Source organism: Electrona antarctica (genome assembly GCF_951216825.1).
Source record: "Electrona antarctica genome assembly, chromosome: 9".
Classification (NCBI taxonomy): domain Eukaryota; kingdom Metazoa; phylum Chordata; class Actinopteri; order Myctophiformes; family Myctophidae; genus Electrona; species Electrona antarctica.
In genome coordinates, this window is record NC_136790.1 from 18,079,709 (window position 1) to 18,220,555 (window position 140,847).

At 42.9% G+C, this 140,847-nt stretch overlaps 5 protein-coding genes and 1 pseudogene across 11 annotated transcripts in view; 3 read left to right on the forward strand and 3 right to left on the reverse strand.

Moving 5' to 3' along the window:
- Positions 1–12,425, forward strand: part of celf4 (CUGBP, Elav-like family member 4) — a gene marked incomplete at its 3' end in the record, with an annotated part of 136,858 nt that extends 124,433 nt beyond the window's left edge. The window contains exons 7-12 of one of the 2 annotated variants that reach the window (XM_079510498.1): positions 529–684; positions 4,103–4,213; positions 4,907–4,969; positions 5,389–5,466; positions 9,266–9,409; positions 12,298–12,425. In XM_079510498.1, coding sequence (XP_079366624.1) covers positions 529–684; positions 4,103–4,213; positions 4,907–4,969; positions 5,389–5,466; positions 9,266–9,409; positions 12,298–12,425 — 680 coding nt within the window. Of the gene's footprint in view, positions 1–528; positions 685–4,102; positions 4,214–4,906; positions 4,970–5,385; positions 5,467–9,265; positions 9,410–12,297 lie in introns of both variants that reach the window. The other variant, XM_079510499.1, reaches the window with a different exon arrangement.
- Positions 12,426–34,215: 21,790 nt separating this feature from the next.
- LOC306930425 (tetraspanin-3-like) lies at positions 34,216–35,062 on the forward strand (annotated as a pseudogene). Its single transcript has one exon. The product of its transcript is annotated as a tetraspanin-3-like (transcript).
- An 8,858-nt stretch (positions 35,063–43,920) lies between these two features.
- Positions 43,921–97,526, reverse strand: kiaa1328 (KIAA1328 ortholog). Of its 4 annotated transcripts, XM_079510228.1 has the most exons (12): positions 97,428–97,499; positions 93,747–93,782; positions 92,758–93,002; positions 91,879–91,979; positions 91,384–91,499; positions 74,014–74,138; positions 70,926–71,347; positions 63,320–63,550; positions 61,443–61,538; positions 61,216–61,292; positions 59,651–59,759; positions 43,921–45,392 (listed from the first exon to the last, which is right to left on the reverse strand). In XM_079510228.1, the coding sequence occupies exons 1-12, from the start codon at positions 97,483–97,485 to the stop codon at positions 45,152–45,154; spliced, it is 1,857 nt and encodes a 618-aa protein (XP_079366354.1). In that variant the 5' UTR covers positions 97,486–97,499; the 3' UTR covers positions 43,921–45,151. The 4 variants fall into 4 exon arrangements, with proteins under 4 accessions (XP_079366354.1, XP_079366355.1, XP_079366356.1 ...); XM_079510229.1 differs by lacking the exon at positions 93,747–93,782 and having other exon boundaries at positions 97,428–97,526; XM_079510230.1 differs by lacking the exons at positions 93,747–93,782; positions 97,428–97,499 and adding an exon at positions 97,122–97,171.
- Positions 97,527–97,690: 164 nt separating this feature from the next.
- Positions 97,691–103,963, forward strand: tpgs2 (tubulin polyglutamylase complex subunit 2). 2 transcript variants are annotated; one of them, XM_079509338.1, is made up of 7 exons: positions 97,691–97,887; positions 98,097–98,176; positions 98,499–98,586; positions 99,087–99,227; positions 99,475–99,585; positions 100,249–100,412; positions 102,786–103,963. In XM_079509338.1, exons 1-7 carry the CDS (start codon positions 97,812–97,814, stop codon positions 103,005–103,007), a joined length of 882 nt encoding a protein of 293 aa, XP_079365464.1. In that variant the 5' UTR covers positions 97,691–97,811; the 3' UTR covers positions 103,008–103,963. The 2 variants fall into 2 exon arrangements, with proteins under 2 accessions (XP_079365464.1, XP_079365465.1); XM_079509339.1 differs by having other exon boundaries at positions 102,789–103,963.
- Positions 103,964–106,441: 2,478 nt separating this feature from the next.
- Positions 106,442–120,092, reverse strand: LOC306929339 (aquaporin-7-like). Its single transcript, XM_079509783.1, has 6 exons — positions 119,919–120,092; positions 117,979–118,105; positions 117,356–117,493; positions 110,228–110,346; positions 107,286–107,503; positions 106,442–106,728 (listed from the first exon to the last, which is right to left on the reverse strand). Exons 1-6 carry the CDS (start codon positions 120,045–120,047, stop codon positions 106,527–106,529), a joined length of 933 nt encoding a protein of 310 aa, XP_079365909.1. The 5' UTR covers positions 120,048–120,092; the 3' UTR covers positions 106,442–106,526.
- A 6,013-nt stretch (positions 120,093–126,105) lies between these two features.
- LOC306929338 (aquaporin-7-like) lies at positions 126,106–137,919 on the reverse strand. Its single transcript, XM_079509782.1, has 6 exons — positions 137,665–137,919; positions 135,733–135,859; positions 135,110–135,247; positions 128,640–128,758; positions 127,815–128,032; positions 126,106–127,265 (listed from the first exon to the last, which is right to left on the reverse strand). The coding sequence occupies exons 1-6, from the start codon at positions 137,854–137,856 to the stop codon at positions 127,094–127,096; spliced, it is 966 nt and encodes a 321-aa protein (XP_079365908.1). The 5' UTR covers positions 137,857–137,919; the 3' UTR covers positions 126,106–127,093.
- Positions 137,920–140,847: the final 2,928 nt, after the last annotated feature.

Genomic DNA, 140,847 nt, shown 5'->3' on the forward strand with positions numbered 1-140,847 from the left:
TTCATAATATACTTTTTCCCTTAATCCTAAAAATTCAAGTCAAAAGTACAATATTTGATTTGTCTTTGAAATGTATGGCGGTGTGAAAGTCACACGTCGAACGCTCAAGTAAAGTACAGATACGATCATCTGTGTTGAGGTGGAATGTCCAACACAGGATTAAAATAAAACAAATTGCTAAAGTATAGCAGATCTACAAGCTCAAAACAGGCCGCTTCGCGCCGCGTTTCAAGCTTGTCGATCTGCGGCTTTGGATCCTTTTGTGTAAAAGTAGGGCAATCATTTACAAAAAAAATAAAAAATGGAGATAATCTGTAGATAATATAGAGGTACTTTGTTACTGTCCACAGCTGACTGTGTGTGCTTGTCTTTGTGCCTCCGTGGCTGCAGGTGGCAGCACCCCTCCAGGCCTCAGGGCTGACTGTGTGTGTGCTTGTCTTTGTGACTCCGTGGCTGCAGGTGGCAGCACCCCTCCAGGCTTCAGCGCTGACTGTGTATGTGCTTGTCTTTATGCCTCCGTGGCTGCAGGTGGCAGCACCCCTCCAGGCATCAGCGCTCCAGGCACAGTGACCAGCATCTCCTCTCCGATCAGCGTGAACGGTTTCGCCGGCCTGCCGCCCCCCCAGGCCAACGGACAGCCCCCTGGGGAGGCCGTCTTCACCAACGGGATACACCCATACCCTGGTGAGTCTGAGCCAGCGCTCTGCATGCATGGCACGAGTAGGCTATACTGGCATGATGTGACACAAAATATTATTATCGTTGCTGTCGGGCAGAAGTACAAAAGTGTCGGCATCAACATGTACTTGAAGTACCAAAAGTAAAAAGTACTAGCTCATTGTGCAGAATGTTCCATTTTACAAGTTCAAAATGTATATATATTTTTAAATAGCCGTTCTACAATCTCAGAATGTGTCGCGATGAAAAATATATGGGCTGAAGTGGTTAGTGTGTTTTGTAATAATAATCAAAATAAGTAACTGGTAACTAAAGTTTTCATAAATTTGTAGTGGAGTAAAAGTACAATATCTTCCTCTGAGCTGTAGTGGGGTAGAAGTATTGAAAATTATAAATACTGAAAAGTAAAAACAAATACCTCAAAATTGTACTTAAGTATCGTACTTAACTAATTTACCTTACATCACTGCAGAAACCTCTCATCTCCATATTTTAACTTTTCGTATTCTTTCTGTAAATTAACGCTAATAACGATCATACTACAGCAGCAAAAGGAGCAGATATACTTGCTTTGAGCTCTGTAGATCTGCTACTTTTGATACTTTTGCATTTGAGTTCCGAAAGGTAACAGTTTTGGACATATGAGGTTTCCTCCCGACAGAGACAATGTACTAAATAATAACACAACGTAATAAACAGAACAGTATGTCATCGCTGTCAGGCAGAAACCTTGTACTGTACGGCCAAAACGGTTTATTTTCAGGAAATGGAAAAGTGTGTCCCTGACTGTGCTCTAATGGATCCAATGTACTTTATTATTTAGTCACAAGCTCTTGTTAACAACTTAATACATTTCATTTTTGAGGGACGCTAGCCCCTCCTATACACAGGTTTAATGTTTGTCTTTAGTTCAATGTTTGTTTTGTAAACGCCATTGACAATGAAGTGAAAATATACGTCATAATGTGTCATTTACGTCATATTGTCTCTTTATTGTTAATGGCGTTTAATGTTTGTGTTTGCACCGTTTGTTTTTTGCACCGTTTGGAATCAAAATTCCCTTGTGGGTGGATGTTGGACGTCACAAACACAACGTCTGGATTTGATTGGACGGTGGGGTGGGTGTCAAAAAGTTAACGTGCGGATTTGATTGGCCAGGTTTCACGTGACGCATAGAGCTCCAATCAGAGCTACTAGATTTCCAGGCCAGGCACGAGACGGCCTGAAAATCTAGATGTGAAGGTCTAGGCTAGGAACATCTAGTCGATTAAATATTTATAAACAACCCACAGACAGACGTAACCACATTCAACCTGGCGTCCCCGTTTTGGGGCATTTCATTGCAGGCGAAGTCTTTCAAGAATCTTCTGCCTTGTTCAGCAGCTCACGACACATTTTGAGCTTGTAGATCCGCTATAGCTTCACTATACTTCCGCTGCATGACGCCGTCATGCGATGATAATGATAATGATGGTGAAGATGCATGTGGAGCAGAGTGGCTCACAACCTCAGCCTGATGACCTAAAAAGTTTAATTTCTCCCCCGCATTAAAAGGATATATTAGGGCGTCGGAACCGCAGCCCGGACGGAACCGCCATGAATATGAGAACCGTTACCCGCACAAAACCAGAGAACCCGAAATGACCGAATGCAGAGTTCTACAAGTCTTAGAGAGTTGTAGTACATCATTAACTTCTTTCTTACCTAAATGTAGTCCGCTGTTGGTGGTGGTGCAGCGCCACTGCATGGCCATTAGAGTCGAGTCAATCATTGCATACAGTTGGTAAATAAAACAAAAATCCACGTTATTCAACAATTACAACAAACAATGTCCAAGCGGGAGTATTTCCATCTGGTTTCTCCTGGCGGTACCATGATCCACCATCACGCAATTTTCGGAAACAAGGTCCAAGCGGCACTATTTATTTTGATATTCAAAGCTCCATAACTCTGAAACTGTGAGCGCTGTCCTTGGTGATCGTCATCCATCCAAAGTTCGGGTGTCATTTGTGACTTTGTCTCGCATCACTCCCGACATGTTAACGTTTCTGGCGATAGGAAAACGGTGTGCGCTAATGCTAATGATAGCCAATCCTTAGAGTGAGAGTGTGCAGGGGGCTACATCGGGGATGAAAATGATCCTCTTAAAGTGAACGCAGGCGCTGGCACAGGTTAACTACACTAATGCTACCACCTAGCGGCACACAAAGAATTAGGATGTTGGCTTTCCACACGAGAGGTACGAATCCCAGGCCTTACACACGTGAAGATGAATGATAGAAAATAACACAAGATGATTTGACGTTGCTGTCGGGTGGAAACCTCATTATGTCCAAGACTCAGGATTAAATTCAGGATTTATTTATTCAGGATTCACATTCCCAAAATAGCAAAAGTAGCAGATCATTTCAGGCTTGTAGATCTGCTACTTTTGATACTTTTGTGGCGCTGTAGTATGTATGATCAAGTAGGGCATTAATGTGCGAGGAAAACAAATGGAGATAAGAGGTTTCTCGGAGATGGCGTGAGAAGAGCTTGGCTCCCACCTCTTGTACACAAAGCAACTTCAAGACATGCTCAGAGTTACGCAAGAGCACAGTGGAAGTGCATGTGTGGAATGACCTTGAAGCATGCTGCAAAGGGCAGGCAGGGGGCTGTGTGGGAGGGAGTACCATCTTTCTACAGTATAGCCCCAAGGACAGCCAGTATGCCAAGGGGACAAAGCATGAGCCAGCCATTGTAAATTGTAAAGCGCTTGGCAAAGCCGCCTGCAGGCCTGCCGGAGGGCCGAGTAGGGAGTATATGGGTGCGCTCGACGCTCGTGCCATGATACATGCTACAGTATAGCACCCGTTGGGGTCTCCTCCGGGAGGGGGGAGGCGAGGTTATTAATAGGTTTCATTTTTTAAATTTTATTTCACTTTTTTAAAGCAGGTTAGCTAGTATATTAGTTTTGAGTGGTGCACACTGTCTCCAAAAACAGATGTGTGTGTAGGTCTGTATGTATGTCCCTGACTCCCTATATGTCCGAGTACGACCTATTGACCCCTGCAGCATGCTGATTGGGGTCAATAGGTCATCGCGTTAGTCTACGTTTCTTTGTAGAGCCTTATGTTATTATATTTTTATTTAATTAACTAATCCACCTTTCAGTAGTTGTTAGCGTGTAGATTGGCTATTTAAAATGTTTTTCAAAATAGTAAAAAATGGCAAAGAAGTTAAGGGATATATAGCTCAATACCATATTGAGCCCATATTGTTTTTACATTTTGCGATGATATTGAATTTTGTTGTTATTGCTATATAGCTATATCCTTTTAGACCTTTTAGACCAAGTGCTTGACTGACGCACGTTGTTGCTGTTTGCATGTCTGTCTAATAAAGTAATCAATCAATCAATCAAAAACCAGGTGTTTCTCTTCAGTGTTGCAGGAGGTGGTGTTCAGGGAGGAGTCGGAGAAGAACGGTCTGGGCGTGGCCCCGCGCAGTTGTTTCGGGGTTCAGGGAGGCTGCTTCCTCTCTTCTCTCTCTGAAGGTGTGTGTGTGTGTGTGTGTGTGTGTGTGTGTGTGTGTGTGTGTGTCAATGTGCAAGCTATACAATGTAGGTTTCATTTGACTTATTTTTTTATAGCTCATTATAGGTTTTTTTTTTCCTCTCTCTCAATTAAGTAATAATAATGTTGGTGCCAGTCGACAGGTGTATCTGCGGCGTTGTTAATTGTGAAGTGTGGCGCTCGTGTCGAGCCGCGGCATTTCGTTAGCATGTGTGACCTTTTGAGTGACTTCGTTTCAAATGAGTAATGATTAAATAATAAATAATGTAAAAGCTATAGTGTTGCCGAGACAGACGGGCTTGATGACGTGGTGTTGTTCAGGCTGGCTATAACCTTTCTGCTTTCTCCCCTCCATGTCTGCTCCTCTCTCTCTCCATCGCATCTTCTCTGCTCTGTCCAATGCCTCGCTCTTTCTCTCTCCCCCTCTCTGTCCACCCCCCCTATCTCTCTATCTCTCTCTCTCTCTCTCTCTCTCCATCTCATGAACTCATTCACCCGGCTGGCTCTGCTTCCCTTGCTCCATCCCACCATCCTTCCACCCCTCATTCCTCCCTCACTCCTTTTCTCTCCCTCCCTCCCTTCCACCCTCCCTCCATCCTCTCAAAATCATCCGTTTTTCCTCTCCACCCTTCCGTGCGTGTGTGCGTGTGTGTGCGTGTGTGTGTGTGTAACAGCTCAGAGTCCCACGGCAGCTGATCCCCTCCAGCAGGCTTACACAGGAGTCCAGCAGTACGCAGGTCTGTCTGTCACTCTCACTGGATCACTGCTGTTTGTGTGTGTGTGTGTGCGTGCGTGCGTGCGTGCGTGCGTGCGTGCGTGCGTGCGTGCGTGCGTGCGTGTCTTTCTCAATGAGTGAGCGAGAGCGACAGAGAGAGAATGATTCATCTGTGTCTGAATTACAATTTTCTTCATGTAACATGAAGTGTGTAAGGTGAGCGGCAGCAATTTATTCTCTGTGTGTGTGAGAGAGAGAAAGTGAGAGGGAGAAACAGAGCGTGTGTGTGTGTATGTGTGTGTGTGTGTCATGTAGACTCTATTGTCTTTGTCAATCTGATCGATTGCCTGCGGTGTGTCTGCATATACTATATCACAGTGTATTTTGGTGTGTTTGTGTGTATATGTGCGTGCCTGCGTGTGTTCGTGTGCGTCTCAGCAGCCTACCCAGCCGCATACGGCCAGATCAGCCAAGCTTTCGCCCAGCCGCCTCCCATCATCCCACAGCAGCAGAGAGAAGGTACACACACACACACACACACACACACACACACACACACACACACACACACACACACACACACACACACACACACACACACACACACACACACACACACACACACACACACACACACACACACACACACACACACACACACACACACAGTATGTGGTAGGGCTGTACAATGGCCTAAAGATTTGAGGAGCATAGAGTTGTTACCGGAAGGTTCCCGGTTCATTTCCCCAACCGGACCGGCAGGAACGATGTTGGCGGGGAAGTGAGTTTACCCCTCACGTTGATGTGCCTCTGAGCAAGGCACTGACTGCTCCAATCCAATGGAGCTGCTCAGCATATCGTTGCTGTCGGGCTTTCCGTGCGTTTTTCTTTTCTTCCGTAAAATGAACACCCTTTGCGTCACGCAAAAGCATCAAGAGTATAGCAGATCCACTGGAGATGTGTGTCTGTGCTGCTCGGCAGCTTTCCACTGGAGATGTGTGTCTGTGCTGCTCGGCAGCTTTCCACTGGAGATGTGTGTCTGTGCTGCTCGGCAGCTTTCCCATGGTAAATACATGAAGGACAACATACCACTGGAGATGTGTGTCTGTGCTGCTCGGCAGCTTTCCCATGGTAAATACATGAAGGACAACATTTTCTGGGTGAAACTTGCCAATTAATTCAGGCATAATTTGATCAAGCCATTGCAAACGGCCCACCTCTCCAGATGACTCCCGTGAGCACAATGAGCAATACAATATTAAATACAATAATCAGGATGGTCACTTGAGCCATAATCGTGCAGCCCTGCTGTGCCGTTATTATTCAGAAATGAAATGAAATGATTACTATATTTACCCAGGGTATCTGGGCTAAGCTCAAGAACTTGTTTCCAGCCAGGCCCTGCTCATAGAACATTTCATCATAGTGGTTCAATGCCTTGTTCAAGGGCACTTCAGCGGTGGTAATTTTAACGTGTCGGACCGCTGATTCGAACTGGCGACCTTCCGGTATCAAGACCGCTCCGCAATCCATTCGGCCACCGCTGCCAGTTCCTGTGTTTGTTTGTTTTGTCGACAAAAGAATAAATAAACTAATTATAGTTTATATATTCTTTCCCCAGGAATGAAATTCCACTTTAGCTAATCAGCTTATAGTTCCACTATACACAGTCTAATGGATAAAGTAGGTCTGCTGATGGGTCCGTGATGGCTTCAATTAATTCTTTATTCCTTAGGGAGATCTCAATCCTAGTTTTTGCTCCGATATTAAAAATATCCTTTCTTATTTATTTATTTAACCCACAGTAAATGACCATTTTCTTTGTTTTCTTTTCACTTGGGCAGCATACTTTTTTTTTTTTATTGTTTGGTCTTTTTCTGCCTTTATTTGACAGTGTATATAAGCTGACAGGAAATGGGCTGGGGGAGAGAGATGGGAGTGACACGCAGCAAAGGTCGTTTGTCGGGACCGGGAGTCGAATCCGCGACACGCTGTCATTCTGGATTAGCAGCCTAGGGCCCGGACCTAGGCCTATACAATGTAGTTCCACACACATACAGTACATGTAGTTCCACACACATACAGTACATGTAGTTCCACCACCAAGCCCCCAGAAGGGCTGGCCAACGTTGAAGCGCTTGGCCCTACTGGTCAGAGCTGGGACTGCAGGGGGCGGGCCGGTGCAGCTGGGGTTTAACCATACAGAGTAATAAAAGGATAGAGACCGAACCGGAGCACAGTGGCGTTTTGAAGCACCCGGAAGATTTCTAAATGCCACTGAGCAACTTCCCATTGAAATGAATAGGGCAGTCCACCCTCTATCCTTTATAACTCTATGAGTTCCACACATAGAAGCAATAACAACTAACAAAACAAAACAAAGACGAGTGTGTTTGTTCTGCTTGACGTAGAGTGACTGAACAGGGAGCGGTCGGTGGTGACGTTCAACAAAGACATGTAGGTCTCCAGCCCAATTTGAACCCACAGTGTTGACGATGTTAATCTGATCTCTTTAGTCGTTCAGGTCGTTTGGGAAAGAAGTGTCCCCATGGGAGGATTGTTAATGACTTCACACTAAATACCAGCCAATAAAAGCAAATGTCTTCTAGGACAGTGGTTCCCAAGGTGGGGTCCGGGGACCCCTAGGGGTCCTTGAAGGAGTTCCAGGGGGTCCCCAGCGAAAATGATGAATGAAACCAAATGGACCCTTATGGGTCTGTAACTCAGAGAGTGTACAAAATGGTTCCGTTTGGTCCATCAGAGTTAATTAACTTTACAATATACATTGGGGTCCCAGAGATAGAAATGCCATTAAATGGGGGGCCGTAGCCTAGTTCAGGTCAAACCTGCAGGGGTCCTTGAAATTAAACTGGTTGAGAATCACTGCTAGAGCCGTAAAGAATCTTCTCTTATGGGGGTCCTTGGCGTATATTTTCTAATGGGGGTCCACAGGCAAATGAGTATCAATTTGGGGGTCCTTGACATGAACAAGTGTGGGATGCCACATCACATACATAAAAAAGGTTGGTTGTTATCCGTTGGGGATGTAGTATTAGTAACACTTCTTTGCATAGACAGACGTCTCCTGGATGTTTGGGGGAGAGAGAGAGAGAGAGAGAGAGAGAGAGCTGCGGACCAAACTCCAGTCACACTGAAGAACTCAATGACCCCTGAGCCACTCCTGCTTGGGACGTTACTGCCCCCTTGTGGGAGTGAACCAAAATGTGTGTGTGTGTTTTTTTGGAGAAACTAAATACTTTCCAGATCCCAGTGGTCTTTGATCATCCAAAAATTACTGACAGCTGATAGCTGTTTGCTCAGATGAAAAACACTCATTTGTTTTTGTAGGGTTTTTTTTTTTCTTTTTTTGGATTTGTTTGTTTTAATCTTCTCGCAGTTCTTTGAGGATTAATTTGATTTCAGCCGGCATGACACAGCCCGCTGAGGAAGCTGTTGTTTGACTTGGATATTCCATACAGACAGTTTAGTGTATATAGTGTGAAGATGGCTGTGAGTTCAGGACAAGCCCATACATCATGTCAAAGCTTTTCCCTTTGCCTATAATGTCTCTTTTGTACTACGAAAGAGACAGAACCTTCCATCACCGGATACAGCAGTGGTTCTGAAACTTTTTCATGTCAAGGACCGCCAAATTGCCACTCATTAGCCTGCGGACCCCCATTAGAAAATATATGCCAAGGACACCCCCATAAGAGAAGGTTTTTACGGCTCTAGCAGTGATTTTCAACCATTTTCATTTCAAGGACCCTCAGTTTGACCTGAATTATTTCTATCTCTGGGACTCCAATGTATATTGTAAAATCAAAATTAATTTCACTCTCCGAGTTACAAGGACCCCTAGGGGTCCCCGGACCCCACTTTTTGTAATACTATGTCGATCAATTGAATACATAGGACCACAATACAAGTCCCCCGGGACTATTTTGTGTCCTCTTAGCCTTAATGTCTGACTGTAGGGTACCTTGTGCTGTTTACATTTGTGACTAATAAATAATTCAATCAATCAATCAAAAGAATAGCGTACCACCTCCTGGGCAGGGACCATATTTGTAACCGAGCCATATAGCGCGTGGAAACAAATCCATAACCGGTGAAATAAAGTTTCACAGCACCGCACGGTCCGATTCGTTCTCTTCTCCAGTATTTCTCCTTTTCTTACCCCCCCCTCCTCACTTCCATCTCTCACTTTGACCATTCCCCTCTCCCCTCTACTCCCCTTACTCTCTCTCCCTCCCTCCCTCTCTGTCTCCCCCCTCTCTCCCTCCCTCTGTTTCTCCGTCTGTCTGTCTGTCTGCAGGACCGGAGGGTTGTAACCTGTTCATCTATCATCTCCCTCAGGAGTTTGGGGATGGAGAGCTGATGCAGATGTTCCTGCCTTTCGGTAATGTCATCTCCTCCAAAGTGTTTGTGGATCGAGCGACAAACCAAAGTAAATGCTTTGGTGGGTAAAAACGAATAAAACCAAGAGATTATTATTATTATTATTCCTTCTTCTACTTTTCTTTTTTACTAATCACACTTCTTTACTGCAGCCAACAACCAACCCCAACCCCTTTTTTATGATTTCATGTTTTTTTCACTGACAAACTAAAGAGTGTGGGAAATTATCCCTGTCCTGAAAACCCTGATTTCCCCGAGAAAGCAGGCATGAAGAATCACTGTGTCTTGGAAGTTTTAATTATTCAACAGACTGCTCCGTTTTAATCCCTTATCATTAATTTCTTGCTTTGTTAAACAACTCGCCGTTAATTGTGCAACCGCCGTAGCTCACGAGTCATGTTGATTACGACAAAACAGTGTGAGAAAGAGTTCCGTTTCAATGTCACGTAAGACGAAGTGTCGTATACATTACGATTCTACAATGTAGGCATTTAGCAGACGTCTTAATATACAGAGCGACTTACAATAAGCAAAAACAACACAAGGTAATACATCGAACGCGTAGAAATAGTCATCTAGGATCATAAGTAAACTAAGAACCTACTGTATGTCGCAGCCAGGGACTGGCTCCCAAATCCAACCCTTGAAGCTGAGTGCCAAGCAGGGAGGCACTGGGTCACATCTTTATAGTCTTTGGTATGACCCGGCCCGGGGGAATGAACCCTGACCTCCTGATCTCAGGGCGGACACTCTAACCACATGGTCACTGAGCTGGATATTTCTAACCTCGTAGTTAAACACAAAAAAAACAAAAGAAAGAAAGAAAGAAATTAACAGTTCTACTGCGTATTATATAATATTATATAATATTATATTATATAATATTTGATTATAATGCGGGTAGCATTATAATCAAATATTCTACGCTGCCGGGATTGTTTTATTACCTTTAGATCATACGCTGAAGTATCTGGGCTTTTGATCGTCGAAATTCCGCTGAAGATAGCTTGCGCTGTGTGTTTACATTCCATCGCACCAATCGCCATCTTGCTACGGTACATGGAGGGGTGTGTGAGGCTGTTGTAGTCAGACAAAACCCCCCGTTCACTTGCATTGGACTCAATTTCCCAGAAGCCCTAGCAGCCCAGCGAATGTGTCGATTTCCGGTTTCAACATCATAACAGTTAGCTCCTTCCACCAGCTCCGCGGCAATGACGGACTTTCTTTTTAATTATTAAAATAGGGCGATTTAGACACAAATAGCGGGGATGTCGTATTAAGCTGGGCATATCGTTTGATCAATCAATTTAACGCCCTCAAAAAACAAAACAAAAAAAACAATACTGCCTGCCTCAACCCAGCTGATGGTTTTGGTTGCATGTTAGTGCTGTCAATCTTGTGATCCTGTGGTATAATTTATGTCTGATGTAAAATGACTGCATGGATTCCATGAGAGAATTCTTGCACCTCTCGTAAGCATTGCGGATACAGTATATTCAATGATGACATTGTCGCTGTTGGGTGTTCCTCTGGATCCAACTATTAGTCACACGCTCTTGTTTTTCATTGGACATTGAATATTTACAAAAACTCACAGACACACTTTGTATAAGGACTTAAAGGAGCATTCAGTGATTTGGGTGATTTGGAAAAAAACCCGGTCCGCCCCGGTAACAAGATGTACATGCACGCACTACAGTGGGGTGACACGCGACAGGCCAACAGCACACACACACAGCACCGCCCCGCTCGATCATGATTGGCGGAAGGCCCTTCTCTATCCTGATTGGATGAAGGCTTTGCCACCTAGGCAAAAACTAAACCTAAGGTTGTTTGACCCTCAGGGGTTAACTGGGGACAGGGAGGAACTCCTTATATGGTCAGCACACTCTATAGTAGGGAAGATTATCACAACAAAACAAAAAAAGAAGTGATATTTGAATTAAGTGAAATCACTGAATATACCTTTAACATTTTCCAAAAATAGTCAAAATAGCAGATAGCACACAAAAAGTTGAAATACGGAGATACAGGGTACAGTAGGCTACAAGGTTTCTACTCAACAGCGACAATATGTAAAGCAGTTCCGTCTACTATAATGGATTGCTAGTAGTGACTGGATTCAACATTTAACAACACTTTGAGTTATGACTCACTTGAACTGTAGTCGATGCTTACGACAGGTCGTATGATTTGTTAATTGAAACTCAATGTTTTGTGTTGCAGGAAAGGTTTTGTGTCCTATATATGAAATAACCACATTATAATTGTAAAGTTGTATCTTTCCATATAACTGTGCCAGTGTGCCTATATCTTTAACCACTCCCGTTGCTGTCGGGATGAAACCTAATTTTTTAGGTTTTAGATTTAATTGTTTTGCATAAATCAGTGCTACTGAACACCCTTTACGTCTGTGTGTTGTTTCGAAAATATTGAACCAATGAAAAGTAGTAAAAAGCGCTTCAGACAACATCTCTTAACCCCATTGGAGCCTCAAACTGTCTGCTAAAACAGCTAACTCCACCACCTCTCTCCCTCTCATGGAAGTAATTGACAATATATAAAGTCACAACACCAACTTTGATGAGGCTGTATTGCTTTGTTTTCAAAATATAAGGTTTTCTTAATTTCCTGAAAAAAATCTTATTTTTCATTTTTGGAGTTTGGTTTCTTCCCGACAGCAGAGATATATACTTTAGTTTATACTAGGTCTGCAAGTGTTGTGGTGGTTTCGTTCATTTTTGTGTATAGTTTGTTTCGATGCAATAATGGTATTTTTTCTTTTAAGTATATAAAAAGGTCTTAAAAGCCCTTAAACTGTCACTTCACCGTCATCTGGTGAATCAAGTGGGGACCCCCCTTGGGGTGCCGGACCAACAGGTTGAAAACTACTGAATTCTTCGCTAACCATTTGGTTGTGTGTTTTTTTTTTTGCCTTCGTCCAAACAGGCTTCGTCAGCTTCGACAACCCCGGCAGCGCCCAGGCTGCCATCCAGTCCATGAACGGCTTCCAAATCGGCATGAAGAGACTCAAGGTGCAGCTCAAGAGGCCGAAGGACGCCAACCGCCCCTACTAGCCCCGCCCCCCATCCCCCCTCCCCCCCGCCCCGCCCCACCCAGCCTTGCCGAAAACCCCCCCAGGGGGAGGGGGGTTGGGGCAGGGGCAGCCGCTGCACACAGGAAAACACAGGTCAGAAGAAATGCACATTTACGTATGTGATTAAGCTGTTAAAAAATGTGTCACTATGCAAAGTGTTGCTAATTCCACTAGAATGAATTTAAACAACACAAAACGTCTCTCCTGGGGGTCTCCCTGACTCAAAATATTGTCAGATGGGGTCCTTGACATGAAAATGTTTGAGAATAAATATTTATTCCGTACAAAATAAAATAAATGGAGGAAGATTATTTTGTGAAAAAAGCAGATCAACGTGTTGTGAGCATTTTGTATGTGACGTGTGTGTATTTCCGTTTTTGTTTTGTTTTTGTAAGAAGGGGATAAAGCGATTCATCATTTATTCAATTAATAAACACATGTTCACGTTGATTAATTGAAACAAAAACTGGTTCTCAGAGATTTACTGAATCGATAGAACAATCGCTAACAAGTTAACCGATGTACATAACATGGTCCTGTATTGTATATTGTCCACTTGGCGAGTCGCAAAGTGTTTTTAATTGCATCCCTCCCACAATGAAAGTAAAATGAGCACAGACAGCTAATAGATTTTACTTTGGCATTGCTGGATAGTGCTGTTCATTATAATTACTCAGAGGAGCAGTCAGCTGCCATGTCGGAGGCTCTGGACCAATGAGCTTCTCTGCATTTATTTACAGGCATCTGTTTTGTTTTTTTATTATTTATTTTTCCTTTTTTTTTTTGAAGAACACGGTTACAGTAGGTGACCTCTGTCAGGCAGAAACCTCTTATGTCTCAACTTTTTGTGTTGTTTTTTTTATTAGTATTATTAATATTATTTTTGTAAATTAATATCCTAGTTGATCCTCCATCCTACAGCGTCAGACAAAAGCATCAAAAGTAGCAGATCTACTTTGGGGATTGATTGATGAGATGATCCAGCATAACCAATAAAACTAAATCAGGAAAGGGTAGAGTCAACCAAAACAATTGCAAGAAATGTAAACATTGTAACATGAAATGTAATATGAATGAATTGCTATAAAAAGTATATAATAGTAGCAGATCCACAAGCTCGAAACGTGATGTGACGTCACGCACTTTGAGCTTATACTTTTGCTACTTTTAAAGGAGCATTCAGTGATTTGGGTGATTTGGAAAACCACCCAGTCCGCCCCGGTAACAAAATGTGCACATGCCCGCTCTACAGTGGGGGGAAGTGCAACAGGCCAACAGCATGTGCATTGTGCACCAAGGCCCGCCCCCACTCGATCATGATTGGAGGAAGGCCCCTCTCATCCTGATTGGATGAAGGTTTTGCCACCCGCCACCAAAACTGAAACTAGGGTTTTTTGACCCCAGGGGCTCACTGGGGACAGGGAGGATTTCCTTATATGGTCAGCACACTCTATAGTGGGGAGGATTATCCAGAAAAAAAGAAAAAATAAGTGATATTTGAATTAAGTCAAATCACTGAATATACCTTTAAATTAGAAACCTGAAAAGTAACCGTTTTAAAATGAGGTTTCCACCCGACAGAGACGATATATTGCCATGTAGATAAAAAAGATAAGTGATGGTTCGCCGTGTTTTGCGCTGAAAAGAGAACTGCATTCACATCACGGTACACAGCTACGTTGACAGCATGAATCTGTGATTCTCAAACTTTTTCATGTCAAGGACCCGCAAATTAGTATTGGCCACGCGGACCCCCATCTGAAAGTATTTTGTGCCAGCATTGTTAGTTGACGTCATCGAGTGTGCGTCCGGTGGGCAAGAAAAGTATAAAGGAAAATATAAAGCCTGGGGTACGGAAATAATTTGTTTCCCCCCCATTACAAGCAGGAATTGCGTGGAGAGCAAAGGTGAATGGAAAACGGTCAAACAACACTTTTGTAACTTTTGTAGTTTTGCTTTGTAGCCAGCTTAACTTGGATTGTAGCTTCGTAGACAACAAGCGGCGGGCATCGCTTCGTATCTTCATGTCGCTCGCTTGCGTTAGGGAAAAAAAGAACGGGACCCGCGAGGGTCCCACTGTGACAGTCGACGGTGAGTGAAATGAAGACTCAGGGCTTTGCGGTGTACAGGGACATTTATTCCCCCTCAGGCGGATAATTGTGCCGTTCCTCTTTGTCTCCCGTCTTCATCTGCATGATGGAGAGTTTGGGAGCCGGTCGCTCATTCAGCGCTGATGACTTCATTCAAGGACAACCCATCATCCGCTCACTAAATAACTGGAGCATATACCTGAGCATCCTGCAGGACACATCATCACACACCCACTGCACACTGCACAACATACACGCTGCTGATACACATCACATCATCACACACCCACTGCACACTGCACAACATACACGCTGCTGATATACACGCTGATATACACCCACTGCACAACATACACGCTGCTGATACACATCACACACACCCACTGCACACCATACACGCTGCTGATACACATCACACACACCCACTGCACAACATACACGCTGCTGATACACACGCTGATATACACCCACTGCACAACATACACGCTGCTGATACACATCACACACACCCACTGCACACCATACACGCTGCTGATACACATCACACACACCCACTGCACAACATACACGCTGCTGATACACATCACATCATCACACACCCACTGCACACTGCACAACATACACGCTGCTGATACACATCACACACACCCACTGCACACTGCACACCATACACGCTGCTGATACACATCACACACACCCACTGCACACTGCACAACATACATGCTGCTGATACACATCACATCACACACACCCACTGCACAACATACACGCTGCTGATACACATCATCACACACCCACTCAGTGGCGTGCACAGATAGACACTAGGGGGTGCTAGAGCACCCCCTAGTGCCCTTTTCAGCAATGTGCACTTTTGAAAAAAATAAAAGAATAACAACGTTTTTTTTGTACAGTGTACAGTGTACAGTATGTGGACCATGGTGGCATTGATCAATTCTTGATAAAAAAAGATTCTAATACATTATTTAGGCCCCAAAATCTATAAATCTCACGCTATTAAGGCAACCGGCCAGTTCCACGCGCTGCACAAGGTGCCCTTTTTTCACTTGAGCACCTGTCCCTCTAAATGTCTGTGCACGCCACTGCACCCACTGCACACTGCACAACATACACGCTGCTGATACACATCACATTTATAGGGCTGGGTGATGTGACTCAACATCACCATTATTACAAACTTTTGCCTTGATTATGATTAACTCGTTGACTGGCTGAATCGTTTAGTCTGAATTTTAGTCTGAACTTTAAAAATGAAATGTTTTGTTTTGCTGGTGAAAGTAGATGGTATAACCACCCCTCCCCACTTAACAGCTGACGGCCTTATTGTTTTCCTGATTATTTTGGATACCGATATGGCAGTTTTATGGCCGATATGGCCGATTTCAATACAATTTAGGCATTTAGCAGGCACTCTTAATCCAGAGCGACTTACATTAATCAAGAACAAAAAGCATGGCAATACATCACATACATAAAAAGTAGTTATCATAATACGCAAGCTAAGAACGTAATAGTAGAATATCTATATAATGGAACTATGCATGTATACTTTATAGTGCTATGTCTACATAAAAATGCTATAAGTCTACATAAAAATGCTATCTAAGTCTACATAAAAATGTCATGGCTAGAGCAATTATTATATAATTGTGCATCTCTACTAATAGGTATAGTACAGTGTACTATGCAAGCATTATGCAACCATACACTCTGAGTTTGCATATCGAATCAGCTACTTTATTCTTACAAAAAAATATTGCTGGATGGAAATCAACAATTACAATATGTTAGATTATAAAATGGCCATTATGAAGTTCAATATATGTGGAGTGAGTAGGCAGCCAGTTCAAGAGATACTTTGCTTCTAATGAGATGGGCGCGCTTTAGCTAAAACGTACGTCCCCTCTCCAGAGTAGAAATGGAGTGCAAAAGCATTGTAAATTCGGTTTAAAAAGCTTCTATACACTTTTTTGGCTGATCAAATAGAAACATATTAGGAAAAAAAGTGCACCACTGTCTGCCAGAGAGCTAAATGAACTGATTGTGAGTTTGGTGGTGGTGCCGCACTGGAGCCTCTCCCAAAATAATCTTTGTGAATCATCTATCTGGCACCAGCATGCTCGTTGTGCCAACTCAGGAGGAGCCCCAGGAATGTGCCTCGCTTAGCGAATGTGTAAGGTGCTGCTAAATGAAGTCATATGTTTTAAAGTGTTAAATAGCATTATATTCCAATTGTAATCATTGCTATAGAGTGTTTGTCCAGTAACAGCTTTTTTTTTACCACTTAAACCCTACATGCATGTAGCTGAAAATAGCCGACCTCGAAGCTCGCAATCCATCGCGTTGCGGCATATGGCTTTTTATTATTATTGTCTCCATCTGGTGGAAACCTCATATGTTGAAAACAGTTACTTTGCTAGATTAAAATTCTAAAATAGCAAAAGCAGCAGATCCACAGAGCTTGTAGGTCTGCTACTTTTTATACTGTTGTGCGACACTATAATCAATAGGGCAGGGGCCTACCTGACACAATAGTGGTGGGGCTCATGCACCATTCCATTGGTTTCATTCGTTTTGTTTGTTTGTTTTTTTCTTTTTCTTTTTCTTAAGCTGAGTCTATAATCGATGTGCAAGCTAGGCCAGTAGTAGCCTGGCTTGGCCAGCCTCATAGCCGCATATGAGTCTGGACTTCGGCCATAGGCAGCTTGAAAAGTGGGCGTTAGTAGTTGCCTTGACAGACAGATCCATCTAGCCAATCAGCGTAACAAAAAGCTGACGTCACCACACAGTGCGCTGGTCCGCTCCTCATACCACGCTAAAAACAACCTTCTTCCTTGTTACTCACTAAGTTTTCAAAGGCACAATATTGTTTGTTGGATACAGCCACATTTGAATGTATCAACTATTTAAGTATTTTTCCCTGGACCAAATGGGACACAGAAAGAAAGAAAGAAAGAAAGAAAGAAAGAAAGAAAGAAAGAAAGAAAGAAAGACTCTACATAGAGACATTCTTTGCCACCATGCCAGTCATGAACCAATACAGCCACCCTGTCACAACAACTCACAACGAACCTCAGCAACCACAACACAACACACATAACCTACTGTTTATCAGTCTTCAATTGAACATTTACATTTGGAATGGATGGCTGTTATAAAGCCCAAAACCTCTAGCTCGAACCAAAAGGAAATAGCAAAACCACTCATAGGATTATTGAAGTGATCATAAGCCACATACTGTTCCCTGTTACAACTCACATACATTCAACGGCAGATACAAGACAACATACAAACTGTAGATTCATACCAGAATTCCATTCCAGCCAAAATGACAGCAATATTACAACAGCTTGAATCACACTAGTATACACACAGCATACAACACAAGCAGCAGCAGCAAAGATGCAAAAAAAAAAAGTTCCCACCTTGAGCCGTCTTCTACTTGACTTCATCAGTTAAGTGATGCCAGGGTCAAACTTTGGAACGCCATTGATAGAGTTCATGACGAGGCCTCCAGCGGCGTCTCCAGTCATCTCCATCCTCCATACATCTGGCTAGCCGGCCAGTGCTTTCCTCCCAGTATCAATATAATGGCACCGACCGGCCTCATTCTCATGGCTGCCATCTTCTCACTCAGCCTTGGATGTTTAGTACTGCACTCTTGTGTAGTGCAGTCAGTGGTCAGAGGTTTAGGGCAGGCTCTAGCTAGGGTCCAGCATTCACAGCATGTCACAGTAGAATGGACTCAGGGCTGAGAAGAAGCTGAGCTTGGGGGTCTGAGGTCAGCACCCTGACTTGAGTATACCTGTGGAGCAGGTTGAGAGAGACACCATAAGCTTTGGGTATAAGAGGCGAGCCACACATACTGTACATACTGTACCCTGTCACAACTCACTAGCAACAACAGACAAACATACACAGCCTGTAACTGTACGTAAAGTATAAGCCTACTGCATCGTTCCGGTTACATATACAGACTTGTATTATACAGTACATAGCCTATTATATATCCTGTCACAAGGTAACACAGCGTAGTATACGACTATATGTACGTGTACATCTATACGTAATGTTAGTTTAATATGGGATAAATAATACATTTTAGGAATGAAGCTGTGAAGACGTTGGACATGCCTGCACTAGGGTATGCCTTGAAATAAATTGAGAGATATAAATCTAGATGTGCAATTCAGGTTGCAACACTTGGTTCATTTAAACAGTTGAGAATAAAGTTTCATACAAGGATTTGGTGCTGTGACACACCCCAAACAAAACAGTGTGTCTATTCTATAAATGTATATAGGACCCATGATGCACAGAGCACTTCAAGCAACTTTCTATGTTAATTTCACCCTCCCTCTCACCCTCTCACTCTCACACACTCTCTCTCTCTCTCTCTCTCACACACACTCGCGCACGCGCGCACGTTAATGCTTAGCATAGGTAGCTAAGTTAAGCTAACTCACCTGCAGAATCAAAACAAATCGACCAAGCAGTTTAAGATTAATGAACTTCTCTTTCAAACTGTCACACACTTGTGTGTGTGTGTGTGTGTGTGTGTGTGCGCGCGCGTGCGCCTGTGTGTGTGTGTGGAGGGGGGAGGGGGCGTGGCAACCAGAGGATTTTAAAGAGCGCGCTTGAAGCCTGCTCAGGGCACGCTGCGTGTGTGTGTGTGTGTGTGTGTGTGTGTGTGCGTGTGTGTGCGTGTGTGTGTGTATGTGTGGAGGGGGGAGGGGGCGTGGCTACTGGAGGATTTTAAAGAGCTCAAGGAAATTACATTGACGCTTTACAAATCTGTTTACATTCTCCATGTTGTGATTGGTCAAAAAGTGTTGTGATTGGTCAAAAAAATATTGTATCATCATCACATTTGACGGATGTTCCGTCACAACATTTCCGCCTTATATTGTGACCAGGCATTTCTCTTCGCAGATGAGTAACAGTGCGTTTTAACAGCGGGCGAGCATCGGCCAACACATCGCCCGCTATCGCCCGAAAAGATGAATTATTTGTATCTTTTCGGGCGACGTTCCTCCACCCACTTTTCGACCATCGCCTGTTCGCCTGCTATCGCCGGTAGTCGCCGGGTACCATAGACAAATAATGCACTTCAGGCAGTGGCATGCACAGATAGACACTAGGGGGTGCTGGAGCACCCCTTGCCCTTTTCCATCTGGACAAAAAAACCCCAAAAAAAACAAACAATTCTTGATAAAAAAGCTTCTAATATATTATTTAGGCCCCAAAATCTATAAATCTCACACTATTAAGGCAACCGGCCGGTTCCACGCACTGCACAAGGTGCCCTTTTTTCACTTGAGCACCTGCCCCTCTAAATGGCTGTGCACGCCACTGACTTCGGGAAAATTCGTCTGGCTATCGCCCGCTGTTAAAACGTACTGTAAGGCTGGGACCGAGGCTATATGCTCAGGGAGTGTCTTATAGCCACTTGCCCAACAATAGGAGGTTTCTGCCCGACATCAACAGTATTTGTGTTGTGCCTTCCAGGTTATGCTGAGCTGTTGCTAGCCGTCATTGAGCGTGAACTGGACAACTGGACCTCTGAGACTGCTTCACGACCAGGAGAGAGAGAGTGAGAGTGAGAGAGAGAGACAACCACACGCAATGATTGACCCGTCTGTTGATGTACTGAACCCTGGGAACTCCGATGGAATCTGTACCAGCTTGGTTAGCAACCGGGACCTTTTCCCCTGCACACACATGCGCACACACACACACACTCACACTCACACTCACACACACACACACACACACACACACACACACACACACACACACACACACACACACACACACACACACACAGACACACACACACACACACACACACACCTCTTCACACAAATATCTGCTTGAGTGACAGCTATCTTTTCTGGACCACAAAGAACTTTAGCTGAAAAAGAAGGTTAAAAAAAAAAACATGAGAAGAAAAAAATATAAAAGGTTAATAGAGGTAACCATTTCAAACACAATGACCAATTGCTCACCCGCCCCCACCCCCCATCACCCGCCCAATCCCCGCCCCCCCATTGAACAGTTACAGGAAATATGGATGTCACAACTCCAACAAGAACAAAAAACTCACCAAAACTAAAGGTGAAAAGAGGATTGCCATAGGAGATGGTTCTGTTAAAGTGATGTGAACATGGGGGCAATTAGCTTCCGAAGACCAATTCCTTTCCCGGACTTTGAAAAAAGAAGTGAATGGACAAATTCTTTGAAGAGAGAACTTTAAAAGAATCAAAAAAAAAGAAAGGAAAAAAAAGTGGGAGATGCGATGTTTTGTTTTTTCAGGACACAAATTGGCTTCGATTTTTTTGGGATGGCCATGTTTAAGCTCGGAGTGCCTGTCCGTTTCCAGGGGTTACCGTTGTCAAGGAGAGCCATAGCAACGGTCTCCAGGGAGTCTTTACCTGTCATTCCTTAGTTGTTTTAGGGACCAAACGACCAAACGTTTTTACTGCTGAGGACTTGTAGCTCTAAAATACTTGGACCACCTGCGGCTCCATCAGCCAGCGTTGTTGTTGCCTCGCTGGCTGAGGGGTCGCAAACTTAAAAAAAAAGAAGAAGATGTGTGTGTACATTTCGAATTATATATATACAACATAATGTATATATACATATATATTGCTGATATGCTTTTTTGGAATACAGGCAAAACTATTTCAGATGACCAAATGGGGTCGCTCACTTCGCTAGTTTACAATTACTCGGACAAGAAAAAGAGAAAAAAAAAAGTGTTTTATTTATTTTTCATTTTCTTTCCCTCTTGTCGTTTTGTCTTGGGAGAGGGATGGCGTGAGTGCATGGGAGGGGCTGCTCCATATTACAGCCTTACGTCTGATTCGTGCTTAGCTGCGTGCGGGTGTCGTCTACCCCAAACCCCAACCCCCCCCCCCCCCCCCCCCCCGTCCTCGCTCCCAAATAGCTAGATCTACAAGCTCACACACCCGCTCGCAACTAAATATCGCTCAGGCTTTAACCTTTTTCTAACTTGACATCCCCTAACCTCATAGTTAGAATAATAACATCCTGAAAAACGTTTGAGATATAATGAAACTCGTTTATATTTGCAGTACATATTATATGTATAACAAGCATTCAAGCAAAATGTATTCATATATATTACAGTATATATGGATTCAATAGATATTAATCAACAAACAAATATATGTATTTATATGCACATATTTTATATATGTGTGTCTGTATATAGAACGGCTATACTGACTATGTTGAGCTGTAACTTTTTTGTAGATTTTAGCAGGAGTTTGAACACGTTGCTCTGCTTGGGAAGATTATCGCGGCGATCTGGCAGCTCCCAAAACTGCAGGCATTCCTCTCTCTGATCAACTACTATATGCTGACACACGATATATTGCTAAAGAATATATATAAATATATAGTATGTGTGAATACACACACATGCGGTGTAAATACTATTTGAGACATGCAAAAAAAGCCACCTCTGAGTAGCAGGCTTTAAGAAAATCAGGCTAAACCGATCTTTTGAGGAAAAGGACAATTTATCTTCGACTCTATTCCAAACATATCTTTTGAAGCTTCACGTGTACACTACACTACACACACACACACACACACACACACACACACACACACACACACACACACACACACACACACACACACACACACACACGCACATGCACACACGCACACACACTTCTCTTTGAAACTTGAACCAAAATGAATGAGTCTCACGACCGTTGGCTCTTTTTCCTGCATTCAGTAAAAGTGCATGTAGCGTCTGGTCACCACGTCAAGGTGTGCCTGGTCACCATGTCAAGGTGTGCCTTGTCACCTGCAGAATCTGCCATCAAGCACTGTGCTCCAGAAAATTTAAATACAAATACAAAAAAATAAATAAACACACACACACACACAGAGACGCACACACACGTCACACACTAATGCGAGCAGCCAATGCGCTATTATGATGTCAAAACTATACAGTCCGATCCATTTCCATTTAGAGAGTCACACACGTCCAATTTAAGACATTATAGTCCGAGCACTGCATTTTACAACTAATGTAGAACTCCGGTGATTACACGTCAGATGAAAGCGGGCATTAAGGTACTTTGTTTGTATTGGTACTACTGGCTATCAATGCTGTGTGCAGGACAGACCTGACAAGGTTTCATTGGTTGTTGGGTTTTTTTGGTCAAAATTAGGGTAACATTCATCGAGGCTGCAACAGAAGCAGCAAAGGCCCCGAAGAGGGTAATTGACTTGAACTCTGAAAATGTCAGCTTATTACACCTGTCATTGTTTGGTCTTCGAAGGGATGTGCACTGCTGTAAATGTGTTAAAAAGCTGGCTTCCCCACTTGATGAAAACATCGGGCCAAGAGTATTGTTTTTAAGACGGGTTTCTCATCTATCTAGATTTTTTTGTTTTGTTTGACACTTAACTTGAAGCATATCCTTTAAGAAAATGTGATACTGCCTTACGTACTCATAGACTTAGATGCGAGCCTCAACAAAAAATAATTACGAAACTGTCAAATGAAGCGTGGAAGTGTGAAAAAGCCGCCGTTAACGTCACCAGTATGTCATGGTGGCTAGTGGAGAGTTTTGCAAAAAAGAAAAAAAGGAATGCAAACACAGTGTACCTGTAAAAGGTCAACAGACTTTGTTTTTATTGGACCCTGGATTCAACACAGATTGGAGCGGTGGTGCATGCACGCACTATGAATATTGATAAGGCTATATGACGGCGTGGAAGGACAATGCTTCCTGTTGGGTGGCTGTTACTGGTTTTCATTGGCAACTGCTCGTTATGCCATTCCCCCAGTGTCTTCATGTAACCTTTTCAAGGAAGATTGGATCGCATAACATTTACTCTCCCAATCCCAAGACCCGGCCAAAAAAGATGTCACGTCGTGAAATCCCCAGCCCAGCTAGGCCGCGGACGACACCTCACACGACAAAACATGGCATAAAATGCTAAACCAGCATCCACACCGCGATTCCTAAAAATTGTCGCAACCCCCTCCCTTGTCAGGTCACATTGGAAGCGTTATGTAAACCTCATTAAGTATTTATGTTTCGGAAACAATTTCCCAGCGAGTCGCTGAGGTGTTATTTCTGCTGAGTCGTCTTATCAAGTCATCAACCCTCGCTCCTCCTTCAACCAGGCACTACTAGATGGCTGAGTGAAAGAAGAAATAATAGTGATTGAAAAGGCGTTGGCAGGCAGTGTTTTGTTGGAAGGTTTTTGTTGAATTGACCCTATAGGGACATTTTGAATTGTGCACTTTCAAAATTACATCTGCCCAGTGAGATCGAATTGAGAGGGAAAGCAGATGAATGAAGATGACTTGAATATCATCATTATTATCATCATTATCGTCGTCACACGTTCCAACTTTCAGCTGCAACTGTTTACATGAGACAAACGTGAGGAAACAGTGTTACACCGGTTCCATTTGGTTACATGTGTTACACTGTCAGAGTTACAGACCTGTAAGGGTCCATTTGGTTACAGGTGTTACACTGTCAGAGTTACAGACCTGTGAGGGTCCATTTGGTTACAGGTGTTACACTGTCAGAGTTACAGACCTGTAAGGGTCCATTTGGTTACATGTCAAGAGTATTACACTGTCAAGAGTCATGAGAAAAACGTGAGGAAACAGTGTTACACCGGTTCACAGACGAGACGCAGAGGAGAAGTTTCAATATAAATATTATATAAATATATACATAAACCGATGAATATACTGTAAATGTTTTGGTTTTATTTTTTTCGTTGCTCAATTTTCCTCTGTAAATAGGTTTGCATATTTTATAGGACTTTTACTTCTATCTACAAGGACTGGATTAAAAATGATACTTTCAATACTTTTGGGGGGGAAAAATATGAATGAAAACATAATACTCCAGGTAAAAAACTAAAAAAGAAAAGAAAAAGAAAAACATATTTCCCTAGCATACGGTACAACTGTACACAGTCAAATACAGTGTGTTAATTTAACAAGTAAAGAGTGCACACAATTTAACATTTTGTACACTCTCGGTTAAGTGAACACTCAGGCTTTTATTGTGTAGGACCTGACCAAGGCTTTTATTGTGTAGGATCTGACCAAGACGTTTATCCAGGATAGTCAGGGAGAGCATTGACCTCAGTTAGAGCCTCGACACGCATTGACCTTTTTTATAGAAAAAAAACTAAAACTAAACAAACCTTGATGGCTTCTATTTCTTAATTTATTCGTTTGTTTGAACTTATTTATTTATGACTCCATGCTTTGAAAAATGATATGCATGCTTTCATGGCATTATTTTTCTATGAGTTGGTACGTGACCAAAATAGTTTTTTATAATATGACATGCATATTAGGACCAGCAGAGGTTGTTGGTCCAAAAACCGATGATCATTGTTTCCACTTCTTTAAAAAACAAAAGAAGAAGAAGAAAAGAAAAAGAAAACGATGGAGAACAATACCCCTGGTTGACCAAGTGATGTCAAGTCACACTTTGTTGTTAATTTATTTATTTAAGCATTTATTTAATTTAATATTATTTATTTTTTTGCCGTTTTGAGTCAAGATCTGAGCTCTTATATAGCGCTGTTGCTTCGCTTGTTTGCTGATGATGACATGCTTTTGTCCCGTTTCCCCCCCCCCCCGATTTCATTCTGAACAATGTTCCGTCTCATTCTAAAGCTTGGCTATAGCCTACACTTAATGTTACTAGAGTGTCCCTTGAGAAATAAAGAACAGATCTACAAGCTTCGCAATGCATTGTGAGGTTGTAGGTCTGTTTCTTTTTTCTTTTTTGCAAGCGTCATATACTAGAGCAGTGGTTTTCAACCCTTTTCATATCAAGGCTCATTATTTATTTGGAATTTGAGCCGTTAAATGGTGGCTAAAACATGTTCCGTGTTCCATGTTCCATGCCTGTATTGATGTTGGTATACCATTAGGAGAGATAACAGGCAAAATGTTGATCAAAAATAACAATTCTTCTACATTCTCTAATTGTGTATAGACTTAAGTAATGCAGATGTTTAAAAATAATGTAACTCTTGAGAGTGTAAAATGAAACCAAATTTGGGGTCCAACCAACTCCTTCATTTAGCATGGGGACCACCTGGAACCTCCTCAAGGACCACTGGTGGTCCCCGGACCACTGATTGAAAACCACTGTACTAGAGAGTATAAAAGAGGGGGGTAGTTCACCCTCATGAAGCCTAGAATCCATGGAGAATTAGTTTTTTGTTTGTTTTTGTCGTATTCCTGATACAACATCCCAATAGAAAGTATATGCGCATGCATAAAGTGAGTGGCAAAGTGAGTTTAACATCGTTTCATGTAATTTAATTAAACCCGATGGGACTTTTCTGTTTGTATGTACAGTGGTGAGCAGCTGAGAATGGCAGTGATACCACTTAAGTACCTCCGTGGTACCAGGGGGGCACCACACCCCCTTTAGTGGTACCACATTTCACACTTAATTTAAATAATGTGGTACCACAAAAGAGGTGGTACCAGGGAGGCACCAGGGGGGCACAACCAGTGACACTCTCAAGTGCTCACCACTGTATGGGCTGTCAAGGCCAGAAAGGAGGTCTTGCCACACGTTCCCGTATAACTTCCGGGTATATGATGACGATGTCACACGCATATTTTAGTAATGTAAATAGGAGGCCAAAAAACTATATAAAAATGATGTATAAACTCACAAACAACTCTTACAGTCTAATCACTGGGAGGCTTACTACTGTTCAGATTATGATTGAATATAATATTACGCTTGTTAACATTGGCCCTCCTATTTACTTCAATTCATCAAATATTAAAATATTGGATCTGGGATTTGATACAAAAATAATAAAAAGAATGCAAGGTTTCATGGATTGAGTATCTGATAGATAAAAAGGTATTTTAGGGGTGAACTATTCCCTTTAAATTGAAATTCTGAATTCAGCTACTTATACAGGTATAGTGGGCCGCTGCTGTAACTTGAGATATGCTCTCTTAGCACTGATGCCTATAATATGTTTTAAAACATCTCAATGCAATCATTTACTGTGTTTCTAAAGCCTCATGTACATGTGTAATTTACTAATGTTCCTATGAAAAATGTTTTAAAAAAAAAGAAAAAAAAAAGAATGAAGAAAAAGAAAAGGAAAAGGGGAAGGAAAAAAATAGAAAAGCTTGTTTGGAAAGTTTCTCTTCCAGATACTTTAGATGATTAGTTTTTTTGGTTGAGAAACGGTCTCAGACATCATAATAGGGGGAATTAAATGGCAGTTAAACGCTCCTTAATATGCTGATTGTTCAATGATACTGTTATGTATTCATATTAGAGGATATGCCTCGAGGTCGCGAAAGGTTGCTGTTGAAAATGAACAAGTTAATGATTTAATTACATATAGTTAATCAAAGATTAACTGCCTGCATAAAAAGCCAGACTGTGGTTTTGTAAACTACCCCCCCCCCCCCCCCCACCCTCTCCTCAACCCGCTTTGCATTGTTTGACAGAGCTCTGATCTTGTTCAATTGTGTTCTGCCAGGAGCATAATGAAAAACTGCACTATTCCATCACGAAATTACGTTACTACCATCTTCCTTAATGATGTTAGAAGTGGTTTTGTTCCAACAAGTAAAAAAAAAAAAAAGAAAAAAAAGGAAAAAAAATGTTTCAAAAGTATTCTGGAAATGTATTCCCAATGTCAGCAGCACACGATGTGAAGGGTGATGGGGGATTGAATGTTGCATTGAGCTTTTCTTTGCCAGGTTCCTGAACGAGCTGAGCTCCTGAGTGGGCCGTGCTGCTTTAGGCTCCCGCCCCTCATCCTCTCTGGACTGCACCATTCTACTGGTCCCCGGGACTCTTTAACGAGCTGAGCTCCTGAGTGGGCCGTGCTGCTTTAGGCTCCCGCCCCTCATCCTCTCTGGACTGCACCATTCTACTGGTCCCCGGGACTCTTTTTTGTAATTTTAAATGAATGATGCGTCTCAGCTTAGCCCAATAATAAAGCACAGTCTAGAATAAAAAAAAACAAACAAACTGTGTGACGATGTGTCATCATTTTGTCCATTATAAAATGTTTGTTGCAAAAACATGCTTTTGGGGAGATAAAGCGTGCGCTCCGGCGAAAACAGCTAATCTACAAGCTCACAACATCACAGGTTGCAAAAGCCATGAGTTTTCTCAAGCCAGAGCTCAGAATTGTGCACATTTTGGATGCAAATGCACCTACAACTTCATCTTTGCGACTCACAAAATGCATTTGGGAGTATCTGTGCGACTGTCCAAAGTTTCTGTGGTGCATGTCAAACTGGGGCCGGGGGCCTTCATACTTTTCAAATGGGGGTCTGTGGGCTAATAAGTGTAAATGTTGCAGTCCCTACCATGCATTTGTATGAATACTTTCATGTTATAGTGCTGTTTTTATTCATTAAAAAACACACAAATATATTATACAAGTTAAAATGAACGGCAATTAAAGATATTCATGGGGGGAAATATCTCACAATGGGTAAGAACTAGTACATATAATTTTGGGGGTCCTTGACATGAAAATGTTTGAGAACCACTGACATAGAAACATGGGTTTTTCAGAAAACTGTCAGGATTTAGAAGGCATTTGTAGAATCGTCCTCAGCTATAAAAGGGTTAAGCCCTACTGTACCTGAGTGGCCTGTGAATGTATATAATGCAAGCTGTAATGCATGCTGTAAAATCGCTTTGCTTTGGAGAAAAGTGCTCTATAAATGCACCCTTTTCCATTTACATCTAAATGAAGCTCATTAAATAAACCAGTAAAAGTGAGTTGTCCTATCACAGTGAATAATTCATTGGTAGTAGTATAGGACAAGCATATAAAAAAGAGAAGGTACAGAGCACAGCATCAAACTTCCACAAAAGGATTTTTTTTACATAATTGGCAGAAGTAATTACATATTTACATGCCTTTGATAATTTGAATCATATAAAAAGTGATTATCTCAAATAATTAAAAACAATGAATGTGGGGGGTGTGTGTGTGTGTCTGGTAATGCTAACAGTAATAGATATTACTATTCTCTTTCAAATGATCGATTCATATAAAAACACACTGTAGCGTAGCTGATATTCATATTCTGTGTGTTCATGACACTTTGCAAGTACAGCAGCTTTGTGTCCATGTCACTCATGTGTCATGAAGGTGGTTACAGAAATAAAACTGAAGAACAAGTGATGTGATTTTTCATCATATATCATTATGTTTATTATATAATCCATAATAGGGCTAGTAAAGGCCCTCTAGTCTAGTCTCTATAGGACCTGAGGACGATTCTACAAATGCCTGACAATTTTCACAAAAACCTATGTTTCTATGTCAGTTGTTCTCAAACATTTTCATGTCAAGGACCCCCAAAACTATATGTAATTGGCCGCCGGCCCCCATCTGAAAATATGTTGTTCCAGGCACCCTCCAGAAGCAAAGATTTGAGTTAAAAACGTTTGAAATATATATTCAAAGACATTTTTCAAACAAATAGCAGATCTACAAGCTCGTAGTGCGGCACTCTGTGCTGTGCTATGAGCTTGTATGAGCTATTTTTCAATAGCTTAGTTAATTAGTATAAAATAATGCTTAAAACAACAAAAGGGGTTCCCTTCCAGAATGGGTAATTAGATATACGTAATTGCATAGCATATATCCTGTTTAGAATGGTCGATGAGGGAAACACAATGTTAGACACAGGACACCATGAATATGTAATGTGTAGGGCTGGGTTTGCTGACCAGGCCTATAACCCTTGAACTTATAGCAGCACACATTGAATGGCAGCTACAAACATGCAAAGGAAGGCTCCCCAGGTCTGAATAAACGTTGTTAAAGTGCTATCCGTATAATTCCCTTAGTTACACATCATTGTAGAACGACGACTGTTAATCATCCTTACAAGATCATTAAGGTGTGATTTATATCAAGGTTATTATAGTTTAGCATTTTTCTATTTTTTTCCCCCCAAAATTCTAGTTTGAGTTACTTAATTTTATTTATTTTTATTTTTATTTATTGTTTTGTTAAATAATAACCCCGATTCATGTGCATCGTCGCACACCAAAAAAACCCAGATTCAAGTTCACAAGTGCGACAAGTTGTGAGCTTGTACATCTGCTATTCGTGCAACGACGAAGCGCAACCAAGTATGAATCAGGTGTTAAGACCTGAGATCAAATATGTTGTTGGGAGCCAGAACAAAGAGGTTTCTAAAAGAAATGAACAATTTCATGTGAAGCAAGAATTCTTTGACTAGAACAAAAAGTGATGTCAATGTTATTGTTGTCAAAACAAATGCCATACTAAACTGTAACCGATCGGCATTGCCATCTATCATACTAGTAGAACATGTAAAAAAAAAAAAAAAAGAATCATGAAAAAAAGATTATATTGTTACCAAAACCCATCATGCTATGCAGTCAAAACAAGACCAGAGTAAAAACTGTTGTAAGCCAGTTGCTGTTTACATGCTGTTACGACCTTGATCTTTATTCTAATCAGTTCATCCTGAGCAGTAAGTGCTGGTCAGATGGTCATGTACAACACTTTCGTGTTACACCAAAAGTGGAGTCTTACTGTCTTCAAACCATAGATATTAAAAAATAGATGCCGCAGTTCATTGGAGGAGCGACGTGTCTCCATTGAAGGCAGGAAGAGTGCTGAGGGCACGCTGCGTCGCTGCCCAGGTGACGTCACTCATGCGACTCCTCCATGTCTCTCGCTGCCACTAAAGTGACTACTGGCCAATCACAGCGTGCCTTTTCCGGGACATCCGTTACGCACACGGAAGCTTGACAAGCTCATGCTTCGCAAAGGAATCTCGGGACATTTTTGCCTTCAACAGATACACGCGCTGAACACGGGTTCAGTGTCTTGCTCAAGGACACTTCGACACTAACTCTGGGAGAGCCCGGGTTCGAACTGGCAACCTTGCGGTTACCATCCGGCCACTCTACCTCTCCCCACCACCAATAGAGAGTATGCGCATGCTTAAAGTGAATGGCACATCGAGTGGCAAATCGAGTGGCAAAGCAACAGGCAAAGTTAGTTTAACATCGTTTAATGTTGTTTAATGCAATCAGATATGACTTTTCTGTGTGGATGTATGGGCTGTCAAGGCCAGAAAGTAGTTTTTTGCCACTCAGTAGGCGTTCCTGCATAACTTCCTGGTTTGATGATGATGTCACGCGCATACCCTCTATAGTGTTTGTTCAGTAAGAGATTGGGATTGTATACACTAAACACATAATATTTGTATTACAAACTCCTCCTTCTCACCTAGAAATGTCGAAACGCCCTGGCTCCACAGTACCTCTCAGGCCTCCTCCATCAACCTCCTGTGACACGGAACCTGCGGTCCACAAACTTGGTCCTTTTTTCTGTTTCCTATGTAATCATTTCCATAAATAAATGAAACATCTAATCAAATCAAACTTTATTTATAAAACACATTTAAAAACGACTGACATCGACCAAATGCAATCAAATACAATCAGTACTACAATCTGATACAATCAAACACAGTCAGACAAACAAACAAGAAGAACAGGAGGTGATCAAACCAAAAGTTAAAAATTAAGCTTGGCTGTGATTAAAGGGCAAAGAAGTCAAAATCTAATGGCGGCTCTAATGTGAAGAGGAAGGCCATTCCAAAGCCTAGGAGCAAAAGCACAGTTTTGATAACGGAGGCTATTTGTTTGTCGAATTTAAAGGAGCTATCAAGGTTTTGGGGTTGAGAGTTGTAGTGGGATTATTAATACTCCTAACAGAGACTTTAAGAAATAATCGAGGTAGAGAGTGGACTGAAACAATGTCACGTTTATTACAAGGAGTGGTCTGTACCAGCCCAGGGAGGTGCACGGATGCATGCCTCCAGAGCTGTTCAAATGAGTCTCTCTTATACAAAATGAAGAAGCACAAATACATTGGAGGTGTGGTCAGTGGACAAGACTAAACATGGGTCTTGGGTAAGAATAGGTCATCTTGACAGACAATCAACAGGTGGAAGCCTTGCTCCAGGCAGTGTAGTATTTTCTGCCACTACATTCCACCATTTCAAATATGTAAATTAAATGTCTCATATTAATTTATACCAAGGAACATGAGATACTATACTGTCTGCAAATTTACTACAAAAAGATGACTTATATATGGACTATCTCCTAGAGTAAGAAAGGTTTACATTTAAGTGTATTCAATGTCCACCCACATGATAATTTTCTTTTTATTACACACAACTTCTGATGGCTGGTAGGGGCGAAAACCCTTTTCCTTCTTATTGGGAAATTCCAACCTACGACCCTCGATTTGTCTTGAGCGATCACTCATAAGCCAGCATCAGGTGTAGTCTTTTTTCGTGGTTCTCTCCTCCACGCAAATGTTCTCCTCTCCTTATGTTTCTGTCACAAGTTGTGGCATGGCATTTTAGTCTTTTTTCCCCATGGTGGGCCCAGTATTTCGTCTTTATCCGGCTCCCATCGCTGTCACTGGGGGGTGACTGCGGGGATGGAATGTGTGTGGGCCTTGTAGGGACGTCTGGAGTCTCTGGACGGACATGATGATGTGGCTTGGCTCTCATTGGTGTCACTGGCCCATGTGACATATTTATATGTCTGTCAGGTTTTCTTAGAGGGAGAACAACTTGCAGGTAATTTTGTTCACTTGAATTATTTCCACCGTGGTTAAAAAGGTGGTTATACAAAATTCATTTCAATATTATTATTATTATTATTATTATTTTACATTAATTGTCTTCAGCTTCAGCTTGTTATGTAGACAGCTCTAGAATTGCACTTTATGTAGTCATAGCACTTTATAGTACACATGTATAATATATTATATAGTATAGTATGTATAGTTTACATAGATACTCCAATGTTACGTTCTTAGTTTACGCATGATTCATGATAACTACTTTTTATACATGTGATGTATGCCATGCTTTTTGTTATTGCTTAATGTAAGTCGCTCTGGATTAAGAGCGTCTGCTAAATGCCTAAATTGTAATTCATATAACACTAGACTGACGTCAATGTATGTGTGTATATTTACCCATCATACAAACCCAAATCCTTTCAGTGCTTTCTCTGGTTGTCTTCATTTGTTTGTTTGTTTTTTCCTTGTTTAAACACATCTCCTGATATGTTTCTCTTAATTTATTGGATTTCAGAGCTGGAAAAAAACAAAACAACACACTACCCCTATTCTAAAACATTTGTTCTATACTTTTCCCCAGATGATAATACATAATTAGGAATTTATTAAGATCTATCTTGATCACAGTTGATCACAATCTTTCACAGTCTGATTTATGGTTAACTCCCTCTCTTATGGTTATTAGCTACATTGACAGGTTACACATTATTGCATCTTTACACTGTATTTCATCACTACTAGTATCCTCCTGTCAATATAAATATTTCAATAATGTATGAGATCGTGTGGGAGTTCTTACCTTGTCGATGCAATGTCTATAGATACTCATTTTTCCCTTTGTCCTTCCTCCTGTAATTGCATTGTATCACAACACTCTTCCTAGACGAGTTATTCTAAGTTTTTAGTGAGTTAGTCAATATCGCCATATTAACCATGCCATGCACACTGGGAAAGGAAGATATTCATTAAATTGTCAACACATTTAGACCATCTCATTGATTCACCATCCAGTCCTGGAAAGTAGGAAAGAACAATTTTCATTAGAATGACTTCACCTAAAAATAACACTGTTGTACACAGTGATACCTTAAAACATTTTACTTACTTATAGGCCTACTCGATAAACATCACATTCCACACATACCCGGGCCATTCATTCTCCACACTTGCCACTGCGTAGGTCTTCATTCTACTTCGCTCCATATCACACCAAATCTGTGTAGTGGCCTAACCCATAGGTCGCCACTTGACCCCCGGCTGGGCCCCACCTGTCTGCGCTTTTAACAAGTCATTGAAAGCGGGGTTGTCTAGTGGCACACCACAGTGCTTCTGAAAGCAGTTCTCCAGTCTATTCCTGTAGGTGTCACAGGTTTCATCAGGCCATTGCTTAGTGCTGTGAATTTTTTCCCAATCAGTGGGTACTGGAAATGCTGCTTTGATGCTGTCAAAAAGACCACCGTGATTCAGCAGCTGTCCAGTGACAATGTGATTTTGTGCTCCATTCACATCAAAATGTTCCCTGAGATGTAGCCATTTTAATCCAAAGACTTTGCGAAATACAGATTCGAGCATTCTTGCCGATGGCTCATACATCTCAATCAAGTCTAACACAGCTGCACACCAGCGCTCCACGTTGACTTTGTGGTCTGGAAGGTCCTTCATGATGTCTTTCAGTTCATCAGGTGTCCAGCGTCGCTGCACATGTACTGTTGAAGAATATGTGTCTATTTCTGAGTGCTGTGCCCCAGTCTCCCGATGAGGATGAGGTTCTGGATATGGAATGAATGGAAATAGCTTCCTTGGACAAAGTCTCTGTGACAACTGCTCCCCCCTGTCCTTGATTGTTTTTGAGGGGTTCAGTCGGTCGGTATCGGGATGTCAGCGGGCCAGGACAATATGTCTGAATAGAAGAAAAGCCTTTTAACTTTTATAGCAATACTGGATTCCTTCTCAGTATCAGGCATGGGGCAGTGCGGCATAACGTGGTCTTTCTAAATCTGATATTTTGGGCAGCAGCTGGTATTTTATGCTATGTTGGAGCCTATGTGTTCATCACATATGATGACTATGACCACTTCTTTGAGGATGTGTATACCTTTATCCCTGCTGTGACCATCATTGCTGTCGGAGCCCTCTTGTTCATTATTGGACTCATTGGATGCTGTGCTACAGTACGAGAGAGCTACTGTGGACTTGCAAATCATCCTTCTGCTGGTGTTCATGACGGAAGTGGCTGTGGTGGTTCTTGGATATATTTACAGAGCAAAGGTTGAAGATGAGGTTAACGGTTCCATCCGGAACGTGTATGACGAGTACAGTGGCACCAACAGTGATGCCCCGAGCCGTGCCATCGACTATGTGCAGAGACAGCTTCAGTGCTGCGGAATCCACAATTACTCGGATTGGATGAACACTCGCTGGTTTAATGAAACTAAAAACAACAGCGTCCCCATTAGCTGCTGCAAAAGTAATACAGAAGCCTGCACTGGATCTCTTGCTCATACTGAAGACCTCTACCCGGAGGGATGTGAAGTTCTAGTTGTGAAGAAACTAAAAAAAATCATGATGTATGTCATCTGGGCTGCACTAACATTTGCTGCAATTCAGATGCTGGGGATGCTGTGTGCATGTGTGGTACTCTGCAGGTGGAGCCGAGACCCCGCCTACGAACTACTCATCACTGGGGGAACCTACGCATAAAGTTTCCTTCTAACAATAATACGTTCACAGACGTGCACTAAGAGTGACTTAAACCGGTTTTGACCGAGAACATGAAAACAAACTATTTTACATACACTAACATCTTACCTTTTTTTTTTTCCTTTTACCTTTTGTTTTTCAAAAAGCTATTGGCCAAATTATTTGAATGGTCAATGGGGAATGAGATTTTACATGTAATCTGCTGCTGTGACTACCTACGTTTTACCCTTTGTTTGAGGTAAGTTAGAATGTGGTCGCTGGACCTTATACTGTATAGAATATGTGGACTGGGTACTTTCCTCATATGTCAGTTTGCACTATGTGTGTGTGTATGGTTTTGCAGTATTTTATAAATATTTAAATATAGCGTAGAGGTTTTGTTTGTTTATTGTTTCAGCAGCCTACTGAATGTAGTTTTAGAGGTTTGACAATATGTCGCCATAGACTCAAGAATAAATTATGTTCCAATGCTTAAAATGAATTTGAATTAAATTATGTTCAACTTAAACTATACTTCATAAACTATACACTTCTTAAACTATACATGTCCCCCCTCTGAGCACTTCTGTCGGACATAGATAGAATTTATCCATAGAATTGCTCATAATTGCTAGAACCATCGCTTTACTTTAAACATTTTTAATATTACCTAAGCTATTTAACAGCATCAACATCCTATTAACACTAAGCTATTTTACCCTATTCGTCACTTCCTCCTGCCAGTCTATCTATAATTGAAACAACGTGCTAGGTATGTTTTGTGCACGCAGATCTGCTATTTTTAAAATCCTTTTCTATCTTTCGGTACATTTTTTTTCCCTAACTTCAACTAAAATGATCTCACATCTATAAAGAAATAAACTAAGGAAGGAAGGCCGACTTGGTTAAATGGTTTTTAACTGTTAAATCTTGTTCATTGAAAATAGCTGATCCACGGGTTCACTCAACTGATTTCTTAAAATAAAATGCTAGTATTTACATGACTCGTAACTTAAAATAGTATTTAGTATGTACATGACTCTGCTGTATATGGTTTACACTATTATTGATATATTTATTGATATATAAATGAACACCATGATCAACTAGACATTCAAATTGAACCTCATAGCTTATCATACAAATGTGTATGCGTCTTAATTAATTGACCAGTATGCTTGCTGCTTGATTGTTTGATGGAAAGTCCAGATAATAAAAATCCTTCCTTCTAAAGTCCTCCTCTGACTACAATGCAACAGCAGCTGTAACCATGCACCCTCAGTGACAGTGCATGTGTGTATTACGCATCCTACTGAACTGTGGAGTATGCTGCACTTTGTAAAAATGGCAAAATATAACTCCTAACGTTATTGACATGGGACTGATAGATCCCCCTGACTTATTTACAAAATCATTCCTGCATCCCAGGACTCATTACATCGATAATCTATTTACATCACTGCTTGGAATCAAGAATATAGTTAAGTGAAATGCCTGACCACGATCTCTAGCTGAATAAAGTGAGGTAGGAGAGGTATTAGGTAAATGTTGACTACAAAAATGAGCCAACAGGGCATTTGCCATGAGTGTGAGTTATCCAGAATAATAATCATCACCAGTCCTCGTAGAGGACAGTAAAGGTTCACATTGGTCTAAAGTCTAATTTACACATCTTGCTGACCAGAGACAATGTTTTATGACAAAGGCAACTATTAGGGGACCTTCTCTTGCCCCCCCCCCCAAACACTGATGCCTGTCAATCACACTGCTACTCTGAAAGGAGGGGTGCAAATGGACACCTGGTTGGCGTAAGTGACATGTCATGCTGTGAAACTCTCCTTAAATTAGAGAAACTAAACTGAACTGAAAACTGAACAATATGAGCCCCCACTGTTATTTTAACAGCTGTGATCGGGCTATTTCTGCGGACAAGTTTACATTCTGCGTGTCCCACACATTACTTATGTAACTGAATTGGGGGGGCTGGTGAACTAGTCAAGCCCAATGATTTAGGTACCCCTTGATATGTGAGTCTTACTTACAATATGAGATACTCAGTAGTATACGGTATCTATCTGCCTGTGTTATATATATTCTTCAGTGCTCCTGGGCACGCATGGGAGGGAGACATGACGTCATGCCATCCACTGTTGGTGACAACAACTTATTTCTTACTTTACTGTTCCATATCTATGTTGTAAATTACCTATTTTGTTTAAGGGTGCTACAGTAGTATTTACGCATTTTAAATCTACATAATTAGTCAATGTATAAAGTCGAACCTTGTGTGCTCATGCCAATTCTTTATCCCTACTTGCATGATGTCTCTGAGTGGCCATTGACCACTCTGCATTAAACATTACATAGGGAATCACCCCCTATTTGGCTGTGGGGTTGTCTGATTTGACCTATTTGTTCATTAATATTACGTTTGAATCAAGACCAATTTACTACAAAATGAGTGAGTCCTTAACCTCCCCTCATTCAATTGTCTGATATATTATTGACTATAGGACAGTTGTATGATCATATCGACATGCCATTCCTTATCCAAATCAAATCACCAGTATCTCATCTAAAACAAATATGACATGTCAGCTAGCAATAGGCATAGTGCTGGTTCACGGAAATACTATACTGCATGTCATCTCAACTCACAAGCCAAAGGACAGTATCCTGTTACCCACGTCGCAAAACTGCTTCTTTTAGGCACCAACAATGTCAACGCCGTCACCATGCACCAACGGAGGTGACGAAATCGACACCATGAATGACGCCAAAAGACCGTGGCCCAGGAGCACTGGGTTGCTGCTCACCACAATAAAGTTGAATTGAAGCTATCCATAATGCTGACAAGAAATAGCACTTAGGCTCATATGCCACTTTACTCACCCAGTCACTGCGAGACCACCAACGCAAACCACGATCACAATCGCACACCGCCTCAAGAGATGCCCAATGTTCAATCACATGAAAGGAAAAAGAACAAGCATTAGTTCATCAAGCCTGAAATGTTTCCTTTTTCACAAAATCCTCCATTGTCCCTCTGTCCGAGTGCCTCCTGCCACTCACGTGTCCATGTTCACAAAATGTCACTTTTCGGAAAACAGTCCTTTCCCGTGTGTTGGGCCCCAAACCAACACATGCATATATCGTTCAAACATCAAAGTGCGGAAGCAGTCTACTGACTGTACGTGTGACTTATTGACCTCTCTTTTAGCAATCGTGCGATGTGACAAGTGGCGCACTCAATGGTCCAGCAGTACCCAGGTTACGCAAAACACAGTACTACTCATTTATATGTCTGGTGAATCAGCTTGGCCAATAATACCCTTTACATATCTAATTGCACGTCACTCACACTAACGTATGAGTTCTGTGTCTCACTTCAAGTTTTCTCATGAGGGAATTGCGCTTGTCCATATGATCAACTCAACACAACTTCAAACCATGTCTTCCCTAATGGATGACCTGTCCGTATATGGGACCGTAATACGCATGTAGTTGAATACTGTAATTACTGGTTACTGTGTAGATTATGGTTATTACAAATCATACATTAACCACTCCAACCCTATATACATTTTTTCCATGTTGCAAATAACTAATTTACAAGAACAACACATTGTGAGCTCGTAGATCTGCTTATTTTACAGTTATTTTATAATTAAAAATGAGACATTCTGCTAAATTGTTTTAGTTTTATAGTTTCTTAAATACAGCCACAGCCAACACTAATTTACTATTAAGCCTACATTTGAATTCTGGACATTTACTTGCTACAGAGTATTCCTATATCGTGTATGTATAAGTAACACATTTCAGAACCTTTCTCCACCACTCATATTACTGTAATAATAGACTTATTCACACTCACCCGACTCCCCAGCTCGACCCGTCCCAAGTGTGTCCACTCAGAGCAGCTGCTGTCAATGGTAGGGGAGAAGAACGGGGCTACTTTCTGAACTGCCTGTCCTGAAAAATGTCCCTTACTTGAATCTGATCTTAAGTTCCCTGAGGACCTCTCTAATCTTTCCACAAAAAATGCCATACCGATATATTCTGTATAGCGACAAAAACGAAAGGTTCCTAGGAAAAACAAAAACAGGGGTTCCTGTCTTGACTGGGAAAAAATGTGATGACAGTTACAAATATTGCCTATTGTAAGGAGTTACTTACTACCTATACATTTCATGCTTTGAGTATAATTTTGCCTATCTATTTAGTCCAAATATAGAGAGTGACAAAGCCCAATTACACTCAACTTGCCGTGACTCTGGGAAATTGTTATATTGTCATTATTTTATAATAAGACGTAATAAGATAATACATATGACCATGATGATCAGCTAACCACGTTACTGTTTGTTAATTACTTTAAATACAAGACAGCACTTACTGGGTAGACCTGCTATTTTGAGTCTGCCGCTGACAACTGCTAACTGCTGTCCTACTAACCATGGGTGGTGACACTTAACTAAAATACCAGGACTACATTCTTCATACTTACTTGTTCACAACGCCACATTTATACTAGGAAATCACCATTTGACTTTTCACAAAAATAGTATTTTCCGTTCATCCACACGTACGTCCCACACACTTCCATTCCATACTCAACATTCCACATTCCACATTCATACCTGCTGCTCGAGTCTTACGCGTTATCTCATACAACTTGCTGTTTCACCATTCTCTTTTAATCTTCCCTGTGGGCTGTTTGGTCCCAACAGGAGAGAAAAGAAAGAAAATAACGGTGGACGCTGTCTGTATGATTTCCTATGCTATTCCCTATCCTACTGATATAGGCTATAGTTTCTCTATATAAATGTCTATGAAAGACTGTTACCACTCGGCAACGATGAAATACGATGAGGAGGGACTGTCACCACTCCTTTAAATACGATGAATACTATATAAATGTCTATAAAAGACTGTTACCACTCGGCAACGATGAAATACGATGAGGAGGGACTGTCACCACTCCTTTAAATACGATGAATACTATATAAATGTCTATAAAAGACTGTTACCACTCGGCAACGATGAAATACGATGAGGAGGGACTGTCACCACTCCTTTAAATACGATGAATACGATGAGGGACTGTTACCAGCTCTTTCAAATACGATGAATACGATGAACTAGTACTTTGTACGGCTGTATCTCTAACGATCACAGCCTCAAAATACAAAATGTTGTACATTGAGTCAAAACACTCTTACCCCAAAGTTCGTTTAGGTGTTGTCCCTGTCGGACCAGCATCTCAGATCCATATGCACAGCGCTATCATCTGAAAAAGAGAATGCTGACGGACAGTAGAAACACCCTGCTCACAGCGCCATAATTGTAGTGGGATTATTAATACTCCTAACAGAGACTTTAAGAAATAATCGAGGTAGAGAGTGGACTGAAACAATGTCACGTTTATTACAAGGAGTGGTCTGTACCAGCCCAGGGAGGTGCACGGATGCATGCCTCCAGAGCTGTTCAAATGAGTCTCTCTTATACAAAATGAAGAAGCACAAATACATTGGAGGTGTGGTCAGTGGACAAGACTAAACATGGGTCTTGGGTAAGAATAGGTCATCTTGACAGACAATCAACAGGTGGAAGCCTTGCTCCAGGCAGTGTAGTATTTTCTGCCACTACAGAGTGCCAAAAGTATGGGAAGTGATGGAGGTGCCATCATGACCAAAGATGATGATTTCAGGTTTGGCTGTCATTTAAATGTAAAAAAGTTTGGCCATAATTATGGAAATAATATATGTCCATCCGGGTGAATGTATATCTTAGAAGTTTATTCAGAAGAACAGCAACAAGCAAACAACATCTACTAGTCTAGCAGGCTTAGCCTGTATCACTCCAACTTTCTCTCTCAGTACATCTCTCTCTCGTCGTCTCCATCCCACTCCCCTCCCCTCAGCTTCTCCGTAGGTCCTCTCTTATACCTCAGAAGCAGGTCCACAGATAAACATATAAACAACAATACAATACAGACGCCCTGACTGTCTTGGCCGTCGCCCCCCTCCTGAGACAGGAACTACCCAGTGATACCTATTCAGGCCCAACAGGGTCTCATAACAAACAATAGGTGTGACATGGTCTTTTACATACAACTTGATCAAAGGGTTGATTGGATTAAGGCAGGCTTTCAGGCCAAGGTATCGTTGCTCACAGACACGACCAGACAGACTAGCATGGAACAATATACTATATAGATTTGAGTTCATATTTCCCACAACATTCCAGAAGAAGTTTAAGAAGTAGTGGAAAATTGCAGCTTGTATAGATCAGCTATATTCACTAGTTTGTGTCCTGGACTCACGGGGGAGATCAAATGTCTCTTTTGGGTCTTGACTGAGCTGTATGCCTTCTGTTAGCTGTTCACCCTGTTCACCCTGTTAGCTGAGTCCGAGACATTGAACTATTGGACGCCCTGTGTGTGTGACTTTGTCACAGGGAGGAGGGGGCTGAGGCCTTAACCTTTGAACACACTTCATGGGGTACTCACTACAGATATAAAGAGAGAGAGAGAGGGTCAGAGAGGGAGACAGAGAGAGGAGAGAGATATAAAGAGAGAGAGAGAGGGTCAGAGAGGGAGACAGAGAGAGGAGAGAGAGGAAGGAAGGAAGGAAGCTTGCAAGCAGAGGGGATCAGCAAAAAGTGATGCGTTGTGGAATAGAGCTAAGGGCCTCTACAGACGAGGACGATTTCGTCCTCGTCAGTTAACGGAGGGGACTATAGTAACTTTTAACTTGTACATGAAAACAAAGCAAAAACTGAAAATCAACCCAAGTAAATTAGGGTGGAAAGAAGAGGAAAGAATGAACGAGCGGCCAGCAGCACTTCCGGGCCCTCAGAAGAAGGGCCGCAAAACTGTATTGCAGGCTTGGATCAAGAATGAGGTTTTTCGAGTGGGACTCGCCGAGACCCTGTGCACATATGTCATGATGGTAAGAGAGTTTATTTCACCTGCAGAGAGAGTGAACTAATGGAACCACATGTACCATTTATGGGTTGTGGTTTGATTTGTTCACTCTCTCTGGCTCAGGACTTTACTGTGAAGAATTTACTACGCAGGCTGGCTGTGTACAGTGTACAAGCTTGTAGAATGATGGGCTATTTTTGTTCTATTTATACTTAGCCAACCATGGTCCAGTTTACTATCTAAGTCTAGAGGGCTTTTACAAGTGGTTAATGTTGTAAGTTTGGTGACATACAGAGTTATCTACGGCTTTTCCTGAATCACACACACATGGTATAGTCTTTGAACACCATGTGCTTGCTGTTGATTAGGAATGTCAAAATCCATGACCAGCCTGGTGATAACCATGCATGGCCCTCCCCTGTCCGGGAAAACACTGGCTTAATTGTCTCAACAGCATGGCATTGCCACATGTTGAGGTCACGTGTTAGCCACCTGTCATATCAAAGCCTAAACTTAGACCGCTGCATGACACACACACGCGCACATGCGCGCACTGTTCCCATTTTACGGACTGTGTAAATGTGTAACACAACCTTTTCCACCACTGCCCACTGTGCATAGTTACACTTGGAGTCACATGCAGGCACTGGACTTCACCTCCTGCAGTTTTAAGGAGATTTAACTTTGGGGGATTAAAGCTACATACTGCAGTGTGTAGATTAGAATGGATGAGAATGAGGCCAATAACTTCATTAACATGAATACCCACAGTTACATTGAGAGGAAGAATCACACTGTTTGGAGTTGAATACTAGATTTTCTACAGTTACCAATACTAAACAATTGGCCGTCATTTTAATATCCCTGAATGAAAATTCAGACTAGTAGTAGGCATTTATACTTTTGAAGCTATCCCACATCAACGCACATCTGGATCTCCCAGTCTTTTCAGCTTTCCCCAATACACACTGATGGTGTTTGCCATAGACATATAAAGGTAGACGCCTCTTCCGGCTCTGGGGCGCGTAGCAAAATTGAATATCTATGGTGTTTGCTATATAGGGGAGGGTGCCATGCTCGGTTGTGTGTACCCCGTCCCCAGGGCGATGATTGGATTGGCTGAGCAATGTACGTATTGAGGATAAAAATGAGGACAGAAACTTGAGGACGCCACAAGTGATTAGCCGGATTGGACTTGAGGATAAAAAGTGAGGACAGAAAAGTAAATTGTGAATGTGATTGGCTGGAATGTGATGACGTATGATAAGAGCGCTCTCACTCACTTCACATGGGTGTGATCTTTTAAATTCTGTCTTACTTTTCTCTCCTTGCCCCCCCCCCCCCCCCCACCCGTAAACTTTTGATGTGACAGTGACACTAAGGGTCCTTTCAAGCGGGCAGCGATTTAACACGCCTAGTAATTCATTCGTTTTTTTTTGAGTGGTGCAAACCACTCCAACAACTGGCTTTGTTAGTACCCGTGTGTGTTTGTGTCCGTGCACAGGTGAGCATGGTTGCTATGGTTAGTGTGTGACGTCACTGACATAGCTGATCAGACTATATAAGACCATGCACCACTCAGTTCACACGGGTGTGATTTTTTCTGTACGTGCGGAGTCGAGGGTTGACAAAGCAAGTGTATTTATGTGGGTGCGGCCCCGTGAAATTGCCGCGCGCGTGTTCGTTTCCTGCACACGTCCGCGGCTGACCAGACCTGGAATCTGTTTAGCTTTTTTTTTTTTGTTACGCCCCTGTTACGCCCCTCTTGAGCAGACCTGTCGTTGATCCAGACAACTGGCCTTCTGATACTAATGAATGATTGTGATGTCCTCTTCCAGGTGTTTGGCTTGGGTTCTGTGGCCCAGGTAGTCACAGGCCAGGGAGCGTTTGGCCAGTACATCAGCATCAACCTGGGCTTCGGTCTGGGCGTGGCCATGGGAGTTCACGTTCACGAGTTCAGTTTTTTTTTGAGGACCCTTGTTTGTTCATTTTGTAAATAGTTAATGATTGACGCTTGTCCAGCAAAGTAGCTTTTGTTCACAAACAGACAGGATTAATTCATTTAAAAAAAAGTTTATTTGTAATAAAGTATTCCATTAGATTAGAAAATGTTACAATCAATAACACGGTATGTTTAAATGAAATGATTGCTTTTAAAAGTGAGAGTATAATATCAATGAATTCACTCAAATGTGTTACGGTTTATTTTACAGTATAGCTGCAAAAGTGTCTTGGTCCTGCCTACACTGCAAAGTATCAATTTAATTAAAGTGTAGGAGTGTAAACAGACTGTGATGCCTTTTGAGCTGCAATGAAAACGGGCAAAACAGTGAAAACAGTGACATCTGCTGGCAAATCAACTGTCATATATGGGATTTGCTGGCTCTTACGTCACACTCCACAGGAAAATCAGAGCACTCGTTTGAGCCAGAAAACCCCAGACCACAGGAAACCTACTGAATGTTAAAAGTTCAGGTTCTTTGGGTGTAATTGAGCTCAGAAACCCTAAAAACAATTAAGAAAAATTACAAAAACTTTTATGTCACAATCCCTTTAAATGACATGATGCCAAGATGACCCTATAGTATACAAATACTTCACTTACTACTTTGTCCCATGGGATAACGGAATGACATCAGCACTTTGATACTATATGGATGGAAATGATGTATACAATAAAGTGTACTTTTGTCGGGTGAAATCCTCATATGTCCAAAGCAGTAACTTTTAAGGATACAAATTTAAAGAAAAGCGAAAGTAGAAGATCAAAAAGCTCGAAACACGAGGCGTTTAGAGCTTGCGGTGCTGCTACCTTGTAATGCTCTTGTGTGACGCTGTAGTGTGATCAAGTAGGGCGTTAATTTACAAAAAATAAAACGCACACAAAGTTAGAATATGGAGATAAGAGGTTTCTGCCCGAAAGCAACAATATATTGTTTTATTACCGTACACACGGGGCACGGTTACATACTATACGATGCCTTTAAATCAGTGGGTTTCAACCAGTGGTCCTGAGCTAAATGATGGAGAGCTGGTAACCAAATGGACCCTTTAACTATTGAGAGTGCAATATTATCGTTAAACGTCTGCATTACTTAATTCACAAGAATTACAATTGGAGAATGTAGAATCCAACGACAACAAAATGTTCTTTGGTTTTGGGTCTGAGAGGTGGTCTGCGTGGCTCAAATGCAGAATAAAATGATGGACGTTGAAATGAAAATGGTTGAAAACCACTGCTTTAAATTGACTTGAGGATTTAGCAGTGCAGCAGCACAGTCAGCTTCCTCAGCAAATGAAGAAGATGTCCTCCAGCATGTGACTCTCCTCCAAGTCCTGATGGGGGCTTTGAGGGTAGTGTCTGGCGGGGGAGAGCAGGGCCCTGCTGCGGCTCTGGCGGGGGCCACTGGGTGGCGCTGTACAGACGCCTCGTGGCACAGCGGGCCGTTGGGAAGTGGCAGGCGTGCGTTGCACCGGCAGAGAGATGGGACTAAAGACCTCCAACAACTCAATCAACGAAGAGTCCAACCTGATAAAGGAGACAAGACGTGATGTTGGTCAATTCGGACGGCGTTTTCGACAGGTTCGCCCCAGCAGCCCCTCTAGGCAGTGAAGGCAACACACAGCTACATTTTGCTGCCGCATGGACCGTACCGATGGGAGTGCTGTGGGGAGCAGCGGGTCACAAATTGGGTTACAGCAGGGACCCTCAGGGGGTCCATGTGGGGATTCCAAGGGGTCCCCAGCAAAATGAGTTGATACAGCATAATAAGAAAAAAAGTTCACAACGTGTGTGTGTGTGTGTTGTGTTTGTGTGCGCGCACGCACGCACGCACACACGCACGCACACACAACACACACAACATATTGAACCTCATTTGTGGAGGAAGGGGCCAAATTCCCAAAGGGCGCTTATTTCTAGACAAAAAAAGGATATGGAAGGGTCAAAGAGAGAGAATCAATAATCAGAGCAGTGTAAAAAAATAAATAAAATAAAATAAAGTAAAAATATACCATACATATTTAAATAACAAACAAATAAAAAAAACAGGTATCAACATTGACAATACAATGTACAAACGTTAAAAAATGCCTACAAATTAAACTGTTTCCGACAACACTGACCACATACAGGTATACCATTACAGGTCTGAGGTGTTGTGCTGTTTTAGAGGTAGTTGCTAGCCATGGTGCTAAAGCTTAGTCATGTGGATAGGTGAGTGCTATCCATGGTGCTGAAGCCATTTAGACCTGAGGCCGATTCTAAAAGAATGTCTTCCAAATCCTAACAGTTTCCTGAAAAACCTATGTTTCTGTGTCAGTGGTGCTCAACCTTTTTAATGTCAAGGACCCCCAGAATGATCTGTATTTGGTTGTCAACACCCCCCATCTGAAAATATGTTGTTCCAGGGACCCCCCCCCAGAAGCAAAGATATGAGTTAAACACGTTCACTGTGAAAGAATATATATTCAAAGATTTGCCACATTTTCACGATTTTTCTAAAATAGCAGATCTACAAGCTCGTAGCGCGGCACCGAGTGCCGCGCTACGAGCTTGTAGATCTGCTATTTTTCAATAGCTAAAGTATAACATAATGCAAAAACAAAACAAGCGGCATTAGTAGCTTTATAGGCTACTCATACGTACAGTGCATAATAAACTCCAGATACGTTCTAGTTCTGTGTACGAACAAAAAGGCTTGGATGTGAAACCGTAGTAGCTAAAACCACGCGGCGGTGGACGATATTTCCAAAAGGAAGTGTTTAACATTATTTGGCCGCTGACACGCTGTTCACCTTTTTAAACACAGACAGAGTGTGTGTAGTATGAAACCAGTCCCACGGTAGAAAAGCCCCCTCATATAAATGTAAAGCCAGAGGCCAACAGGAGGCCTGTGAAATCAGAATCATCCAAGATATGCGAGAAACAAAAAGACTGAACTGACCCGGTCCCGTCGGGTTTGGGCAGAGATCTTATAAGCTCAAGAGTACTGTGCTGTGTGTGTGACTGCCATATTTCTTTGAAAGAACAACCTTGTATTGGTTCAGGGTAAAAGGAGAGAATTTGCACACAAAGACAGACAGATATACGTGCCCGAAAAGTTAAGCAGGGATGGTGTGAGCCGGGGGGCAGGCAGTGTGAGGGGGGGGCCGGGCAGTGTGAGGGGGGGGGCCGGGCAGTGTGAGCCGGGGGGCAGGCAGTGTGAGGGGGGGGGGCCGGGCAGTGTGAGGGGGGGGCAGGCAGTGTGAGGGGGGGGCAGGCAGGGTGAGGGGGGGGCAGGCAGTGTGAGCCGGGGGCCGGGCAGTGTGAGGGGGGGGCAGGCAGTGTGAGGGGGGGGCAGGCAGTGTGAGGGGGGGGCAGGCAGTGTGAGGGGGGGGCAGGCAGTGTGAGGGGGGGGCAGGCAGTGTGAGCCGGGGGCCGGGCAGTGTGAGGGGGGGGCAGGCAGTGTGAGGGGGGGGCAGGCAGTGTGAGGGGGGGGCAGGCAGTGTGAGCCGGGGGGCAGGCAGTGTGAGGGGGGGGCAGGCAGTGTGAGCCGGGGGCCGGGCAGTGTGAGGGGGGGGCAGGCAGTGTGAGGGGGGGGCAGGCAGTGTGAGGGGGGGGGGCAGGCAGTGTGAGGGGGGGGCAGGCAGTGTGAGGGGGGGGCAGGCAGTGTGAGCCGGGGGCCGGGCAGTGTGAGGGGGGGGCAGGCAGTGTGAGGGGGGGGCAGGCAGTGTGAGGGGGGGGCAGGCAGGGTGAGGGGGGGGGCAGCCAGTGTGAGCCGGGGGCCGGGCAGTGTGAGCCGGGGGCCGGGCAATAGAAGATCGCACATGCCTAAAAGTACACGTGTTGGGCGTAGCTTGACGTTTAGCGGCATATATGTGCAGTTCATCTTTCACTTGTTAACACAAGACAATATGAAGAAAAAAAAAGCAAATCCCCCCCCCCCCCCCTCTACGAATAAAAGTGTTAACAAACGTTTCTTGCCAAAGTTGTCTCCCGGACCCTAACAAGCAGCGTTAACAAGTCAAAACCACTGAGGCGGACCGACAGAAAACAAGAACAGCTTCTTACAGGTGTGAGAGGAAAGCCAGAGAGAGAGAGAGAGAGAGAGAGAGAGAGAGAGAGAGAGAGAGAGAGAGAGAGAGAGAGAGCGCGCTTCCTACACAGGAATAGAAATGAGGAGCCACGCTGAGAAATAAATAAAGCAAAACGGGGGAGATTAAGCTAATAGAGATTCAATCCCTCAGACTGGCTGTGCCTTGATAAATTATTCAGTGTATACACAGCCCAACGAGGAGCATTCGACATACAAAACATGAATTCTTTAAGAGCACACTCCACTCATGTAGCCGGCGTAATTCTCGACTCATTTTAGAAGCAGCATCGATTTGCATCTGTGCACGGAGGCTCTCCCGAGGTAAGGGTGATCGTTGGCATGCACGCCGTTTCTTGGTATGCCTGCATGCGCGGGTGGCCGGAAGACAGAGAGACGTGCGAGCTAGGGCCTTCGACACATCGCTGTGATATTGGCTGCTTTTTAACCCATTTTGGGCGGGAACCCCTTTTGGTGTCACCATTATGTTATGCTTTAGCTATTGAAAAATAGCAGATCTACAAGCTCATAGCGCGGCACCGAGTGCCGCGCTACAAGCTTGTAGGTCTGCTATTTTTGAAAAATCGAAGAACGACTGACATAGAAACATAGCTTTTTCAGAAAACTGTTAACCCAGTAGGACCCGAGGCCCATTCTACCTTTTTAACCCAATTAGACCTGAGGCCGATTCTACCTTTTTAAACAATTTAAACCTTTTCAAATCAGTAGTTCTCTACTCTTTCGTGCCAAGGAAGAACTGATATGCATTTAAACGCGGACACCTCCAATGAAAATGTTTTGTGCTTCAGAAGAGAATATTTGTGTTTGAAAACATTCCTTAATTTTAAGGTTAAAAAATAGCAGATGTATAAGCTCACTGCACGGCATGAAGTGACGCCCCGTGAGCTTGTATATCCGTTTTTTATTTATTTTTTTTAACTACTGTTCTAAACCAATGTTCTAAATCCTAAGAGTTTTCTGATAAACGTATGGTGCTATAGCGCCCGCGCACACGCGCACACACACGCACGCACGCACGCACGCACTCACTCACGTGCACACGCTTTCCAACTCAAGGCGGCACACATCTAGACGAGAAAGAACATCTTGGAGAGCGAGAGGCTACGAAGAATGGCAGTCTGCTTGGCCAACGTGACTCAATGCATGCATGTGCTTCGGGCATGAGAGAGCGAGAGAGAGACAGAGATAGTTGAGCTCTCTTCCTGTGCAGCGGCGGCGGCAGCTATCATCCCATGGCTTTCCTCTCCCTCATTCACTAAGTAAATCTGTCTTCCTCATTTGGGCTCCTTCTGCCTGTCAATAGTGGTTAGTGGTATGCGTGTCTGTCTGCATGTGTATGTGTGGGCATGGTGTGTGTGTGTGTGGGTGTGTGTGTGGGTATGGGCATGGTGTGTGTGTGTATGGGCATGGTGTGTGTGTGTGTGTGTAAGAGAGAGAGAGATTGAGAGGCAGTGGTGCTGGTGGAGAGAGAGAGAGAGGGGGGGGGGGGGGGGGTAGGAGGGACTTTGGCTGGGCTCCCTCTCTCGAAATGTGAGAATTTGCATTTTTATTTGTTGATTTATTTAACGGACAGGGCTCTCAAACAGCCATCCATCAACAGACGACATGGTGGTAATGAATAATGCATCACTTACCGGCGGTCACAATCTATAACAAGGGCTGTGTCTGTGTGTGTGTGTGTTGTTGGGGGGGTACAGTTTGGACAGAGAAGTGGGGTTGGGGGGGGTAGGGGTAGGGGGTGGCATGGAGATTGCACACGTGCTACAGAGAATGCTAATAGATTTTTCGGAGGGCCATATAGTGCAACTACATTTTTTGGGGGGTTTTAGAGGGCTGGCTGTGATCAAAGTTGTGAATTGCTGCCCAATATTAATATCGCCTGAGGAACTCCTTCAAATGCGACTCACTGATCCCGGCATGTGGGCAAAAAGTGGCTCACGCACGCACATCGCACGCACGCACACACACACACACAGGCACGCACGCAGGCACGCACACACGCACGCACACAGGCACGCAGGCACGCAGGCACGTACGCACAGCCTCCTTCTAATCCGACTCACTGATCCCGGCATGTGGGCAAAAACTGCCGCACGCACGCACGCAGGCGCACACACACACACACACACACACACAACGCGGCATGTTTGTCACTGTGATACTTGGGCTTAAGGGATATTGGGTTCTTTTGAGAGCGTCCCGACTAGTGCCATTGTGATCAATCATTTTAAAGATGCTTTTAGCTGCTGTGACAGTCACTACAATACAGCGGTGACTGTATGAGTCCATCTTCATTAAAGAAAAGGAATTAAAGAAAAGCGCAGCTGTCCGCCGGAAAATGTCCCTAAACTGTTCGGGACCGTTTCAGGATTCAAATATAAAACTAGCAGTATACAAGCTAGCTCAGAACGCATTGAGCTTGTAGATCTGCTATTTTTGCATTTGTTGCGAACGAAGTGAGCACTAACTATAGAAGCTGGCCAAAACTGTCTGTGTGTGTGTGTGTCACGCTGTAACACCACCCGCCCGCCACCAGAGGGCAACTGAAATTGGAACGATACAGAGGTCTCTGTGTGTGTGTGTGTGTGTCAGACTGCCACAACAGCTTCGTTCGATTCCTACGTTTACGCGTCTTACTTGTGTGTGTGTGTGTGTGTGTGTGTCTGTGTCACTGTAGTATGACTAAGTAGGGCGTTCGTTAATTTATGAAAAAACACAAAAAAGTTCTCTTTTCTGCCCCAACGTCATCAATGAAATGGAACATTTCTGCACAAAACACACTGGACAGACCACGGGGCTTCACCTTGCACAGATAATTAATAATTGACGTAACTGCACAACGAGTCCAGACATGCCCAATTGACCTCTTGATGTCTTGGAGGAGCCAGTGTGTGAGCCGTTCTTTGGAATGGTGTCGTTTGAGTATGACAAATGACACACCTATGGATGGAACACTATAGTCGTTATTATCGTTTATTGCAAAGAATACCCTCCCAATAATCACATCACAGAGATTAAAATTGATCGTGAAATTGTCCGTCATACTCTCTGGGGCTCAGTTCGCTCTGTATCTTTTTGGTTTTTTTCAGTCCAGACCAAATCTCTTGGCCTCAAATAGCAGATCTATAAGATCACAACGCAACACACCGTGTTGTGAGCTTGTAGATCTGCTGGTTTTGGCTAATGTTCCCCACAAAAGGATGCTGGGATGGTAAGTAGTGAACAGAAATGACCTTTTAAGCATTTCTTTAAGCACTATTATTATGACTATCACGATAATTATTTCATGTAATTCTCACATCAACCCCATCCCCTGCTAAGTGTGAGCCATTCTCTGGAATGCTATACCGTCACTGAGTGTGACAAAATGACGCTGCTGACTGTCACCGAACACCTACCTATATATATATATATATATATATATATTCCCCCTATAAGCCTATAAGGCACCAATACTGTTTTAAAGTGTACTCTCTCGTCCTATAAGGCCACATAACATTTTCACAGTACCCTCCCCCCCCCGGCTCTATTCCCGCCTCGTATAATGTCGCCGCGGTGTTATTTGGCACCTCTCTTTCATTAAAAGAAGGGAAAAAAAGCTGTCTCGGCCTCGGCAGCTCCTCTTTCATTTGCAGTCCAAACAGTAATATAAAAAACCTATAATGGCCAGCGTGCGTACATCCCGCATGTCAATTTCCCAGCCAATCAATAGCAGGCGGGCGGTTGTGGTGTGGGGGGGGTCTGGAACTCTCTCATTACTAACTAGCACATAGGATTCATGGAGGGATTACGGGGGTCACTTAACGTTAACCTGCAGCTTTCGCTTTGGCAATTTGCACCTTCGAAATTAAATTGGTTAAAGATGCGATGGTCACTGGAGGCTTGTTGCAGAGTGCAAGGAGGTTCAGCTTAAGACCTGACCTTATGGCACAATAAGATAATATCTGGCGGGGGGGGGTTCAGACAGAAATTGATCCATTCAGAGAACAAAGCATTTTGTTTTTATTTATCTTCTGCCGCGGGCGGTTATACAAGCGTGGCTCGTTTGTTGGCCTGTAGATGTTTTGTTTTGGACTTGCACAGACAGCAGTGAGTCAGTGTTTTGGACTTGCACAGACAGCAGTGAGTCAGTGTTTTGGACTTGCACAGACAGCAGTGAGTCAGTGTTTTGGACTTGCACAGACAGCAGTGAGTCAGTGTTTTGGACTTGCACAGACAGCAGTGAGTCAGTGTTTTGGACTTGCACAGACTGCAGTGAGTCAGTGTTTTGGACTTGCACAGACTGCAGTGAGTCAGTGTTTTGGACTTGCACAGACAGCAGTGAGTCAGTGTTTTGGACTTGCACAGACAGCAGTGAGTCAGTGTTTTGGACTTGCACAGACAGCAGTGAGTCAGTGTTTTGGACTTGCACAGACAGCAGTGAGTCAGTGTTTTGGACTTGCACAGACAGCAGTGAGTCAGTGTTTTGGACTTGCACAGACAGCAGTGAGTCAGTGTTTTGGACTTGCACAGACAGCAGTGAGTCAGTGTTTTGGACTTGCACAGACAGCAGTGAGTCAGTGTTTTGGACTTGCACAGACAGCAGTGAGTCAGTGTTTTGGACTTGCACAGACAGCAGTGAGTCAGTGAAGATCTGCTACAACAGCCAGCGACATAATACAGGCCAAGAACACTTTAAACCTATACACATATCAACAAGCTTGTAGATCGGCTATTTAAAATAATCAGCTATTAAAAAATAAATAAGTCTTTGGAAGAAAGAAAAAAACGTTTGAAATAAACAAATTATATGGGCGGCATTGGGCGTCCTTGGCACACAGAACAAATCTGATGGGGGTACGCAGAGAAATAATATGGGGGTACTTGACATGACAATGTTTGAGAACCACTGGTTTAAACATGAGGAAAAATAAGCAACAACACGTCAAAAACAAGCCCAAAAAATGCAACAGGCGACTAGCAAAGTTACAATAAGCGGACAAGACAAAACTGACGGCCAGTGGTGAACAAAGGGTATAGCTTAAAAGCCAAAGCTTTAAAGCCAAAAACGGAAAATAATTTGCATTCTTATGTTCCAATGCCAAGAACACAGTTACATTGTTAATTATTTTGTATGACAATTAATCAAGTTTAATGATGAATTAATTAATAAAGTTTCATGATCCAGCCCTATTACTCGGAGCTTGTTAACCAATTAAGACCTGAGGCTTATTCTACAAAATAATGTCTTCTAAACATTATATTGACACTGATATATTGCTGCTCAAATGTTTTCATGTCAAGGACAACCAAAAATGTATTTGGCCGCAGGCACCGTGACCTACGGTGTATATGAAAATGCTTTGTTCCAGGGAAACCCAGAGGATTTGACTTACTGTAAGAATGGATGTTCGCTTTAACCCATTCAGGTCACGTCGAAATTTTAAAAAAAAAGTTTTCTAAATCATGACAATTTTCGGAAAGATTTGAGGCACATTTTAACGATTTTTCAAAAATAGCAGACCTACAAGTTCATAGCGTGCCACTCGGTGGCGCGCTATGAGCTTGTAGATCTGCTATTTTTCAATAGCTAAATTATAACATGTTTAAAACGCTAACGCTAACGTGACATGGATGCGTTCCAGGTCTCAATGGATTAAAATAAATTAATCTATTCAAATATTTGCACACATTTTCACAATTTCTCAAAAAGATCTACAAGCTCATAGCGTGGCACAAAGTGAGACATCTATTTTTGAATAGCCAAAGTATAAAATATTGGTTCAAGCGGTTAAAATCTTGATGGGTTAAGGCCGAACAGCATGGGCTTTGGGGCTTGGCGTGGATTAACCCATTTAGGCCTGACTTCGAAATGAAAAAAAAAATGTCTTCTAAATTCTGACAATTTTCTGTTTCTGTACCAGTGGTGCTCAATATTTCATGTCAAGGACCCCAAAAATGATATGCACCGATGATATTGGCCACCGACCCAGATCTACAAGCTCGTAGCGTAGCTATTTTTGAGTGGTGTAAACCACTCCTACGACTGGCTTTGTTAGTTTACGTGTCTGTCTGTCTGTCTGTTCGTACCAAAAAATGAGCATGGTTGCTACGGTCACCCAGTTCACCCGGGTGTGATTTCATTACGTCAGACATTACGTCAGACCACAGCTGATCAGGCTATATAAGACCTTACACCACTCAGTTCACACGGGTGTGATTTTTAAATAGCTAAAGCATAACATAATGCTTAAAACACCAAAAAGGGTTCCCGCCCATTCAGGGTTAAAGTGCACGTGCGGGTGGGGCTGATGACGGGATCCCACTGTTTTCAACCAGGTGCACAGACGAGTATCATTAACCCAATCCAAGCCATCCGCGACATATCTATCTCGAGGAAATCTCAGGAGGAGGGAACTGGTGAACTCAATACTGCCGCAATCTGGCGGAATCAACGACGTTAAACAATGTTAAACTCACTTTGCCACTCGATTTGCCATTCACTTTATGCATGCGCATACCCTCGAATAGAAAATGAGCTGGAAGGAAGGCTACAAAGAAACACGCAGCCTTCCACCTTGCATTCGCTGCCGTTTATCAGAGGGAGGGGGGGAGGAGGGGGAGTAATGCATTTCCAATGAGGAATTTGTGATTAGTCAAGGTCAGTTTGAGCAGTTGTGGGGAGTAAAAAGGGGAAAAAAAAACGATTAACGTTTGTTTAATGCAAATCAACGGATTAGCATAGGATTACAGATACCAGAGGAAGACTTCTTCACTATACTGTTAATGAACAACCACTGTTAGCGTGGTCTCCGAAGCCTAATGGGCTTCAGAGCTGTGTGTGGGTTGTAATAAGATCTTTGGTAGTTAGTAGACATCAACTCACAAACATCCAAATGGTCCATTTTTGAAGGGACTCACTCGGGTGGAAACTTGAGATACGGTAATCAAATACAGTATTCAAACACACCGAAATGTTTTTTCTTAATGCATTTTAAAGCGTGTGGATTGTTTTGAAAAGGCTTTAGACAAAAAGGTAAAAGAATGTACAACGATCGCAATCTCCAAGCACGAAGAAATGAAAATAGCAAAATAGACAATTTTTTCCGATGTAAATATAATATATTTATGTGAGTCTTATCTTGTAAGTTGTCCAGCAAAATGAGTTAATGGAACATCAAAACAGTGTAACCATCTTCATATTGCATTAAATGTTTCCAAACTTTCTCCAAATACATTTTTTAACAACACTTTTAAGGGGTCCCTGGCACATATTTTCTTTTCTCCAAATGGGGGTCCTCAATCAAATGCATATTCATTTGGATGTTCTTGACATGACAAGGTTTGAGAACCACTGCTGTAAAGTATACAGTGCAAAGCGGGGAGGGGGCTTACAGCCGTCTTCTGTAGACATGTGTAGACAATTGGTTCTCAAAGTGGGGTCCCAGGACCCCCAGGGGTCCTTGAGGGAGTTCCAGGGTGTCCTCAGCAAAATGATAGTTCAGGAACCAAATGGACCCTTGTGGGACTGTAACTCTGAGAGTGTACAAATGGAGCCAAATGGATCCTCACGGGTTCATTTGGTTCCATTTGTACACTCTCAGAGTAACATTTACGGGGTTCCAGAGATAGAAATGCCGTTAAAATGGGCGTCCGTAGCTTAATGCAGGGGTTCTCAACGTTTTTGGCCGGGGACCCCCGGAAATGCTTTGGCAATGTCTCGGGACCCCCGCCCCGCCCCCTCCCGACCCCCAATATAAATTGACTGCTACAATAACCTTAAACCATTTTGGGCGGGAACCCCTTTTGGTGTTTTAAGCATTGTTATAATTTAGCTATTGAAAAATAGCAGATCTACAAGCCACCGAGTGGCGCGCTACGAGCTTCTTTTTTTTTTGAAAATAATTTGGGGACCCCCTAAAATAATTTGGCGACCCCCCGAGGGAGCGCGACCCACGGGTTGAGAACCCCTGGCTTAATGCACGTCAAACTGGGGGTCCTCGACATGAAAAAGTGTGAGAACTAATGTTGTAGACATGCTCACAACGGGAGAGGAGGAAAAACACATGCAGTAAATGTCGTGGCTGTCGGTCAGAAACCCCTTACCTCCATATTCTAACTATTTGTGGGGTTCTTTCCGTAAATCAACGGCCCACTTGATCACACTACAGCGACACACGACAGCATCAAACGTAGCAGATCCCGCAAGCGACGCGTTTCGAGCTTGAAGATCTGCTACTTTTGAATGTGGATGCTGAAAAAGTAACGGTTCTGGACATACGAGCTTTCCCACCCGACGACGAGAGACGAGATATATACTTTGGAGGAGAAATAAATCTGCATTAACCGATTTAGGCCTGTCTCTCAAATGACAGTTTTCTGAAAAACCTTATGTTTCTGTATCAGTGGTGCTCAATATTTCATGTCAAGAACCCCAAAAATTATATGTAATATGCCTCCACCCCCCATCTGAAAATATGTTGTTCCAGGGACCTCCCCAGAAGCTTGAATGTTCACTCTGCAATAATATATATTCAAAGATTTGAGGCACATTTTCACGATTTAAAAAAAATAGCAGACCTACAAGTTCATAGCGCGGCACTCGGTGCCGCGCTATGAGCTTGTAGATCTGCTATTTTTCAATAGCTAAAGTATAACAATGCTTTAAAACACCAAAAGGGGTTCCCGCCCAAAATGGGTTAAAAAAAAAAGGTGGACCGTGGAGCTCTTCCCTTTCACAACACACTGGGTCGTATTTTACCGCTTCCTTCCCTTTTTGGCAAAATCGACTTAGAATTTTCTCCACACACACACACACACGAGAAGGAAGACAACATGCTGTCCCATTAATTACCTTTCCACATCAAGTGAGGAGGGGGACAGTAATGAATTTCCTTCCCTTTTAGTTGGAGAGAATCTGACGCTTTGCACTCAATGATTCATTCCCGCCCAGGCCTTGATCCCCCCTCCCTCTCCCTCCCTCTCCCATCTCCCCCCTCTCTCTCTTTCTCTCTCTATCTGGCTGCTTCCAGCTCTATCCATCTCAACCTCATTTAACTGTACTCTTGTTCCATCTCTCACACCTTATCCAATGCTCTCTCGCCCCTCAAACACACTTCGACCAGTCTCTCTCTCTCTCTCTGACTGTAGCACGGTGGTGATGTAAGTATGAGTAAAAGTATCAATACCACAACGTTACAAGAAAGGTAGTATGCAGAATGTGCCATTTCACAAGTTTTCAAAATATATAGACGACTTTTGACAACAGCTGCTGCTCAGTTGCTCACAACGCATTGCAAGCTTGCCTTGTAGATCAGCTATTTGAGAGGGGGGAGAGAGAGAGAGAGAGAGAGAGAGAGAGAGAGAGAGAGAGAGAGAGAGAGAGAGAGAGAGAGAGAAAGGGAGAGAGAGAGAGAGAGATTGAGAGGGGAGAGAGAGAGAAAGATGGAGTTAGAAAGAGAGATTGAGAGGGAGAGAGATTGGGAGGGAGAGGTATATAGAGAGAGGGAGATAGAGAAAGAGATTGAGAGGGGAGAGAGATTGAGAGGGGGGGAGCGAGAGAGAGAGAGAGAGAGGGGGGGGGGGGAGAGAGAGAGAAAGATGGAGTTAGAAAGAGAGAGAGAGATTGAGAGGGGAGAGAGAGAGAAAGAGAGAGAGAGAGAGAGAGAGAGAGAGAGAGAGAGAGAGAGAGAGAGAGAGAGAGAGAGAGACACACAGAGAGAGAGAGAGACACAGAGAGAGAGAGAGAGAGAGAGAGAGAGAGAGAGAGAGAGAGAGAGAGAGAGAGAGAGAGAGAGAGAGACACACAGAGAGAGAGAGAGAGAGAGAGAGAGAGAGAGAGAGACAGAGATAGAGTCAGAGAGAGGGAGGGGAGGGCAGTGTGTGCATCCAGAAGCCTGCTCCATTACACCTGCTGGTGGAGATCCTGCTAGGCCGACTAATGGAACGCAGCGTGTCTCCTGACAGGCTGGCCGCGGCGCTAGCTAGCTTCATTTAGCCTCTCACCGCTCACAAAGTTGGCCAGACCGCCAGGACCAAAACTTCATTTAACCTTCCAAAAAAAAATGAGATCAAGAAGGGAAGGAGGAGAAAAAAAAGTCTCCTACTTAAGCCTGGAGTCTTCTATCTTGTATGTTGTGTAATTGTATAATAATTGCTTGGTGAACTCAGGGACCTCGGCCGGTGATGAAGAACTCAACCTGGTGTCCCTGTTCTGGGAACATCATTATAGGCAAAAACTTTAAAACATTGTGGAAACCTTTGTAAAATCTCTCTCTCATGATGACTTTTTTATGTTTTTTACATTACCATGTTTTTTTTGTTCTTGCTTACTGTAAATCGCTCTGGATTAAGAGCGTCTGCTAAATGCCTAAATTGTAAATTGTAAAATAGATAAATTAGGGCTATACCTTTGATATACTCTGTGTGTGAATTGTGTGTGTGTGTGTAATGTTTTTGGGGGCTTTTCTGCTTTTATTGATAGTTTAAGTATAAGTATATTGTATATTGACAGGACATGGGGAAAGGGTCAGGGAGTGACATGCAGAAAAGGTCCGTCAGGCCCTGGAATCAAACACGGGACTCGTTGCATCAGAGCCGAATATATTTATCGTGTGTCCAAAACTGTTACTGTTACTTTATGGTGGTATATATTTTTGCCGAATTACATAAAGCCATTATGTAATGCTATCAAAAACATAATACCGGTATATAAAAACAAGAATTGATGACATCAATTAATTATGCAGCTGCTGCCTTATATCCCATGGCTGATAGGTCGGCTAGAGGCAAAAAGTGTGTGGTTGCCTAGAGACGAGGCAGCCAATCAGGACGACAGGCTGTCAGTACAGCCAATGAGAAACATAGGTCTGACCTACAGCAAGTGGGCGTGAAAGCACCGCAGAGAACATTGACCAGCTGTGCTTAGTTTACACAGCAGCTGGTAAAAAAAATAAAAAATGTTCTAATACCTTCTGTCTCTCACATAAGCTCAGTGATGAAAACACCTTCACTTCAAGCCCTGCTCAATCATGTTGTGCAGCAGCGCTAGTTAAGCCCTGAAGGAAATCCATTTAGGTTGTGTGGCTCTCGCTGGACAAAGACTACTGGGGCACATGCAGTGCTGCTAATGTGCTGCTTTTTCATTGTTGTCCACGGAAGAAACAGGCCCGCCACACTCCTCTCCACTGGCAGCCCAGTGTTTTCAGGCACAGAGAAGCTGCTTCTTCATCCCCGTGGGTTAGTTAAACCATTTTGGACTTAGGTCGATAAAAAAAAGGCTTCAAAATCCTAACATTTTTCTGAAAAACCCATGTGTCTATGTCAGTGGTGCTCAACCTTTTTCATGTCAAGGACCCCCAGAATTATCTCTATTGGGCCACGGACCCCCACCTCAAAATATGTAGTTCCAGGGACCCCCCAGAAGCCAATATTTTAGTTAAAAATGTTCGCTCTGAAATATATATTCAAAGATTTCCGCCACATTTTCACGACTTCAAAAATAGCAGACCTACAAGCTCGTAGCGCGCCACTCGGTGGCGCGCTATGAGCTTGTAGATTGGTCTGGCCCCGAGCGCTGGGTGGGTGTTTTGTAGAAACCAAAAGGTGGAAGAGATTTGAAAACCACTGCTATGCTATACTGCTATATACTACAGCACATCTGCACTTTGAATGTTTAGAATAATTTCTGTGATGTTCTGTGTTGATGTGATACCTATATTCAGGGGTCCTGGGCACTGCAGACACTGAGGTGGTCTTCACAAAACTGGCAGTGGGCACGACAGGAGAAGTGGCCATGTCCGCTTTGGAGCGATGCAAGTCCTCTGTGGGGAGTTGTAAAAGTTAGGGGTGATACATTCAAAATGTTATATTTTACAAACATGCTTTGGTGTTCCTTGGAAAACTTAATAAGAGACAAAAGAATATATAATTGCCAGAAGAAGAGCTCATTAATTGTCAAAACGTGTGTACTGGGGGAAAAAAAGAACGAAAAGTTTGCCAGTAAACTCTCCATTTTCTCACCCAGCCAACATGAAGCCGTGAAAAACACTTTGATGAAGTCATTATTGTTGTATGCTTCTCTGTTAATGTCAGTAACTTTATCCATTTCCTTTGTTTTACTTTTAATGATTAAAAACCTTAGCATTCAGACAATTAATTGTCAACTAATTACCATGAATAAATCGTTGCTGAAACCTCTTATCTCCATATTTTGTTTGGTTTTTTCGTAAATGAATCCCCTACTACTCGATCATACTACACTACAGTGTCACACAAAAGCATCAAAAGTAGCAGATCTACAAGCTCGGAGCTCGTAGGGATTTGCTATTTTTTCTCTTTTTGAATTTGAATCCTGAAAAGTAACAGTTTTGGACATAACAAGGTTTCCACTCGACAGAGACAAAATAGTACAAGAATACACTGGGTTGGATTGGATTGGATTGCGACAAGCATGGATGGATTGATAATTCACACTCATTGGCCACCGGGCATCAGCAGTGAAATGAACATAATCCTGGCCCAATTAGTAGCTTTCTACTGTGCCCCCCAGAGGAACCATAGTAAAAGGGTCCTATATAGAGTTACAATCATATAGGAGGTACTGTAAACGCTGAGCGGCTCACGTACTGTATTTGAGCATTAACCTACATTTAACCCATGATTCAGGACGGGAACCCCTTTTGGTGTTTTTAAGCATTATGTCATACTTTAGCTATTGAAAAATAGCAGATCTACAAGCTCGTAGCTATCTGCTATTTTTGAAAAATCGTGAAAATGTGGTGCAAATCTTTGAATATATATTCTTTCACATCAAACGTTTTTAACTCTCTGGAACAACATATTTTCAGATGGGGGTCGGCGGCCCATTACATACAATTTGTGGGGTTCTTGACATGAAATAGTTTGAGAACCACTGATATAGAAACATAGGTTTTTCAGAAAACTGTCGTGATTTAGAAGACATTTTTTTAAGAATCGGCCTAGTAAACTGTTGATGGGCCTCACGGCTCCAAGACCCCCCTCTGAGCACTGGCCCCATTGGCTTTAGGTTAGAAATAAGCAATGCTTTACAAACATGCTTCACACTGGCCATCTCGCTCTCCTCTCCCTTGGGCAGCCTGAGTGGCAGGCTACAAACCTTAGATCTCTGCCGCACACAGCTGCAAAGAGTGAGTTGCTGATCGGTTGAGACAACGTTTTAGACTGAAACTTCAACATAAAATGACCTCAGCAAAAAACGCTAACAACCGACTGAGGGTGTGTGACGCTACGACTTACCATGACTGCAAACAGCGGCATGTGCAGGAGGCTGGGCTGGAGCTGGACACGAGTCAGGCTGTGCTTCCTCACACTGCCTGCAGTACACACACACAGTATATATGTATTTTAAGATACCGTACATCCTAATCACATTGTAGTGACTCGTAACGCGTGGCTGTAGCTTAGTGTTAGAGTGTGCGTGCGTGCGTGCGTGCGTGCGTGCGTGCGTGCGTGCGTGCGTTGACCTGGAAAGAACATGGCATCCAGACGGATCCTCTGGCTGTGACACGGCAGTTCTGTTGGTTGAGCTGCCAAGCTCACCTTGAGTGGCTTGTTGAAACCTGACAGAGAGACAGAGATAAACAGAGAGTAAAAAGCCCAGTCCATAATGGCATAGCTACAAAGCTCACAACGCATCGCCAATTTGTAGGTATATGCTATTTCTGGCGTGCATGTATGTAGCCTATGCATTTACTACTGTGGAGTAGCCTTGGATCAAGACCATCACACATGTGTTTTTATCTAGTCTGACCTTGCTTTCGTATCTAGACACAACGGAATGCATCTATGATGGTCTTGATCCAAGGCTAACTTTGGAGCAACTGTTTAGCACTCAGAATGTATTTCAGGGACAACAGGAATTAACCAGTGATTTTTTGCGACAGAAGGTCGCAGTTAACTATGAAACCGTCACGTCATATATTGTGGCCAGGTCTCGTGACATCACTATGAAGTCATCAGGGATGATATAGGAAAATCCCCATACATGGGGAAAGCCCCCATATATTGTGCCCAGGTCTCGTGACATCACTATGACATCATCAGGGATGATAGTAAATGCGACCTGTTGTCACAATTAAGCCTATATATGGAGAACCCTGATGTCATCAATATTAGTATATGGATATATGTCAGAACCTGTTCCTTCCCCATCTATCCTTCCTCTTCGATGTCTCCCTTTTGACTGATACCTGTCCATTTAAACTCTAGAAAGTTATTTGTGCAGCCGTGCAGCCGGTGAAAACTAGAGTTCTCAACAGGCCCAATAATTAAGGCCCGGCCCTACCTGTCCCCTCATCAAACCCTGTACACTCAAGACACTGCACCCTTAGATCTCTATATATGAAGCTGACCTGATCTTATATTCCATATGTTGATCTGACTTCATCATCACACCCTGTACACTCAAGACACGCTCCCTATGCTTCTCGCCCCCCAGGCGTCTTACTGGTATTTTTTGTGTAAATGTCAGGAGTGTTCAGTCACCAGCTGAACACTGTACGGACCTCATTCACGTTAGAGCCAAAATATCACCATATTATTTCTACAAGTTGGGGGTGTTATATACGAGCGTTGCACACTGCTGCCATCATCTCCGCATCTCAAAACGAGGTGGGAAAATGTACCGCTACTTCGCTACTTTGCAGTGACTGCAGCGTGTAGCACAGTGGCAAGCAGGCAGTGGCTAACATTGCTGGTTAACATTACCTGTGGTAGTCGAGGCGTGACTCTCGGAGCTTCTGGTTGGTTAACCCATTTTGGGCGGAAACCCCTTTTGGCGTTTTAAGCATTGTGTTATACTCTGCTATTCAAAAATAGCAGATCTACAAGCTCATATCACGGCACCGAGTGCCGTGCTACGAGCTTGTAGGTCTGCTATTTTTGAAAAATCGTGAAAATGTGGTGCAAATCTTTCAATACCGGTATATATTCTTTCAGAGTGAACGTTTTAACTCAAATGAAATAACATGGGTTTTTCAGAAAATTGTCAGGATTTAGAAGACATTAGAATCGTCCTCAGGTCTACATGGGTTAACATTACCTGTGGTAGTCGAGGCGTGACTCTCGGAGCTTCTGGTTGGTTAACATTACCTGTGGTAGTCGAGGCGTGACTCTCGGAGCTTCTGGTTGGTTAACATTACCTGTGGTAGTCGAGGCGTGACTCTCGGAGCTGCTGGTTGGTTAACATTACCTGTGGTAGTCGAGACGTGACTCTCGGAGCTTCTGGTTGGTTAACATTACCTGTGGTAGTCGAGGCGTGACTCTCGGAGCTTCTGGTTGGTTAACATTACCTGTGGTAGTCGAGGCGTGACTCTCGGAGCTTCTGGTTGGTTAACATTACCTGTGGTAGTCGAGGCGTGACTCTCGGAGCTGCTGGTTCTGTGAGATGAGCCTGGCCTCCTGCTGGGCCAGACGGACGTGCAGCCTCTCCCTCTCCACCTCCAGCTGCATCTTCTGCAGCAGCAGCTGGTGCCTCTTCTCCTCCCAGCCCTGGTGGCCCAGCAGGGGCGTGGTCAGAGCGCCGTCGTCCCCCGGGACCACCGCCACCGCGCCCTCGCCACCACCGGACAGCCTGTGTGTGTGTGTGTGTAAGTAGGGTGGACGTGTTTCATCAGAATCACAATCAACTGTATTGTCACATCACCTAGTTCAGGGGTTCTCTGGCTGGGGACCCCCGGAAATGCTTTGGCCATGTCTCGCTCCCCCCCCTCCCCACCCCCAATACAAACTGACTTCAAGAATAGAGAAAATATATCATAAACCAGATATAATCATTAAGGAGTTTATGCATGTACTATGTGTACTATGTAAACTCTTCATTTCCATTTTCCAGTTTATTTATTTTTTTTTTAATAATTTGGGGACCCCCAAAGCTCATGAAATGTAGCCGACAAGATTGACACCTAGTCATACTGACGGCCTAGCCTAATTGGCTGCCACACACTGCCTAAGCCAATGGGAGTGTAGTATGACTGCTTGCCTCCTAAAGCTATATGCTGACTTCCGCACCGCAGCAAGCAAGCTGCACGACCGCAGCCTCGAAGCGACAGCAGCTGCTAATGTTAGGAGCTGGACAGCAGGAAAGCCACCACAAAACACAGTCATTGAACCACGCACAGAACGTCGGAAACGAACGCAAACAATGGCCGCGAGGTTGCCACACAGAAACATACACGTTACTAAAATAATAATAATATGGGGGGAAACAAAGGCAAAAAGGAGGACAACGAAGACAGCACGCGGAACGCCGCCGGCACCGCAACGGCCGCGAGGTTGCGACAGAGAAACATACACTTCACTAAAATCATAATAATAATAATAATTATAATAATAATTATTATAATTATAATAATCTCTCCCCCTTTCCTGTCTGACTACTGTTCCCTATCAATAAAGGCATAAAAAGCCCAAAAAACAAATCTTTAAAAAAAGGGGGGACAACGTTGACAGTGCCAGTTTCACCTGACACATTATTACTATGTAATCATTCCTTGATTTAGGATAAGCTCAATTATTTCTTTGTTTAAATGAGAATAAAAAGGAAGGGGGTGTGGGGAGATGGAGAGCAGGGAGAAAGTAGTCAAATAATAATAATAATAATACCAGCACATAGCGGCAGGTGTGCTAAGTTTAGACATAATAAGGTGCAAAAAACAAAATAGGGCAGAAACTTTGCAGGTACAGTAAGAAAAATCACACCCGTGTGAACTGAGTGGTGCAACTCCCCTCTCCCTCTCCCCCTACCCCTCTCTCTCTCTCTCTCTCTCTCTCTCATTAGCAGGCAACAGTGCAGCACTATCTCTCTCTCTCTCTCTGGCACAACAGCACCACTTTTGCCCCTACTGGTACTCATAGTAACATAGTCACATAGGTTAAGACAGACATTGCTGTTCCTTGGAGTCAAAAAGCTAAATAAATACACATGGCAGGTCCACACTACACAGGGAAAGTAAAGTCTATAAGGAAAGGAGGGAGGGGGGGGGGCTGTTTTATTGGCATAATAAAGTTCTAAAAGGGTCTGATCTCCTTCCTGAAACACTCATGTGTGATGTGTAGGTGACTAAAAATAAAGCCATTAATGGGACAGTGTTCTACAGTTGGAGGCCATCGATATTGTCCTTTTCTTTTTGCTGAGGTTTGCGTGATCTGCGCAAAAGGACAGTTAACCCATTTTGGGCGGGAACCCCTTTTGGTGTTTTAAACATTGTTATAATTTAGCTATTGAAAAATAGCAGATCTACAAGCTCATAGTGCGCCACCGAGTGGCGCGCTACGAGCTTGTAGGTCTGCTATTTTTGAAAAATCGTGAAAATATTTATTTCAGAAAACTGGAGGATTTAGAAGGATTTTTTTAAATTTTGAGGTCAGGCCTAAATGGGTCAAATGATAAGGGACAATATCGGTGGCACCCAACTGTATGTTTATGTAGGATATACTGTACGGCCGAGGGCTGTGAATAGACAATGACGTGGCGTATTGATGGATGCTGCTATGCTCCTTTTACACCTGTTTGCTTGTAAGAGCTTATTTGATCTTAATTCCTTTGATCTTTCCACGTGCATCATTTCCCCCCCCCCCCCCCCTCCTTTGATGTCTCAGATGAGAGGTTTTCTTTATCGGCTCACCACCACTATAAATTATGGCAAATTATATCACAAAGACTAAAAATATATACATTATTTTATTCACCTCTCTCGCCGTATAAAAGATTTAGATTTTAATTATTTTTTTAAATATTTAAGATTAATTTTTTTTTTTTTTTTTAAACTCTTTATTTTTGAATTTTTGAATATGCAAGAGACACAAAAGACAAACAAGGCATACATTAAAACAAAAACATCAACAGAAGAAACAGAATAATAATAAAAAACAAAACAAACAAACAAACAAACAAACAAATGAGGTCACGGGATGTACAGCAACAAGCAACAACAATACATATTACAGACTTGGATTCATTGACAACCGAAAAGACACAGCCCATATTCACTCCATATCCGCCCCCCCAGCTAAATACTCTATCCATTTCTCCCATCTTCTTTCACCCAGCTCTTTTTGCAGTCTCAGAGAATAGGTCATCTGTTCTAGGAGATGTAGTTGTTTCACAATGTTGATAAATAGGTCAGCAGTAGGACAATTCTTTTGTAACCAATTTCTTGTAATAGCTTTTTTGCTTGCTACAAGTAAAATCTTAAGTAAGTAGGAGTCATCCTGATTTAGCCCATCTGGGAGTTGTCCTAGGTACAAAGATGTGAATGTATCATCTATTCCAAAACCCATAATGTTTGAGATAAGTGTTGTCACTTCCTTCCAAAATGGTTGAATTACAGGACAAGACCAAAAGACATGTGCATGATCAACCACTGTATCTCCACATTCTCTCCAACAGTCCATATGGTTGCCAGTCTGTTTGGACTTCTGTTTTGGAGTAATAAAGAAGCGAATCTGGTTTTTCCAACAAAAGTCTCTCCAAATCAAGGAATTAGTGGTCGTTGATTGCGTTTTCCATGTATTCATCCATACTTCATCACTTATATCAATGCCCATCTCTTTTTCCCATCTCTCTTTCACATACATTGTAGAATCCTTTTTCAACGACATAAGTCCATTATATAGTTTACTCACAAGACCCCTATTACTTCCTGAGCCATAAGCATTTGTAAATATAGTGATTAGACTTGTTGTAATACCTGGAGTAGACCCTTTTACCTTTTTACCAAAATAATCCCTTACCTGCAAGTATCTAAAAAAGTCCTGGTTAGCCAACCCATATTTCTGCTTTAAGTTTTCAAAACTATCAATATCTCCATTTCTTATCATAGTACATATAGAGGTGATGCCATTGTGGTGCCATTGTTTGTACCTATTGTCTAATACTGCTGGTATGAAGTCAGGGTCATATGCTGGCCATCTTAAAAGTTTTGCCTCCCTCTGAAGATGGAAGCGTTTAACAACTTCCAGCCATATTTTGAACGATAAATTTACCCACTGACTCCTCGTCTGAAACAGTCCTTTCTCTCTGTCAGTGCAACCCAATAGTGACTGTATTGGTATATCCATCAGGGATAACTCTATGCTTTTCCATTTTGCAATGTAGGGTCGGTTACACCAATATACCAAGGGTCTTAGCTGAGCTGCTAGATAATAGTCCCTTAAAGATGGGAGAGACATGCCTCCTCTCTCTCGGGGCAGTTGTAAGGTAGAAAATTTCACCCTTGGCCTTTTTTTATCCCAAATAAAACGTGAGATATGTTTATTCCATTCCCTGAATTGTTTTAAAGGTATTTCCACTGGCAGTGACAAAAAAAGGTATAGTAATCTGGGTAAAATTACCATTTTGACTGCTCTTATTCTGCCACCTAAATCGAGAGGAAGCACGCTCCACCTGCCAAGATCATCATACATTTTTTCCGTTGCACCTTTGTAATTTACGTCAAACAATTGCGACAGGTCCTTGGGCAAATTCACACCTAGATATTTAATATGAGATGAATACCAATTAAAATTGTATTTTGTTATGTTTTCTTGTGTAGGATTGTAATTGAATGTCAATACCTGGGTTTTATTTACATTAAGGGCATACCCTGAGTAAGAACCATATGTTTCCAATATTTCCATCAGTGTAGGTAGCCCCGAACCTGGGTCCATGATTGTGACAAGGACATCATCAGCATACAACCCGATTTTATATTCTTCTCCACCTATGGATATCCCCTTTAATCTTATTTCCTCTCTAATTGCTTGGGCCAGCGGCTCGATGAAAAGATTGAAGAGGCTCGGACTGCTTGGGCAGCCCTGACGGCATCCACGTTCCAGGGCTATGGGATCGGAAAGACTACCATTTATTTTTATCCTTGCTGTAGGGGAAGAATAGAGTGCTTGAATGCGTTGTATAAAACCCTCACAAAAACCAAATCTGTGCATTACTAAGTAGAGGAAGCCCCAATCCACGCTGTCGAAGGCAGCCCTAGCATCCAGACTGATTACGATAGCGCTGGATTTTTCATTATTAATCTGCTCAATAACATGTAAAGCCCTCCTTATATTATCTTGGGTTTGCCTGGTTTTCAAAAAACCCGATTGGTCCTCATCGATGAGAAATGTCATTGCCTCCTCCATCCTCCTTGTTAAAATTGAGGTATATAGCTTATAATCTGTGTTTAACACACTTATGGGTCTATAATTCCCACATTCCGTTTTATCCTTTCCTTCCTTGGGGATAACAGATATAAAGGCTTCATTCCATGATGGTGGAAGATGACTTTCCTTTAACGTGAAATTAAAACACTTCTGCAGTAGGGGGAGTAAGTGTTCCCTCATAGCCTTATACCACTCAGGTGGAAATCCATCAGTGCCAGGGGATTTATTGGAGTTTAGGCTAGAAATGGCTTCATCTATTTCTTCTTGTGTTATTGGTGAAATTAGTTTTTTATTCATCATTGTGTCAATTGAGGGGAGGTCTAGTGATTCCAAAAAATCAACAATTGTTTGTTTATCTGCCCTGTCCGGTTGGGAGTATAGTGATTTAAAATGTGTTTCAAATGCATTCTGTATGCTATCCATATTACTGGTAATTTTATTTGTAACTGGGTCTCTAATTTTATATATGGTGTTTTCGGCCTGTTGTTTTTTAAGCCTCCAGGCTAAAAGCCTCGACGCCTTAGGGCCAGCCTCGTAATATCTTTGCTTCATAAATCTTAGATTTTTTTCCACTTCTTCACTCAGTACTTTGTCTATTTCTTGTTTAATATTTTTTATTTGGTTTTTTATTGTAGGTTCCTTGTTTGTAACATGCGCTTGTTCTAACTCCCTCAGTTGTTCTTGTAGTGTCGAAAAATGTTCAGCCTTTGCCTTTTTTATCCTAGCTGTTCGGGCTATAATTTTCCCTCTGAGAACCGCTTTAGCTGCATCCCACAATATACCTGGGTCCACGTCTCCCCTGTCATTATCCTGTAAATATTCAGTTAGGTCTGATTCCATTTCTTCTCTAAATACAGCATTATTTAAAAGGCTGGTATTCATTCTCCAAAGTGTTTTTCTCCTTCTACCATCTAAATGAAAAGTCAAGTATACCCCTGAGTGATCAGAAAGGTCTCTCTGGCCCACTCTGCACTCCTTCAACCTGTGCAAGTCTGCATTGAACACAAATATATAATCTAGTCTTGTATGAACAGAATGTCTTGCACTAAAGAAAGTGTACCCTGGGGCTGATCCATGCATGGCACGCCACACATCAATTAAACCCAAGTCTGCTAATACCTTTTTAATGCGTTTTTCTGTAGGGGTTCTCTTTCTCTTTTTGTTTGTTGAGTCCGAGTCATGGAGCGTAGCATTTAAGTCACCACCAAAAAACAAAGTACCATATGATTCAGCTGCGATCAAATCAAATATTTTTTTGTAGAAAGACATAGTACTGCCCGGGGGAGCATAGACATTAAATAATGTAACTTCTTTTTGGTCCAACTTTCCCTTCAATAGAACATATCTGCCCTCTTTATCAATTATTTTGGATATGAGTTCAAACTGAATCGAGTTAGAAATCAGGATAGCAACCCCTCTTTTTTTACCGTTTTTATATGAGGAGAAATAAGTGTTCCTAAACCCCATTTTCTTTAATTTTTCGTGTTCTGCATCAGACAGGTGTGTTTCCTGCCAGAAAGCAATATTTATCTTCTCCTTCTAAGATTAATTTTATAATGGAAAGTCAGAGGCAGTTGGATCGTGGCTGAAACCTTTGCCCAAATTATAGACTGGTACGTCATAGATAGTCTGCCGACGTCACTAGACCGTTGGTTCTGAAAGTGGGGTCCCGGGGGGACCCTCAGAGCGGTCCTTGTGAGGGGGTTCCAGCCAGGGGGTCCCCAGCTAAATGTGTTAATACATTGTAACACCTTTATCCATATCTTATATACGTTGGCTATTCAAAAATAGCAGATTTACAAGCTCACAGCGTGTCACTTTGTGCCATGCTGCAAGCTTGTACATCTGCTATTTTAGTCTTCTCTTCTGGGGGTTTACTGGTCAGAGGACATCATGTATGGTGGCCATGTGTCTCCAACATGCATCGTTTCCATCATGCATCGCCCGAGCAGCTTTAATTTAGACCTGCGACGCCATACTGATTATTATTTAAAAGAAAACTTTATGATTTATGATTTCACGTTTTTCAGAAAACCTAGGTCAGGATTTAAAGCGTTTTTAAGCGGGGTTTTTTTGTTCGTTTGTTTTTGATTGGCCTCGAGTCTAAATGGGGTATATGATTTTCATGTAAAGTAGCCTTGTAAATTACCTTTAGAAAGAAAATATTAAACAGAGGTTTATTGACCTGAGAGTGCCTTCTAATTACATTTTCCTGGAAAAACGTATATTGAAAGGTATAACAACATACAGTATAGGCTTAAGTTTCCCAGGTCTATAATGGTTGATATTAACCCATTTTGACCTGAGATCAGATTCTAAAAATATCTTCTACATCCTGACAGTTTTCTGAAAAAGCTATGTTTCTATGTCAGTCGTTCTTCGATTTTTCAAAAATAGCAGACCAAGCTTGTAGCGCGCCACTCGGTGGCGCGCTATGAGCTTGTAGATCTGCTATTTTTCAATAGCTAAAGCATAACATAATGCTAACACCAAAAGGGGTTCCCGCCCAAAATGGGTTAAAACACACGCGGCAGTGGGTCAGCGGTAGAGTGACCGGATGGGAACCGCGAGGTTCCCAGTCTGATCCCGGCCTCCCCAGAGTTGGTGTCGAAGTGTCCTTGAGCAAGACACTGAACCTCTAATTGCTCCCGATGTGCAGGTTGGTGCCTTGCATGGTTTCCTCCGCCATCGGTGTGTGAATGTGTGAATGTAATGCACAATCTCTGTAATGCGCCTTGGATAAAGGCGCTATATAAATGCACCATTTACACTAGAAAAAGTGCTATGAAATGTCACGTGTAGTGTACCTGTCACACTGTAGTTCAGGGTCGCAGCAGTGGCGGTCGCGTTGACCTTTGTGCGGCGAGTCTGCCGCGCGGCGTCCACAGCAGCAGCGCTTGGGTCCACAGTGACACGGTGGCGAGAAGGGTTGCTCACTCCGCGCCCCTCTCCGACCCCCTCTGTGGCGCCGTGGGGTGACCGACCCCTGGCTCTCGCTGGGAGTAGAGGAGGAGGAGGAGTCGACGCGGGGCGTCTCGGTCGACAGGGAGGCGTGGTGATGATGATGATGGCCATCGAGGGGGTTCGCCGCCCCCGATCCTCTTCCGCCGGCTTGTCGTGGCCTTCCCGTTTGAGTGGCGGCGATGCCGAGGTAAGAGCCGTCCAGGGCCGAGCCGTTGGTTCTGCTTGTGGACGGTCTGCTCGGGCCCTCCTCCTCGCTACTCTGCATCTGGACAGAGAATAATTAAGCAAGCCATTAAGACCTGAGGCCGATTCTACAAAATGTCTTCTAAATCATGAAAGTTTTCTTAAAAACTGTATTATGTTTCTATGCCAGTGGTTCTCAAACCCCATCTAAAAATATTTTGTTCCAGGGACGCCCAGAAACAAAGATTTGAGTAAAAAATGTTTGCAGTGAAAGAATATATATATTCTGCACACATTTTCAAGATTTTTCTAAAATAGCACATCTAAAAGCTCGTACATTTTAAAATAATGTTTAAAGTGGTTTAAAGCTAAGCTCACCTATGCTTTGTGTAGGACAAAAATAGCCGATTTGCTCATGTACAATTTGTACATATGACGTAAATTCTCCATTCATTGTCAATGGCATTTAATGTTTGTGTTAATATCTGTGGTTGGAAATCCAGCTCAAACAGGATGATAGCCAGACTAGAAATAAATAAATAAAAAGAAAAAAAAAGAAAAGAAAAGACAATATTGGACATCCATAGTCCCAGAGACACAGATCCTACATAATAGGGGTTCGTATATGAAAGTGGGGGGATCCTTGAAAGGAAACAAGTTGAGAATCACTGATCTATTAAATTAGGGTACAGATAGACAGGTGGCCAGACGTGGGCCTACGTCCATTATTCCTGGACCCCCCCCCCTCTTACTGCAATCACAGCTGCATAAAGGCTAAACATCCCTTCGCCGCTGCTAAGGTCTGGCAAAGGCTGGACGGCGGCCAAAGGCATTAAGATGGAGATTTTTCAAACGGAACAGAGGCAAGCAGGTGAAGCCAAGGTCAGGGACGTTTAGGAGGAGATAAACAGAGAAACGGGAAGGAAAAGCCCACCGACCGCACGGCACGGCACACCTCGGGGGGGGAAGAGACTGTGACGAATACGCCCAGGGTCGGAGACCAGGCAAACACAACATTACTCAGAGCCACCGTAGGACAATCAAGATGACCAACTCATCCGTCCTTCCAGAGAAGGAGTCGGAGGGGGAGGGGGGGGGGCATCTCTGCCTCTAGATCAGGGGTCTTCAACAGGGGGTCCGGAGTCCCTATAGGGGTCCTCATAGGTACTACATTACGGGGGGCACCAAATCTTTGTGTGATGGCAAATATTTTCTTTGGGGTTTTTGAGCGGTGCCTAGCCACTCCAATTCGCAGCAGCAGTGTGTGTGTGTGTGTGTGTGTGTGTGTGTGTCCGACTGTCCGTGTATGTATGTCTGTTTCAGCACGGGCAGCTGCAGTAGCGCTCTGTGACCTTGGGTGGCACTGTTGGGCGGCTAGCGCTGTGTGACCTGGGGTTTGCACTAGAGTTCAGTACAGTACTAATAACTGCATAGTTGCACTGCTCAGTTCACACAGGTGTGATTTTCACATTATCCACCACTAGCAACTGGCAACAAACCATGTGTAACCCAGATTCGGCACAGACGAGGGACTAAATTAATTTCATTCTTATGCCACCAAAATGTGGAACGCCCTAACAACAGTCATTAAGACATGCGAATCCCTCGACTCCTTCAAAACCACTCTCAAAGGGCACCTACGGACGGCTGCAATTTTTTACCTCCTTTTGATGATTTCCTGTTTTTGGTTATATGGTAGTGTATATGTGTACGTCTCTACATGTTCTGATTAATTGAAAAGGGTGGACCCTATTGTAAACAAGTGTAATGCTTTATGGTGTCGTCCACAGTTAACAGTTTTTGCATTGAGTAATTGAGTTGTGCTTGAAATGTACTGTAATTCTACAAACTGTTAATAAATACTTCAATCAATCAATCAAGCACGCCTATACTCTGAGGGGAATATTAGCCGAAAATAGCAGCACAAAAAAAGTTGGAGAAGCACTGCATTATCGTACGAAGAAAAATAAATCAGTAAACATAAAAAGTTGAAATACGGACATACAGGGTTTCTTGCCTGCCGCTGACTATAATGTGTGAGCAGCGAGGAGTGCGTGTCAGTGGGGGAGCGAGCGTGCCGTGATGGATGGTGAACGGGGCTGCTGTTTGAAGACGGCTCGCTAGGGAGTAGGCTTACATGCACATTAGCGCTCCCTGGCCCCCCGCACGTGATGTGTGCAAATACATGGGAAGCCAGGGACAGTCAGCCCGTGTGTGTGTATGTGTGTGTGTGTGTGTGTGCGTGTGCGTTTGTGTATACACATACTACATCACACCAGTGGTTCTCAAACTCATTCGTGCCAAGGACACCCATGCACATTGACATGTATTTGGCCGCGCAGCCCACATCTGAAAATGTTCTGTGCCAGGGAACGCCACAGAAGAGAAGATTTATGCAGAAAAAAGGAAAATTATTCAACGTTCAAAAATAGCAGATGTGCAAGCTGGCAGCGCGGCACAAAGTGCCACGCTGTGAGCTTGTAGATCTGGTACTTTTGAATAACAAAAACGTATAAATGGATAAAGTGGCAAATTGCTAAATCAATAAAGAAATGTGTTTAAAAAGTGGTTAAAATGATTGTGATGCTATATGCTAAATAGTTGGCTGGAACCCCCCCCGGACGGTACCACACTTTGAGAAACACGGCATTACACACACGCACAGCCACACACACACACACACACACGCACGCACACACCCGCACACACGTCACGCACGCACCCACGCACATGCACAAGCACACGCACCTTGCCGTGGGCTGGGGGTTGACTGAGCTGGGCGATGGACTGGTTGAGCTTCTGCTGCTGCTGAGACAGGTACTGTTGATAGAGCACCAGCAGCTCCTGGCACTCTCTGTACTGCTGCTGCAGGCCTGTGGCACGCCCAGGGTTAAGGAGCACATCAAACCATGGCTCAATAGTGGAGCTCGTCCTGAACTACCAAGTACCAACACCTAAAAACAAGTACGGTTAGGTAGAAGCATATTTCAACAAAATAAAATGCAATTAAATTAAATATGCCAAGTCTTTGAACAGTTTTAAAACTTGAAGAATTGGCCCTGATGGGCGAGGTAGAACAGAGCAAGGTAGGGGGGCCCCTGCTTGGTCTGCACCGGACCCCGTTTGTAAGGCTGGTATTGGGTCTCTTTAAATCTAATGTTCTGTTTACGCATTTGGACTTGACTGTCTATCTTGAGTGTTATGTTACGACTACAATAGAACTGAATAACCTGTGTGTTGTCAGTTAGACACTTCTACCTACAGTTGGAGGCCATCGATATTGTCCTTTTCTTTTTGCTGAGGTTTGCGTGATCTGCGCAAAAGGACAGTTAACCCATTTTGGGCGTGAACCCCTTTTGGTGTTTTAAACATTGTTATAATTTAGCAATTGAAAAATAGCAGATCTACAAGCTCATAGCGCGCGCTACGAGCTTGTAGGTCTGCTATTTTTGAAAAATCGTGAAAATATTTATTTCAGAAAACTGGAGGATTTAGAATGATTTTTTAAGATTTTGAGGTCAGGCCTAAATGATAAGGGACAATATCGGTGGCACCCAACTGTATGCTTCAATTATTTATTCTGGGACCGCAATGGACTTTTCTTTGCAGTATCCTGATCATTCTACCGTACTGTATCCTTGGTGAATAGGCCTATCTCACAGAATTTCCCCGCCCCCTTTCCACGCCCTCTTTCGGAGCTAGTGGTGATAGCGTGAGGTCACTCCATAGACACTACATGTTAACAGAGGTCATTTAAGAAGTCTACAACTTTTGTTTTCTCAAGGTAAGGTTTGTTCTATCTGTTCGAGCTGATTTACCATCTTGTTTGCTTCATAATAATATTGGTCACATTTTTACATTAGGAAATGTACTTAGATTCTCCAGAGAAAGAAACGTGTAAATGCTAATGTTAAATGACACCACTAGCTACCGGAAAGGGGCTGTGAGATAGGCCTATTGTATCTCTTGAATGTATCAAACACATCAAATCAAAAATAGATAAAAAACATTAACACTTCTGAATCTGGCGGTATGGGCAGGGGCCAGGTCCTGCTGGAAGATGAAATCTGCATCTCCATACAGATCCTCAGCGGAAGGAATCATGAAGTCCTCTAAAACATTCTGGTAGACTGTTGCGGTGACCTTGTCAGTCATGATTTGGGGTGCAATGTCCAGTGCAGGTGTTGGTAAACTCTGCTTTCTTAATTCCAAGGTCACCGCAACAGTCTACCAGAATGTTTTAGAGGACTTCATGATTCCTTCTGCTGAGGATCTGTATGGGCCCCTGCCCATACCGCCAGAAGCACCACAACCTGGTTTGATGCCCATGCCATCACAGTGCTTGACTGGCCAGCCAACTCGCCGGACCTAAACCACATTGAGAATCTGTGGGGTATTGTCAAGAGGAAAATGAGGGGCACCAGACCCAAAAACAAAGAAGAGCTGATAGCAAGCATCAAGGAAACCTGGGCTTCCATAACTCCCGAGCATTGAGGCTGATTGCCTCAATGCCACGGTGTATCGAGGCAGTGAGGAAGGCAAAGGGATTGCCAACCAAGATTGAAGATTGACATTTCTGTTTTGAAGTATCATAATGGTGAATTCTTCACAGTATTCACATTTTTTGAAATTCTGTTTTAGTGGGTTTTATGAGCTGGAAGCCAAAACTGTGTAAAGATAAACAAATAAATAATTTACGTTGTGTGCACTGAATCGATAATCTATGAAAGTTAAACTTTTTCTTTCTTTCTTTTCAAAATATTTTTATTGTGATTTCAATAGTATAGATCTCAGGCATCATAGGGCAGACATAATGAAAAGAGTATTATTGCACAAATCAAAACAAAACAACTTTTCCATGATATTAATTTTTTTTGGAAAGGTGCTCTACTGTCCAAAACTTTTTAGTACTTTTCAGGACTAAAATTCAAAAACAGCAAAAGTAGCAGATGTGAAAGCTTGTAGAACTGTGTGACGCTGTAGTATGATCAAGTAGGGCGTACTTTTATGAAGCAAGTACAAACACAAAAAAGTTTAACTATGAAGGTAAGAGGTTTCCGAGTCTCTGAGTAAAAGAAAAAAGGCTCTCTAACATCATCACCCAACATTTGATACAAAATGGTGGTCATGAAATCTAGGTTGGCAATTAAAATTCAATTACAGTTTTGCTTCCACCTCCCGCGGTCTCAATTGGACATTTGACCGGTAACAAAAGAGAGAACAGCAAAGTTGCAAAAACAGGAAGGGAGAGGGGGCGAGAAAGAGATAGAGAGAGAGAGCAGCCAGCCAACAATATCAAAGTTGTTGTTGTGGCACAGAGCTGTGGCCATCTGGGTCGGGCCGAGCTACGTTGAGCTGAGCTGGGCAGTGCCGCACCGTGCCAGGCTGTCTGCCAGACACCGAGCTGGCAGACGGGACACCACTAATCTGGAGCGGAACCGCCGCTGCGCCTCAGGAGCCCACTAATGATGGTGGCCGCACCACACACACACGCACAGACATGCACACACACGCACACACCCGATCGTTGCTGTCGTTGGCGGGAAACCTCTTATCTCCATATTTTTTTAACTTTTTGTGGGTTTTTTTTTTTCGTGAATTAACGCTGTACTTTATCACACTAGACTGACTAGAGCGTCACACAAAAGCATCAAAAGCAGCGGCTCGGCAAGCGCGAAACGCGTCGCGAGCTCGTACATCTGCTATACTTTTTTGCCGCTTTTCTTTTTATCGAGGAAAGGAAAAGTTTAGGACATATGAGGTTTCCACCCGACAGAGGTGTTAGAAATAGCTGAAAGTGCTGTATAGCCGAAAAATAGCTGATGTACAAGCTTACAACAACGCACCGTGCTGTAGATTGCCTTGAAGATCTTTTTCGGTGTGCGACATTGGTGCACAACTAAGCATACAATAGGGAAAACTGTAATCCTAAACCTAAACTTTACATGTCTAATTCTAATAGGCTACTAGCCTATATCTCCAACTTTTCCTAATTGCAAGCCTAACGCCAATGTTTGGTGGACACTCAAAAGTATAGTAATAAAAGCATGCGCACACACACCTATGCAGCAGCAGAACCAACACATCCACTGGTAATAAGCATGAAAATGAAAATTACTCACACCCGCCCACACACAATCAAACACAGACCTTCCTCAAACAACACTGGTGCGCGCGCACGCACAGTCGCGCGCACACACACACACACACACACACACACACACACACACACACACACACACACACACACACACACACACACACACACACACACACACACACACACACACACACACACACACACACACACACACACACACACACACACACACACACACACACACACACACACACACTCTACAGGAATACAAATTCCCACACCTGCACGAAAATAGCCTGCAAACAGAAAACACGCCCAACAACAATAAAGTCTGTGGTACGCGCACTCCCACAGATAGCCAACTGTAAAGTATGTTCCTCCAGGCCGTATCTTTTTATGACGATGGCCCTGCTCTCTCCGCCTGATGAGTTTCAACATCGCAAAAAAAAAAAGAGGCACCGTCTTAACCCATTAAGACCTGAGGCCGATTCAAGAAAATGCCTTCGAAATCAGCAGTTCTCACTCTTTTTCCTGCCAAGCAAGACCCCCAAAATGATTATGTAAGTATTTGGCCGCGAACCCAAAATCTGTAAATGTTTTGTGCCAGGGACACCTGAAGAGAAGATTTGTGTTAACTAACCCACCGACCAACCAAGGTTCATGTTTTAGGTTGTTATTAGAGAAAGTAAAAGATGAGATTTTTTTTCATTTGCTGCTATCTTTCGTTTTAGCATTTTTTTATGTTTTTGACAGGGGGGGGGGGGGGGGGCATTCCAACATGGGGCTAAATATGTATTTTTTTTTACAAAATGTTATAGAAATGTGTTTTTTATTATTTACTATAGTCCTACTAGACCCCATGAAATTACATCTGGCCACAAAAGATCACAGGATCTATTGAATGTGAAGGGGACAAACTGACATATTGAGCCTACGACACAGGCATCCCCCTATAGTACCCCCCTTCACATTCAGTATGATCTTGTGAGCTTCAATTCTGAGAAAAACACCGCTAAAGATCGTCGCTAAAGATAGTCTGGACAGAGGGAAAATATTGACGTTGTGACATCACAAGACGGAAGCAAAGCGCTGCCCGGCGACGGAGACGCCAAGAACTGGTGAATATAATATTTGCGATGCTGTATCGCATTTTAACACTAAGGGTGTGTCCGATCACGCCCACAGTCTGTGACTATTCATTTAATCCGTCCAAACACGCCCTTAGCAGAAAATGAGCTAAGAAATGCAAAATCTTTCAACATTTTTCAAACACTCGAAAATAACACATGCTTTCCCGGATTGAATGGATTAAAATGGAAATCAAGAGTTCAAAGCAGAGTTGCATTGTGGGCCGGGAACGCTCGCTTAAGAAAACACTTTGGAGTCTGAAGACTTCAATCAGTCTGTGGAAATGAGACAGAGCCACTGGAAGAAACGGGTGCAAAGGGGTGACTTCCAAGCCGAGGCCCAAATTGCAATGCAGTCAAGCAGGCACTGTTCGCCATGTCTGCTTATTATAAGCGAATCAGGGCTTGATTTTCTTCTGTAAAGTCGCTTCCAAATATTGGTAGTTATTGCAGGTTGTGTTGTTTTTTTTTTGGGGGGGGGGGGGGGGGGGGGTGCTTGTTTCTAAAGTGTAGTTGCTTATTTGGGATACTGGAGAACTCGCCAGTTAACCAAGTCGCCACGGCGAAAGATTTTCATCAATGTCTTCATCGTTATGCTAACATGCTGTCTTCATCAGTGTAGTATGCCAAACTCACAGATGTTATAGTTAATTTCCAAAGTGATCAAATTATTTTGTGCAATTAAATGGTCAGCTAGATGATGATAAAACGGTGAGTATGTGAATACCAATGATAAGTAGGCCTACCACCATTTCAGGAATTGTTTACTAATGAATTACATTGTTTCGGTACTTTGGTGTTGAAACTTTTAGCATTCCTACTTTCTCTAGTGTTAACTCTAAACAACTATCCCCTCTCTCTCTCTCTCAATTCAATGCAATTTAAATGAAGGTGAAATAAAACTAAAATGCACTAAATCGCGGCGAGTTGGAAAACTGGCGAGTTCTCCGGATACCCTTATTTGGACTTGTGTTGTTGAAACCAGTGGTTCTCAAAATAATGTATGTCAAGGACCCCCCACATTATTGTCCATGGACCTACTTTTGTTCCAGGGACACCCAGATTTTTTTAGAATTGTGGGCCCGGGAACGCTCGCTTAAGAAAAGACTTCAATCAGTCTGTGGAAATGAGACAGAGCCACTGGAAGAAACGGGTGCAAAGGGGTGACTTCCAAGCCAGTGGTTCTCAAAATAATGTATGTCAACCCCCCACATTATTGTCCATGGACCTACTTTTGTTCCAGGGACACCCAGATTTGTTTAGAATGTAAAAAAAAAAAAAAAAGATTTTCACTTGATTTGTTTTGAAAAAAGCAAATACACAAGCCTACAACGTGTCACGATGTGACGCGTTGTGAGCTTGTAGATCAGCTATCTTCTAAGAGCCGCCATATGTACAGTAGGTTTGAAGTGCTACTATGTGGCCTACTTAGTCGCTTCTTTTGGGCTCGTCTTCATAGACCTGGCAACACTAGCAGGCAGCTTTTTCATAAACACAGTGCGGGGGTGGTGGGAGGGTGGACACTTTGATTGAACCCTCCGTCTATGCATGCAGGACTTGTCTACTTTGCTGCGCCTGATAATGTCTGTGGCAAGAGTTTCTATAAACGGAGGCAGAAGGATATCACAAGGACATCTCCATCATGTAAACCTGCTCTGGGAGGTCTGTTTATTTATGCAGCACCAATAGGTCTTTGCACGGGATCGGGATCAAGCTGGATGCCGTCTCTGTCCGCTGGAAAACTCATACAGTGTATTGTCCACAAGATTGGTAATTTACAGCAGTGGTTGCCAAACATGGGGTCCGGGGACCCCCAGGGGTCCTTGAGGGAGTTCCAGGGGGTCCCCAGCTAAATGATAGTTAGGAACCAAATGGACCCTGGATCGTGAGTTAAATGAGCTTTTATTTTACAAATCCCATTAAATTGAGGTCTGTCCGTAATCCTAACGCATGTCAAACAAAGTCCTTGAAATGAAAATAGTTGAAAATCACTGCTAGAAACATAACATTCTTCTCTTATGGGGGTCCCTGGCTGTCATATCTTTTCAAATGGGGGTCCACGGGCAAATAAGTGTTCATTTGGGGGTCCTTGATATTACAAAGTTTGGGAACCACTGCTTTAAAGGATTTACATTTTTTAAAGAAATGGCAAAGCAGCAGGTCGACAAGCTTTGATACTTTTGTGTGACGCTGTAGTATGATCAGGTATATAGATGTTCACTTACGAAAAAACACAAAAAGTTAGAACATGGAGATAGGAGGTTTCTGCCCGACAGAGGTGATACTGTGTATACGTTTCTGTTGTTTCTCGGTTCGCGGAACCAAATTCACATGGTCAGCCATGACTCAGACACAAATCTATTCTTCCAGCGGGCAGATACTGTAGATTACTGACGTCGCCATAACCACACAAACCCACATACACACACTATCAGCACTGTCAGGCAGAAACCTTGTATGTCCAAAACCGTTACTTTTTTTTTTTTTTTCATTGGACTTTGGATACCCATGTATAATCCTGTAGGGGAAATTCTATTGTGTTTAAACAGGTATTTCAACTAGTAAAACAGGTAATGCATAACATCATGGGGCATGATTCCCTATTTGCATCGTTCCCGAATGGACCGGCAACCAAACGGGGCACCGGCCTTGTGAAGTATAAAATAGGAACATTCACATAAAAACTGAGATACAAGGTTTAATACCAACAACAACCCCACCTATGCTTCCAACAGCACTGCAGTAGCCCACCCTGCTGTGAAGGAAGGTAAAGGCGTGTTAACTTTAATCCGCTGACGGACAGACTGACACAGCCCCTGCACGGTGACTGGCTGCTGCGGGACTGTAAGGTAATGTGGACAGAGTGGCGTAACACAGATAACATTCAAGCTGCTCTGCCCGTCCCTCCACTAAATGACAACCGGCTCCTCAGCCTTGGACGTCAGCCAATCGGAAGGCGGAAGAGCATTCGGCGCCGGCCGGGCCCCATGGTCTTACAATCGAAGCGGCGAAAGGCGCCGTCGACGACGATAGCTCCTCCGACCCTGCTCTGAAAATACAAAGAATGGAGGGGCTTGTATAGGAAGAGGTTTCAGATGGGGAGGGGGGGGGGGTTGTCAAAATGATTCACTCCCCTGTCAGACCCAAGACCCAAATGAAGTAATGAAAACTGGCTCAAGGTGGAACAAATTTGCGCAGGTGGGAGGGAGGATATTTTAAAGCCTGCTTTAGCACACTGTGCCAAATAGATTGAGGCCCGAGCTGAATCGTGAGAAAGTCGAGGGCGGAGACTGATGTTGTAAGTGTGTGTATGAGACAGGCTGTGTGTGTGCGTGTGTGTGTGTGTGTGTGTGTGTGTGTGTGTTATACGAGAAAAGGAAGCAACGATGGGGAACTGATGAAAGAAGACAGTTTACATAACCGCTTCAATACTTGTGAACTCTGAGAAGACCAGTGCACGTGCAGTGCACACAATAGTGGAGCAGATTACTGAAACGATCGTTCACTTGATGGTACAAGCACCAAATTTGGCACACAAGTGCTTCAGAACCTACTCTCTCAGAAAAGTACGTTGTCCACTTGAAAAAACTAAATGGCCACCATTTTTCAAGATGGCCGCCTTTCAAAATGGTTTTAAACAGTGTTTGAACTATAGTTTGATTGAATAATCCTATTGTGATGGTCGAGTATGAGAAATCCAATTCTGCATTTAGCAAATCAAAATTATTGAATATTATGATGATACAATGGGAATTAAACAAAAAGCTAGGGCAGATTAAGTCAATATTCCATAAGAATCTTTCACTTGGTGGTACAAGCACCACATTTGGCACACATGATGTCCAGGATGTACTTTCTATGAAAAGCACGTTATCCAGCTGAAAATCCAAGATGGCTGCCAGTTTTCAAGATGGCCGCCTCGTCAAATGCAAAAAAAACAAAACAACAAAAAGGTTTTCGAAGTAAAATTGTGTTAATGATCCAAACATCAACATGAATGTATTCTGATTGTAAGAACTCAATGGTGTTGGAATTGAATTCCAATATGGCCACCAGTTTGCAAGATGCAGCTATTACGTGACTCAAAATTAGCGTTTTTGGAAGCTGTCTGATCATAGACATTGTTGAAGGGCAACATCATTCATTGATCATGCATTGAAATGCTGTGGTCAAGCTCTATTGGTTTGTACTTTTTGTATTATATAAGAGTGATGTCAAAGCACAACCAGGAACACACTGGTGACATCACTGCTGTTAGACTCAGCATGGGGTTCAGTGCTGTAGTTGTGGTTTACTAACTGTTGTAGTGTAGTTTGTTGTATTCTTTAGTGTCCTAATGCTAATTAGCCCCTGTATAATATCTCCACTAGAAGTTTAGTTAGTATTGTTAGTATTGTAGTTAGATAGCCGCACCTGAATTGACAAGATGTGCCACCGTGGGAGAGCTGAGACAAGGGTAACGGAACTTCAGTTACCTGGATAGTGTACAGATCGCACAGGACTTAAATGGAACTGGATGAACGGTCGTGCTAGGTGTAGGGCACCAGATGCTTGAACCTAGATCAAGGTTCAAGGTTGGACTTTATTGTTACTTTATTGTTACTGTCCTGTACACATCTTGTGTACAGGACAGGTACATAAGAGTAAAACTTATTTTAGTTTGGCTTCCTTACAGACAATGCAGCGGCATAGATAGCAAACAACAAAAAACACAGCAAGCACATGCAAACGAAGGGATAGAATAAAGAGTGCTAGAAAAATAGTAACATATACATGTGCATGTTTTCCCTGTAGTAGCAAAGTTAGGTAAACTTTCGCCCTGGTTCTTATCAGTTCGTTCATGTATCTGATTGTTTGGGGAAAGAAGCTTATTTGCAGTCTATTTCCAGTGGCTTTGAGACTGAAAACGTTTTCCATGTGGCAGCATCCGCAAGCATCTCTGCGGTTGGGATGGCTTGGGTCCCTCATAAGTCCACGAGCTTTGCTGACACAACGATCGTCATACAGGGCTTCGATGGGGGGGAGATCACATCCACTGCACTCTTCGAATTTTTGCATGTCCATCACCAGGATCATTCTGAATTTCAGCTGCTCTCTTAGTGGAAAACTGGAGTTTCCGTTGCTAAACATTTGACCGACAATTTTGGTACTTTTTGGTATTAACTAACTAACTCGGCGCATGGAAACTAGGGGCTACTATACTATCCTCTGCCTATTGGGACGTAACTCGGACGGTGCTGAGTTGGGTCTGGTGGCCGTCGCAACGCTCGGCACGTTGTCTCACATGGCTCAAGGCCACCAGACACAGCGCGCCTCCGTCATTGACATCAGTGACACAAAAATACCATTATCACCCGTCACAATAGGTGATAATGACATACTGAAACAGTGAGTATGCCAGTATGGCCATATTGGCCGTATAAAGGTGCTGATAACGGAGGATTTCGCCTATCCAATACAGAGATAACGGTCGAATGGGGTGGAAATACGGGGAGACTTCAACTCCTCTTTCGTATCTGTTTGACACACTTCCTCCAATCAGTTTTAGTAGCGGAACATCTTGTGTTATACGGTTAAAGGCTGAGGGCTATATCCTTTTACCACCCAACCGTACAAAACATCAAAGCACATTGAAATATGGGATGCATCTAGGTTCAAGCATCTGGTGCCCTACACCTAGCCCGACCATTCATCCAGTGCAAGTCCTGTGCGATCTGTACACCATCCAGGTAACTGAATCCCTGTTACCCTTGTCTCAGCTCTCCCATGCTGACACATCCTGTCAATTCAGGTGCGGCTATCAACTACAATGCTACAACTAACTAAACTTCTAGTTGAGATATACACAGGGGCTTATTAGATAGCATTTAGGACACTAAAGCATACTACAAACTACAGTGAGTACACCACTACAACAGTTAGTAAACCACAACTACAGCTAGTACGCTACAAGCATACACTGAACCCCATGCTGAGTCTCACAGCAGTGATGTCACCAGTGTGTCCTGGTTGTGCTTTGACATAACTCTTATATACAAAATTAAACCAATAGAGCTTGATCACAGCATTTCAATGAATGATGTTGCCCTTCAACAATATCGGTGATCAGACAGCTTCCAAAAACGCTAATTTTGAGTTGCGTAATAGCCGCCATCTTGAAAACTGGCGGCCATATTGGAATTAAATAATTGACACCATTGAGTTCTTCCAGTCAGAATACACTGTTTGGATCAGTGTGTTGATCACACATTTCTGTTCATTAAAGTTATACGTATTTATTTGACGAGGTGGCCATCTTGAAAACTGGTGGCCATCTTGGACTTTCAGCTGGATAACGTACTTTTATTAGAAAGTACATCCTGGACATCATTTGTGCCAAATCTGGTGCTTGTACCACCAAGTGAAGGATTATTATGGAATATGGACTTAATATGCCCCACTTTATCGTTTAATTCCCATTGTATCATCATAATATTAAATAGTTTTGATGTTCTAAATGCAGAATTGGATTTATCATACTCAGAAACATATATTTCGATGTATAGGCCATCAAAATAGGATTTTATAGCTCAATATAGCTCAAACACGGTTTAAAACGACCTCTAATGTCGGCCATCTAGAAAAATGGTGTCCATTTTGTTTTTTTCATGTGGACAACGTACTTTTCTGAGAGAGTAGGTTCCGAAGCACTTGTGTGCCAATTTTGGTGCTTGTACCATCAAGTGAACGATTCTTATGATATATTGACTTAATCTGCTCCACTACAATACGCATTAGTAACTATAAAATATAAATATGCAGAAAACAATTGTATGACACTGTGCCCGCCCGGTGTGGTCTTTATTAGGCCTATGGCACGGTACGCTTATTTTTACTGAAACTTTACACAGACCCTCCCACCGGCTTCTCCCGTTGTCTATGGCAATAGTTCTTGAACTTTTCCATGCCCAGATTGATATACATTTGACCACGGACAAATCCAAAATAGTCATCCCTAGAATACAATGGTAACAGCTAGAGTTGTCCCGCTCCGATCGCGTGATCGGGAATCGGGGCCGATTACGTCATTTTCAAATGATCGGAATCGGATCTGGAGGAGAAAAAAAACCTAATCAGGCCATCCCTAGTATCAATATTATATCCATATCGTGATATTAGACTGGATATTGGCTGTGATTTTGGATATTGTACTATTGTGATATGACATGAGTGTTTTATAAAAAAAATATAAATATCGGATCGGGAAAATAGAAGATCGGTATCGGCAGATACTCAAATTCAAAAAACGTGATCGGGACATCCCTAGTAACAGCATCACAATTTTGATTACTATATTTTGTGAAATTGTTGTCATGTAATCCAACATGTTCCTCACGCCAAAATGGCCAATAGCTAAAGAGTGAACTGCGACTTTCAACTGACAACGTACTCGACAAATTAATATCAAGCCACAAACATTTGAATAAAAGTTGTGAACAAGAGATGTTCCCCTTAATTGGCAGGAGAAATCCCTTATCAGCATCACGGTCACACACTTGAAGCTATCAATCTATAAACTGAGTGCACACGGGGAGGGGATTTAGGATCTGGTCCTTTCCATGCCTCGAGTCCAGCTTGAGACATCTATCAATGACACAGCCTAACAGGGCTAGAGTTTCCTTCGCTCCATGGCCTGAGGTGTCCCTCAGCCTCATTTCAACCTAAATCAATGGCATTAGCTCTGACACTTCACTGCTGCTAGGAAGTTCTGGAAACTGGCATTATAGCACACAGAGTAAGCCACACCACCGTGATTCCTGTCCAAGTCAACATGCGCTGGCAGCAGGACGCAGAGGCAGTGATGTAAATAAGTTTTCAATGTAATGGGTCCCTGGGGTGGTCTTTCAGATGGGTCCCGGGGACGTTTTATGAGTCCTACTTCAACAACGTTAAGAGTACAGTTACTCTTACTTGTAACCCAGTCCCTTAGACTCACTAAATTGAGTCTAAAGCCCAAACCACACCAAAGCAGTGTTGTTTTTTTGGCAGCAAATTTAGATTTTAGTTTTAGTCCTAGTCTGTTGAATAGTTTGTTTAGTTTTAGTCACATTTTACCTGGAATGTTTTAGTGTTTAGTCTAATTTTAGTCGACTAAATATCATAAGATTTTAGTCGACTAAATCTGCAGTTGATTTTGGCGGGCCTTGATGCCGTCTTAATGACAGATTTTTTCACTTGCTGAAAATAGCAGATCTACAAGCTCACAACGGGTTGTGGGCTTGTAGATCTGCTATTTTCAGCATGCAACCAAGTGTAAAATGACTTATACTGGATCTCTTGTCCACTAGTCCCTTCCTGACATTTTAGTCTACCGGTAGTTTTTATTTGTTGACGAAATCGTCAGTATATTTAGTCTCAGTTTTAGTCATCATAGCTGAGTTTTCATTTAGTTTTTGTCAGTGAAAAAAGGTAGTCGACGAACATTTTTCGTTTAGTTTTAGTCGTCGACGAAAACAACACTGCACCAAAGGGTCGGGTCGGGTCGGGTCGGGACAAAACGTTTTTTAAGGTCAACTACACCAATGCAACTCAATGAGTTGCATTGGTGTACGTGGTTTACCTTAAAACCTGCTTTGTCCCGACGCGACCCTTTGGTGTGGTTTGGGCTTAAGGAAGCAGGAGGCAGGCTATTTGCATCACTGCAGGGGTATAATATAATATTCAATGCTTTTTCAGGCCAAGGACCCTTAGCTGAGAGCGAGAGAGAGATGAAGCAGGGACGCCCGCTGCAACATATTGTATAAAATTATGCTTCAGATTGCATAGGTAGCTTTACACTATAGAGTTGTCATCAGTGTTGTGTGTAAATTAACGTTGTGTCATTTACACTATCTTTTCAATTGCTGGATTCATGTTAATGTGTATTTTCAGGCATTCAACCACTCAAACCTTCAACACTTATTCAATACTTGGTCTTGCTCTTTTTTCCCTCTACACCAAAACAAAGCTACAAGCTTTTGTTCCGCAAATGTTTCTCCAGAACAGGAATGTTAGGATTCAAGTGTTTAATGCATAAAAAAAAATCTGTCACTCAAATATTTGGCAGCAGCCAACCAGGTAGTCTGAGGACCACCTCGAGGTCCCGGATCCCCCTGTTGAAGACCCATGCCAACCAGGTAGTCTGAGGACCACCTCGAGGTCCCGGATCCCCCTGTTGAAGACCCATGCCCGGACTAGCGGCACAATAAGCGCACCACTTCATTTCACATCGTCCAGCATTTCATCCTACACTACAGTATGTGTTGGTCAGTTCCAAATGTCAGCCAAACACGCAAAGGAGATCTCAGGGGAACTCGTCCCTGCTCATCCCAGGGGGCTAATAACACAGGCCTACATTCTTTATAGCGCTGATAACCCTGGACCGTGGCTAGATAAGATAAGCCGAGCGGTAATGGAATTAGACCTGACAAGATTCTCCTTCGGTTTTGTTTGCCTTTGGTGTCTCCTTAACCTTTCAGAGGAAGAAGTGCCGGAACCTTCCTCCTTCGAAGAGCCTTCATCGTGACTCTTGCACGCACTTTTAAAAAGACGTCTATGTCCCACGGGGGTGTTTTGATCCAAATGCCTTTTTTCCCTCTCAAATGCCTTTTTAATGGAGTTTGGTGTAAATGCCAAGACTTGGAGCCAAAGTGCCTTTAATTGAGTTGTGCCGTCCTCATTTTTTCCCCGCACCACCGTTGCCAATCACGCAATTTAGCAGCCAGGTCAATTACTCTTCATATTTTTGCAGTGTTTTTTCCAAAATAAATTGACTGCTGGCCGCGCTCTGGTTTGACCTGAGTGGAATTGTTAAGAGGGCAGCCTGGTTGGGTAGCAAGGTGCAGGGAATTAGCACACTGGAAGATGAAAGGAGCAAAAAGGGCAAATCTTATTCTAATCATTCTAAAGCAGTGGTTCCCAAACTTTTTCATGTCAAGGACCCCCAAGTTGACACTACTTAGCCCGTGGACCCCCATTTGAAAAGATATGCCAGGGACCCCCATAAGAGAAGATGTTTTACGGCTCTAGCAGTGATTCTCAACCCGTTTAATTTCAAGGACCCCCAGTTTGACATGCAACAGACTACGGCCCCCCATTTAATGGCATTTCTATCTCTGGGACCCCAATTAATACCGTAAAATCAATGTTAATTTTAACTCTCAGAGTGTACAAATGTACAGTGTACACTCCATTAGTCCATTAGTATACACTCTCTGAGTTACAGACCCATAAGGGTCCATTTGGTTCCGAACTATCATTTAGCTGGGGACCCCCTGGAACTCCCTCAAGGACCCCTGGGGGTCCCCGGACCCCACATTGGGAACCAACAGTGTATAAAAGCTGATCTAGTACCGTGTAAGAACGAGCATCTACAATATACGGGGCGGCGGTGGATCAGGGGTGGAGTGGCCGGATGGCAACCGCAAGGTTGCCAGTTCGAACCTGGGCTCCCCAGAGTTAGTGTGCTTGAGCAAGACACTGAACCCCTAATTGCTCCTGATGTGCTGGTTGGTGCCTTGCATGGTTTCTGCCACCATTGGTGTATGAATGGGTGAATGTAATGCACAATCTATGTAAAGCGCCTTGGATAAAGGCGCTATATAAATGCACCATTATATAAATGCACCATTGTATAGACAATACCCAAACCTTGAACACGGTCTTATACTGTGAATCATCCAGACTGGGTTACAAGTAAACCTGGCAAAAAAAACCCTGCTATTTTCCTGTTTTGATAATACAAATTAATCTTTCATTTACCTCAGAAAACCAAATCCAAGCTAAAAAAGCACCAGGAGAGGATGTCTGGAGCCTTCAACAAACATTTCAAATTAATCGGTCCAGGTTCCTGTCATTTCACACTATTAGGACTGGAATAATACACAATATTTCACCTTAATCAACACTGCCCCCTAGTGTTTATAATGCGAAACAGCCCAGAGAATCCTATGAAAATGGCTCACATTTGGAAAGCTGTTCGTGCTCTTATTTTAGAAGATGTATATTTTAATCCAGTGGTTCTCAAGCGTTTTAAGCTCAAATCTATGAGCTTGTAGATCTGCTATTTATGAAAAGCCAAATGTAAAATATGGTTAAAGTTGTTAAAATGCTTGTGACGCTATATTATTTTTGCTGGGGACCCCCTGGTACACCCCCGGGGACCCCTGGGGGAGCACGGACCCCACTTTGAGAACCAATGTTCTAATAATCGATCAATCGATTGTACTCCAGCTTGGATCAATATACTTTAAATTCAAATTTATCAAAAATGAAAACTAATTTTGAAATGTATCAGTTTATTTTTATTCATTTATATATTTTCATTAATGTTATATTCTCAATAAAATCTCAAGCCAATCATCACGGTCCCAGTAGTGGGCCGCGGCCCACAGGTTGAGAACCCACTGTAGAAACACAGGTTCCTGGGCCAATAATAAGCACCTGCCAATCAAACAGGGGGAGGGCGGGGCAGCGCCGCATCGCATCGCACGCCGAGCTGCTGAAAACGCAATTTGGATGCAAACATTGTGCAACGGCGAACATCGTATGAGGAGGTAATAAATGCTTTCAAAAGTGTGCACAGTGGACCGATAACATAAATTATGCATACATAATTAAATGCATAATTTATGATATGTTATGTTATCAGGCAATATTGGCTTTAAGGATTATTATGAAACCCCTGGGGAGACGAGAGATGCCGGTCTGCGTTAAGTTAGTTTAACCCTGTTAAAACCGGGAAAGCATCCGTGTCATTTTAGATTCATTACTATGAAACCTGCATTTCCCGTCAGTCAGTGTGTCGTGTCACGCCTCGTGTCACGCCTCCATATATGGTCACGCCTTGTGACACGTCACACCACCATATATGGCCGTCTCCATATATGAAGTGTTGATTAATGTGGATTTTTTAAGGGCCGCTAGCCCCTTCAATAAAGAGATTTTGACCCCACACGTCTCAAGATTTGCAATTGACAATGAAAGGGGAATTCAGGTCAAATGTCCACTAAATCTTGTCCCCACACAAGATTAAAAAAAATATAATCTTGTCCCCACATTTCTCAATATTTGCCATTGACAATGAACGGAGAAATTACGTCAGGATTTCGCTAAATATGACGTAAATTAAACATCAAAACATTAAACACCATTGACATTGAAGGGAAAATTTACGTCATATGTAAACGAGCAAATCGGCTAACCAATCACATGTTGGTGGGAGCGCTTGGCCAATAAGGGACCACCTTATGTACCTTATGTAGCAATGTCAAATATCTGCTAACATAAATTGATGTACGATGACCAGAGCGCCCCTCATTTCACACGGGTGTGATTTTTTTAACTAAAATTTTCTCTTCTGGGGGCTGGCAGAAAATATTCTGGTTGGGTCCGTGACCAAATACATATAATTTTGGGAGTGCTTAATTGGCAACGTCTTATGATAAGATATTTCGTTTAGCTGCTGTAAGCAATCTAATACAGGCTGCTTTTTCTACTTTTCACTGTTTTGGGGATTGCATTTTAAGTTTTCCTTTTCATTTAACTTATTTCAAAAAATGCACAAAAAGTACACAATGACGTTTCGGTCAAAATATCTTCTTCAGGCATTGACACGAAAAGGTTTGAGAACCACTGATTTAGGAGTCTAAAGCGTTATTCATAGTCTAATATCTTTGGTGGTGAGGTGACCACCGAACTACAACATGATGTCACTGAGCCTCAGTGAAGAGGAAACCACCGCTCTCCCCAGCCCTTCTCTCAGTTTTTACTCACCAGCGCTCCACGTTTTTACAGCTCCGGTGGTCACCTCACCACCGAAAATCCAGACTATGGCCTTAAATGGGTTATTATTAACGGTAGTGGAAAGGATACCCTCTCTCTCCTCCACGATCAGCAGGTTCTGCTCCTCCAGGTGCTGGATCTTGCGTTCAAACGTCTCCTGCTCGCTCCTCAGTTGCTGGACCGACTCGTCCTTCTCTTCACTCACTCTGTCCGAAAGATGGAGAGATACATGGACTGAAACGTTTTTTTATGCCAAAAATGTTCAAGATTTTAGTTAACAAATATATTTCAAACATTTTCAAAAATAGTGTTTTTTTTAAGTGTAAAGTTATAAAATGGGTCAGTCATTTCTTCGTATATTTAAGTTATTTGTCATATCTTCCCAGGGCAACTTCAAAGCCTAAAAGCCAATGAGAAATGTAATTATTATTCATAATATGTTCCAGTGTTCAACGACAAACAATTTAATCGTTAATATCGCAATAATTTGTGTGACAAATAAATCATCATGTAACATTTTATAATTTGACAGTGACAGCCCTGTGCGTAAATATACGCTATAATACAAGTCATCAAGTCTCTTACCTGGCTAGTTCTTGGATAAGGTTAGCAATACGTCGCTTATCTTCAGGACAGAGGTCCTTCAGAGAGGCCTGGCTTTTAGCTTTGGTGAGATCAGATATTCCCTAAAAGGAGAAGTCAACAACAAATAATAAAGAGGAAGGTAATTAGAAGAACCACTCATATAATATAAGACCAATGCAGACATGTTGGTTTATATATTTCTGCGGGCTGCAGTCAGTGTTATCAGAATGGCCATGCGTTTATCACCAAAATAATTAAACATTTAATGTAGTTATATCATCTGTATGTCCAAAACTGTTATCAGGATTCAATAGCAAGAGTAGCAGACCGACAAGCTCAAAACACGCCGCTTCGCATCATGTTTCAAGCTTGTGGATCTGGATCTGTTACTTTTGATGTTTCTTTGTGACACTGTAGTATAAATCAAGTAGTGTTACAAATGGAAATATACAGTTACAATATGGAGATTCTGCCCGACAGCAACGATATAATATATATATATTATTTAAACTTAGGTCAGGATTTAGAAGGCGATTTTAGAATTGGCCTCAGATCTTAATGGGTAATGTAGTATATCCATCCATCCATCTTCAACCGCTTATCCGGAGTCGGGTCACAGGGGCAACAGCTCCACCAGAGAGCTCCAGAATTCCCTCTCCAGAGCAACATTAGTAACTTCCTCCTGGGGGATCCCGAGGCGTTCCAATACAAGGCCAGAGAGTCGATGTAATCCCTCCAACTGCAAATTGGTCTGCCCCGGGGAGTCTCCTCCCAGTGGGACGTGCATCGAGGACCTCCGTAATATGTATGCATGTAATGTAGTATATCTGTTGGAAAAAATGTAAAAGAAAGAAAAGAGGAAAGTGCTGTCAAAATCACCTGTGATGTGAGGTTACAGTTGCTGGAGGCTGAGGATAGGATGCGTTCCTCCATGTCTACAGCAGTGGTCAGTTGGCTCCAGGCGTTGCCCTCTGTACCAGAGGGCCCACTTTGCATCTGGAGCCGTTTCTTGTGGCCGCCGTGGGCCTTTGTCGGGACTTCAGCCCTGCCATTAGCGCCGTGTCTGTTGTTGCCGCTTTTTTTCATACGGGTCTGGAACTTTACCCCTCTGTGCTCTCCTCCTCCTGAGGAAGAACAGAGAAAAGAATGATCTTCAGATGAGTGGTGCAGACTATAGACCCAGGTCCCACAGTGGTTCCCAAATTTTTAGCTTAAGACCCTGGAGTCCGGGACTAGCTTGGGCACCATTTCATTTCGGGTATATGATCCGGTCGGGAGCGGATGATATCGTTACGTCATGTTGTAGTATTGTTTTGTAGTCGACAGGCAGGAACAATCAAACAGAACTTCCGTTTCCCTCAAACCGATTTTTCTCAATAAAAGCTGCAGGCTTTTATTGTTATTCTTTCGGTTTGAGGGAAAAGGACCAGGCTTTCCTCCGAGGTGGAAAGCCTGGTGAGGCGAGGTTAGTCCGGGACCGATACTAGTGAAAATAGTAGATATACAAGCTCACAAACGCGTTGCTTCGCGCTACGTTGTGAGCTTGTAGATCTGCTATTTTCACGATTTCTTAAACTTTTTTTGAAATTTATTTATGGAAATTTAACTGTAATTTTTTTTTTATTCATGAAATACTTTAGATATTTTTTTTTATCTTGGAAATGAAAGTTGTGATTTTTTTTTGTTTAAACTTTTCCAAATATGTTGAAATATATTTTAACGTAGGAAACGAAAAAGGGGTGATATTTACTGACAGTGAAATCCTCAAGTTAATTTTACTCAAGGTTTTTTTCACTGCGTAAAAAAGAAGAAGAAGAAAATGGAAAAGTGTCAGACTGAGAGCCCTTAAAGAACGTCTTGACATTTACCAGGGACAAACACCACGGGCTGCTCTCCGTCCGAGGCTGTGTGGACAGGAAAAGAAACAGAATGAAAAAAGATTGAACCTCTCAGCCCGACGGGGTGATGAACTTGTCAGCTGTCTAATCACATTATGTGAGATTTAGTTCAACTCAGTTCACAATATCCCTTTGAGAAACCCATGATTTCCCTGAGCTACCAGAAATATCGAAATGCCACCCACATTTTCTTCTGTCAGTGAGGACAGGCAAAGCACCTGCGGTGTCACAACAAGGTCACAGTGAAGAAGAGACGGCAAGAGTTACTTCCATTTTTTTCCCTCAGGCTATATCACAGTCAGGGCTGAACAAACACCTCATGCCTGTTTGTTTAAATTATCGATTATCTCAGTGGTTCTCAAACTTTTTGATGTCAAGGACCCCCAAAAGGATACTTGGCTGCAGATGCAAACATATTGTGTGCCAAGGATCTCCAGAAGCCAAGATCTGAGTTAAAATATATTCACTTTAAAAATCTATAGGTATATTCAAAGATTTGCATTAATGTTCACGTTTTTATTTTTATTTTTTAAATAGCAGATATAAGCTCATAGTGCAGCATGAAGAGCCAACGTATAAATACGATTAAGTGTTTGAAATGAGTGTTTGATACGCTATATATTATATATTTTGCTGGGGACCCCCTGGTCCAGGGACCACCCTATTATTTGAGACAAATATTATTTACAGACTGGTTCCTTCAATTCATGTCGTTGCTGTCGGGTGGAAACCTCATAAACGTCATAGTTACTTTTCAGGATTCACATTCAAAAGTAGCAACTACTAGCTAGCAGATCTACAAGCTCAAGGTTTTGAGTAGAGGTGCTCTGAGCCTCCCTAACCCTGGGAACGATCCTGCAGTCACCGATCTCCAAAACTATTACATGCCAAAACCGACATCAAAACTGTTCCTGTGTGTGTGTGGCGAGGAAGGGGAGAATGTTTAGGCCTGTTACAAAGATGCAAAACGATATTATACTACTGTATGTATGATTGACTTTTATACCACTAAAATGATATAAAAGATCGGTTTCACCAGATCAGGTAAATTGCAGATCACAATTGCAGGTCATTTGAAGTGAATATCGGCCAATCGATCGGAGGATTCGGAGCACCTCTAGTTTTGAGGTTGATGCCCGACGGCAGCAATATTCTGTATACTCTCTCCATTGCTGCTGTATGTTTTCCCTTTACTTGTCAACATTATGTCTCTATTACACAGTATTATTTTGCCAATAATTGTTATTGTTTAATAGCAGTCTGCAGAAAAATCCTGTCAGTGTGTCACACCTAGCTGCAAGCAACTCTACATTTTAATGTCTTAATCTAGCATTGCAATACCAATAATGAGCCGTCGGATATAATGACATGGCACCACACCATTGACAGCCCAAAAGTCCTATTTTGTATTAAATTACATTAAACTCACCACTATTGTAGTGCTGTACGGAAAGATTGAATTATCCTCTATCTGCAAAGTTTTCGTTTTATAAAAATCCACCATAGACTATGTAGACATGTTATATGAGCTACATTCTGTCAATTCATTCCATGTTTGAGTTTGGAAGTGCTCGTTGGATTGGAAATCACTCAACAGCCGGAGCGCTTCCAAACTCCAGCACGGAATTTATTGTCAGAAAGTAGCTTATAAGTCATAACATGACTACGGTCCGGTGGATTTTTATCAAACAAAAGACATCGCAGATAATAATTCAAGTTTTCCATACAGCTGCAATGTTGGTGAGTTTAACGTTGTTTAATACAATCAGATTCAGAATTGTCTGTTTGGATGTCAGCGGTTGGGGTTGCAACTCTAGATTCAAGAAATTACATTTTAAATTTAGAGTTGCTTGGCTATGTGACCGACCACTCCAGCATTTGACGCAGGCTGCTTGTACTCATGGTAACTGGAAGAGTGGGCACCTAAACAATGCATTGTGGGCACCTCAATGTTATAATAGGTTATTTTTTTCCCAATGTAAAAAATATATAAATTAATTTAAAATTATTTGGAACATGCTTGAATATTTGACAATCTAGGCCCAATATTTCTACAATTTCTACAGATTGGCATAAAAACCTGTTAGGTGGACAGAGTACACGACACCAGCATTTGATTAAGGGCAGATTCACACTGAGTCAGTTTGATCATCGCTGGCACATTCACATTGGCCTTCATTCTACCGCACCCGAGTACACTTCATTCAACTGTATTCAATGCTTTCACATTGCATCGATCCATATCCGATGTATGCTTCAATGGGTCCCGAGACTACCTTCCATACCGGGGAACGGTACGCAGCATTCATTCACACTACCACAACATCTGCCAGTGCCAAGTGGTCCCGAGTGCGCACCCGGGACCATAGTGTGAATCTGCCCCCTATAAGAGTACAAATATGACCTGTTCAGATTTACTCCACTACAGGTAAAAGTAGCTCAGTCAAAATGTTACTCAAGTAAGAGTAAAAAAAGTACTTGCTTTTAAAATGTACTTACTGTAAGTATTCAAGTGTTACTTTCTTATTTTTCACATCAACAATTTTTTGTTTGTTTTTGTTTGTTTGTTTGTTTTTTTGCCCTTGAATAAGACAAATATTAAAAGTCCATAGACTTGGCTGAGGTAGTATCCCGCAAAACACAGCCAACCTAAAAGTACTCCGTACTCTAAAGTAAAAGTACTCCGTACTCTACAGCCTTCCTAGAAATGTACACAAGTAAAAGTAAAATAAATTGGTCTTAGAAATGTACTTGAGTAATAAGTATCAAACAAATCTAATATTCAAATAAAGTCCAAATCCTCAGTGTCTGTACTTAAGTACTAGCCTAAGACTTTCGTATGTATTTATTGATTCTGACATTTTCAATCTGCTGAAAATGTCAGAATCGATAGATCTACTTGAGTCTAAAGCTTAGGCTACTTAAGTACAGTATTCAAGTACATTTACTCAGTTACTGTCCACCTGTGATTTGGGGGCAGACGTTGAAGGAGGAATGTTCAAATCATGTATAGACAAACTATAGAGAAAGAGGGTGATTGAGAAATTAAAATTGAGGTGCCCAATCCAATCTTCCCATTACGTGACAATGTTTTATGTGCCCACTCTTTCTGTATTCCGTTGTATGAGTGAGTTAGTCATAATAAAAATAAACAATTGAAATGTTGAATCTATATAAGACAATTTAGTCTGCCAAGAACAACAGTGACTTTTAAAGGCTGTTGTCCTTGTCCCCTCGCTGCTGGGGACGTGGAGACAACTGTATTCACTTATTCACTGTCTCACACACACGTAGCCTACACGTCAACTCCCTCTGTCTCTAGGGACACATGATTACTATATTTACCCAGGGTATCTGGGCTAAGCTCAAGAACTTGTTTCCAGCCAGGCCCTGCTCCTAGAACACATTTCATCGTAGTGGTTCAATGCCTTGTTCAAGGGCACTTCAGCGGTGGTAATTTTAACGTGTCGGACCGCTGATTCGAACTGGCGACCTTCCGGTATCAAGACCACAATCCGTTCGGCCACCGCTGCCACTACATGACAACTACATACATGACGACATCTATAGTTGTACAACACAACACTACGACTGGTCTCTTAAAACACGCTGTGTTTTCTGCAAGTAATTCAATAACACATGAAAGAATACCGTCATTAATCCAACAAATCCCCGACTCTTCACTTTGTGTGGCTGCCGCCGCCGCCATGTTGAAACAACAAACAAAACAAACCAAACAGAACCGCCACTCCCAGCAGGAGCCAAGGGTTGCGAAGGAACCACAGTCCCGCCCATTAGTTCATATCCGAGGAGACGATTGGCTGTGCTGCAGAACTAGGCGTCATTCTATTGGCTGACGGGGGTTGTGAGTCAAACCTAAACTCCCACACTAGTGCGTTGGCAAAAGACTACGTTTCCCATGATGCCTTTTGTGTTGCTAGACAGTAGCTGTCACTGTCAGTGTTGTATGTTGTTGCTAGTCAGAGGATGAATGAACGCATGTCTTACTAGATGTTGTGATCTCCTGTGGTCCAGATGGAGGAGAATAAAGAAGGAACAACCTTTAAATGTGTCGCCGACAGGCTGACACTCGGCATCACTCGAATCCTCGGTGTGTAACGTTTGTTTCTCACCACTCATCATTATTAACATGCTAGCTAGTGATGGCACTGGCTGGCATCTAAATATTGTGGACACCTCAATGTTAAATTGACTGTTCTTGTTTTAGTTTTGTTTTTCCTCCCCAAAAAAAGAAGAAAAACAATAGCGGCAGCCTATATAATATTTATTATTTATATAAATTTGAACTGATCTTTGCAGAGAGCATGCCTGGAGTGATGGACCTGCGTTTTGTAGAGAGAGAGCCTGCAGAGAAAAGATCTCTGCTGTCATGGGAACAGGTGAGCAAGAACAGCCCTGTTCGGACATCCACTGGTTCTCAATTAAGTGGAGTCCGGGGGCCCCCAGCAAAACCCATTAATGAATATAGGCGTATCAAAATCATACTTACTTTGGCAAAAAATAAAACATTTTTAACAGCACAAATCTTTGTGCCTTCCCTGCCACAAACACTTTTTTTATTCTGCAGCCGAATAAATAATGTCTGTGTCCTTGACATGAAAATTGGACGGTTGGGAGAACCGTCCACTTTTCATATAGATATACAGTATGCTGATCATGTCATTGTTATAGTCACTATTAACCTCTTTGTTTCTACAATAGAAAAACAACTGCATTCTACCAGAGGACATGAGAGATTTCTATCTGACCACGGATGGATTCACTCTCACTTGGAGTGTTAAACTAGACAGTAGGTGACCTCATGTGTATTTGCAACTCCATTATGTCCTTGTGCGTAATAGCTCTCTCAATTCAATTCAAAAGGGGCTTTATTGGATACGTTGCCAAAGTGAAACAAAGCAGTCAAAATAATGTATGTACAATTAAATCGTAAAGAAATGTATAAATGTCCAATGTCCGATCTGTGTTGCATTGCAACTAGCTTACGAAACCATAAGAATTGCTCATTTGCTGTCAGAAACGGTTATATTCACATATGAAAGGATATAGCCTGGGGTACACTTTTGAAACAAACGGCAGTAATATTTTAATGTGTTTCTTTCTCTTAGTATAAAGACTTTGGGACAAATAGCACCACCTTTTTCACATGTATTAACAATTTTGCACAAGTCGAATAAATGTGTTTAAAGATAGTTAGCTCTGTGTCTCTCTCTCTCTCTCACACACACACACACACACACACACGCTCTCCCTCACGCTTATTTCTCTCCCCCTCTCTCTCTCCCCCAGGTGAGTGTGTACCAGTAGGTTGCATGGTGATTAACAGCGTGGCTCGGTTGCGTCAACTCATTCAGCCGACGTCACATTTCTCTCTCCCCAACGCGCCTACGCTGGCTGATCTGGACTGGGAGGAGAGTGGCACAGATGCTGGTAAAAGTCCTTTATCCCCTACCAAGCACGTGCGTGCGTGTAATACATGGAAACTATAAAAACTTTAATCAGATAGATCTTACTTAGTCTTAGAGACGAAGAAAATATATTGTTTTTGTTACTTTTTTTTCCCTTTCTTTTTTGTGTGTCTTTTTCTACCAGTTTTCCTTTATGTTTTTGAGACCACCTTACCATGAACTTTAGTGAAAGTAAAGATTTGTTGTGTCTCCTCCCCACTCCTCCCCAGTGTCATGTGGTCCAAGTTCGCCACATTTTGACTCCCGAAGCCGGATCTTTGAGCTGGATTCCTGTGGTGGGAACGGAAAGGTCTGCCTGGTCTACAGAAACTGCACCCAAGGTGTTCTGTTACGCCCATTCTTTGTCTACTAACGTATGCTGCAAAACTACAAAAGATCTAAGTGTCCATCATTATGTATATACATATTTTTTTGATTAGTCGGGAATGTAATCTACATGTGGTACAGTAAGTAACACTAAGGCTAAATGGATAACAAAAAAGTGCTGGGGACTTGTATTGTGTTCCTATGTATTCAATTCATCAACATGGCATTGGCAACAGTTTACACAAACAAATTACCGTACAAATACAAACACTTATGTACAAAAAAGATGGGAAAATTACATCCCCTTGTGGTCTCCTGATAGATGTTTTTTTCAGGCCAATGTTGAAAGAATTGTTGTATAATTGTTGTATAACGCAAGCACAGTTTCACAATGTTTTCGTTAAGTTAAATTTTACAATATAAATTGGGGGTCCCAGAGATAGAAATGCCATTAAATGGGGGGTCCGTAGATTAATGCATGTCAAACTGGGGGGTCCTTGAAATTAAACGGGTTGAGAATCACTGCTAGAGCCGTAGAAATCTTCTCTTATGGGGGTACCTGGTATGTCTTTTCAAATGGGGGTCCGCGGGCTAATGAGTGTCAATTTGGGGGTCCTTGACATTAAAAGGTTTGGGACCCAGTGCTATATATAATAGTGTATTTATTATTTTTTCAGGGGTGGTGGCCCAGCAGAGTGAGGTGTGGTTCCTGGACCGCTCGTTGTACTGGCATCATCTGACCCCAACGTTTACCTCCTACTACAGACTGATGATAACGCACCTGGGCCTTCCTGAGTGGCAGTACGCCTACACGCCGTACGGACCCAGCCCCCAGGCCAAGGTACGCACACACACACACACCTGGGCCTTCCTGAGTGGCAGTACGCCTACACGCCGTACGGACCCAGCCCCCAGGCCAAGGTACGCACACACACACACACCTGGGCCTTCCTGAGTGGCAGTACGCCTACACGCCGTACGGACCCAGCCCCCAGGCCAAGGTACGCACACACACACACACCTGGGCCTTCCTGAGTGGCAGTACGCCTACACGCCGTACGGACCCAGCCCCCAGGCCAAGGTACGCACACACACACACACCTGGGCCTTCCTGAGTGGCAGTACGCCTACACGCCGTACGGACCCAGCCCCCAGGCCAAGGTACGCACTGACATGTGTGGTTTAACGGTTACACTTTAACCCACTGGTTCTCAAATTATTTCGTGCCAAGGACCCCCAAATTGATGTGTATTTTGCAGCGGACTCCCATCTGAAAATGTTTTGTGGCAGGGACCCACAGAAGTGTCAAAATCAAACACTTTTTCAAAAAACTAATTAATTTAAAAGAAAATAGCAGATGTACAAGCTCACTGCGCAGCACGTGTCGCGTTGTGAGCTTGTAGATCTGCTATTTGAAAATGGCCAAAAACAGCAGATGAACTCCCCAAAGACCATGGGGGGTCTCCGTCCGGACCCCACCTTGAGAACCATGGTTTAACCACATGAATCCTAATGTCCACATTCTGGGGGTGAACATTTTAGTTTAAAAAAAAGATCACACCCATGTGAAGTGAGGGGCGCTCTTATCATCATACATCATCATACATCATCTCATTCTGGCCAATCACAATTTGCGTCCTCACCTTCGTCTTCAATGTTTGTGTTTAATCAATGTTTGTGTTTAGACAAACACTCAAAACTCATTGTCGATGGCATTTAATGTTTGTGTTAGGACAATGTTTCCTCAAAACTAACAAAAGATTCTCTTTATTGTCTATGGCGTTTTCTTAAACAAGCATCGTTGAAAGACAAACATTAAAGCTGTATATTGACAGAAATGTCAATAGCAGAACTGTATTTGCTAGAAGTATGTAATACTATTAACACTACAATGTTGGCTGTAACAGTTTTTCACTACATGAAAGGACAACAACAGTCATCTTCCTACAAAAAGATAATGAGGTAAAAACACATACATTTCATTTGGCACAGCGCCGTTCACGCAGTGCACTTGATTCTTGGTCTCTTATCATTGATAATTTTTAGTTTAGTTTAGTTTAGTTTAGTTTATTTCGAACCTTTCACATGTATAACAATACATAATACATTATACACTTGAGTGGCCCGAAAAGGTGTAGGCTGAAGCTAAAAGCTTATAATTGCCTACCCTATTGGTTTACAGAACCAAATAAAAATAAATAATAATGATAATAAAGCTGACAAAACTGTCAGACAGTAAACTAAGAAAATAACATAATAATAGTAATAATAATAGTAATAATAATAATAATAATAATAATGAAATGAGTTTGTGTATGGAATGATAAGACTCAGACCCTCTATAGACTTCTTTGTAATATTTATACATTATATATATTATATATATATATTATAATAGTGCAGTTCACAAGTTGACTGAAAGTCGTGCAGGGGCATCATTCATTTAGTCCCATCCAAAATGATATGTCACTGTAATAATAATAATAGCTCAGATTTATGTAGAGCTTTTCTAAAGCGCTTAGTGTGTAAACTCTTAACCCATTTAGGCCTAACGTCGAAATAAAAAAAACTTTCGCTCTGAAAGAATATATACCTATTCAAAGATTTGTGCCACATTTTTACGATTTTTCAAAAATAGCAGATCTACAAGCTCATAGCGCGCCACCGAGTGGTGCGCTATGAGCTTGTAGACTTGAAACACCAAAAGGGGTTCCCGCCCAAAATGGGTTAAACAACCACTTCACCAGTATTCAACCCTGTCTTCATGTAATTGGTCATCACTAATGGTCATTATAAGACTGCACATTTTCCATGCCAACCAATGACATTATCGATGGGAGAATTCCAAGCTAATAGAAAAATTACAGCTTTTCTCTTCCTGGAAACTTAGCAAGCCATTGTTCCTTCATTATAAAAATAAATGAAGAAATTGCAGCTTGAAATCTTGTGGACGATGACCAAAGCTGACCTACTAGTGACATCACTGGTAGGCAGATTTCTAAACTGTCCAGTACTGTCCACTGCCCTCCTCTGAGAGTATGCAAAATGGAGCAGTTTTATAATGAGCATTGGTGAGGATAAATCCTATTAAAATGGGTTATGTGGTCCTTTTCTGGATGTGCTGTAAATGCAGGCTAAACTGTAATAGCGTCCCACTAAACTGAATTATAAATCAGATTTTCCCTCCTCTGGTGTGCTCTTGTCCCCTCCGCAGCAGTGGGCATCCCTGTATCAGCCCCTGACATTCAGCAGTGAGCTGGGCCTCACTGAACCCGGCGGAGGAGATTCCTCTGTCAACAAGCTGGACCCCACCAAAGCCTTCAGGGGTAAAGCCAAGCCACCTGCTCCCAAGAAGAAGCAGTCATCCCAGGGCAGCACAGCAGGGGGTGCCAAAGGCCAGGGGAGCGCAGGGAGACACAGCGGGATTAGGCGATGAGGGAAGGACACCCGATTACTAAGTACTCGCAACATCCAACAGAGACATTATGAGTCAGCAGTATGTCTCAGTGAGTTTGGATTAGATCAGTAATTCTCAAACTTTTTACATTTCAAGGACCCCCATGACTCTGAGAGTGTACTAATCGAACCAAGTCAACCCAAACACTCAGAGTTACAGGTCTATAAGGGTTCATCTGGAACCCCCTTTGGGAACTGTATTAGATGGATTAGGTATTGCGCAACAACAACAACACTCCTGAGTCCTGAGGTTTCACTTAACTCTAGTGAAATGAACCCTCAGGATGAGTCTGCATGCTGTTTGAAACTGTGCCCAGCGCAAGTAAAAACAATCTGATCTGCTAACATGAACCATAAAATAAAACAAGTGGGCCTTTCCCTGAAACTATCTAACTTTCATTATAATATATCCAATGGCTTGCTGCCAGGAGGCAAATTATGGTAATTCAAGTAACAGTTGGAAAGGTTTATGTATATCCACTTAAAAGCTTTTAACGACGTGTGCCAAAAGCACATTTTGGGAGGAACCGTGACCAAAATATAGACCGTTGGTACTGTACGACGTAAACATGCAAGAGGCAGGCATACATTATTTGGACGTTTTGAGCTGGACTGTTATGTTTATTTTTGTTTCTTTGGCTGTGTTGAACCTCGCTGGGCCATCTCCAACTGTTAACACTACTTACATAAATTATGTTTGTTTATTTAGATTAGGGTTAGGTAATGTATGTGCATTTGTGTTATTTAAAAAATAAATCTTAATGATTGTATTGTAAGCTTGTAGATGCTGCTGCTATTTTCGCTGCTTTTGCACTATTGTACGACAAACTACTAGGCATTAATTTATGAAAACAAAAATGTGACGATGCGTCCCTCTCTTTTATGCTCTTCTTCAAGCTCATGTCAGCTGGAATTCCATAAAGAATGTGAACGTAAGAGAGTGACTTGTGTGTTTTCCTTCTGATCCTTCTTGTGCAATCAGCGTTTCTATTGCATAGCTATCTGTGTGTTGAAGAATGACCCTGGTGTTGACATCATTATCTATGTCAACAGCCGGGTCCAAAAGGTCTTATTAATGTGGGTTTCTTCACAGTAAAATCCAGCGTGATCCAGTGGTAACGTGCCTGCTCACCACGGCATAGTCTGGGGGTTCGATTTCCACCGGCGGTGCATCTGGCTTTGTTGATTGTCTAGATACGAACAAACACAATTTGCCTGTGTTCAGGGGAGGGAAGCCGGGCCGGGAGTGGGGACGGTGATATATTTCAATGCACATGTGCCTACGGGCTGGGATGGCACCTGCAGGGAGTGTTGGGTGGGAGGAGTCGGACGTAACAGGCTCTACGTTCTGAGCATTCTCCCGGTGGGGGGTCCTCCTCACTGGTAGGTGATCCAGTAGGATACAACACCCATGTGAAGTGAGGGGCGCTCTTATCATCGTACATCATCATACATCATCTCATTCTGGCCAATCACAATTTGCGTCCTCACCTTCGTCTTCAATGTTTGTGTTTAATCAATGTTTGTGTTTAGACAAACACTCAAAACTCATTGTCGATGGCATTTAATGTTTGTGTTAGGACAATGTTTCCTCAAAACTAACAAAACATTCTCTTTATTGTCTATGGCGTTTTCTTAAACAAGCATCGTTGAAAGACAAACATTAAAGCTGTATATTGACAGAAATGTCAATAGCAGAACTGTATTTGCTAGAAGTATGTAATACTAATACACTACAATGTTGGCTGTAACAGTTTTTCACTACATGAAAGGACAACAACAGTCATCTCTTCCTACAAAAAGATAATGAGGTAAAAACACATACATTTCATTTGGCACAGCGCCGTTCACGCAGTGCACTTGATTCTTGGTCTCTTATCATTGATAATTTTTAGTTTAGTTTAGTTTAGTTTAGTTTATTTCGAACCTTTCACATGTATAACAATACATAATACATTATACACTTGAGTGGCCCGAAAAGGTGTAGGCTGAAGCTAAAAGCTTATAATTGCCTACCCTATTGGTTTACAGAACCAAATAAAAATAAATAATAATAATGATAATAAAGCTGACAAAACTGTCAGACAGTAAACTAAGAAAATAACATAATAATAGTAATAATAATAATAATAATAATGAAATGAGTTTGTGTATGGAATGATAAGACTCAGACCCTCTATAGACTTCTTTGTAATATTTATACATTATATATATTATATATATATATTATAATAGTGCAGTTCACAAGTTGACTGAAAGTCGTGCAGGGGCATCATTCATTTAGTCCCATCCAAAATGATATGTCACTGTAATAATAATAATAGCTCAGATTTATATAGAGCTTTTCTAAAGCGCTTAGTGTGTAAACTCTTAACCCATTTAGGCCTAACGTCGAAATGTGTGTGGGGGCCTGGGCCGTGGCTCAGCGGTCCAGGCACCTTGGCCGGCAGCCCGAGCCCGGCAGTGTGCCGCGGGCTCGACTCCCGATCCCGACGGCCAGGGCCGCATTAACACCTCTGAGGGCCCCTGGGCACTGAAGCTCGAAGGGCCCCCCTTCACGCGCGCGCAACATTTTTGCTGTTTTGGAGCCGTTTTGGGGCAGTTTTATGGCGTAATATTGGCCTATTTCCTATTTCCTACCCCCCCCCCCCCTCCAGAGTGACAGCCAATATAGCGCATTGTTGCTGCTCTACACACAATTGCACTTTTCAGCTGCCCTTCTCACCAACAATAAAACACTAATCTTTTTAGACACCATTTATTTCATTCGGATTAGCAGGGAAACTTTCTGTGGAGCAATAAAATAAATAAATAAATCTTTTTTTTCTTTTTTTTAGGGGCCCCTGGTGCCCAAGGGCCCTGGTGCCCAAGGGCCCCTGGGCACGTGCCCAAAGTGCCCATATGGTAGATCCGGCCCTGCCGACGGCCTTTACTGCATGTCACTCCCCCATCTCTCTCCCCCATTTCCCGTCAGCCTACTGTCTGTCCCTCTATAAAAAATATAACATAAGGGCGAAAGCCGCAAAAAAAGCATTAAAAAAAAAGAAATGTGTGTGGGGAGGAATTCATTGTCTATGACTAAATTTGGGAGGACAAACGGGTAAAAATCAAAAACAAAAAAGGGGAAAATTGATTTTGCTGTGTATTTGTAGTCAGTACAGCCTTATTGCGGATCTTATCGCTGATGTCAGGAAGTTGTTAGGTGTTCAGATCGAAAAGCCCCTGCACTTATTTAGCCTCCCTAGAGGATTTTATTTTGGTTCTTATGGGGTTTCATTCATTCTCTTTCAGATAATTAAACTGGCTTGACTTTCCTGAATTCTTGCTCCATGAAAAACTAAATCAATGTTCATTTTCTCCCATCATGGAATGTTATCGGCTAAAATGCAAACAACACATACTTTAGGTACGCACACACACACACACACACACACACACACACACACACACACACACACACACACACACACACACACACACACATCTCACTGCTAGGGCCTCAGCACACATCAATATCAATACAGATGCTCTTCTGCTTTTCCAGAGACTGCGACTTGTCCGTAAGCTCCTCCTCCTCATCCTGCCCTTGGTCACAAAGCGAGGGATGAAACAACTCCACGAAGGCCTTGTAGACCCCTGCCCCCATGACCCCTCCCACAAGGGGGGCTACTACAGGCACCCACCACCATGCGTTTCCAGCCCTGTGTGTGAGTGTGGAGAGAAAAGAGAAAATAGATTGAGTATCTCACAAAAGCAAACGTTGCTCTTTCGAAACTTTTTATTTTATTTTTGTATTGTATTTAAATGTGTGTGTGACGTGCGTGCGTATGCTTGTACAGTATTACTACACTACCCGGGTCACTACACACACAAAGTATAGTAGAATTTCAGAAATAGATTGTGAGGACCATTTTTAGGCCAAGAATTCTTTTTTTAATGGTTATACAGTAAACATCATGATATACTGTATTTAGGCTTGATTTGTGCAATGCACACCTGAAATGGCAGATCTGCATCACAGTGCTTTCTGAGCTTGTAGATCAGCTATTTTGAGTGCATGAAACAGGCACTCAATTTAAGTCAGACTTGAGGGTTAGGGTTAAAAACGGCAAAAAGTGGTAAAACATTGCTTTTATAAAAAGCAAGCACATTCCTTTTCAGATGGGGGTCCGCAGCCAAACACATCAGTTTGGGGACCCTGGGGTCCATGACACGCAAGTATATAAGTGCACTGTCCCGCTAGAGAGATATATATTACCTGAAGACGTCCGTTCCCCAGCCCGCCATGGCGGTGAAGACTCTGGGCGCCAGGTCTCTGGTGGGGTTGATGGCGTAGCCGCTGTTGCTGCCATACGAGATGCCAATGACCAGCACCAGGAGGCCCTTGGCCAGGGGCTCCATGCCCGCGGCCGCGGGCTGGTTCCTCTGGTCCGTTAGAGCCATCAGACACCCCAGCAGCATGGCCGTGCCAAACACCTGGCAGTGGCACACACACACACACACACGTCAACACAGAGATAACTAGAAAAAGTGCCCTTCTGGGCACAGGTCTCCACCAGGAGGATAGGACTGTGTGAGATGTTTGGCAAAATGTTTAGGAGTAATATATAAACATGTTTTTTTGTTTTATTTTTTTGCAACAATTTTCTTCATTTTGTTGAGGAAATACAGAGCCACTCATAGCATCTCTGAGGATAGAATTCTGGATGAGCAGCGAAACGGGCCACTCCTGAAAACTTTAGAAGGCAATCTTAGCCAATCAGTGTAGAATCGGAGAAATCCAACAGACTCGTCTTGGTCACATGACTACAGAGATCATGTGGACCGATTTGCGTGAGATTTGAATGAAATATGTGCGACTAACATAAGCAATGTGTTTTGCAGAAATCTGCCTCATGGTGGCGCTATGACCGGCAGATGTGGAGGGATGCAGGGACAATGTTTTTCCATGGCCTCTAGGGAGTGCGCATACATAGGTTGTATACATCGATGCAGTTATAGTTAAAAACAGGAATTGGCCTGTTATAGCGCCACCGTGAGGCTGATTTGGGGAAAATAATTGTGGCATGTCGTCCTCGGCCTAGTGGAAATGTGAGTGTATAATTTCACGGAAATTGCACACTGTGTTTGTGATTGATGGCATTTTGTTCGAAATGGACCAATCGTGTGAGCTTTGGAAGCCAATCTTAGCCAATCAGGATGGAAGATGGGAAATGGTGCCGCTCCGTGTTGATCACATGACTATGGAGATAGTGTATAACGAATTGCGTGATGTATGGATAAAATGTGTACGTAAGTAATCTACATAAATGTTTTTTGCCTAAATCGGCCTCATGGTGGCGCTATAACAGGCCGTTGAGGAATATTTGGGGCAGAGGTTCGTTGTTGGCATCCAGGGAGTGTGTGTGCAAAGTTTGGCATGGATCGGGCCAACGGTGCCAGAGATTAGCTGATAACGGACGGACGGAAGGACGGACGGACGGACGGACGGAAGGACACACACACACACGGACGGAGTGCAAAACATACTCTCTCCCCATGCCTTCGGCCTGGTGGAGACAATCACACCGTCATCCATCACACACACACACACGCATCAACACAGACATAATCACACCATCATCTATCACACACACACACACACATACACACACACAGACACACACACACAGACACATGCGTCAAACACAGAGATAATCACACCATCATACATCACACACACACGCATTTTGTGCTGTCTGCCACTGTTATTATGATCACCTAATTATATGAGGTAATTGTCTCCACCAGGCCGAAGGCATGGGGAGAGAGTATGTTTTGCACTCCGTCCGTGTGTGTGTGTGTGTGTCCTTCCTTCCGTCCGTCCGTCCGTCCGTCCGTCCTTCCGTCCGTCCGTCCGTTATCAGCTAATCTCCGGCACCGTTGGCCCGATCCATGCCAAACTTTGCACACACACTCCCTGGATGCCAACGACGAACCTCTGCCCCAAATATTCCTCAACGGCCTGTTATAGCGCCACCATGAGGCCGATTTAGGCAAAACACATTTATGTAGATTACTCGTACACATTTTATCCATACATCACACAATTCGTTATACACTATCTCCATAGTCATGTGATCAACACGGAGCGGCACCATTTCCCATCTTCCATCCTGATTGGCTAAGATTGGCTTCCAAAGCTCACACGATTGGTCCGTTTCGAACAAAATGCCACAAATCACAAACACAGTGTGCAATTTCCGTGAAATTATACACGCACATTTCCACTAGGCCGAGGACAACATGCCACAATTTTTCCCCCCAAATCAGCCTCACGGTGGTGCTATAACAGGCAAATTCCTGTTTTTAGCTATAACTGCATCGATCTGTATACAACTTATGTATGCACACTCCCTAGAGGCCATGGAAAAACATTGTCCCTGCATCCCTCCACATCTGCCGGTCATAGCGCCACCATTAGGCCGATTTCTGCAAAACACATTGCTTATGTTAGTCGCACAGATTTCATCCAAATCTCACGCAAATCGGTCCACATGATCTCTGTAGTCATGTGATCAAGACGAGTCTGTTGGATTTCTCCGATTCTACACTGATTGGCTAAGATTGCCTTCCAAAGTTTTCAGGAGTGGCCCGTTTCGTTCAAAATGCTGCACATGTCCTGCTCATCCAGAATTCTATCCTCAGAGATGCTATGAGTGGATCTGCATTTCCTCAACAAAATGAAGAAAATGGTTGCAAAAAAACTAAAACTAAAAAACATGTTTATATTACTCCTAAACATTTTGCCAAACATCTCACACAGTCCTATCCTCCTGGTGGAGACCTGTGCCCAGAAGGGCACTTTTTCTAGTTGCTTCTTTTTTTCTTTTCTTTTTGCATAATCGTCATAATTGCTTGGATGTTGAAAAGTATTCATACATTTTCAGATTAATAGCAGAAATAGCATGATCTACAAGCTCACAATGCCTTGCGATGCGATGAGTTGTGAGCTTGTAGATCGGCTATTTCCGCAATTTTGAAAGTAAGCCATGCAGGGGTTTTCAACAGGGGGTCCGGGATCCCTAGGGGATCCTCAGAGTCAGAGTTACTACAGGAGGCCAAAGAATAGAACTTTAGCAATGTGTCCCTGCTTCATCTCTCTCTCTCTCTCAGCTAGGGGGTCCAGCTTGGGCTAGTTGTAAGCATAGGCATGCTCACCTGGTCGATTAAACCACCCTGTACAGTGAGGTATGGTGCAGGGTAGGTGGCAAAGATCCCAGCCGTGGCATTGGAACCGGTCACTGTCAGGTTCCCTCCGCTGAACTCATGTATGGCATCTGTAATCACATAGTAAGTGAGAGAAGGTCATTCTCAGCGTTTATTATTTTGTTACAGCAGTGGTTCTCAAACATTTTCGTGTCAAGGACGCCCAAATTGATTTGGCCGCAGACCCCCATCTGAGAAGGTTTTTGGCCAGCAACGCCCAGAAGAGAAGATTTGTGGGGTTGTTTGTTTTTTAAGCTAAATGATACACATTTTTCCAAATATGTTTTGAGATTTTTGAGGGGTGCTAGCCCCTCCTATATCCAGCTTTTAGTCAGTGTAAGTTCACAAACTTTGTCCTACACAAACATTAAATTCCCATTGACAATGAATGGACAATTTTACGTCAGTGTCTATTTTACGTCATGATGATAAGAGTGCCACGTCAGCTTGCGTCACTTCGTGCCACGCTGCCCGTGAAACTAAATAGTGAAGGTCTGCTATTTTTTAATAGCCAGCATATAAATTAATGAAATGGTTAAAATGATTGTGATGCTGGAATTCCCTCAAGGACCCCTGGTCCCCTGGGGGTCCCTGGACCCCACTTTGAGTACCGCTGGTCTTGTACACTGGTTTTGGGGCCTCGATCCTCCATTTTGGGGCCTCGATGCCCTCCCCTCCAAGAATAAATGTTCAACCAGTGAATCTAATAAACATTACACACAACTCTAACAATTACTAGTAGCATTCGTTTGGGATTTTATATGCTATTCAACATTTTAAATAGGCCTATTTATCTATTTGGTTTTGGACAAAGGACAGAGGAGGGATAGAGAGTATAGCCTATATCGGTAGAAGGATTCTGAGTTTGGAACTGCCAGGCAGGAGGCCTAGACTAGAGAAAGAAGTGTGAAGGAGGACATGAAGTTAGTTGGTGTGAGAGAACAGGGGGAGATGGAGGCAGATGATTCACTAGTGGTGACCCCTGAAGGAGCACAGCTGGAGATCTATTGAAAATATTAATATTTTCTATTGGAAGTATTTAGCTGGCTATGAACATCGGCCATTTGATAATATGTGAATGTTTTCAAAATAGCGAATCTACAAGCTCACAGCGCTTGTAGATTTGCAATACGTTTTTTTAAATGGCATCTTTGAGCTTCGGTCTATGCCTTTTCGATCAACCAAAAAAGAAATGTTGGATGTAATGTTAAATGTAATGATTAGTTATACTTTTAATATAAACTAAATTAAACTAAAACCTAAAAAGATAGAAAAAAAACGTTGTTTTTGAAACATTGTAACAAAACAACACAAATCTTGTATGAGCTCTAGAATTCTGTTCTTAATATCTGGCACAAAATATTTTCAGATGGGGGTTCCGTGCCCAAATTTAAATACATAGGCTATTGGAGGTTCTTGACATTTATGAAGGAACATTGGGAACATTATGAAGCAAGCCCAAACTAGAAAAAGTGCCCAGCTTCTGGGCACAGGTCTCCACCAGGAGGATAGGAGTGTGAGTGTGATGTTTGGCAAAATGTTTAGGAGCAATATAAACGTGTGTGTGTGTGTGTGTGTGTGTGTGTGTGTGTGTGTGTGTGTGTGTGTGTGTGTGTGTGTGTGTGTGTGTGTGTGTGTGTGTGTGTGTGTGTGTGTGTGTGTGTGTGTGTGACGTGGCTTGGCCTGTTGTAGCGCCACCATGAGGCTGATTTGAAAACTGTCAAGTGGCATTTCTTCCAAAGCCTAGTGGGAATACGCATGCACAGTTTCACCACAATCGGACGCTGCGTTGAGTAGTTGTGGCGATTTGTACAAAACGGGTACAAAGCGGGCTACTCCTGAAAAGTTTAGAAGCCAATCGTAGCCAATGAGGGTGGATTATGATAAATCAAACAAACCCGTCTTGATCACATGACTATGGAGAGCATGTGTACCGATTTGCGTGAAATTTGGATACAATCTGAAGGAGTAATATTAGAAAATGTGTTTTACATATGTCGTCCTCCTGGTGGCGCTATAAAGAGCAGATGTGAAAAATTCCAGGAAAAGGTTTTTCCTTGGCCTCTAGGGAGTTGGCATACAAAGTTATCCACAGATCCGTGCAGTTAGAGGTAAAAACACTTTTCGGCCAGTTATAGCGCCACCATGAGGCTGAGTTGAAAATGTTCATGTGGCATTTCTTCCTCGGCCTAGTGGGAATGTGCGTGCACAATTTCATGGAAATCACACAGTGTGTTCATGATTTGCAGCATTTTGTTTGAAACTGAGCACTCCTGCGAACTTTGGAAGCCAATCTTAGCCAATCAGGATGGAGTCTGAGAAATCTGAAAGACACGTTTCGTTGAATGGCTCTAGAGAGACTGTGTACCAATTTGCGTGATGTTTGGACGAAATCTGTAGGTGTACTGTCCAAAAACTTGTTTTGCACAAAGCGGCCTCCTGGTGGCGCTATAACAGGCCGTTCTGGAAATTTTGGGGCAGAGGTTCATCGTTGGCATCCAGGGAGTGTGTGTGCAAAATTTGGCATCGACCGGGTTAATGGTGCCGGAGATTAGCTGGTCACAGACGGAAGGACGGACGCACGGTGATGAATTCCTGTACTGTTCTTTGTCTATATAGAAGTGTCTATTTGTACGTCTCTAAATGTTTTGATGATTTGAACATGGTGGACCCTGTTGTAAACAAGTGTAATGCTTAATTGGGTCGTCCACTCACAGTTAACAGCCTTTGTATTGAGTTTGTGCTTGAAATGTACTGTAATTCTGCAAACTGTTAATACAATTTTCAATCAATCAATCAAAACGGACGGACGGAGTGCAAAACATACTCTCTCCCCAAGCCTTCGGCCTGGTGGAGACAATAAGCAGCTATACTCTTCAGAATATACTTTTACAGAAAAACAAACCACCAGCCTTTTTACTTTTTCCATAGGAAAAGTCTGGTGACAATTGCTAAGGAATTGACGTCATCAGCCAGCGCCGCTCCATCATGCATTTGTTTCTCACTTGTTGATAAACAAAACTGCTGCAGCTATAGTTCGAGACTCGAGAATGTAAACAAACATTTTACCGCAAACATGTGTGACAGCATGACATTAGACACCGGCAACTACCGCCCTATTTCTATTCTTAGTTCCATCTCGAAAGTGATGGAAAAAATAGTCTATGAACAGGTTGAAAAGTATCTTGCCACTAATAAATTATTGTACGAGTTCCAATCTGGCTTCAGAACATCCCACTCCACTGACACATGCCTTCTCTATTTGAGCGACCACATCAAACAAGAGGTGGACGCTGGCAAATACTGCGGCATGGTCATGCTGGACCTCCAAAAGGCTTTTGACACCGTGAACCACTCCATACTGGTTAACAAGCTAAAAGCAATTGGTTTCGATAGCACATCAGTGAGCTGGATGCAATCCTACCTGGAGGGGAGAGAACAGATGGTGGAAGTGAACGGAACACTGTCCCCCCCCCTCCCAGTGAGCTGTGGCGTTCCACAAGGAAGCATACTAGGGCCTCTACTGTTCCTAATATATGTAAACGACATGACTTCAGCCTGTGACTGCAACTTGTTCCTGTTCGCAGATGACTCAGCACTGCTGGTCTCGGACAGGGACAAACTGCAGGTTGAAAATGCCCTCAGCTCTGAACTCGGTAGAATCTGCACCTGGCTCGCTGATAACAAACTATCTTTACACCTGGGAAAAACTGAATCCATTCTCTTTGGCTCTATTAGTAATCTCAGCAAGGCAAATGGCTTCTTGGTTAGAGTGGGTGACAATGTTATCACACGTAAAGATGAAATTACCTACCTAGGTTCCATCCTGGAGGCTAATCTTTCCGGTGATAAAATGGCCACCAACGTAATCAAAAAAGTCAACCATAGAACAAGATTCCTCTACAGGATCTCCTCACTGGTCAACAAAAACACCTTGAAGACCTTAACAGGAGCCCTTGTACAGGGTTTCTTTGACTATGCATGCACCTCCTGGTACCACAGCACCTCAAAGGCCCTTAAAACCAGGCTCCAGACTTCCCAAAACAAACTGGTCAGGCTCCTACTTGATCTAGCCCCCTGAACCCACCTCACCCCTGCCCACTTCGACAGGCTGGAATGGCTTAGGGTCGACGACAGAGTACAGCATCTTGCAATGGGTCTGGTCCACAAGATTCGATACACCACCAAGATACCCATGTACCTGTCTAGATACTTCCTTAATGTTAACGAAGTCCACACCCACAACACCAGAGGGAGTGCAACGAACCATGTACAACCCAGATTCGGCACAAACAAGGGACTAAATTATTTTCGCTCCTATGCCACCAAAATGTGGAACGCCCTACCAACTGTCATTAAGACATGCGAATCCCTTGACTCCTTCAAAACCGCTCTCAAAGGGCACCTACGGATGGCTGCAATTCGAAACTGGCCCCCGTAAAATCTGAATCCCCCCCCCCCGCCCCCCCCTTCTTTCCCCTCACTGTATATATTTCTTTTCCCTTTTTACCTCCTTTTTGATGAATTCCTGTTCTGTCTATAGAAGTGTCTATTTGTACGTCTCTAAATGTTTTGATGATTTGAACATGGTGGACCCTGTTGGAAACAAGTGTAATGCTTAATTGGGTCGTCCACTCACAGTTAACAGCCTTTGTATTGAGTTTGGGCTTGAAATGTACTGTAATTCTGCAAACTGTTAATAAATTCTTCAATCAATCAAAAAAAAAAAGCTACACTAGTGTACAAGTTGTAGTTGACGTACAGTACACCTGCCGGCTGTGTGGGGTGAGTTTACTAAACAGCAAGGGAAGGTTGCAGGCAATGCGTGCTCTGTTTGGAACTAATACGCAGCCACTGTGGCGACGGTTCTCCAGCGTCGGGGTGTCCCTGGTGGACCGGCCCGGTCTGTCGCCACGCATATGCGCGGCCGGGTGCTACAATGCGCTACTGAGAGTGGAGAAATGTTGGACCACGTTGAAAAAGTGGCAGGCAGAGCACAACAGCCAAGCACAATGCCAAGCCAAGTACGACACTGCTGTCGAGGAGGAGGATATAAACGAGATGGAGATGAGGATGGACAGTGGCATTCCTTCTGAAGGTGCCCCCATCAACCCTTCTGATGGTCCCCCCATCAATCCTTCTGAAGGTCTTCCCATCAACCACAATGAAGGTCTCCCCATCATCAGCCTCTCTGAAGGTCCCCCCATGAATGCATTTGCATTAAAGAGGTATCCAGACCCCCAGTACAAGAAAAGACTTAGTAATACAGAGGTATGTAACTCTGGTTCTCAACATGTGAGAGTGCTTAGATGACAAACAAAAAAAGTAATCAACCAACTATACTATAAAACTGGTAAAACATTGGCCCAAAAAATAGCTGATTTACAAATGCGAGGCATTGTGAGCTTGTAATAATAATAATAATAATAATAATAATAATAATAATAAATAATAAACTTTATTTATATAGCACCTTTTAAAAAAATGTTACTTACAAAGTAATTGCAATTATTTGAGATAATCACAATTATGTTGCATAATCATCATAATCGTTTCCTTGTTGAAAAATGTTTATACATTTTAAAATATGTTCTAAAAATAGCAGATATAAGCTGTAAGCATCAGTTATTTCCGCCATTTTCACATTTCTTTGAAAGTATAAAATGATTAAATATGTCAGTAATGTCTGTATATTTAAGTTATTTGTCATATCTGACCCGTGCAACTTTTGATTATGAAGCCTAAATAAGGCGGGGTTTTTTTTCAACTATTACATTGTTAATCGCAATTACTTAATTTATTGCCAAGTTAAATGTTTTTAATCGTGCCAGTCATATTGCTTCACCTTCCTTCTCATAGGTGTATATCCAATACCCCAGCAAAAGAGTGAGGCTACAGTGTGATACAGACGTGTCTGGAATCATTGAGCACCTCGCCAAGGGGAAGTGGAGGACGGCAGCCAAGCAGATTTTACTGCACTCGTATCTCGTTGAGGAATTGAAACCTGGATTCCTACAGATTGTCGATGGAGAGTGCCGCGTTCTCTGTGACCACAAGCAGAGTTTCGTGCTGCGCCGGTCTCCCGCGGATCAATTCAAGACTTTTTCATTCGCCGCCCTGGACAGTGACCTGAAGCGCCTGGCTCCGTTCATCTCCTCCATCTTCTCCACCATCACAAGGAACAGGTCTCAGCTCACTGCCTGTGCGGCTGTGGCCATCGCTCTCAGAGGGAGAGCGAACCGCTTGTCTGCGTTTTCCTACTACGTGAACAATGTTCTGCAGTTTTGTGGTGCCAGGGAGTCGGCGTTTAAAAGATTGTCCAAGCTAGGAATAACAACATCTCATACCTGTGCCATTCGAAATAAATTTGATTTTCGGAGAAGAGGATATCTTGGATATCTCGCCGGTAAAACTAAGACTGACGAAATGGCGGCTGGAGGTGTGGTTTAGGTTCTGTGTCATGTGCTATTTTCCATACACCTTGAAAACCTTAAATTGAATGCATTTGAGTATGTTTTCTTTTTTTTTTTTACAGTTTGACACCAAAGATCTGGTATGGGCCCAGTCCCTGGCACAAAATAATTTCAGCTCTAGGTCCACGGCCAAATAGATCAATTTTGGGGGTTCTTGACATGACAAAGTTTGAGAAGAGGGAAAAAATTATGGAGCCAATTAGTTTAAGTATAGTGTTTAATCTGCTGATATGCATACAATGTTTTGTGGGCACACTGCAGTTTTCATTAACTGAAGTAAGAACTACCCTGTGCTAGTGTGCTTTGACTAATTAAGCCCAAACCACACCGTCGTGTCGGGACAAAACCGTTTTTAAGGTAAACCACACTCATTGAGTTGCAAGGAGTTGCATTGCTGTGACCCTTTAGTGTGGTTTGGGCATAATTTGTTTCATAATTATCCATCTCTGTTCTGGTATCTACCTCTTTTATAGTCTTTCTTTTGTATCATTTGGCAATAAATGGAAATATTCAATTGACACGAAAATTTGATTGATTCTGATCATTTATTCTGATGTAATCACGCAAATATAGTTTCCATCGTTGTGTGTGACTTGTGTGTCCTTACCGTAGTAAACCATGTAAACCGTCCCGGCAGCCAGGAATGAGCCCAGAAACTGTGTGACAACGTACAGCGGCAGCATCCTCCACGCCAGACGGCCAAACACGCACATGGTAAACGACACTGCCGCATTCATATGTGCCCCTGGTACAACGGAAGAGTGAAGGTTATTTATGTCGGAATCGCACACTTCAGTAACTTTAAATACTTACAACCTGCCGTCGCCATTTGGCCGTGTCATTGTAAGATTCCTTAGGTAAAGATCACAGGTAAAGAACCTACCGTCGGTCTACTCTGAACAATAGGCAATCAAAATAACAATCTGTACATTTAACCCATTAAAACCGGGGAAGCATCTGTGTCATTTTAGATTTTAGCCTTGGCTATTCAAAGATCAAGATCTACAGGCTCACACCGCGTAACTTCGTCCCGTGCTGCAAGTATGTACATCTGCTATTTAGTTTTGGACAATTTTGAAAAAAAATGTAATTGTGACAACTGATTCAGATGGCATTTTGTATAGAATCGGCCTCTGGTCTGATACCAGGTAGCCTATCTGTTTAAATAACATGCTATCTAAATTGCGTTTTTAACTTTGTGGTCAGCTCACTTCATCCCTATTAACCTACCTGAGACCTTCCCTCCGACGTGAACTCCCATGAACACGCCCAGACCGAAGCCCAGGTTGATGTTGATGTACTGGCCAAACTGTCCCTGGCCTGTGACTACCTGGGCCACAGAACCCAAGCCAAACACCTGGAAGAGGACATCACAATCATTCATTAGTGTCAGAAGGCCAGTTGTCTGGATCAACGACAGGTCTGCTCAAGAGGGGCGTAACAGGGGCGTAACAAAAAAAAAAAAGCTAAACAGATTCCAGGTCTGGTCAGCCGCGGACGTGTGCAGGAAACGAACACGCGCGCGGCAATTTCACGGGGCCGCACCCACATAAATACACTTGCTTTGTCAACCCTCGACTCCGCACGTACAGAAAAAATCACACCCGTGTGAACTGAGTGGTGCATGGTCTTATATAGTCTGATCAGCTATGTCAGTGACGTCACACACTAACCATAGCAACCATGCTCACCTGTGCACGGACACAAACACACACGGGTACTAACAAAGCCAGTTGTTGGAGTGGTTTGCACCACTCAAAAAAAATCGAATGAATTACTAGGCGTGTTAAATCGCTGCCCGCTTGAAAGGACCCTTAGTGTCACTGTCACATCAAAAGTTTACGGGTGGGGGGGGGGGGGGGGGCAAGGAGAGAAAAGTAAGACAGAATTTAAAAGATCACAGCCATGTGAAGTGAGTGAGAGCGCTCTTATCATACGTCATCACATTCCAGCCAATCACATTCACAATTTACTTTTCTGTCCTCACTTTTTATCCTCAAGTCCAATCCGGCTAATCACTTGTGGCGTCCTCAAGTTTCTGTCCTAATTTTTATCCTCAATACGTACATTGCTCAGCCAATCCAATCATCGCCCTGGGGACGGGGTACACAAAACCGAGCATGGCACCCTCCCCTATATAGCAAACACCATAGATATTCAATTTTGCTACGCGCCCCAGAGCCGGAAGAGGCGTCTACCTTTATATGTCTATGGCAAACACCATCAGTGTGTATTGGGGAAAGCTGAAAAGACTGGGAGATCCAGATGTGCGTTGATGTGGGATAGCTTCAAAAGTATAAATGCCTACTACTAGTCTGAATTTTCATTCAGGGATATTAAAATGACAGCCAATTGTTTAGTATTGGTAACTGTAGAAAATCTAGTATTCAACTCCAAACAGTGTGATTCTTTCTCTCAATGTAACTGTGGGTATTCATGTTAATGAAGTTATTGGCCTCATTCTCATCCATTCTAATCTACACACTGCAGTATGTAGCTTTAATCCCCCAAAGTTAAATCTCCTTAAAACTGCAGGAGGTGAAGTCCAGTGCCTGCATGTGACTCCAAGTGTAACTATGCACAGTGGGCAGTGGTGGAAAAGGTTGTGTTACACATTTACACAGTCCGTAAAATGGGAACAGTGCGCGCATGTGCGCGTGTGTGTGTCATGCAGCGGTCTAAGTTTAGGCTTTGATATGACAGGTGGCTAACACGTGACCTCAACATGTGGCAATGCCATGCTGTTGAGACAATTAAGCCAGTGTTTTCCCGGACAGGGGAGGGCCATGCATGGTTATCACCAGGCTGGTCATGGATTTTGACATTCCTAATCAACAGCAAGCACATGGTGTTCAAAGACTATACCATGTGTGTGTGATTCAGGAAAAGCCGTAGATAACTCTGTATGTCACCAAACTTACAACATTAACCACTTGTAAAAGCCCTCTAGACTTAGATAGTAAACTGGACCATGGTTGGCTAAGTATAAATAGAACAAAAATTGCCCATCATTCCACAAGCTTGTACACTGTACACAGCCAGCCTGCGTAGTAAATTCTTCACAGTAAAGTCCTGAGCCAGAGAGAGTGAACAAATCAAACCACAACCCATAAATGGTACATGTGGTTCCATTAGTTCACTCTCTCTGCAGGTGAAATAAACTCTCTTACCATCATGACATATGTGCACAGGGTCTCGGCGAGTCCCACTCGAAAAACCTCATTCTTGATCCAAGCCTGCAATACAGTTTTGCGGCCCTTCTTCTGAGGGCCCGGAAGTGCTGCTGGCCGCTCGTTCATTCTTTCCTCTTCTTTCCACCCTAATTTACTTGGGTTGATTTTCAGTTTTTGCTTTGTTTTCATGTACAAGTTAAAAGTTACTATAGTCCCCTCCGTTAACTGACGAGGACGAAATCGTCCTCGTCTGTAGAGGCCCTTAGCTCTATTCCACAACGCATCACTTTTTGCTGATCCCCTCTGCTTGCAAGCTTCCTTCCTTCCTCTCTCTCCTCTCTCTGTCTACCTCTCTGACCCTCTCTCTCTCTCTTTATATCTCTCTCCTCTCTCTGTCTCCCTCTCTGACCCTCTCTCTCTCTCTTTATATCTGTAGTGAGTACCCCATGAAGTGTGTTCAAAGGTTAAGGCCTCAGCCCCCTCCTCCCTGTGACAAAGTCACACACACAGGGCGTCCAATAGTTCAATGTCTCGGACTCAGCTAACAGGGTGAACAGGGTGAACAGCTAACAGAAGGCTTACTGCCTTTGGTCACAAAATGTTTTAGGACATGTTGGTTTGTGAAATTGTGAATGCAGTGGCGTGTTAGAATTCTATTTTTAATAGGCTACTAATGCTTAGTTTAACAGCCACAAGGTCATGACTGCTTCCTGTAGGAAAGGTATTATGGCTTGCTTGGCACTACTCTACAGTTTATGGCATGGTGACAAGTGACAACCAGGTCAAGGATGCGTCTGAGTCATTGCCTCAGAGGTTTTGTTCCTGTTGGCTAGACGGTAGACCAGTGGTTCCAGCTCAGTCAAGACCCAAAAGAGAAATTTGATCTCCCCCGTGAGTCCAGGACACAAACTAGTGAATATAGCTGATCTATACAAGCTGCAATTTTCCACTACTTCTTAAACTTCTTCTGGAATGTTGTGGGAAATATGAACTCAAATCTATATAGTATATTGTTCCATGCTAGTCTGTCTGGTCGTGTCTGTGAGCAACAATACCTTGGCCTTTGATTGATTGATTGAAGAATTTATTAACAGTTTGCAGAATTACAGTACATTTCAAGCACAAACTCAATACAAAGGCTGTTAACTGTGAGTGGACGACCCAATTAAGCATTACACTTGTTTCCAATAGGGTCCACCATGTTCAAATCATCAAAACATTTAGAGACGTACAAATAGACACTTCTATAGACAGAACAGGAATTCATCAAAAAGGAGGTAAAAAGGGAAAAGAAATATATACAGTGAGGGGAAAAAAGGGGGGGGCGGGGGGGGATTCAGATTTTACGGGGGCCAGTTTCGAATTGCAGCCATCCGTAGGTGCCCTTTGAGAGCGGTTTTGAAGGAGTCAAGGGATTCGCATGTCTTAATGACAGTTGGTAGGGCGTTCCACATTTTGGTGGCATAGGAGCGAAAATAATTTAGTCCCTTGTTTGTGCCGAATCTGGGTTGTACATGGTTCGTTGCACTCCCTCTGGTGTTGTGGGTGTGGACTTCGTTAACATTAAGGAAGTATCTAGACAGGTACATGGGTATCTTGGTGGTGTATCGAATCTTGTGGACCAGACCCATTGCAAGATGCTGTACTCTGTCGTCGACCCTAAGCCATTCCAGCCTGTCGAAGTGGGCAGGGGTGAGGTGGGTTCGGGGGGCTAGATCAAGTAGGAGCCTGACCAGTTTGTTTTGGGAAGTCTGGAGCCTGGTTTTAAGGGCCTTTGAGGTGCTGTGGTACCAGGAGGTGCATGCATAGTCAAAGAAACCCTGTACAAGGGCTCCTGTTAAGGTCTTCAAGGTGTTTTTGTTGACCAGTGAGGAGATCCTGTAGAGGAATCTTGTTCTATGGTTGACTTTTTTGATTACGTTGGTGGCCATTTTATCACCGGAAAGATTAGCCTCCAGGATGGAACCTAGGTAGGTAATTTCATCTTTACGTGTGATAACATTGTCACCCACTCTAACCAAGAAGCCATTTGCCTTGCTGAGATTACTAATAGAGCCAAAGAGAATGGATTCAGTTTTTCCCAGGTGTAAAGATAGTTTGTTATCAGCGAGCCAGGTGCAGATTCTACCGAGTTCAGAGCTGAGGGCATTTTCAACCTGCAGTTTGTCCCTGTCCGAGACCAGCAGTGCTGAGTCATCTGCGAACAGGAACAATTTGCAGTCACAGGCTGAAGTCATGTCGTTTACATATATTAGGAACAGTAGAGGCCCTAGTATGCTTCCTTGTGGAACGCCACAGCTCACTGGGAAGGGGGGGGACAGTGTTCCGTTCACTTCCACCATCTGTTCTCTCCCCTCCAGGTAGGATTGCATCCAGCTCACTGATGTGCTATCGAAACCAATTGCTTTTAGCTTGTTAACCAGTATGGAGTGGTTCACGGTGTCAAAAGCCTTTTGGAGGTCCAGCTTGACCATGCCGCAGTATTTGCCAGCGTCCACCTCTTGTTTGATGTGGTCGCTCAAATAGAGAAGGCATGTGTCAGTGGAGTGGGATGTTCTGAAGCCAGATTGGAACTCGTACAATAATTTATTAGTGGCAAGATACTTTTCAACCTGTTCATAGACTATTTTTTCCATCACTTTCGAGATGGAACTAAGAATAGAAATAGGGCGGTAGTTGCCGGGGTCTAATTTACTCCCTTTCTTGTGCAAGGGGGTTGTGCAAGGGGCCTGAAAGCCTGCCTTAATCCAATCAACCCTTTGATCAAGTTGTATGTAAAAGACCATGTCACAACTATTGTTTGTTATGAGACCCTGTTGGGCCTGAATAGGTATCACTGGGTAGTTCCTGTCTCAGGAGGGGGGCGACGGCCAAGACAGTCAGGGCGTCTGTATTGTATTATTTCCATAATAATGGCCAAACTTTTTTACATTTAAATGACAGCCAAACCTGAAATCATCATATTTGGTCATGATTGCACCTCCATCACTTCCCATACTTTTGGCACTCTCAACCCCAAAACCTTGATAGCTCCTTTAAATTCGACAAACAAATAGCCTCCGTTATCAAAACTGTGCTTTTGCTCCTAGGCCTTCCTCTTCACATTAGAGCCGCCATTAGATTTTGACTTCTTTGCCCTTTAATCACAGCCAAGCTTAATTTTTAACTTTTGGTTTGATCACCTCCTGTTCTTCTTGTTTGTTTGTCTGACTGTGTTTGATTGTATCAGATTGTAGTACTGATTGTATTTGATTGCATTTGGTCGATGTCAGTCGTTTTTAAATGTGCTTTATAAATAAAGTTTGATTTGATTAGATGTTTCATTTATTTATGGAAATGATTACATAGGAAAAAGGAGATAGCCTACTGTATTTACTATTTACTCATAAACCATAAAAAATCCCAAAGATGGGTCCCGACTCCCGACCCATCATCTGGGAAACAGTTGGCTAGAGTAGACCACAACTCAAATGTTCGACTGACTGACTGGCTGACTGACTGACTGACTGACTGACTGATCCCTGATTATAATTTGTTTTATTTATTGATACATTGAGAGAAACACAGTTTTATGCCACTGTCTCTCAAGGAGATCCATCTTTAAATCCATAATCTTTGAGTTTGAAGTACACATCATGATCTCTGTCAAGAAGAACTTCAGTTCCCATATCTCTTGGAACCAATGAGAGAGCGTGGCTTCCCTCTAGTGGTTCATACGTGTATTACATTGGCCATTACATTTTTGCCTATTACGCATTACAATAGCATGGCTGCAATTGAACACCTAACCACCAGGGAGCCCCCTGGACCTGGGTTAAATGCATGTTGTTTGTTATGGCTAATATTGGCTATATTTCTATATTTTATTATATAGCACTTACCTTATTTAAGCATGAGAGACAAGTTTGATTCACGAATTATGGAATTAACAGTAATTTGGGGGTTTCTTTTCTTTTTTATTTGAAAAATAACTGTAGGCCTACTCACTGTAGGCTATCTGAGGTCAACAATGAGACAGAACGTGAGTCAGTCAGCGGTCTTATTAGTTATAATGATAAGTGTAAGACAAGTGCAGATATCAGCAGCAGGCAGCACTGACTGATGGCTGTCATGATTGCATCAAATGAAAACCATCTAAGGAAACAATATAATAAACCTTTTCAGAGGAACATCATTCACACACAATGTTCACATGAATGCACAATTTAAAAAAAACTGTTTATTAATATAGGTTGAATTGTTTTTGGTTTTAAATTTATTTATTTATTCTGTTATAATTCGGTTAGATGTCCCTTTGCCTGGCTGGCCTCTCACACATTCTGAAAACTTCCTCAGCTCAAATATAGGCTACATTTGGGGAGCCTTATTTTTTCTTTTCCCTTTTTAAGCCTCTTCAGTCTTTCTTTCTTTCTTTCTTTCTTTCTTTCTTTCTTTCTTTCTTTCTCTTTCTTTCTTTCTTTCTCTTTCTTTCTTTCTTTCTTTCTTTCTTTCTTTCTCTTTCTTTCTTTCTTTCTTTCTTTCTTTTTCTTTCTTTCTTTCTTTCTTTCTTTCTTTCTTTCTTTCTTTTACATATACAACAGTAAAAACTATACGATCCCTTTCCTGTTAATGGAAATAATGATGTGTCAATAATATGTAGCCTATTCCTCACCAACAAACCGGAGGCAGAATTCAAAGAACAAAGGCTAGGCCTAACAATGATTTGAAAACGTGAACATGCATGCATTATGAGGAAATCGTCGACCTATCCAATAATTACATTGTATTGTGGCTTCAGAATTAAGTTATAACGTTATTTAATATCTTTTATTCAAAACACAACGCTCTCCGCCGCCCCCTATCGCATTGATTTCACCCTAAGGCTACACAGTACACAGTGCAACTTGTCAGTTAGTGGCTTATGATGCTCTGTCTGTCTGGGTCTGCCAGAATGGAAGAACATCTGGAAAACTGTGAACATGTGTCCCTTCCCTTGTGTTGCCAAGCATGATGTAATGCAGTGGTTCTCAAACTGTTTCATGTCAAGGACCCGAGCCCCTATACAATATTTTATGGCAGGATCCCCCAGTACCCCAGGGGCCTGAGGTGGGGGGGAGCCCTGCCCCATGGGACTCCCACAACGAGTCGACTCCTATATGTGGGTTCCCTGGTCCCCACTTTTTAGAACCACTAAGGGCCAGGTTGATCACTGCAAAGTCCCACACAAATTGCAGGAAACTCTGCAGCTCTCCTATTTTCTGGTGTGTCAACCAATCCTTAAATAATGACCATATGGGTCAGTGTTCAGTGGTGAACCCACTGGGTCAAATTGGAAGCGATGACACAAATAAATGCGGTTATGAAGAGACACATTTGAAAGTCGGAACACTATACAATAATTGAAGCTGATAAATGCATACTATCTCCTGATCAGATTCGATTGCAATCTACATGAAGTAAATATACTATGTGTTTATTAAATAGACATAGATAGAGACCGGGATACACCTATAGCACTATCATCAGAAAATACCTTTTTAATAGACAAACATTTTTGTTGAGCGACAGTATAGCTCAGGAGGTATAGTGGTCTGTTCGACTTCGATCCAAGGTTCCCCCAGAGTTAGTGTTTGAAGTGTCCTTGAAAAAGACACTGAACAGAATGGTTGTGTGTGCGTGTGAGTGTGTGAGTGTGTGTGTGTGTGTGTGTGTGTGTGTGTGTGTGTGTGTGTGTGTGTGTGTGTGTGTGTGTGTGTGACTCATGGCAGCTTAAGCTTAAGGTACTGTTCAGTAGACCAGTTTGTGGTCGGGAAAGGAAACAGGAAAGGTAAAAGCCACATATTTACCCACATAGTTACAAAAAACAACCATGATATTGTACAATCCACATGTGTGTGTGTGTGTGTGTATAAAACAGATGTTTTGTTTTATATTTACAGGCAACAAAGTCTTATGCACACCTAAATGCTCTGAGATGGGTGCGTAGGCAGGGCTCAATGTACTCAGAAGAATGTGCACAAAGACCCAAACACCGTCTGCACTTGCAATACGAACTTTATTTATAGGCAACGTTTCGGTCAAAGACCTTCTTCAGGCATCTAACTTTGTGTGCATTTTTCTTATTTTATATTTACATATATGGCCATGCTAGGAAATGTTTGTGTATGTGAAGAAAGTAATGTCCTTGAATGAGACAAACGCAGTCACGCACACACACACACACACACACACACACACACACACACACACACACACACACACACACACACACACACACACACACACACACACACACACACACACACACACACACACACACACACACAGATCATTCATTTAGTCCCATCCAAAATGATATGTCACTGTAATAATAATAATAGCTCAGATTTATATAGAGCTTTTCTAAAGCGCTTAGTGTGTAAACTCTTAACCCATTTAGGCCTAACGTCGAAATGTGTGTGGGGGCCTGGGCCGTGGCTCAGCGGTCCAGGCACCTTGGCCGGCAGCCCGAGCCTGGCAGTGTGCCGCGGGCTCGACTCCCGATCCCGACGGCCTTTACTGCATGTCACTCCCCCATCTCTCTCCCCCATTTCCCGTCAGCCTACTGTCTGTCCCTCTATAAAAAATATAACATAAGGGCGAAAGCCGCAAAAAAAGCATTAAAAAAAAAAAGAAATGTGTGTGGGGAGGAATTAATTGTCTATGACTAAATTTGGGAGGACAAACGGGTAAAAATCAAAAACAAAAAAGGGGAAAATTGATTTTGCTGTGTATTTGTAGTCAGTACAGCCTTATTGCGGATCTTATCGCTGATGTCAGGAAGTTGTTAGGTGTTCAGATCGAAAAGCCCCTGCACTTATTTAGCCTCCCTAGAGGATTTTATTTTGGTTCTTATGGGGTTTCATTCTCTTTCAGATAATTAAACTGGCTTGACTTTCCTGAATTCTTGCTCCATGAAAAACTAAATCAATGTTCATTTTCTCCCATCATGGAATGTTATCGGCTAAAATGCAAACAACACATACTTTAGGTACGCACACACACACACACACACACACACACACACACACACACACACACACACACACACACACACACACACACACACACACACACACACACACACACACACACACACACACACACATCTCACTGCTAGGGCCTCATACACACACATCAATACAGATGCTCTTCTACTTTTCCAGAGGCTGCGACTTGTCCGTAAGCTCCTCCTCCTCCTCATCCTGCCCTTGGTCACAAAGCGAGGGATAGAGCAACTCCACGTAGAACTTGTAGGCCCCTGCCCCCATGACCCCTCCCACAAGGGGGGCTACTACAGGCACCCACCACCATGCGTTTCCAGCCCTGTGTGTGAGTGTGGAGAGAAAAGAGAAAATAGATTGAGTATCTCACAAAAGCAAACGTTGCTCAAACTTTTTATTTTATTTTTGTATTGTATTTAAGTGTGCGTGTGACGTGCGTGCGTGTGCTTGTACAGTATTACTACACTACCCGGGTCACTACACACACAAAGTATAGTAGAATTTCAGAAATAGATTGTGAGGACCATTTTTAGGCCAAGAATTATTTTTTTAATGGTTACACAGTAAACATGATATACTGTATTTAGGCTTGATTTGTGCAATGCACACCTGAAATGGCAGATCTGCATCACAGTGCTTTCTGAGCTTGTAGATCAGCTATTTTGAGTGCATGAAACAGGCACTCAATTTAAGTCAGATTTGAGGGTTAGGGTTAAAAACGGCAAAAAGTGGTAAAACATTGCTTTTATAAAAAGCAAGCACATTCCTTTTCAGATGGGGGTCCGCAGCCAAACACATCAGTTTGGGGACCCTGGGGTCCATGACACGCAAGTATATAAGTGCACTGTCCCGCTAGAGAGATATATATTACCTGAAGACGTCCGTTCCCCAGCCCGCCATGGCGGTGAAGACTCTGGGCGCCAGGTCTCTGGTGGGGTTGATGGCGTAGCCGCTGTTGCTGCCATGCGAGATGCCAATGACCAGCACCAGGAGGCCCTTGGCCAGGGGCTCGCTGCCCGCCGCCGCGGGCTGGTTCCTCTGGTCCGTTAGAGCCATCAGACACCCCAGCAGCATGGCCGTGCCAAACACCTGGCAGTGGCACACACACACACACACGTCAACACAGAGATAATCACACCGTCATCCATCACACACACACACACGCATCAACACAGACATAATCACACCATCATCTATCACACACACACACACATACACACACACAGACACACACACACACACAGACACATGCGTCAAACACAGAGATAATCACACCATCATACATCACACACACACGCATTTTGTGCTGTCTGCCACTGTTATTATGATCACCTAATTATGTGAGGTAATTGCTTATTTTTTTCTTTTCTTTTTGCATAATCGTCATAATTGCTTGGATGTTGAAAAGTATTCATACATTTTCAGATTAATAGCAGAAATAGCATGATCTACAAGCTCACAATGCCTTGCGATGCGATGAGTTGTGAGCTTGTAGATCGGCTATTTCCGCAATTTTGAAAGTAAGCCATGCAGGGGTTTTCAACAGGGGGTCCGGGATCCCTAGGGGATCCTCAGAGTCAGAGTTACTACAGGAGGCCAAAGAATAGAACTTTAGCAATGTGTCCCTGCTTCATCTCTCTCTCTCTCTCAGCTAGGGGGTCCAGCTTGGGCTAGTTGTAAGCATAGGCATGCTCACCTGGTCGATTAAACCACCCTGTACAGTGAGGTATGGTGCAGGGTAGGTGGCAAAGATCCCAGCCGTGGCTTTGGAACCGGTCACTGTCAGGTTCCCTCCGCTGAACTCATGTATGGCATCTGTAATCACATAGTAAGTGAGAGAAGGTCATTCTCAGCGTTTATTATTTTGTTACAGTAGTGGTTCTCAAACATTTTCGTGTCAAGGACGCCCAAATTGATTTGGCCGCAGACCCCCATCTGAGAAGGTTTTTGGCCAGCAACGCCCAGAAGAGAAGATTTGTGGGGTTGTTTGTTTTTTAAGCTAAATTATTCACATTTTTCCAAATATGTTTTGAGATTTTTGAGGGGTGCTAGCCCCTCCTATATCCAGCTTTTAGTCAGTGTAAGTTCACAAACTTTGTCCTACACAAACATTAAATTCCCATTGACAATGAATGGACAATTTTACGTCAGTGTCTATTTTACGTCATGATGATAAGAGTGCCACGTCAGCTTGCGTCACTTCGTGCCACGCTGCCCGTGAAACTAAATAGTGAAGGTCTGCTATTTTTTAATAGCCAGCATATAAATTAATGAAATGGTTAAAATGATTGTGATGCTGGAATTCCCTCAAGGACCCCTGGTCCCCTGGGGGTCCCTGGACCCCACTTTGAGTACCGCTGGTCTTGTACACTGGTTTTGGGGCCTCGATCCTCCATTTTGGGGCCTCGATGCCCTCCCCTCCAAGAATAAATGTTCAACCAGTGAATCTAATAAACATTACACACAACTCTAACAATTACTAGTAGCATTCGTTTGGGATTTTATATGCTATTCAACATTTTAAATAGGCCTATTTATCTATTTGGTTTTGGACAAAGGACAGAGGAGGGATAGAGAGTATAGCCTATATCGGTAGAAGGATTCTGAGTTTGGAACTGCCAGGCAGGAGGCCTAGACTAGAGAAAGAAGTGTGAAGGAGGACATGAAGTTAGTTGGTGTGAGAGAACAGGGGGAGATGGAGGCAGATGATTCACTAGTGGTGACCCCTGAAGGAGCACAGCTGGAGATCTATTGAAAATATTAATATTTTCTATTGGAAGTATTTAGCTGGCTATGAACATCGGCCATTTGATAATATGTGAATGTTTTCAAAATAGCGAATCTACAAGCTCACAGCGCTTGTAGATTTGCAATACGTTTTTTTAAATGGCATCTTTGAGCTTCGGTCTATGCCTTTTCGATCAACCAAAAAAGAAATGTTGGATGTAATGTTAAATGTAATGATTAGTTATACTTTTAATATAAACTAAATTAAACTAAAAACTAAAAAGATTGTTTTTAGTTTTTGAAACATTGTAACAAAACAACACAAATCTTGTATGAGCTCTAGAATTCTGTTCTTAATATCTGGCACAAAATATTTTCAGATGGGGGTTCCGTGCCCAAATTTAAATACATAGGCTATTGGAGGTTCTTGACATTTATGAAGGAACATTGGGAACATTATGAAGCAAGCCCAAACTAGAAAAAGTGCCCAGCTTCTGGGCACAGGTCTCCACCAGGAGGATAGGAGTGTGAGTGTGATGTTTGGCAAAATGTTTAGGAGCAATATAAACGTGTGTGTGTGTGTGTGTGTGTGTGTGTGTGTGTGTGTGTGTGTGTGTGTGCGCGCGCACGCGCAGCAATGGCGGCATGGTGGAACGCCGGTGGACGCCAACTTTGCTTGTTCTTTAACATCTAACAACCGCACCCGTTCTAACTACGATCGTTAATGTAGTGGGTGCAGCTTTTGGAACTTTTGCAGGTGGCTGTGTGTCAGGATATCACGTCAAGATGTACTCAGCGACGTAGTCTACTACCGGCGACCACGCTGCCTGACGGCCCCTCCCGTGAACAGGTGCCGGGAGGAGAGGCAGTGGGACCCGGTGACTTCCCTGCGGTGTGTCGGTCCACCATCGGGGCAGCGGTGTGTGGACTTCCAGGCCCATGAGAGCGGCTGTGGAGTGTGGAGGGCGCAGCGTCACCGGGAGAGACCCGGTGAGTCGGCGACTTTCATACGGCGTATACGTCCGCTGTCGGAGCACTGCGTGTTGTCACCGGGCCGCGGTGTGAGACTGCTGGCTCCGTTCTCTCTGATGGTCCAGCCTGGGACATGTCCACAGACAGTTGTGGGAGCGTTTCGAACTCTCGACAGCTTGGAGTGTCCAGAGGATGAGGCAGAAGGACTTGCGAGGTGTTGTACTGTCCCTGTTGTACTGTCTATGCCACCATATGAGAACAAGCCTAGTCCTGAGCACCGTCATGTGAACGGATATGGCTATCAGAGACGCTGCTGAGTGACATTCTTGCTGTATCATGATTCCAAGACATGTCATAGTCTTGTGATTGTAACACAACTGCACCCATAATGTTTGTGTCCTTGGGTGCATTTCCCTTTGTGTGGACATAAATACATTCTTAAAATGTGTGTGTGTGTGTGTGTGTGTGTGTGTGTGTGTGTGACGTGGCTTGGCCTGTTGTAGCGCCACCATGAGGCTGATTTGAAAACTGTCAAGTGGCATTTCTTCCAAAGCCTAGTGGGAATACGCATGCACAGTTTCACCACAATCGGACGCTGCGTTGAGTAGTTGTGGCGATTTGTACAAAACGGGTACAAAGCGGGCTACTCCTGAAAAGTTTAGAAGCCAATCGTAGCCAATGAGGGTGGATTATGATAAATCAAACAAACCCGTCTTGATCACATGACTATGGAGAGCATGTGTACCGATTTGCGTGAAATTTGGATACAATCTGAAGGAGTAATATTAGAAAATGTGTTTTACATATGTCGTCCTCCTGGTGGCGCTATAAAGAGCAGATGTGAAAAATTCCAGGAAAACGTTTTTCCTTGGCCTCTAGGGAGTTGGCATACAAAGTTATCCACAGATCCGTGCAGTTAGAGGTACAAACACTTTTCGGCCAGTTATAGCGCCACCATGAGGCTGAGTTGAAAATGTTCATGTGGCATTTCTTCCTCGGCCTAGTGGGAATGTGCGTGCACAATTTCATGGAAATCACACAATGTGTTCATGATTTGCAGCATTTTGTTTGAAACTGAGCACTCCTGCGAACTTTGGAAGCCAATCTTAGCCAATCAGGATGGAGTCTGAGAAATCTGAAAGACCCGTTTCGTTGAATGGCTCTAGAGAGACTGTGTACCAATTTGCGTGATGTTTGGACGAAATCTGTAGGTGTACTGTCCAAAAACTTGTTTTGCACAAAGCGGCCTCCTGGTGGCGCTATAACGTTCTGGAAATTTTGGGGCAGAGGTTCATCGTTGGCATCCAGGGCATAGACATATATACATAGACGCCTCATTTGCCGCTGCAGTTCATTGGAGCGACGTGTATCCCAATGAAGGCGGAAGTGCAGTGCTGAAGGCTTCTTTTTTTTTTAACAAATCTTTATAACAGTCATGACAATATACATTACAAAACAAGACAAACAAACAACAAAGTTATTAACAATACAACATCAGAGCCAGGGGGGATTAGATTACTAACAGAAAACATTAAAAGAGTGAACACAAAGCAACAGTTCTCCGCAACTTTCTTATTTAGAAGTGCTGAAGGCATTTGCTGAATGCGACTGCGTCGCTGCCCGAGTGACGTCACTCATGTGAATCCTCCATGTCTCTCGCTGTCACTCAAGTGACTACTGGCCAATCACAGCGCGTCTTTTCCGGGACTTATGTTACGCACGCGGAAGCTTGACAAGCTTCCGCTTTGCTTCCGCTATTCTTCGCAAGGAATGTCGGGAAAATAGTGCCTTCAATTTTGACACACGCCTCAGAGCCGGAAGGGGCGTCTATGTATATATGTCTATGATCCAGGGAGTGTGTGTGCAAAATTTGGCATCGACCGGGTTAATGGTGCCGGAGATTAGCTGGTCACAGACGGAAGGACGGACGCACGGACGGACGGAGTGCAAAACATACTCTCTCCCCAAGCCTTCGGCCTGGTGGAGACAATAAGCAGCTATACTCTTCAGAAACAAGCTACTTTTACAGAAAAACAAACCACCAGCCTTTTTACTTTTTCCATAGGAAAAGTCTGGTGACAATTGCTAAGGAATTGACGTCATCAGCCAGCGCCGCTCCATCATGCATTTGTTTCTCACTTGTTGATAAACAAAACTGCTGCAGCTATAGTTCGAGACTCGAGAATGTAAACAAACATTTTACCGCAAACATGTGTGACAGCATGACAGATACAGGCAGCTACACTAGTGTACAAGTTGTAGTTGACGTACAGTACACCTGCCGGCTGTGTGGGGTGAGTTTACTAAACAGCAAGGGAAGGTTGCAGGCAATGCGTGCTCTGTTTGGAACTAATACGCAGCCACTGTGGCGACGGTTCTCCAGCGTCGGGGTGTCACTGGTGGACCGGCCCGGTCTGTCGCCACGCATATGCGCGGCCGGGTGCTACAATGCGCTACTGAGAGTGGAGAAATGTTGGACCACGTTGAAAAAGTGGCAGGCAGAGCACAACAGCCAAGCACAATGCCAAGCCAAGTACGACACTGCTGTCGAGGAGGAGGATATAAACGAGATGGAGATGAGGATGGACAGTGGCATTCCTTCTGAAGGTGCCCCCATCAACCCTTCTGATGGTCCCCCCATCAATCCTTCTGAAGGTCTTCCCATCAACCACAATGAAGGTCTCCCCATCATCAGCCTCTCTGAAGGTCCCCCCATCAACCCATTTGCATTAAAGAGGTATCCAGACCCCCAGTACAAGAAAAGACTTAGTAATACAGAGGTATGTAACTCTGGTTCTCAACATGTGAGAGTGCTTAGATGACAACAAAAAAAGTAATCAACAAACTATACTATAAAACTGGTAAAACATTGGCCCAAAAAATAGCTGATTTACAAATGCGAGGCATTGTGAGCTTGTAATAATAATAATAATAATAATAATAATAATAATAATAAATAATAAACTTTATTTATATAGCACCTTTAAAAAAAATGTATAATCATCATAATCGTTTCCTTGTTGAAAAATGTTTATACATTTTAAAATATGTTCTAAAAATAGCAGATATAAGCTGTAAGCATCAGTTATTTCCGCCATTTTCACATTTCTTTGAAAGTATAAAATGATTAAATATGTCAGTAATGTCTGTATATTTAAGTTATTTGTCATATCTGACCCGTGCAACTTTTGATTATGAAGCCTAAATAAGGCGGGGTTTTTTTTCAACTATTACATTGTTAATCGCAATTACTTAATTTATTGCCAAGTTAAATGTTTTTAATCGTGCCAGTCATATTGCTTCACCTTCCTTCTCATAGGTGTATATCCAGTACCCCAGCAAAAGAGTGAGGCTACAGTGTGATACAGACGTGTCTGGAATCATTGAGCACCTCGCCAAGGGGAAGTGGAGGACGGCAGCCAAGCAGATTTTACGGCACTCCTCGTGCTGCGCCGGTCTCCCGCGGATCAATTCAAGACTTTTTCATTCGCCGCCCTGGACAGTGACCTGAAGCGCCTGGCTCCGTTCATCTCCTCCATCTTCTCCACCATCACAAGGAACAGGTCTCAGCTCACTGCCTGTGCGGCTGTGGCCATCGCTCTCAGAGGGAGAGCGAACCGCTTGTCTGCGTTTTCCTACTACGTGAACAATGTGCTGCAGTTTGGTGGTGCCAGGGAGTCGGCGTTTAAAAGATTGTCCAAGCTAGGAATAACAACATCTCATACCTGTGCCATTCGAAATAAATTTGATTTTCGGAGAAGAGGATATCTTGGATATCTCGCCGGTAAAACTAAGACTGACGAAATGACGGCTGGAGGTGTGGTTTAGGTTCTGTGTCATGTGCTATTTTCCATACACCTTGAAAACCTTAAATTGAATGCATTTGAGTATGTTTTCTTTTTTTTTTTTACATTTTGACACCAAAGATCTGGTATAGGCCCAGTCCCTGGCACAAAATAATTTCAGCTCTAGGTCCACGGCCAAATAGATCAATTTTGGGGGTTCTTGACATGACAAAGTTTGAGAAGAGGGAAAAAATTATGGAGCCAATTAGTTTAAGTATAGTGTTTAATCTGCTGATATGCATACAATGTTTTGTGGGCACACTGCAGTTTTCATTAACTGAAGTAAGAACTACCCTGTGCTAGTGTGCTTTGACTAATTAAGCCCAAATCACACCGTTGTGTCGGGACAAAACCGTTTTTAAGGTAAACCACACTCATTGAGTTGCAAGGAGTTGCATTGCTGTGACCCTTTAGTGTGGTTTGGGCATAAGGCTTGTCACATGTTTCATAATTATCCATCTCTGTTCTGGTATCTACCTCTTTTATAGTCTTTCTTTTGTATCATTTGGCAATAAATGGAAATATTCAATTGACACGAAAATTTGATTGATTCTGATCATTTATTCTGATGTAATCACGCAAATATAGTTTCCATCGTTGTGTGTGACGTGTGTGTCCTTACCGTAGTAAACCAAGTAAACCGTCCCGGCAGCCAGGAATGAGCCCAGAAACTGTGTGACAACGTACAGCGGCAGCATCCTCCACGCCAGACGGCCAAACACGCACATGGTAAACGACACTGCCGCATTCATATGTGCCCCTGGTACAACGGAAGAGTGAAGGTTATTTATGTCGGAATCGCACACTTCAGTAACTTTAAATACTTACAACCTGCCGTCGCCATTTGGCCGTGTCATTGTAAGATTCCTTAGGTAAAGATCACAGGTAAAGAACCTACCGTCGGTCTACTCTGAACAATAGGCAATCAAAATAACAATCTGTACATTTAACCCATTAAAACCGGGGAAGCATCTGTGTCATTTTAGATTTTAGCCTTGGCTATTCAAAGATCAAGATCTACAGGCTCACACCGCGTAACTTCGTCCCGTGCTGCAAGTATGTACATCTGCTATTTAGTTTTGGACAATTTTGAAAAAAAATGTAATTATGACAACTGATTCAGATGGCATTTTGTATAGAATCGGCCTCTGGTCTGATACCAGGTAGCCTATCTGTTTAAATAACATGCTATCTAAATTGCGTTTTTAACTTTGTGGTCAGCTCACTTCATCCCTATTAACCTACCTGAGACCTTCCCTCCGACGTGAACTCCCATGAACACGCCCAGACCGAAGCCCAGGTTGATGCTGATGTACTGGCCAAACTCTCCCTGGCCTGTGACTACCTGGGCCACAGAACCCAAGCCAAACACCTGGAAGAGGACATCACAATCATTCATTAGTGTCAGAAGGCCAGTTGTCTGGATCAACGACAGGTCTGCTCAAGAGGGGCGTAACAGGGGCGTAACAAAAAAAAAAAAGCTAAACAGATTCCAGGTCTGGTCAGCCGCGGACGTGTGCAGGAAACGAACACGCGCGCGGCAATTTCACGGGGCCGCACCCACATAAATACACTTGCTTTGTCAACCCTCGACTCCGCACGTACAGAAAAAATCACACCCGTGTGAACTGAGTGGTGCATGGTCTTATATAGTCTGATCAGCTATGTCAGTGACGTCACACACTAACCATAGCAACCATGCTCACCTGTGCACGGACACAAACACACACGGGTACTAACAAAGCCAGTTGTTGGAGTGGTTTGCACGACTCAAACAAAATCGAATGAATTACTAGGCGTGTTAAATCGCTGCCCGCTTGAAAGGACCCTTAGTGTCACTGTCACATCAAAAGTTTACGGGGGGGGGAGGAGAGAAAAGTAAGACAGAATTTAAAAGATCACAGCCATGTGAAGTGAGTGAGAGCGCTCTTATCATACGTCATCACATTCCAGCCAATCACATTCACAATTTACTTTTCTGTCCTCACTTTTTATCCTCAAGTCCAATCCGGCTAATCACTTGTGGCGTCCTCAAGTTTCTGTCCTAATTTTTATCCTCAATACGTACATTGCTCAGCCAATCCAATCATCGCCCTGGGGACGGGGTACACACAACCGAGCATGGCACCCTCCCCTATAGCAAACACCATAGATATTCAATTTTGCTACGCGCCCCAGAGCCGGAAGAGGCGTCTACCTTTATATGTCTATGGCAAACACCATCAGTGTGTATTGGGGAAAGCTGAAAAGACTGGGAGATCCAGATGTGCGTTGATGTGGGATAGCTTCAAAAGTATAAATGCCTACTACTAGTCTGAATTTTCATTCAGGGATATTAAAATGACGGCCAATTGTTTAGTATTGGTAACTGTAGAAAATCTAGTATTCAACTCCAAACAGTGTGATTCTTCCTCTCAATGTAACTGTGGGTATTCATGTTAATGAAGTTATTGGCCTCATTCTCATCCATTCTAATCTACACACTGCAGTATGTAGCTTTAATCCCCCAAAGTTAAATCTCCTTAAAACTGCAGGAGGTGAAGTCCAGTGCCTGCATGTGACTCCAAGTGTAACTATGCACAGTGGGCAGTGGTGGAAAAGGTTGTGTTACACATTTACACAGTCCGTAAAATGGGAACAGTGCGCGCATGTGCGCGTGTGTGTGTCATGCAGCGGTCTAAGTTTAGGCTTTGATATGACAGGTGGCTAACACGTGACCTCAACATGTGGCAATGCCATGCTGTTGAGACAATTAAGCCAGTGTTTTCCCGGACAGGGGAGGGCCATGCATGGTTATCACCAGGCTGGTCATGGATTTTGACATTCCTAATCAACAGCAAGCACATGGTGTTCAAAGACTATACCATGTGTGTGTGATTCAGGAAAAGCCGTAGATAACTCTGTATGTCACCAAACTTACAACATTAACCACTTGTAAAAGCCCTCTAGACTTAGATAGTAAACTGGACCATGGTTGGCTAAGTATAAATAGAACAAAAATAGCCTACATTCTAGCCATTCTACAAGCTTGTACACTGTACACAGCCAGCCTGCGTAGTAAATTCTTCACAGTAAAGTCCTGAGCCAGAGAGAGTGAACAAATCAAACCACAACCCATAAATGGTACATGTGGTTCCATTAGTTCACTCTCTCTGCAGGTGAAATAAACTCTCTTACCATCATGACATATGTGCACAGGGTCTCGGCGAGTCCCACTCGAAAAACCTCATTCTTGATCCAAGCCTGCAATACAGTTTTGCGGCCCTTCTTCTGAGGGCCCGGAAGTGCTGCTGGCCGCTCGTTCATTCTTTCCTCTTCTTTCCACCCTAATTTACTTGGGTTGATTTTCAGTTTTTGCTTTGTTTTCATGTACAAGTTAAAAGTTACTATAGTCCCCTCCGTTAACTGACGAGGATGAAATCGTCCTCGTCTGTAGAGGCCCTTAGCTCTATTCCACAACGCATCACTTTTTGCTGATCCCCTCTGCTTGCAAGCTTCCTTCCTTCCTTCCTCTCTCTCTGTCTCCCTCTCTGACCCTCTCTCTCTCTCTTTATATCTCTCTCCTCTCTCTGTCTCCCTCTCTGACCCTCTCTCTCTCTCTTTATATCTGTAGTGGGTACCCCATGAAGTGTGTTCAAAGGTTAAGGCCTCAGCCCCCTCCTCCCTGTGACAAAGTCACACACACAGGGCGTCCAATAGTTCAATGTCTCGGACTCAGCTAACAGGGTGAACAGGGTGAACAGCTAACAGAAGGCATACTGCCTTTGGTCACAAAATGTTTTAGGACATGTTGGTTTGTGAAATTGTGAATGCAGTGGCGTGTTAGAATTCTATTTTTAATAGGCTACTAATGCTTAGTTTAACAGCCACAAGGTCATGACTGCTTCCTGTAGGAAAGGTATTATGGCTTGCTTGGCACTACTCTACAGTTTATGGCATGGTGACAAGTGACAACCAGGTCAAGGATGCGTCTGAGTCATTGCCTCAGAGGTTTTGTTCCTGTTGGCTAGACGGTAGACCAGTGGTTCCAGCTCAGTCAAGACCCAAAAGAGAAATTTGATCTCCCCCGTGAGTCCAGGACACAAACTAGTGAATATAGCTGATCTATACAAGCTGCAATTTTCCACTACTTCTTAAACTTCTTCTGGAATGTTGTGGGAAATATGAACTCAAATCTATATAGTATATTGTTCCATGTTAGTCTGTCTGGTCGTGTCTGTGAGCAACGATACCTTGGCCTGAAAGCCTGCCTTAATCCAATCAACCCTTTGATCAAGTTGTATGTAAAAGACCATGTCACACCTATTGTTTGTTATGAGACCCTGTTGGGCCTGAATAGGTATCACTGGGTAGTTCCTGCCTCAGGAGGGGGGCGACGGCCAAGACAGTCAGGGCGTCTGTATTGTATTGTTGTTTATATGTTTATCTGTGGACCTGCTTCTGAGGTATAAGAGAGGACCTACGGAGAAGCTGAGGGGAGGGGAGTGGGATGGAGACGACGAGAGAGAGATGTACTGAGAGAGAAAGTTGGAGTGATACAGGCTAAGCCTGCTAGACTAGTAGATGTTGTTTGCTTGTTGCTGTTCTTCTGAATAAACTTCTAAGATATACATTCACCCGGATGGACATATATTATTTCCATAATAATGGCCAAACGTTTTTACATTTAAATGACAGCCAAACCTGAAATCATCATCTTTGGTCATGATTGCACCTCCATCACTTCCCATACTTTTGGCACTCTCAACCCCAAAACCTTGATAGCTCCTTTAAATTCGACAAACAAATAGCCTCCGTTATCAAAACTGTGCTTTTGCTCCTAGGCCTTCCTCTTCACATTAGAGCCGCCATTAGATTTTGACTTCTTTGCCCTTTAATCACAGCCAAGCTTAATTTTTAACTTTTGGTTTGATCACCTCCTGTTCTTCTTGTTTGTTTGTCTGACTGTGTTTGATTGTATCAGATTGTAGTACTGATTGTATTTGATTGCATTTGGTCGATGTCAGTCGTTTTTAAATGTGCTTTATAAATAAAGTTTGATTTGATTAGATGTTTCATTTATTTATGGAAATGATTACATAGGAAACAGAAAAAAGGAGATAGCCTACTGTATTTACTATTTACTCATAAACCATAAAAAATCCCAAAGATGGGTCCCGACCCATCATCTGGGAAACAGTTGGCTAGAGTAGACCACAACTCAAATGTTCGACTGACTGGCTGACTGACTGACTGACTGACTGACTGATCCCTGATTATAATTTGTTTTATTTATTGATACATTGAGAGAAACACAGTTTTATGCCACTGTCTCTCAAGGAGATCCATCTTTAAATCCATAATCTTTGAGTTTGAAGTACACATCATGATCTCAGTGTCAAGAAGAACTTCAGTTCCCATATCTCTTGGAACCAATGAGAGAGCGTGGCTTCCCTCTAGTGGTTCATACGTGTATTACATTGGCCATTACATTTTTGCCTATTACGCATTACAATAGCCTGGCTGCAATTGAACACCTAACCACCAGGGAGCCCCCTGGACCTGGGTTAAATGCATGTTGTTTGTTATGGCTAATATTGGCTATATTTCTATATTTTATTATATAGCACTTACCTTATTTAAGCATGAGAGACAAGTTTGATTCACGAATTATGGAATTAACGGTAATTTGGGGGTTTCTTTTCTTTTTTATTTGAAAAATAACTGTAGGCCTACTCACTGTAGGCTATCTGAGGTCAACAATGAGACAGAACGTGAGTCAGTCAGCGGTCTTATTAGTTATAATGATAAGTGTAAGACAAGTGCAGATATCAGCAGCAGGCAGCACTGACTGATGGCTGTCATGATTGCATCAAATGAAAACCATCTAAGGAAACAATATAATAAACCTTTTCAGAGGAACATTATTCACACACAATGTTCACATGAATGCACAATTTAAAAAAAACTGTTTATTAATATAGGTTGAATTGTTTTTGGTTATTTATTTATTTATTCTGTTATAATTCGGTTAGATGTCCCTTTGCCTGGCTGGCCTCTCACACATTCTGAAAACTTCCTCAGCTCAAATATAGGCTACATTTGGGGAGCCTTATTTTTTCTTTTCCCTTTTTAAGCCTCTTCAGTCTTTCTTTCTTTCTTTCTTTCTTTCTCTTTCTTTCTTTCTTTCTTTCTTTCTCTTTCTTTCTTTCTTTCTTTCTTTCTTTCTTTTACATATACAACAGTAAAAACTATACGATCCCTTTCCTGTTAATGGAAATAATGATGTGTCAATAATATGTAGCCTATTCCTCACCAACAAACCGGAGGCAGAATTCAAAGAACAATGCAGGTTTAACTATACCTACCGGTAGCCTTTGA

Coding starts and splice junctions, on each gene's coding strand:
- LOC306929338 (XM_079509782.1), bottom strand. CDS start 137,856: ATGAAAACAAAGCAAAAACTGAAAATCAACCCAAGTAAATTAGGGTGG. Junction 135,248..135,732: donor CGTCGGAGGGAAGGTCTCAG/GTAGGTTAATAG, acceptor CCGTTGTACCAG/GGGCACATATGAATGCGGCA. Junction 127,266..127,814: donor TGGGGAACGGACGTCTTCAG/GTAATATATATC, acceptor ACTCACACACAG/GGCTGGAAACGCATGGTGGT.
- kiaa1328 (XM_079510228.1), bottom strand. CDS start 97,485: ATGGCGGCGGCGGCAGCCACACAAAGTGAAGAGTCGGGGATTTGTTGG. Junction 61,539..63,319: donor TCACGCCTCGACTACCACAG/GTAATGTTAACC, acceptor TCTCTCTGTCAG/GTTTCAACAAGCCACTCAAG. Junction 59,760..61,215: donor TGCCGCTGTTTGCAGTCATG/GTAAGTCGTAGC, acceptor AACTCCCCACAG/AGGACTTGCATCGCTCCAAA.
- LOC306929339 (XM_079509783.1), bottom strand. CDS start 120,047: ATGAACGAGCGGCCAGCAGCACTTCCGGGCCCTCAGAAGAAGGGCCGC. Junction 110,347..117,355: donor GGTTTACATGGTTTACTACG/GTAAGGACACAC, acceptor ATGTGATTACAG/ATGCCATACATGAGTTCAGC. Junction 107,504..110,227: donor AGGGTGGTTTAATCGACCAG/GTGAGCATGCCT, acceptor TGCCACTGCCAG/GTGTTTGGCACGGCCATGCT.
- tpgs2 (XM_079509338.1), top strand. CDS start 97,812: ATGGAGGAGAATAAAGAAGGAACAACCTTTAAATGTGTCGCCGACAGG. Junction 98,177..98,498: donor CTCTGCTGTCATGGGAACAG/GTGAGCAAGAAC, acceptor TTTCTACAATAG/AAAAACAACTGCATTCTACC. Junction 99,228..99,474: donor GGAGAGTGGCACAGATGCTG/GTAAAAGTCCTT, acceptor ACTCCTCCCCAG/TGTCATGTGGTCCAAGTTCG.